Source organism: Podarcis pityusensis (assembly GCF_964106645.2).
Source record: "Podarcis pityusensis genome assembly, chromosome: 6".
Taxonomy (NCBI): Eukaryota; Metazoa; Chordata; class Lepidosauria; order Squamata; family Lacertidae; genus Podarcis; species Podarcis pityusensis.
In genome coordinates, this window is record NC_138030.1 from 72,100,185 (window position 1) to 72,244,363 (window position 144,179).

Genomic DNA, 144,179 nt, shown 5'->3' on the forward strand with positions numbered 1-144,179 from the left:
AGCACCCACAAAATTTCCCATGAAGGGGCTAGGCATCCACAAATTTCAGTGCTAGGGCCATACAGCCCCAGGCACCCAGGGTTGCAGGGCCCAACTGGCACTCCTGTTAACAGCTTAGCAGTAATGGTCTCTATACAGTATAGAGATGGTGCCTTTGTGGGTAGCTCAGCTGGCAGAGCACAAGACCCTTAATCTCAGCGCCGCAGGTTCGAGCCTCCCTCTGGGCAAATAGATTTCTGCATTGCAGGGAGTTGGACTAGACAAGCTTAGTGGTCCCTTCCAACTCTATGATAGGGCAGTATCTGAGGAACTGTAGGCCACAGAAGCATCTGCTGGCCTTTTAAGGCCGCCACAGAACTCTTGTTGTAGCAAGCTACGAGACAACGCTGGCCCAGGGAGCAAATGCCACTATTCGCTACCCTAAGCAACTCTCGGGGGAGGAAGAGGTGCAATTCAATGGCCAAGCAGGCAGGCTGACAGCAAATCCGGGTCGTAGCCAATGCAATTCCTGAGGCTCACCCTGCTCTACACGTGCACCGGTTTCCGCAGCCGGACCAATGGGGACGAGCGCTCAAAATTCCCATTGTTCTAGGTGCATTATTGCAACAGGGAATTTCATTAGTGCGAGCCGTTTCTGAGCTCCAGGCGCAGTACTGCGCCTAAGATTTCACATTAAAACTGCAGTGTGGAAGGAAAGGAGGACCTTTTTCTGCCTCCCCACTTCCAGCTACTCTCTGAAGAGTGGAGAGGAGACCCTCTTAAGAATGTTAGGGGGTGGGCAGGGGAAGGACCAGACCCTGTGGAAAACGAACATAATATTTTATCCACCATTCATTCATTTTCAGCACTGTATTCTTGTTATAAAAAAAGCATGCCTAGACATTCTGTGGTTGCACCCATAACCTTAGGGCTGCCATATGTCCGGATTTTTCTGGACATTACCGGGATTTCAATGGCGGAATGGACATAGGGGTGGTGGGGTTTCTGAAAAGTGGCATTTTGTCCTGGATCTTAGGCAAGTCAATTGAAAAATCACTTATTTTGGCGTTCTCGTAAAGAAAAGACCAACAATTTTGGGGTCTCCCTAAAGAAAAAGCTCAACGATTTTGGGTTTTCCCTAAAGAAATCTCAATTTTGGGACCTTCCTTTTGAAAAGCTCAATAACTTTCGGGTTGTCCTGGTTTTTACTTTTTGAAATATGGCAACCCTACATAACCTAGGTTTAAAGTGCTATTTAGCGCCTAGCTTTCATATCTCTGTTTCTAGCATTGATTGGAGCGTTCAGGTGCAGGCGCGGCGACGGGACCGGGCCAACCAGCCAGCAGGCGCGTGGCGAGCTCCCCTTGCCGGCGGCCCTGTCGCACGCCGCGCCTGCACCTGAACCTGAACCCGGGCGCGCGCCGGGGGAGTGGGGGTGGGGGAAGAGAGGAAAGGCGTCTCCCGGAATCACATGGGCTTCGCCGCCGGTGCCATTGGCTGCGGCCAATGCGCTGAAGGCGCTTGCAAGGGGGCAGAGAGACCGGCGAAGGGGCGGCCGCGCGTCTTCCTCTTTTTCTTCTTCTTCTTCTCCTCGCCAAGGCCGAAGACGCGCTCCTGGAGTTGCGTGGGGGGGTTGCAGCCCGAGCCGGGGGTCGCCGCGGCAGCTCGGCTTCCTGGGGCTCCGCTTTGCCGCCTTTGCTTCTCCCCCTCTCCTCATGGCTCCGCCGCCGGAGTGACCCACTTTTGAGGTGCGTAAAAGCGCGGCGCGTCTGGACATTCCCCGGCGCGCCTTGGCGCGCGGGCGCCCGGGGGATCCCCGGCGAAACCGCAGCGCCGGCGGTGCCGAGGGTTTTGCGCGCCCCTTTGCAACAGCCCTTGCAAGGCAGCTCGGTGCTGGTATCCCCGAAGGTAGTCTTTGGAGGGCCGAGGCCAGAAAAGAAAGGTTGCCCAACTTGGTTACTTGTAGCCTTATCCTCGGTACTTGCTGGCTGTGCTCGCGCAGGTAAGTAAGTGGGCGAAGGACCGCAGCCTTAGAAATAAAGTTCCAGGGGTGCCAAGTTGAATGACATATTGGGGCAACCCCATCCCACATAATCGATCGCACGCACATCATTCGAATGGCAATGCCCATCAACTGTGGGGTGCCCCGGCTCCCTCAAATATTTTACTTTTGCGGGGAGGGGGCGAAGAGATCTCGGCGGCCCCTGGGAGTTGGCTCCTGTGTAAAGTCTTGTCGAAGCCACTGAGGTGTCACTTCTGAACAGACTGTCATATTGCTGCGCTCTAAAGTGCCTAGTCAGGCGGGAGACCTCATGTTTTTGCCGTTCAGTCTTTGCCTCTGTGCCGCGCGAGGTCTCTGTCTGCAAAAAATGATGCAGCCTCTCTTGTCCTCAGCTGAACTTCCGGCTGCTGCTAGGGCTGCGTGAGACTTGTAGATTGTCACGGCTTATTTCATAGCCTTCCCCTTCTAAGAGGCCGAGCATACGCATGGAGGATGCGAAATAATAAAGAGAAGAGCGTCTCTGGCAACGTGCAGAGTGCGCCTTCTCTTCCACAGCATAAAGACGCAGCCAGGTTTCCAGTCTAGGCATTACCTTATCCTTTAACGTTCTTGCAAATTAAAGGGGGGGGGGTGGATTTCAAATTGCCTGACCATACTTTATGACTGCAATCAGCTTCATTTGCAAGATAAGAACAGTTATAACAAAATAAATGCTGTATGTTAAACAGCAGCCTTATACTCCAGATCACTGCACCGGATAAAAATTGAATGCAGTTCCCCATCCCGTTTTGTTTCAGAAAGTCAAACGTCCCAATTGGATTTGGAATCCTTCACCCCCTAGTTTAAATAGGCAGGTGTAAAGGAAGTGTTTTTTGGCACGCTTATTGGAAGGGGAAATGCAGAGCTGGTGTGAGTGGCCCGGCAAGAGTGAGAAATGATGCAGATGCCTCCGAATGATGCATTATGTCTAATGGGCCAAAGAGATCCAAAGCGGATGATGCTGGTTTGTGAGAAATGCTCAGAGCCTTTGCCACTTCACTAGGATATGATGCATCTTGTTACCAGATCTGATGCTTCCAGCTCATGCTGGCGTTGTGCAGGGCAATTGGAATGCATCCAGCAGTTTAGCAAGTCCGCTGAAGCTGGGAAGGCTAATATACTCAGATTAAATTCCTTTGTGAAAGTCCTTTGTTCTCTCTCTCTGTCTCTCTCCTCCTCCTCCTGCCAATAGTGACTTGCCTCAGGGACATCCATAAATACAGAGAATAGAATCTGCAGCAGAGAGGAAAAAGGGGTAACTAATTTTGCAGCCGATATGAAAGAAATAATAATGATTGACTGGCAGAAAGGAAGGAGGAGGGTTCATTTCTCCCTGGCTCGGTAACTCTGCTGCAAGAGAACAGGAGGCAGGGCAGAGCTGTGGAAGTGGGAATTCAAGGTGGTTAAGGGCAGAAAGCCTTTTGCCCTTTCATTAAGAGTTGCTCTATTACTTCATGGTTCCTTCCAACAGTCATTTATGCCCTGGGAAACCATAGGTTGTTCCACATTGCGAAAATAGGCACGTCAAAAGGCTTGGTTCCTGTCCAGTAACCTGCCCACAATATAGCTGGTTCATAGTGAATAAATAGTCTGACGCCAAGCTGAAGTCTCAGGCCAAGCTATGCAAGTTCTTTACTCATTCCCATCTTTTTGGGAGATAAAAGAGCTCCATTATCCCTGCTTAGTGTTATACCGGCTAGAAAAGAGAAAGTTGAGGATTTCAGTATGAATTTCTGTCAGGATAAGATGTACCTCTTGGATCTAATTCAACTTTTGGCTAGGCATATAAGGTTTAGAAATATACTTAATTGCTAGGAGTTACTAGCGTGTGATTGACAATCTGCGTTCAATGTGTCTGATGAGGATTTTCTTGGAAATATCAAGGGGGGTTTAAAAATAAAAAATGCCCTAAATTGATTGGGGCCTAATTTAGTGTGCTATTTGACTTGTATTCCCTCCCCCCCAAAAAAATATTGTTTCACATGGCTTTTGAGGGGTAGTTGCAGTGCTGTTTATGTAGTTTAAATTATATATATTTGAAGGTTTGCTTGGAAATTATGTTGGAATACTTATTAAGTATTTTGGAATATGACAACTCAAGAGCATACACTTCCTTACATTGTTTAAAATTGATTAACCGGTATTTATTTTTAAATCGAGGCACTGAAAAATAAAGCACAATTTTTTGCATGCACAAAACAGCTGTGTGTTTATGTTTGTGCCTGCATCTTTCTAGGAATAGTCATGGCGCAAAATAATGACACTTTCAGGCTGCCCATTTGGCTGGCATTTGACAGAAAAAACAAAGCAGCAGATGGACTGCTTCTTGCTCCACATCACTGGTGACAATAATTAATGTTGAGGTGCGGCTGGTGGACGTCTAACTATTCCATAGTGCCATTTGTCCACCTATGAGTGTGAGATGGTTTTAGGATCTTTTGAAGGCTGTTTGTAAAGGCCTGCAAAAAAAAAAAAAAAAAAAGATGAGAAGTTTGTGGGCAGCAGAAAGTCTGGGGGAAATGGCTAATGCAACACTTCAGTGGTGTTTCTACAATGCCCCCCCCCCCATATGCAACACACGTGTAACCTAGAATACATTGGGTGAGATCAAATGTTGTCTTTGCTTGGGTAGTGGGGGAGCCAGTGTTGTTCCACAAGCTGAATTTTCTGCACAAGTTGAAGTAGTGTCGCAGTAGAAGACAGCATCCGATAGGTTAACATGGTGCAATACTTTCCCCAGCCAAAGCCGTCCGTTGAATTTGGCTGTCGCAAGCGGAATCGCTGTCGCTCTAGCAGCGCTGCCAAAATTGAATCTTATTTGTTGATGTGTGGAGAAATTGCGCCTATAATTTTTATGGATGGAGTGCTCATTCTGTGGGAGCACTGTTCCCATAGTTATGAAACTTAAAACGGTTATGAAAGCAGATTTTTTGTTTGCTTCTTTGTCTTTCCTTCCCCAAATGGTCAAAAAGAGAAGGAAAGAGGCCTTCTAGAGCAAGCGAAGAACAACAGCAAGCGTGATTTTAAAAATACCAATAAGGGTGATATTGTGTGACGGAAATATAAGACACAAACAATTCTGGCTCCAGGATTTGGGGGCTCTTGGGCATGGCGCCATCAATGAAGCCGCTTCACCTGGAAGAATCGGAACCTGCAAACACAATTCTCTACGACTCCGTGAAGTTGAAATGATAGTCCTGTTAAGGCAGCGGATCCTGTGAAATGCCCATGGTGTCTGAAACTCACTCTGAAAATTGTAGCGTAACCATTGTTGTAGTTTAACCATGGTATATTGCGGCTTTGTTCAATCTGATGGCTTCAGATGTTTTCGACTTCAACTCTCATCATCTCTTGCTGTTGGCCATGCCGACTGCAGAAGATAGGACTTGTCGTCCAAAACATCTGGCTGGCATTAGGTTGGGGAAGGTTGGCCCGCAGGGACATTGCTATCATTTTTAAAAACTTCATATTTAATCATCTAAATGTGACTACTTAGCCATGATCTACGTTGGTAGCAGTGAGCCGCTACTTAGTTTCCCCTCCTTTCCTTTAGCAGGGTGAATGGTTGGACTATGTGTAATTTAGCTAGATTAAAACATGACAAGGAACACCTGTTTGGATCCTTTTCTCCCAAGATCCCCTGCGTTCCCAAAATTGTCTCTTTAGCAGCAACTTTAGGTAGTCATTACCATAACAATTATGTGATTTGCTGTAATTTCAAGAACTGGTCCCTGAATTTGCTTCTTTTCCTCTTCCCTTATCTAGTCTTGTGCCTGTTAGATTCTGAGCATTTATATAGACCAGACTGTCCAACTTTTCATACCAAGTGGACTGCAGGCTGCACACATGGGGAGGGGGGAGTGAACCCCAAATCTGGCACCTCCCTAGCTCTAACACTGCCTTTCCAAAGCCTGCTAAGTAAGGTGCTGGGCTTTGGGAAGGAGCCGTGAGGCTCTAGCTGGGTCCTGGAGCCCTCCCACTTCCTTCCCAAAGCTGGGAAAGTGCCAACTAGGCTTTAGGAAGGAGGTAGGAAGACTCTGGGACACAGGTGGCGCTGTGGGTTAAACCACAGAGCCTAGGACTTGCCGATCAGAAGGTCGGCGGTTCGAATCCCCACGACGGGGTGAGTTCCTGTTGCTCGGTCCCTGCTCCTGCCAACCTAGCAGTTTGAAATCACGGCAAAGTGCAAGTAGATAAATAGGTACCGCTCCGGCGGGAAGGTAAACGGCGTTTCTGTACGCTGCTCTGGTTCGCCAGAAGCGGCTTAGTCATGCTGGCCACATGACCCGGAAGCTGTACGCCGACTCCCTCGGCCAGTAAAGTGAGATGAGCGCCGCAACCCCAGAGTCAGCCACAACTCGACCTAATGGTCAGGGGTCCCTTTACCCTTAGGAAGACTCTGGGATCCTGTCAAAGCCCTCACACCTCCTTCCCAAAGCCCAGCTTTGGGAAGGCAGCCTGAGGGTGAGGGGGGGCATCAAATGTTGCCAAGGGCCACCCAAAAGGGGCCTTGAGGGCCACATGTAGCCCTTGGGCCACACATTGAACCACCCTGATATAGTCTGCCTTATTTCTTTACATTATTGTTCATGTGCAGTGTTTGGAAAGTTTAGGTGTTTAATGGATAATTAAAAATAAAATTGCTTTTCACACGGGCTTCCTTGGTAATGCTGCCACTCTAAGATGTGTGGGCCACCCGGACAGGGCATTCTCTGTGGTAGCCCCTAAATTGTGAATCTTCCTCCCAGCAGAAACGCTTCTGGCTTCTTTATTATACATGTTCCATACTATGCTGAAGACTCACTGCTTGACTCAGGCCTTGGACAGGTGGGATTTTTTTAAATTTTATTTTTTGTGGGATACATCTCTTGTTTTGGTCAATCCGCACTGTGCTGCTTTTCCTTGGAATTGCCTTACTTGCTTTTATAATTGCATGCACAACTGCCTTACTTCTTTTATTTCTTTTTAATTGCTTGATTGTATTGCTGCAACAGGGCCCCGGTACCTCATAGTGAAAGGAGGTAAACCTCTTAAAAACAATCAAACCTGCAAACTCGATATCCTTATTGAATTGGACAGGTTTCCGCCTTTAAAGAGTCCTGAGAATATATATTTTTTTAATTGGCGCAGGCTTCGTAAAACAACACCAACCTTGAGTCGAAGACTTTCGTCATCTCTGGTGAAGTGGTTTGCTTTAAAAGTCACTGTTGCCCTGAAGAGTCTAGAAGTTCTCCTCCCCCCCCACTCCCCCACCCCCGCTTTCTTTGTGGCTCCCCACCCCCCCTTCTCCTTGATCACATCTGCTGTTTGGTCATTTTCCCTTCTCGCTCTGTGGTGGGTTGCGAGAGGAATTTCTCGCAGTTTCAGAATCCTTAGTCATTGCTCACCCTGGCAGCTGCAAAACAACCCTCTTCCTTGTTACTACGTTACTAGCTTGTTCTTGTTGTTAACGTGCTTTACCAACCCCAGGAGAATTGTCTAGCCCTAATCCCCGAAGATTAGACGGGGTCTTGAGGATTTAGGCTGTGCCTGGACTGATGAACAGCCCGGTTTCATTTTGCAAAGGTTTTTATTGCAGAGTTTACTGACGCCTTACATTGTGTTTGTGTGCGTTTTCTTCCCTTGTTCGGGTAATAGTGTGATTCCGCCCCCCCCCCCCCGGACTATGCACTAATGTTTACCAGGATCTGCCGGAGGCAGAGGAGATTTGATCATTTGCCTCTCCCTGTTCAGAAGATCATTTTGACCCATGAAGCCCTAACTGCATATTCACTTGACTATCTGATCCGTACACAGTTTTAATAATGAATGGCATTTAGCTTATTAATATTGGATATTGGTATGCGTGCTGTATTTTATCCCATCCAGGAGCCTTGCGAATCAACACTTTAAAAGACACTGACAACTTGGCAATATAGATAGACCACACAGCAACCAACAGAGGCAGCCCATTTGCAAAACAAGCAAACGAACCTTATTGCTCTCCCATATTCACGATCACAAAGCATCTGCGCTATGCTGTATACAAGTTGGTGCTCACGGAATGGGCATAAATATGGCTGCAGTAGCCACAATTCCATTATTCGAGGTTTGCATCCTGACATTTTCATTCCTTGGGAGCTAGAGGGTTCTGTCTCCCTCCAAGCTATTTCCAGATGTTCAGAGCACAATTTATGCAGGGCAGATGAACATCACAGTAGCACCAAATCGATACTGACAGGCAAGCTGTGCACGGAGATGTAAAGTTTTTACCTGCACATAGCTTCAGGTGCTCAATGTGAAATTACCTTCCTGAAAAGTGTTGGAATCAAGCCTTTTCAGAAGTTTTAAGTGTGTACTTCAGTGTGGCACCTGATAGGGGGATACCTCATTCTCTCATGACGTTTGGGTGTGTGGGGTGTTAGGAAAGATAGTACCTCTGGTGGGGGACACATCATGTTCCTTCCGGGGTAGTTTGTCCACCTTTGGTCCCCATCCTGCACTCAGATCTCACCTGTGGCTTGTGGGAATGGCTTTCACTGTCCAGCTAAACCAGGTGAGGGTAGCCAATGGGTCTGAAACGCTTGGTAAGTTAGGGACTTCCCCTGCATGCGAAAACAGACTCTGGTAGATTGAGCAAACAAGACCAATAGTGAGTCCAGCGGTCAAGAAGTTTGTTTCTGCAATTGCTGTAGGGGGAAGTGAGGGCCAGATGGGGCTTCTCATCCTGGGAAGACTAGGACAGGCTTCCTCAACCTCGACCCTCCAGATGTTTTTGGCCTACAACTCCCATGATCCCTAGCTAGCAGGATCAGTGGTCAGGGTTGATGGGAACTGTAGTCTCAAAACATCTGGAGGACCGAGGTTGAGAAAGCCTGATCTAGGGTAAGGAAAACTCTGATCCTACCTAACTACTTCTGCCTTGTGGGATATCTTTGGGAGATGAAAAGACTAAGGAGTAAACCCTACACAAATCCAGAATGGAGTCTCTAAGATGGTTGGATGGCACCTTGTACGCCTCCTTCCAGCAACTCCCGCAGCCAAGGAGTTATTTATTAAGTGTTTGGGACAAGTACATACATAATCTATCCAGTTAAATTTCACATAGCTGCATTGATACATGGGCTTTGCTTCTGTTCTAATAGTATGTTAGATTCCTTTGAGTTGTGGAAAACATAGGCAACGTCATCTATCCAAATTATAGAATGGAACTGTGAACTCAAGAGAATGTCTGTCTGGTAGGGAACCTCCATGGTCTAAATTTTTACAGCTGAGATTATATATTTGAGAACTAGTTGATCAAATCACAAATAACAAATATGGGGTGAAGAGATAGGCATTCATTCCAAAGTTCAGCAGATGTGGTCTGAACATTTATTTGCTGCATTCTGAGGCGTTCTTTTTCCAGGACAGAAAAAAAATATATATTCAGACTGCTCCCATCAATCTTGGAATGTCTGCCTTGTCTGTCTTCACTCTTAAAAAGTTTTGAAAATAACGCTGGGTGGGTGAGCTCATAAATTTTGGGGTTTTTTATTATTATTTTAGAGTTCAGCAGGGAAATGGAGGAAGTCAAGAATTATATGATGAATGCAGACCTATCTGAAATTGATATGGGATCTATTTGGTAGTACAGTAATAACTCCTGATATATATATATTCATTGTTGGGTCCACTGCAAGGGGGAGGAAGAAACTGCGGAATCCAGAACCCTGCTGCTGCTCCCACCCACCCCGTGGCTGCTACTTACAGTGCAAAATGCCTGTTGACTGCATTCATTCAGTTAATTAATTACCAAGCTTCATTTAGCCCCAACTTCTGCACAATGTTTTCAGGTGTTTGGAGGAATTAGGGCGCATTAATCTGATATGTTTGCTGTGGAATAGTGTTCTGTGGCTAAACAGGGCCACTTAAGTTGCATCTTAGCCGCTTCTCTTCTGATGGCACCACCAAAATGCTCAAGCAGGCAAGTTACATAAATACCTAGAAACACATGAGCTTTCCTTGTGTTGTAAATAGCTGCTGTGTGGTGCAGGTTCGTCCAGTTGGGACTGTGATGGCGGCAAAAGGTTAAAGCTCCCCTTCACTTACCATGCCGGCTGTTGGTTTTGGAAAGAAAGACAGCCATGCAAGGCCAAACTGTTTGACACTTTTCATTTGTCCCTTGGCTAGGTAAAGGTAAAGGGACCCCTGACCATTAGGTCCAGTCATGACTGACTCTGGGGTTGCGGCGCTCATCTCACTTTATTGGCCAAGAGAGCCGGCGTACAGCTTCTGGGTCATGTGGCCAGCATGACTAAGCCGCTTCTGGCGAACCAGAGCAGCGCACGGAAACGCCGTTTACCTTCCCGCTGGAGCGGTACCTATTTATCTACTTGCACTTTGACGTGCTTCCGAACTGCTAGGTGGGCAGGAGCAGGGACCGAGCAACGGGAGCTCACCCCGTCGCGGGGATTCGAACCGCCGACCTTCTGATCGGCAAGTCCTAGGCTCTGTGGTTTAGCCCACAGCGCCACCTGCGTCCCTTGGCTACCTTACATTTATTTCCTCCTCCTGCCAGCCCTGCAGCACAAATAGCAGCCTCGGGTGTGTGTGAGTGGTTATGATTAGCACCAAGGGTTAAATGCTCATTTGCCCAGCACCATTGCTTGGATCATGTTGGCAACTTCCTGTGCTTGCATTTCAGTAATAAACCAAATAATCTTGGAATAGCTCAGTCTGTAGAGCATGCGACTCTTAATCTCAGGGCCATGGGTTTGTGTCCCATGTTGAGTGAAATATTCATGAATTGCAAGGCGTTGAAAAGATGACTCTTGCAGCCCCTTCCAATACATAGAATGTTATTCTATGAAATGTTGGGAAATGCAATCTCTGATCTCCATGCTGTGTGTTGTTTGGCCCTCCCAGAAGATGCATTGATTACAGAGCTTTATTTCTGGGTTGGGAGTGTCTGCTATAACTGAACTTTGTTGGAGAACGTTGTCAACAATGTTGAGATTTTAACTATGAAGAATCTTCTTGTGTTTTTGGCACAGATTTGTCTCGCAAGTTAAGTTGGCAGTCCGGTGCTGCGAGTAAGGCTCATTTCCACATCACTAATTTTAACTGACGTGGCCTCTCTCTCCCTGTCATGCCAAAAAGTTGCTTTCATACAAAGGAATCAAAGGTCCTTTTGAAGTGCGGCACCTCTGTGTTCTTTGTGGCGGCATTTTCCAGGTCTTGCAAACTGTCAAAGGGGACGGGCAACCAAACAGCTGGGGAAGTCTGCCAGAGAGGACCTTCATCTTGCAACTGTGCAAAAGCTCTAGGGGTCTGAAAATTTCTTTGAGGAAGTAGGTTATATCTCTTGGAAGTTCCTGGAGAAGAGTAGGCAAGTTATTTTGCAATTCATCTTTAAAGGAAGAGAAAAACCAGTACAAAATAAGCACCGCTGCACCAAGTCTCTCTTTGACAGGATTCAGGAAAGATGCCTTCCGTTTTAGTATATTAATGAGAATAAGCCTTAGCTTAAGCATTGCCATCTGCAACTCCCTCTTTCTTTACCTGACTCCTGTTTCACAGAAGAGAAGAAAGTTTTGTGGGGAAAGAAGCGTAAGCCTTGCTGGCTGCAAGGAAGATATATAATTAAAACAGATGTTGATAGTATATTTTTTGAAGTGAGTATTTGATGCATTGACTCATTTATGCCATGCAGCCCTGTTAGTGACTTAAGAATCTAGGAAGTACTGTACAGGTGAGCTATCTATTTAGGACTGAGAAGATCATATCAAAATACCCTGAGCTAGAAGGCTACCAATAGTTTAGTTTGGTATATCTGATGAATGGTGGTAATTTTTAAAAATTAATTAATTAATTAATTAATTAATAATTGCATATCATTGTCACAGTTTTGATGGATGTAAAATTTATACCCCGCCCATCTGGCTGGGCTTCCCCAGCCACTCTGGGCAGCTTCCAGCAAAATATTAAAAATATTAAAATATTAAAATACCGTAAATACATCAAACATTAAAAGTTCCCTAAATAGGGCTGCCTTCAGATGTCTTCTAAAAGTCTGGTAGTTGTTCTCTTTGACATCTGGTGGGAGGGCGTTCCACAGGGCGGTCGCCACTACCGAGAAGGCCCTCTGCCTGGTTCCCTGTAACTTTGTGTCCTTATTCCATAAAACTGGTGCAATTTCTCTTCTTGCAGAGTGGTTTTTGAATTTATAACAATGACGGCCAGAAACTTGATTACTGAAAACTGCATTTGTTGCTGTTCCAACAAGAGCTATTGAAAAGTATTTTGGGAGCCTCACGATACCTCTGAAGGCAATGGAGTGAATAGAAGGCTTTCTGAATGTCCCCTAGTAGATGCTAATCCAGCAACCTCCAGCTACGTTAGTTACTCTATTGTCGTTTAAGACATTGGCCGGGTTGGCATGTTATATTAAACCATAGTTAATGTTCAACAGCGGTTTAATGTTAAAGAGCAGTGTGATGGTTCTGCTCAAAAGTCCCATCTTTGCTCCTCTCTCAGCTTCTGGCTGTGCCAGGAGCAGCAAACAGCAGGCTTGTTGTGCTGTCTGAACCTGGGTTCATGGTTTGTTCCTCTCCAAAACAAACCATGGAGCGACCAACATTTCCTCTTGGCTTATTGCTCATAGATTGTTTGGGGGGGGGGGAGAAACCATGAGCTGGGTTGGCACAACACACCGGGCCGAGGTTTGTGGCAGCTGTTCCTAGCAGGAGAGGAGTGGAGCCGGGAGTTTTGAACAGCCTGCACCAGCCTGCTCCTTGTTCATGTTAACACCATAGTTAAATGTTAACTGTAGCTTCATGCAGGGTGGAGAATCTTTTGCTCCCATCAATCCCAGACAGCATGGCCCATGGCCAGGGATGATGGGAGTTGTAGTTCAGCAACATCAGGAGAGCCAGATGTTTTAATGTGACATTTGACCATGGCAAAGGATTTATGTTTGTGCAGTGTGCCTTCTCTGTCCCTCCCTCCCTCTGTGCATGTCTTCTTCAAATCTGTTCCAGAAAGTTGGGGGGAACCCCCAGAACAGATTTAAGGAGATGTAGAAAGTCCTGTGGCACAAGCATAAATCCTCTCTCTGACAGGACAGTCGCTTAGTGCTCTGTTGGATATAACCTGTTTATTTGGAGAGTACAGTGGTACCTCTGGATACGAATGGAATCCGTTCCAGACCCCGTTCGCATCCTGAAGTAAACGTAAGACGTGTCTGCGTGTGCACGGGTTGCTTTTCGCCGCTTCCGCGCATGCGCGTGACGGCATTTTGAGCATCTGCGCATGCGCGAGTGGCGAAACCTGGAAGTAACGCGCTCCGTTACTTCCGTGTCGCCGCGGAGCGCAATCCAAAAATACTTAACTTGAAGCTACTTCAACCCGAGGTATGACTATAATGTTGTTGGCGCCCATCTGTCTCGAGAAAAAATCACATGCTCCGGCAGGGGTGAAGCCAAACAGCTACATTAGCAGTACAGTGGTACATCAGTTTAGAGAGGCTTCAGGTTACGGACTCCGCTAACCCAGAAATAGTACCTCAGGTTAAGAACTTTGCCTCAGGATGAGAACAGAAATTGCATGGCGGCGGCGCGGTGGCAGCGGGAGGCCCCATTAGCTAAAGTGGTACCTCAGGTTAAGAACAGTTTCAAGTTAAGAACGGACTTCCAGAACGAATTAAGTTCTTCACCCGAGGTACCACTGTACTGAAATGACCTCTCTGGACTACAAGCTTGGGCAGTGCGTATGGGCTGCCCAAATGACAAGCCCCGCCCCCTCACCCTTACTAACATGGTCCAAAAGAAAGCAGAGCAATACGTTTGGCAGCAGCTTGTCTACAGGAGTTGCCAGAAGGAGGCATAGAAGGCGTCATCCAACCATCTTAGGGACTCCACTCTGGATTTGTGTAGGGTTTACTCCTTAGCCTTTTCTTCTCCCAAAGATATCCCACAAGGCATTGCAGGTTTAGGATCAGCCCCATCTGCAAAACTTCCTTATGAATAAACATGCATAACATTGTGCTTTAATGTTCTCTTCTGCGACTTCTATATAGTGAGACCACGCAAGTCCTTGAAACATGAAAAATTACGTGTGAAGTGTTGGGGAATTCCAGTTGTCTCATAACTGGGTTTGTAGATCAGCCCGTAACATTGGTCTTTATCTGCCATTTACCTACCATATCGTGTATTGATAACCATAAAACTCTGTATGTACATTAAGGAGCTTCTGACATCCTTTGCTTTTGTTCTGTTGGTTCAAGCAATGTTAACCTGGATTTTGCTAATTAGAAAAAGAAGAAGAAGCTGTGTTTGAGAGAACGTGGTTTGTATAAGCATCGCTTACAAGGTTGACCATGGCCATAATTTCTGAAAAACGCTCTTTTGCTCACGGTTAGCACCTGAGTGTAAACAGTTTCACAAGAGCAAATCTATTGAGGTTGTTTTCATTAGACTGTCTGTCTATTCTTGGAATGTCTGAAATGTCCTAACATCTGCTGACAGTAAATTGTGCATGCATGGTTTTCAACATTGGCCTCAGATCACAAACAATAAGTCCAGTGTAAGAATCTATTATAATACTGAGCAAATAAATTGTTCTGAAAACAAGAGAGCAGAAAAGAAAACATCCCTTAACACTCTCTGTTAACATGCGGTTTGGGGGTGGGGGTTTTTTGCTACAGATTTTACATTGGCTCCTTTTAATCAGGTTGCTTCAATGAACATTTTCGTCGTGTTACCGTATTTTTCGCTCTATAAGACGTACCAGACCAAAAGACGCACCTAGTTTTGGGAGGAGGAAAACAAGGAAAAAAAATATTCTGAATCTCAGAAGCCAGAACAGCAAGAGGGATCACTGCGCAGCGAAAGCAGCGATCCCTCTTGCTGTTCTGGCTTCTGGGATAGCTGCGCAGCCTGCATTCACTCCATAAGACACACACACATTTCCCCTTACTTTTTTGGAGGGAAAAAGTGAGTCTTATAGAGCAAAAAATACGGTAATTTGGAGGTTAGTGATTCCCCCACCCCACCCCCAGCTAAAAGATCACTATGTGGAAACATTGTTTTTTGTTGTATACCTGGTAGGGTGGCATTTTTTCTGGCCTGGTAAGCAATGTTCTAGGCAAAATTATGCCATCTCTTCTTATTGAAAAACATGCTTTCATGCCTATTTAGTATTAAAACATCCGTGTGCCGACTCACATTTTCTGCATGCATTCCCAATTGGCTTCATAAACATTCACAGGGGATCAAGATTTCATGCTTAATCCAGCAAATATTTAAGCTGCGAAAAAGGAAATCTTCATGTGTCCCACCACATTTGTGTTGCACAAACTGATAAGCAAATTATTGTTACCTACTTTATGTGAAGATCCCTTACTTTTGGTCAGTGATCTGAAGAACCATCTATCTCTACCTCTACCTCTACCTCTACCTCTACCTCTATCTCTATCTCGCTTGGACTACTGCAATGCGCTCTACGTGGGGCTACCTTTGAAGGTGACCCGTAAACTACAAAAATCCAGAATGCGGCAGCTAGACTGGTGACGGGGGGCGGCCGCCGAGACCACATAACACCGGTCCTGAGAGATCTGCATGGGCTCCCAGTACGTTTCCGAGCACAATTCAAAGTGTTGGTGTTGACCTTTAAAGCCCTAAATGGCCTCGGCCCAGTATATCTGAAGGAGCGTCTCCACCCCCATTGTTCTGCCCGGGCGCTGAGGTCCAGTGCCGAGGGCCTTCTGGCAGTTCCCTCATTGCGAGAAGCAAAGCTACAGGGAACCAGGCAGAGGGCCTTCTCGGCAGTGGCGTCCGCCCTGTGGAACGCCCTCCCATCAGATGTCAAAGCGATAAATAACTACCTGACATTTAGAAGACATCTTAAGGCAGCCCTGTTCAGGGAAGTTTTTAATCTGTGATATTTTAATGTATTTTTGGTTTCTATGGAAGCCGCCCAGAGTGGCTGGGGAAACCCAGCCAGATGGGCGGGGTACAGATAAATTGTTGTTGTTGTTGTTGTTATCTCTATCTCTATCTCTATCATTACTAGCTCATTCAGTAGAGCATGAGTCTCTTAATTCCAGGGTCGTGGGTTTGAGTCCCACATTGGGCAAAAGATTCCTGTATTCCAGAGGGTTGGACTAGATGACCCTCGTGGTCCCTTCCAGCACTACAATTCTTTTATTATTCTCTGAACTTGTGCCCTGTTTGCCTGATGCTTTATTGTCATTATTGCTTTTCTTCCAAAATACTGAATGCATCATTCATCCAAAGTTAATACCTTTCCAATTAATTTCAAAGGGAAAATTTAAGAACACGTTTAATTCTTTCTTGTACTTTGGAAAGGTTAAAAGTGCTGGGTTATGCCCTGTGATTTAGCGCTTTCCCTGTATCATTTGACAAATGATCCTATGCCCATGGTTGGTGAAACCAGATTCCCTTCTTGGTTGTTGATAATTCAGGCAGAATTGAAGAAGGAAACCATGAAATGACTCAAAGGAAGGAGGCATGAAATCACTACTAATCGTTCCCTTGAATCCATGCTAAGACTTGTTTTTAAATTACAGAAGTGGCAGAGAGCAATAGTGTAGCATGCCTAGAACTAATTCTGGCTGCTTGTTTTAGCAACAGACCATTACTTTAAATCAGCACTGCAGCTGGTTCTCAGTTGGGTAGAGCATTGTGCTGATAGTGCCAGGCTCACAGGTCTCTGTATGGGACAGCTGCATATCCCTAAGTTGGACTTAGTTGATCATCAGGGTCCCTTCCAACTCTACAGTTCTACGATTCTGTGATAAAAGTGCTGTAGCTGCTGTCACGGTGTGTCTGCCATTGACAGCAAAAGCAGAGGTGACAGTACTCTGTATCAGTGACACACACAAAAAAGAACTGGTTAAAACGGTGCAGGTCTGACAATGGGGACTTTCCCCCATTTTTAAATTGATTTTTCTTAAATATGACATTTCTGGTTCTGGATGTGTAAAAGCTGTGAAGAACGAGAAAGCAAGAAATAGCTTGGTTGCAGCCCTGGAAACTTCCATTGTTCTAGGTGTGTTTTGAGACAGGGAACTTCATTAATGCAAGCAGTTTCTGAGCTCTGGGTGCAGTGCAGTGGTACCTCAGTTTAAGAACAGCCCTGTTTACGAACTATTCAGTTTATCAACTCCGCAAAACCGGAAGTAGTGTCCAGGGCCGTCTTAAGTATATCCGGCGCCGTGGTGCAAAGATCCTCCCCCCCCCCCCCCCATTTCCCAGAGTTGCAGAGCTTTTTATGGCTCTGCTGGCAGCTTTGCATGGCTGGAGGAGGCTGGAGGGCAGCTCCTCTGGCAGGGAAGGGGAGGCTCCGGGTGTGGTGCTGCTTCAGCGAGGCGGGTGAGGGCAGCGAGCTGATGCCAGGAAGAAAAGTTTGGATTTGATATCCTGCTTTATCACTACCCGAAGGAGTCTCAAAGCGGCTAACATTCTCCTTTCCCTTCCTCGCCCACAACAAACACTCTGTGAGGTGAGTGGGGCTGAGAGACTTCAAAGAAGTGTGACTAGCCCAAGGTCACCCAGCAGCTGCATGTGGAGGAGCGGGGAAGCGAATCCGGTTCACCAGATTACGAGTCTACTGCTCTTAACCACTACACCACACTGGCTCTCTGCGTCCACCCTCCACCTCTTCCCTGGCGACCTGCAGAACTTGGTGCCCCATGCCACTTGCCGCTATGGGCAAGACGCCCCTAGTAGTGTCCCAGTCTGAGAACTTTACCTTGGTCTAAGAACGGAATCCAACTGGTAGAAAGGCACCGGTGATGGGAGGCCTCATTAGGGAAAGTGCACCTTGGTTTAAGAACGGACTTCCAGAATGGATTAAGTTCGTAAACTGAGGTACCACTGTACTGTGCCTAAGATTTCAGATTAAAACTGCCACTGCTGGAACGAAAGGAGGACCTTTTTCTGCCTCCCCACTTCCAGTCACTCTCCGAAGATTGGAGAAAGGACCCTCATAAGAATATTAGGGGGCGGAGGTGGGCAGGGGAAGTATGGCTTTGGGTTTTTTTGGCAGTCTTCAAATGAGGACTAGACCATGTAAAAAATGAATGTAAGATTTTAGCTGCAGTTCATTCATTTCCAGCTTTGTATTCTTGTTATAAAAAAGTACGCCCAGGCATTCTGTCATTGCGCCCCTAACCTTGGTTTAAGGTGCCATTTAGCTCCCAGCTTTCATATCTCAGTTTCTAACACCGCTCAGTCGGTAAGAGCAGGAGACTCTTAATCTCAGGGTTGTGGGTCTGAGCCCCACGTTGGAGAAAAGATTCCTGCATTGGACTTAGATGACCTTTGCCATCCCTTCCAGCTCTGTGATCCTGTGTGCTAGCATCTGTTGTCTACTGCGGGTGAGATCAGATAAGGTAGACATGTGAAAGGGAATGGGTCCAAAGATGATTTTCAAGCAAAAGGCAATCATAGTACCGTGACAGAGGAAAGGAACCAGGGGTGGCTGAAAAAGAGCAGCCTGCCATGTAATTATGCACACGCTTACTTTGCAAAATTTATTGCATTGGGATGTTGCAACGGCCCTTTGCGTAGATGGCTTCTAAATGAAATTCTTAGAGGATAAATCTAGTGGCAGCTACTAGCCACGAGAACTGAACGGAGCCTCCTTTTTCCAGAGGCCGTGTTTTTCTGAATGCCATTTGCTGGAGGCAAATACCACAGGATGGCTGCTCCCTCAAACGACTCTGACCTTTCTTCCTTGCTGGCTCTTAAATGGGACTGCTGCTTCCTTCAAATCCCTCCTCCAATTTTAACCTTTTGTATAAAGCCTTTGGCACAGCTCCCCAGTTCCCAAGCCGAGCTGCATTTTTTATGCCTGTGAACAAGCCCATATAACTGAAACAACTGCACATCCTTTCCCTCTTACCCTTGCCTCCTTTCCCCTCGATTTCTCCTGCGTTGGGTTTTAGATTGCAAACTGCCCTATTCTGCTCCTTAAATTGATGGTGGCATATTAATCTCTTGTCGCGCTCTCTCTGCTTCCGGACTTCCCAGCTGGTGTGTCTGGTCTCTCTGGGTCTTTAGTCCGATCCAGCAATGCAGTTATGTGTGGCTCTGTGGGTGATATTGGACCTGTCCCATTGCAACCTGTATTTCTGATACGGTGTGTAATACTCCCATTTTTCAGTTTAGAAGATGCGTACAGTGGTACCTTGGTTCTCAAACTTAATCCGTCCCAGAGTCCGTTCCAAAACCAAAGCGTTCCAAAACCAAGGTGTGTTTTCCTATAGAACGTATCCGTTCCAGACTTTTAAAAACAACCCCTAAAGCAGCAATTTAACATGGATTTTACGAGACCCTTGATCCATAAAATGAAAGCAATAATCAATGTACTGTACAGTGGTACCTTTTCTTTAACATTTTCATTATATTCTTTATATCCTGCCCTTTGTCCCAGAAGGGAGAATGGGGTGGCTAACCACTTAAAACAATACATTAATTATAAAAAACTTTTAAACCACAAACTGATCTTCATCAGCTGCCAAAGAGTGTGGTGGAGTCTCCTTCTTTGGAGGTCTTTAAGCAGAGGCTTGACAACCATATGTCAGGAGTGCTCTGATGGTGTTTCCTGCTTGGCAGGGGGTTGGACTCGATGGCCCTTGCGGTCTCTTCCAACTCAATGATTCTATGATTCTACCTTGGGTTACATACGCTTCAGGATACATACGCTTCAGGTTACAGATTCTGCTAACCCAGAAATATTACCTCGGGTTAAGAACTTTGCTTCAGGATGAAAACAGAAATTGTCCAGCAGCGGTGCAGCGGCAGCAGGAGGCCCCATTAGCTAAAGTGGTACCTCAGGTTAAGAACAGTTTCAGGTTAAGAACAGACCTCCAGTTCTTAACCCGAGGTACCACTGTACTATAAAATAAATAAGACAGTATTGTAGATGATAAAAATAAAAATTATTTTTTCTTCTTCCCTGCACTGATGATAGTCATTGTTTGGATGAGGGGCTTTTATCCATTTCCGCAGTCACATAATCAATCAATCAATCAATCAGTCAATCAATCAATCAATCAATCAGTAGCTGAACTGGGTTCCACACAGTCACAAAAACAAATTATCAGAAAAAGCCTCAAAAACAAAAGTGTAAAACTTAATCCGTTCCGGAAGTCCGTTTGACTTTCAAAATGTTCAGAAACCAAGGTGCAGCTTCTGATTGGTGTAGGTGCTCTGGAAACAATAGCTGACAGCCGCATTGGACGTTCGGCTTCCGGAAAACGTTCAAAAACCAGAACACTTACTTCCGGGTTTTAAGACGTTTGAGAACCAAAGCATTTGAGTACCAAGGCATTTGAGAACCAAGGTACCACAGTATAGCTAAATATTGGTATATGGTGATAGCACTGCTGACTCCCTGACCTAGCCATTTTGTGTTTTCTTCTGAGACAGGTGATTTACCCACATCAAAAGCAACCACCGCCCTCCCTCAAAAATACCTTTCTGTTTTAATTCTGTGCATATCTCATTGGGGGAAAGCTTTCTATGGCCTGAGGCACACACAGTGTGGCTGCCACATGGAGCCTTTCTTTAATTGCTATGCACAACGGCGGTCTCCACGCAGGGTACTAGTTAGGTTCAGCAACCCACTTACACATCAGATTATTTTATTTTCCTACATGTATTTCACATAATGGCATTGTCCCGTTTTATCCACTGCCCCCACCCCAAAATAAATTGGTGGTATGCAGAAACCCACAAGATCTCCACAATAGGCCGTGGCTTGCAAACTGCCTCTCCACCCGTAGAACCCACAAACAATTGAGATGCTTTTAAAAAGCAAACTCTCCGCGGTGTTTATGTAATGCATCGGCCTTCCGCCCCACAACACAAGGTGTTTTTGTTTCAAAACCAGTTGAGTGTGGAAAGAGATTTACTATTGATTGTTTATCTAGTGGGATGTCCTTAAATAAACGGTTCTGAATAGCGAAAGACTCAATTTCTACTTTGCATTTAAGTTCTTGGCACACGAGAAGAACAAGGAAGGAAACTCCCTTTTAGTAGTTGCTCAGATTACACCTGGAGATACATAGGAATCAGATTTCCTTAATATACCTTTTGAAATCGCCCCCCCCCCCCTTTTCTGGGAATTACTTGAATCAGCAGTTTGTGCAAAGCCAGCCACTTTTAGGATTAATAGTAACCACTGCGGTGAGCAGGAGAGAATTCCTCTGACCCAACGTACTTCGCTCAGAAAAAGTCTTACCGTATTTTTTGCTCTATAAGACTCACTTTTTCCCTCCAAAAAAGTAAGGGGAAATGTGTGTGCGTCTTATGGAGTGAATGCAGGCTGCGCAGCTATCCCAGAAGCCAGAACAGCAAGAGGGATTGCTGCTTTCACTGCGCAGCGATCCCTCTTGCTGTTCTGGCTTCTGAGATTCAGAATATTTTTTTTCTTGTTTTCCTCCTCCAAAAACTAGGTGTGTCATGTGGTCTGGTGCATCTTATAGAGCGAAAAATACGGTATATATAAGCAAATACCTGGGAACAATTGGTTTAGTCTTCCTTCGAGAGTGTGCGATTGCAACCAAGGTTTTCAGTTGGTAGCAATTCTATAACTTTACGAGGTTGACCTCTTAACTCCCCTCTCTGGCTTCTCTGAACGGTGACCTTTGGCCATTTCCAGGAGGCCTTGTAGAAAAATGTACTTGGACTTCAGCACCACTGAGGGGTTTGTAAGACATGCCTCTTAGCAGAGCAAGAGCTCGTGACACATTCATGTTCTTCCCACAATGCACACGTTTTTACAGTTGTTGCATCAGATGAGTATTTGTACACTTATCCGAGAGATGTGAGCCTTAGACTACTGCCCAAGGTGTCTCCTCCATGTCCCCTTCTCTTCTGATGTGAGGTGAGTGGCAGTTTGGACAGGGCCTTCTCTGCAATGGGACCCCAGTAGTTGAATGCCTTCTCCAGGGTGGCTCGCCTGGTGGCAACTCTCTGTTTGTTTGCTTTTAATTTGCCGAAGCGTTTTAGTGCAAATTCTCAGATTGGCAGGGTTTTACGCAGGGGTTTTTCTGTCGGTTTTTGGTTGTACTGCTGTTTTTAAAACAATGTTTGTGCTTTTAAATTGTGCAGTGCTCTGAAAGTCTCAGCGCAAACAGCCCTTTATAAATGTTTGTAAAAACAAGCTTGTGAATACTCCGTCCATCATTCCCATGAAGTACTTTTGATTTATGTATCATCAACATCGGTATTGTTTTGTGTGGAAATGTGTCCTGACCCAATTCTACTGGAATTTGCCCAAAATGGACCCCCGCAAAGTGCCACACACAGTGCTTTTTTCCCTTAAAGAAAGACATTTAGGGGCACTCTCATTTTGACTCAAGAAAATCACCATTTTATAGTTCAAATCGAGGAAAATAAATACAATAAGTGGACAAAAGTACAAAGATTCACAAAATGTTTAGGGGTATGCGTACCCCTGTGTCCCCCCAGAAAAAAAGCACTGGCCACACGTTTATACATTATATGGTACGTGGCTGAAACAAACAAACAAAAAAGGAAAATTATTTCAAAGTTTTGCTCACCAGTCTTCCTAACTTTTGGCTTAAATCTGTTATGTCTGTCTTAGTTTCCTCTGTTCCTTTCTGGTTTCCTGCGCCTATTTTGGATTGTAAGCTCCTTTGCGTAGGAATCCATCAAACCCGTTCTCTGTACTGCATCATGTACATAGATGACGCAATATGAATAAACAATAGGATCACAACTTTTCTACTCATGTTCTCTGATGTTTGTATGTTTCCTTAGCTGTCTCCCTATTGTTTCGTATCAAGTTTAAACTTCTTATTTTAACCTTTTAAGGCTCTTTATATTCTTGCTTCTTCTTATCTATATCTGTTCATCAGGCCCTAATCTTATTAAATCACCACTATCTTGGGCTGTTTCTATCTCCCTGCCTTCTCTCTTGTGTGGAAATCTCCCTGCCTCTCCCTCTGATATTCACCTTGCTGCCTCTTTTATTTTTGCCTTGCTTTAAGAAATTATTAAAAATGCATATTCTCTCTGTTGCATTTCTTTCTTGATGTTCTATTAAAAAAAAACCTCCCTACTCCTAAAATATATTAACTCTTCTCTCTTTTCTTTTCATTCTCCCTAGTACAATTCTCCTTTTTTTCTTTCTTAACTTCCTTCTTCTTTTAGATTGTCAATCATATGGACTGGGATTTATTTTTAAAAAAGATGTTACATTTCTACAGCATTAGTGCACATTGGATATTTTTATAAATCCTTATGACGATAGCAACAAAATGTGCCCTAACATACCGTATTTTTCCGTCTATAAGACGCCCCCATGTATAAGACGCCCCCTATTTTTGGGGACCCCGATTTAAGAAAATGGGGGAGGGGGAGATACTATCCATGTATAAGACGAGCCCAGATTTTGAACATTATTTTAAAAACATAGTCTTATACATGGAAAAGTATGGTAAAAGAAAGTCTAGTAGTGGGTTTTTTGGTGGGGAGGGGGACTTCCTGGATAAGGTGTCTTGCTCAGATCATAAGGTATAATATTGATGTTGGCTTCATCTTCTGCCTGGGTCTCTTCTGCATCTTCTCTGCCCTTGGAACAAAGACCAGACTAGATTTCAGCTCCACCCCACCCCCCGGGCATTTTAAATGTGCATTTAGCTAACGTAATGCAAGATGACGAGCAAAACGTTGCAACAACATGCTGAAAACGGAGGACTCTCACCCAGGAATTGAAGGTGAATTCCACAAGCCTCTTTTACAACCTAAAGAACATGTAAGAACTTCCCAAACCTTCCGTGGAATCCAGTTGACCCCGAAAGAAACACAGAATGCTGATGCTGCAAGTAGGCTGAGAGGGATTACAATATTCACTAACACTCTCAGCGCGACAAATGTGGACTCGGAGCCATTACATAAGAACCAGTCTACTTACATCCTTGTTGGCTAAACAGATATGAATCCTGACAACTTCAGCCTCACGCCCCAAAGAAGGAAAACAAAGGATGCAACTGCAATGACGAACAGCACCCAAGGTGCCCCAGACAAAGTATGAGCCAAGATTGCCTGTTCCTTCTGGGTGACCTCGGCATATGACTGTAACCAGGAATTTCTTCCAAAGAACTTTGTGATTCTTAACTACATAACTACCGTATTTTTCACTCCATAAGACGCACCTGACCATAGGGCGCACTTAGTTTTTAGAGGAGGAAAACAAGAAAAAAAATATTCTGAACGAAACGGTGGATGTATGATTTTTGTGGTTCATGCTGTGGCCACAGACATGTGATTTGACAGTGAGTTTGCGGTAGCGCAATGCAAAAATCCTGAGGATCCATGTGGATCCATGCTTTGTAACCATGTTTTTGTGCCATTGTGGCTTCCCTTATCTCTCTTCCTGATTGCTTGCCGATCAGCTGCTTCCTTTCAACACTCCCTTCCCTCTTGTTTGCCATAGTGTCTTTTCCTTAACTGGAGCAATTTTTTGCTCCTCCTTTTCTTCAAATTTCTCCCCTCATTGCTTTAGTCTTCCTGCCTCCTCTCCTTGCAAGTTTGCTGTCTTTACCTCCCTGCTCCCAGGCAGCCTCCTTTATTGCTAGCGTCCCTTATCTCCCTCCCAATCGCTGGCCGATCAGCAGCTTTGTTTCAACAGCCACTTCCCTCTCTCTCTTTTTTTTTTAAAAAAAAGCATAATCTGCTTTTCGCCCTGGGCAATTCGGCTCCAGGAACCACGCATTCACTCCATAAGACGCACTTTTTTCTTCCTAAAAAGTAAGGGGAAATGTCTGTGCGTCTTATGGAGGGAAAAATACGGTACTTCAGTCTTCAAGTAGACTGATAGAATGCGCTCCCTACAAAACATAGAAAATTTAGCATTTAGGGAGAAAGTTGGGCTAGAGCCCTTCACCCTGACATTGTAGCCCTGTTGAGATGTTCACCTGAGCATCTCTCTCTCTCTCTCTCTCTCTGTATGTGTGTGTGTGTGTGTGTGAAGTTTCTGTCTACTCAGTCCCTAGACTCTCCCTGTGCAACATAAGAAGGTTGAGCCTGATGCCTATGGGGGGTGGATGTACATGGGGGTCGGGCTTGTGTGTGTGCTCTTGGCCCCATGCACACTTTTAAACTGCATTTTGGGGCAAATGCCTGAACATGGCACTAGTGTCCTGTGTAAGGTAAAGGTAAAGGACCCCTGACCATTAGGTCCAGTCGTGACCGACTCTGGGGTTGTGGCGCTCATCTCACTTTATTGGCCGAGGGAGCCGACGTACAGCTTCCGGGTCATGTGGCCAGCATGACAAAGCCCCTTCTGGCGAACCAGAGCAGCGCACGGAAACGCCGTTTACCTTCCCACCAGAGCGGTACCTATTTATCTACTTGCACTTTGACGTGCTTTCGAACTGCTAGGTTGGCAGGAGCTGGGACCGAGTGACGGGAACTCACCCCGTCATGGGGATTCGAACCGCCGACCTTCTGATCGGCAAGTCCTAGGCTCTGTGGTTTGACCCACAGCGCCACCCGCGTCCCCAGTGTCCTGTGTACAGAATTTTAATATGGAGGTGAATTCACACAGGCTAGCGCCCCCACCTTCTCATAGTTTGAAATGTTATAGCACAGACACAGGTTTAGGCCCAAGTGTGCAATAGATAGCAGTTTTAAAGCCCACCATAGGATAGAAGTTGTCAGCTTTTGCTTTGAAGGATGGAAGGTGATGAAAACCGGTTGGGGGGAGGTGGCTGCGGAGGCAAGGAGTCTTGTAGAAAGCAGTTGGAGAGACACCAAATGGAGAGAATCCTATGTGTTGCAGAAAAGGCTCTGTCACAAATGCTCAGTTATCTTCTGACACACCGTTGCTTGCTTTCTGTTACATTGATGGCTTGATCAACAAACGTGACAAATCCTCATTCTTTAAGGCTCCTGGAAAGTCAGGCACGTCGTCAATGATTGTAAATTGTGTGACTGTAGATGAATGTTTTCTTCCAAAGCCATGGAACTCTGTCAGTCATGTTTTGCCCCCCCCCCCCATTCTTTCCCTTGTGTTGTGTTCAGCTGAATGAGATTGACATGGTGTTAGGTGGTGAAACAGTTGTCAATCAAAAGATCTGAAATAAGACAAAAGAAATGTCATGGAGATATATATATATATCCCCTAAGTTCATGATTTTTTGGTGCAATTCGCCAACTGTCTTTTTCAAGTTGTAAGAATGCCTTTCAAACAATAATTGGATTTTTTAAACATAGCTGACAGCAGGCAAGATGACAGCTTTTCCACCCTACTTGGGACTAAGGTGGTCTGTGCTGCAGATACGGAAGTTATTCATTCAGGGACATTAACAGAAAAGTCACTTGAGAGCAGTCACAAAGATGTACTCAAGGTATGGTTTTTCTTCTTGGATCACATTTGTCCTTCAAGAAACTGTGGTCAAAAAAACATCAAGACAGTTGAGATTGCTTAAAACGGGGAGAAAAACTCTAGATGTACAAATGTATAGCTAAACGTTGGGCTGCCGTCTAAAAACACATTCCAGTCCATCTCCGTGGCAGCTCTTGCACACTAACTGGATATCTTACTGTGAAAACATTTTAGTGGGTCTTGCCTCATTTTCCAGGAATGCAAATGTGAAGTCATTTGCCAGCTATGAAAGGGCTTAGAAAGTCCTCATTTCATTGGATACAACAGAAAAGGTAGAAAAGGAGGCAGCAACAAAACTGTTATCGTTGATGAATGAACTTACGCTTGATGCATTTTCAGATGTCTCATGGCAACAATCTAAGAGATCAATGATGGTTCACCTCTTCCATGTGCTTCTGTCATGACAGCTGGAGATTCAGCATAGAAATATAACTGATGCACTTGTCGTAGGATTGTATCGCTGGAAGGAACCCTCGGGGTCATCGAGTCCAACCCCCTGCAATGCAGGAATCTTGACTCAAGCATCCATGGCAGATGGCCATCCAACCTCTGCTTAAAAACCTCCAAGGAAGTAGAGCTCGCAACCTCCCAAGGAAGTCCCTTCCCCTCTTGAATAGCTCTTACCATCACAAAGTTCTTCCTGAGGTTAAGTCGGAATCTCCTTTCTTGTAACTTGACTCTATTGGTTTGGTCCTAGCCTCCGGAGTAGGAGAAAATAATCTTGCTCCAGGCGACAGCCCTTTAGATATTTTGTACCAGTGTGACCATTGGCCTATTCCCACCTGCTCACCACAAAACGGCTGGGAATTAGTTTATGCAAAACACTTTCCGTGCTGATTCAAGACCGCAGTGTTAGAAATTCAGATATACAGTGGTACCTCGGGTTACAGATGCTTCAGGTTACAGATGCTTCAGGTTACAGACTCTGCTAACCCAGAAATAGTACCTTGGGTTAAGAACTTTGCTTCAGGATGAGAACAGAAATCGTATTTTGGGACTACAATTCCCATCATCCCTGACCACTGCTTGTTAGCTAGGGATGATGGGAGTTGTAGTCCCAAAACATCTGGAGGGCTGAGTTTGGCCACCACTGCTTTACAGTGTAGTCTACCTTGCCCAAAGGTGAGCTAGCAGGTCATGCTTAGACCTTGCCATGGAAATACAGTGGTACCTCGGGTTACATACGCTTCAGGTTACATACGCTTCAGGTTACAAACTCCACTAACCCAGAAATATTACCTCAGGTTAAGAACTTTGCTTCAGGATGAGAACAGAAATCGTGCGGCAGTGGTGCAGCGGCAGCGGGAGGCCCCATTAGCTAAAGTGGTACCTCAGGTTAAGAACAGTTTCAGGTTAAGAACGGACTTCCAGAACAAATTAAGTTCTTAACCCGAGGTACCATTGTATAACCTAATTGCCAAATGGTACCTTAAACTTATGGTCACCACAATGGAATGTCTAGGCGCCTTTTTTTTTTACAGTGGGGTTTATAATTATTATTTTATTTATATACCACTTTATATTTTAAAGACCAAATCTCAAAGCTGTTTACAAGACATTGAAACATTAAATAAAACAATCCAGAATAAAACAAATTTAAGCTGCAAGGGAAATATTTCAGATCCTTCTCCAAGTTACATTTTGCTTTACCCAGTTGTCATTCTGGCATACAGAGATCTCCACACGGTCTCAACTGGACCCGCTCCAGTTGCAAAATGCGCCTGGCTAATTGCTAACACTGTTGAAGGGAGAGTCAACCCCATCATTGTTTGAGTGTACCTTCTTAGTGTGCTTGCACAGAAAGGTGCAAATGCGGCTGAGGAAAGCAAGGATAAGAATGTGGAGACGAGTTAATCTTAGAATGATGATGTGTACAAAGCTGGTGTGCAACTTGCTCAGCTGAGTTTGTCTGTACAAGCAACAAGCGCTACTTTCCTTTTTTGCATTCATTCAAACTCCACTTTGGCAGCTGGCCTGCTTTATTGTCATAAATTACAACATGGGATTTACATCTGGATAAATGCAATGATGCATACAAGAAGAGATTGTTGTGCAATGAAAGGCTTGCTTCTTTCATACATTCAGTGCCAGGAAGGAGGTAGAGCAGGGGTTGCCAACCTTTTGGGACCAGTGATCACATTTTTAATTTTGAGAGGGTGGGGGCGCCAGTCACAAAATAGTTGGTGTGTGTGTGTGTATTGTAGCTTAACACAAAATAAGCAAGGCAGCCACCCCCAACAATCTTATGGGAAGTCATCTATGTCCTGCCGGTCCTAATTGTGGACACACACAACACATACAGACAGATGCTGCTGCTGCTGCTTAAAACAGCAGGGAACATTCCTCAGTACCAGAAAAAATATTCATAGTAGTCACACAACATTCACACACATTTCACAGAAATCTCTTAGGAGGTACCTGCACCTTCTGTTCCATAATAACCATATTTCTAGGAGAACTACATATAAATTAAAGGTAAAGGGACCCCTGACCATTAGGTCCAGTCATGACCGACTCTGGGGTTGCGGCGCTCATCTCGCTTTATTGGCCGAGGGAGCCGGTATACAGTTTCCGGGTCATGTGGCCAGCATGACTAAGCCGCTTCTGGCGAACCAGAGCAGCGCACGGAAACGCCGTTTACCTTCCCGCTGGAGTGGTACCTATTTATCTACTTGCACTTTGACGTGCTTTCGAACTGCTAAGTTGGCAGGAGCAGGGACAGAGCAACGGGAGCTCACCCCGTCACGGGGATTCGAACCGCCGACCTTCTGATCGGCAAGTCCTAGGCTCTGTGGTTTAACCCACAGCGCCACCCACACCCCTAGAACTACATATAGACTACCTTTAAAAGATAACGAAAGCTCCTATTCTGGGGCACTAGATTTAGTGACACCCCCCCCCCCCTGAGGCAGAGTAAGCTCTGGTCCCTTCTGAACTTGGTTGGAGGGAAAGGGATGATTCCCACCTTCTTTCTTTCTTTCTGGCATGCTATATTTGGGTCTGCCAGGAGAGGAACATGGAGCTCCTTCCTTCCTTGTCAGTGCTCATGAGATCCTTACTCATTTAGCGGCTGGCTCATCTGTACAAAGGCTGTTAGTCATGGGGACTCAGTTTGGAGTCAAGGGAACAGGATGATGGGAATAACTGAGTGGCACTTGAGTTCTGGGGCTTCCCCTGCTCCCTTCTCAGCCCTCTTCCTCCATCTCCTCTCCCCTACCCTGGACATTTCCCTTTCAGTATTGGCAAGGTAAAGGTTTCCCTGAAATCGTACACCATGGGTAGGCAAACTAAGGCCCGGGGGCCGGATCTGGCCCAATCGCCTTCCAAATCTGGCCCACAGACGGTCCAGGAATCAGTGTGTTTTTACATGAGCAGATTGTGCCATTTTATTTAAAATGCATCTCTGGGTTATTTGTGGGGCCTGCTTGGTGTTTTTACATGAGCAGAATGTGTGTTTTTATTTAAAATGCATCTCTGAGTTATTTGTGGGGCATAGGAATTTGTTCAACCCCACCCATAAAGTCCAGCCCCCCACAAGGTCTGAGGGACAGTGGACTGGCCCCCTGCTGAAAAAGTTTGCTGACCCCTGTCATACATGCTGTTAATACTGTTGAGTGTAAAATCTGTTTTTCATTTCGGTGGCTCCACTACTAACCAAAGAAAGGATGGATCCCTAAATTCACTTTGCATAGTTTGGGGGGGGTGTGTTGGAACACACTGCCAAATGAAATGCCCTGGGAAACAAAAATCTTCACAATGCTCACTTCACATGCAAGGTGAACTTTATTGCCCTGAGGGATCTTTGGCTTGGATCAAGCTGGATAAATTCAGCTTCCACCCTCCCATCTGTTTACCTTGCTTTCTGTGCTGCAGTGGTGGCAATGGGCGGGTTCTCCCTGTTCCCACACCTGGCTTAGAGGCTTCAGGATAAAGGTAAAGGACCCTTGGATGGTTAAGTCAAGTTCAGACTAAGGGGTGCAGCGCTCATCTCGCTTTTTGGGCAGAGGGAGCCGGTGTTTGTCCGCAGACAGCTTTTCCAGGTCAGCATGGCCAGCATGACTAAACCGCTTCCGTGACGGAAACCAGAGTGCACAGAAACACCCTTTACCTTCCTGCCACAGCGGTACCTATTTATCTACTCGCACTGGTGTGCTTTTGAACTGCTAGGTTGGCAGGAGCTGGGACAGAGCAACGGTAGCTCACCCTGTTGCACGGATTCGAACCGCTGACCTTCTGATTGGCAAGCCCAAGAGACTCAGTGGTTTAGACCACAGCGCCACCTGCTCCCTTTTAGGCTTTGGGATATGCCAGTGAGTGGAGGGTGAGAGGGACACCCCTTCCTTGCTGCTGGGGTTTGGAAGCTCCCTTGGACTGCAACAGGGTTCCCTTTGGTTTGGAATGAACCAAGTTATTTTCTGAGTCTGGGTGAAAATACCTTTTCAAAGCATCGTGGTTGGGCGCGGTTTCCTCCAGGACAGGTTTCAGCCATGTACTTCTTTTAATGATGGTGTAAATCAAGAAGGCTTCTACAGCCTTTCAGGTTTAGGAGTGTTGTAGCCTAAACACCACAAGCTGCTTATTAAGTTTATTTCTCGTATACACGTAGAAAAGCATACCTGTTGCAATCGCTGGGAAATACTTGGTTTATACGGCAGCAAATGCCACTGCAACCATTTGCAGTGGACCTCTTTTTGTCATATAAGAGAGTTTGGATAAGATGTAATATTATTATTGCATTGTGAAAACTTGCAATTATGGTGTCCAAGCATTTGTTTATAGTTTCAGTTGTTATCGGTTTGCAGCCATTAATTAACAACACTGTTGATTTAGTTGTTACATCAGGTCTGATTGTTCTCCCAGGTGAATGTAATCCTGTTTTTGAGACTTTCCTAATTTCATTTAATTCTGCCTGTGTTATTTCCCTTCTTATTTGCATTGTATATTGCAACAGAGTTAAAAATGAAGATATCATATCCCAGAAAACGAGGAAGCACTCAGCTTTCACTGAAGAGATGTGAAGTTCTTACATGCAAATGATCTTTGCATCTTGAAGAGTGGTTCAAATATTTCCTTTGAGTCTGGAAGACACATCACAAAGTTCTATACAGTACCTAGAATTGCTGCTGCTTTTTCAGCAGAGTTAAGGTTTGGGGATGTTTGTTGAAAAGTTAGGTTTGTATGTAGTTCATATGTGGAATCTGCATTGTGTGCTTTACAGATGCACATTTGATGTTGCTACAGGCACACCGTTAAAAGCATTCTGTAGGGACCTGTTGCTATGTGTAGCACCTCCTTGTGATGTGCACAAAACTAAATAAACACACATATCCACTTCCCTACTGTTATGGGGTGCAATTGCGACTGTACTTGTCGCGACTGTAATGTGTATCTGCTAAGGGAGTGTGCTCCTTTTCCCCCTATCTGAAGGCAGGACAGGGGTTGAAAGCACCAATCCTGTTGGGTGCCCCCCAGTCATGATAATTCAAGACCTTCCCTTGGGCCGCCTAGCAGTGGTGGCACCAGAAAAAATGGCGGCAGGGTTTTTACAAAAGGGGCAAAGTATTAAGGTCTCTGAAAGAAAAGCAACAGGTTATATCAGTGCTGTCGCACCCTAAAAGGTAAAGGACCCATGAGAGTTAAGTCCAATCACAGACGACTCTGGGCTTGTGGCGCTCATCTCGCTTTACAGGCCGAGGGAGCCACCTATTTCTCTACTAGCACTTTTTGGCGTGCTTTTGAACTGCTAGGTTGACAGGTTGATTTCAGTATTACCCATTGTGAGTGGAGAAAGAGGCTAAAAAATGTGTAAAGTCACCTTCACCTTAACAGCATATTTCCAGTAAGCACCCTCTGTCTCTTCATGACATCTGACAAACAGGAAGTGTGATTGACTTGCACTGTTCCCTTGCCAGTCAGTTGAACTTCCTGTCCATACCCATAACTTGCTCACAGTACTACAGGCGTGATAAGCATTAGTCTGCTAAACTGTGGACAGCTGCTTCTGTGATCGTAGGCAGTACAGGCGGACAGGGGAGCTGGGGACAGGCTAAACTGTAGCTAGCCGTATCGTAATACCAAGGCAGCCTGTATAAGGCTGCTAGTTCCCCTCCTCCTCATCTTGGTTTCCAAATTTAGCCTAGACAGGTGTGAGGCCACACCTTGGCTCCTTCAAATGTAAGTGCTAGGGAAAGCGAAGAGCCTGTGGCAGGAGCGGGGGACCAGTGGCCCTGCTGGACTCCAGTTCCCATCATCATTGGCCACCACAGTTGGAGCTCATGGGAATTTGAGCTCAGCAATCCCTAGAGAGCCATGGGGGTCTCCATCACCTGGCCTACAAGAAGGTGAGGAGATTTCAGGGGTGGTTGGCCTGCAAAATTCACAGTGGCCTTGGAAGGCTTCTTTTGACATTTAAATGGAAACATTTTAAAATCTCCGTAAGAAATCATCGGGGCCCACCCAAAAAGTTTTGGCCTCTGAAGTGAACCCCAAAATGGTGCCTCCTGCCCTGGCCAGGGAAGAAGGGGTGAGTGAGGCATAGGAAGAGAGAAAGATCAACATTGGGATCTGCTGCCCCTCCCCCTATCCTGTCATCTGAGACAGTCGCCTTACCTGATGGCCCTGGGTGCAGGCACTGTCCTGAAGGAATGCATGACCCACACTATCTAGTGTACATGACACTCGCTTTGGAGCAACAGAACCATCCAGCGGGCAAGATCTGCTCAGGAGCATGGTTCCTTGCTTTGGCACAGTTTTGGAGGGGATTCCAAATTTCGGAGTTATGAATCCAGAGCCATCGGAGCTCCTGGCTGGATTGCAAGCCAAGGGGCGCGTCCCTAACGTAACTTTGGTTTTATAAAGGGTTGGTGGAGGGGGGACTCTTTGCACACACACTTCTGGAAAGGGGCATGATTCCTCCCCTCTCAAGAAACTGTTACGCAAGCAGACATGCACGCTCCGGTGCGGTGTGCCTATGTAGCCGCTTCTGCAAAACCAGCAGTCGGCGTGGAGAGGGAGTTCCGCTCGCCGCAATGGGCCCCAGGCTGCTAGTTCCCGCCTCGCCGCATCTTGCAAGGTGCACTTGCCCATCCTGCCCGGGGAAACCAGTCTGAGTCTGGAGACCTGGCGAGGCAAAGCAGCGGCGCCGCCACCGACGGGAAACTTCCGAGGGCTGTGCGCAAAGTGTGTGACCGGCGCGTGCTTGGGGTGGGGGTGGCGTGAGTGGATCGCGTCGGATCGGTGCTGGGAGACGGGAGGGGGCAGATCCTTGATCCAGATTGATGTGGGGGGGGGGGACGGAGGGAGAACCGGAGTGCAACCTGGGTTGTTGTTTTTCTCCTCTCCCCCTTTCGTTTCTCCGCAGGAAGCGTTGCGCAGGGCTGCCCCGGCGTGACCCATGGCTGCGATATTCGCCCCCTTCTTTGCGGCGCGCTCCTCGCTTCTCCCCAGAAGCCTCCTGGACTGCAGCTTTTTCCAAGGCCGGGCAACGGGGGAAAACAGGTCTCGGACGGCCCCCGTTTGCTCGACGGCGCCTGCAAACGGTGCAAGCTTCTGTCCCTTTCGCCCGCCACCTCCGGCGCTTGCAAGCAGCCTGCCATAAGTGCTTTAGGTGCCAGCTCCCTGGGTGCCCAAGCGCCCACAAAATTCCCCATGAAGGGGCCGGGCACCCACCAATTTTTGCTGCCAGGGCCGTGCACGCTGCATGGCGCCCGCTGCCATTGGTGGCAACTCCCTGTATGCCCGAGCACCCACAAAATTCCCCATGGGCACCCACGATCGCGGGGCCAAGTTGGCACGCCTGGCCGCCACTGCCGAGCTTGCAAAGGCGCCGCCGCGCGCGCACACACACACACACACACACACACACGCGCGCCGCCCATCGGCGCGCCCCCGACGCACAGCCCGGCTCGGGAGCGGCGCGCCGTTGTCCTCCATGGGGGCTTCGCAATGAGCCTGCTTCCCCGAGACCGGCTTATTCCAGCCTGCGAGCGCCGGCTGCTGCTGCCGCTGCCGCCGCCGCCGCCGCCGCCGCCGGTCCTTTGTTCCCGCGCCCGCGCAGCCCCCCGAGGACGATGCTGCCGGCCGGGGAGGGGAATCGCGTGCAGCACCGGGGCGAACTGGCTCGGGCCGGAGGAGGGCGACCGGCGCCGAGCTGCGAGGGCCGCTTGGGAGAATAAGGAGAGCAGGCGCCGCGGCTGCCCTTTGCTCCCGCCACCCCCCAGATCGTAATCAATTTCATTTTTATTTTTATTTTCAAAAGCGGGGTGGGTGGGTGCGGAGCGAGGGCCCGCCATCACCTTGGCCACCTCTTCCCCGTCAAGCGGTGCAGAAGGAAAGACAACCCGGCAGGTTGAGTGTGTTTCTCTCTAATATTTTTTTGGTGTGTGTGTGTGTGCATTTCAAAGGAGGAGGTTTTCCGGTGCAAAGTTCTTTGAGGTTGTGGGAGGGCTCTCTTCCCCCGCTCCCTATTGCATCCTGTCCTGTTAGAGTTGCAAGAAACAAAAGCCTGCCTGACATTTATTCTAAAGCCCTTGATATTTATTATTATTATTATTATTATTATTAATAATACACGTATGCCATATATCAATGGAGTTTGGTTGGAGGGGGGGCAGCACTACTCGGAAGGTGGAATACAGCTCCATATAAGATGCCAATAATGCCACTAACTGCAGTAAACAAGGGTCCGTGTTTTGATGCTTGCTAGGATGTTGCTGCAATGAGTGATGCCACAACAGTTCGCCTGGTCCCCTCCATTTGCAGACTTTTGCAAGCTGTCTTGTAATCTGGCAGAGCTGAGTGGCGATTGGCAAGGTGTGAGTGCTTGATATAGGTGAGCAAGGCCTGAGTTGGGGGGGGCACGGAACAAGCCCCCACCCCCTTTCTTTGCACCTAAATAGGAATTGAGGGAAGCATCACTGGGCATGTTTTTGCCCATGTCTGCTCTCCTGTGTTTCTCCAGACCCAGGGGTTAATTGGTGCTATTAATCTGTTTTTGTACAGAGAGCTTTTGTTTTGAGTGTGTGATGTTAGTAAACAGAACAAACAAGGAACAGATAGATAGATAGATAATCCCCAATTGCATTTTGGAACAACTGATGTAAGGTTGTGTTATGTACAGACATTTCATGCTGTTTTCTCTGGAAAAACTCTTGGTGACGACAATTATTTTGGGTGGATCGGTAGTTGCTTATATAATGTTCTAGCACCAAAATAGGTTTTTACCTGAATAAAATTGTGGTCATACTTTACTCGTCCTCTCTCAGCTGAGTTATTCTTCCAGTAACTTTCCTGGTGACAACTTTCCTTTTCTTTCAGCTATATTTTCTCATTTTTAAAATCTCACCTTATTTCTTCTCTTAAAACATTGTCCAGAATAAGTTTCCTTGTGCAGACTGTCATGTAGCATATAAGGGTGAATGGAGATGGAGACTATTATAGCCAACTCCAAATCTTGCAACTGTCATTTCAGCAGAAATTAACCAGGGTGCCCATAACTGCAGATGAATCTTAAGGGTAGCAACGTACATTTTACTGCATTTTCCCCACTGGGGGCGGGTAAAATGTTAGCCGTGGTAGTTGCAGAAGTTAACTAGCAGTAAATCATTAGCAATCGTCTACCCAAGCAGCACTAGAGTGTGCAGAGAGATAGCAAAGGGTGCAACCCTATACCCAATTACTTGTGAGTAAATCCCATTGAATTTAGTGGAACTTACTTCCTAGGATTCCTCTGTGCAAGCAATGTTTGCAGGTTGCAGTCTAGCCTGACGGACTGCATTTAAAATCAATGGGGCCTAGCTGGATTGCATTCCTTGATCTGGCAGAGTTATCAGCTTCTTTAACATCAGAGCTCCTCTGCTTTTAACAGCTAGCAGGCATGCAGAAAGTTAACTGATAGCAGGGTTGTCATTTTTTTCTGGGAAGAGCTGCTTTGATTCCCCCCCCCCCCGCCCAAAGAATCTGTTCATCACAGTCTGTCCATTTTCATCCTGTCCCCAAGAGCAACTTTAAGCTAGAGTTCCGGCTGGAACTATGGCGTGCCAAACACTTCTGAAAAAGAACTCCCAGTTCCTTTTTTGTTTGTTTGTAACAAATCTGCTTAAACATCTGGAATTGTGGAAGAAAGCAGATGCCTGGCCGTTCTCTGTAATTCAAGAGTGTTAAGGGTGTGTACATGGAAATTACTTTGGTCATGGGGGGAAAATACTTAAATCTGTTTTGAGTTTTACAGTGAGTCAGGGGGCGGGGGATGACCTCTTTTGGTGGCGCGATTGCTCACATGCCAGTGAAGATAATAAACATGCCCAGTCTACTTGTGAGTAGCTTTTAAACTATAGTTATTCTACCTTTGGGGACGTGGGTAGCGCTGTGGGTTAAACCAAAGAGCCTAGGACTTGCCGATCAGAAGGTCGGGTTTGAATCCCTGAGACAGGGTGAGCTCCCGTTGCTCAGTCCCTGCCCCTGCCAACCTAGCAGTTCGAAAGCATGTCAAAGTGCAAGTAGATAAATAGATACCGCTCCTGCGGGAAGGTAAACGGCGTTTTCGTGTGCTGCTCTGGTTTGCCAGAAGGGGCTTAGTCATGCTGGCCACATGACCCGGAAGCTGTACGCAGGCTCCCTCGGCCAATAAAGCGAGATGAGCGCCACAACCCCAGAGTCGGTCACGACTGGACCTAATGGTCAGGGGTCCCTTTACCTTTTTATTCTACCTTTAGCTATTTTCTATAGGAAATGAAAGACTCCAATTACTGTATCTGACCTGCAGTGTTAGAAACTGAGGTTTGAAATCTAGGAGCTAAATGGCACCTTAAATCGAGGTTGTGGGCGCAACAACGGAATTTCGAGGCACCCTTTTTAATAGCAAGAATACAAAGCTGAAAATGAATGAACTGCAGCTAAAATATTATGTTCATTTTTCACATGGCCTGGTCTTTCCCCTTCCCACCCCCCTAATATTCTTAAGGTGGTCTCTTCTCCAGCCTTGGAGGGTTGCTGGAAGTGGGGAGGCAGAAAAAGGTCTCCCTTTCCTTCCACTCTGCAGTTTTAATCAGAAATCTTAGGTGCAGTACTGCCCCCAGAACTCAGAAATGGCTCGTGCTGATGGAATTCCCTGTCGCAAAATGCGCCTAGAACAATGGGAGTTTCGAACACTGCCAGGACTTTTTTTGAGGACCAAACTCAATCAGGCAAGAACTGCCACTCTGAACCAGCAGGCAGACCCACCCAAAAAGTCAATACCCTTTCTTGAGAGGAGTGCTGCTCCTTGTTTTTAACTCCTGCCTGTAGCCTGCACCTTTGAGAAGAGAGCTTTCGTGGTTTCTCTTGTTTGTGCATTGTTAAAGCTGCTCCTCTAATTTCTAAACTTTCGTTTCTCCTTTACCCCATGATCTTAGTGTTTTCTGCCTCGGTCCTGCCGATCACCACCCTGCAGACCTTTGGGCCAAAAAGCAGGATATAGATATAACACAACAAAAACCATGTATGGTTCTGCTCTCCTTCTTTGGTATTCCTATCCCCAGTGAGCTGGTCAACACCAAGCTCTCCCACTCACCCCTTCTCTCAGCTTCTGGCCTTGGAGAAGAATTTGGTGCTAGTAATACCATGGTGGGCAGCTGGGAAGATTCCTGAAAAGTGGCCAGATAAAATCTCTTCTGTGAGACTCTGTCAGAACTCAGTCAGCACGCATGCAAGTCTGCCAAACTGTGGAGGTCTTTTGCAAGATCAGTGAGGCCACATCAATGGTCCTCATTGACGAATCCATCAAGTTACTGGAACTCATAGCTGTGCCGTTCACGTGTCAAGTTGATACTACGAGGGCATGTAGACTAGGATTCTGAGTGATTGCAAAAGTTCTCCAGGCTGAGCCTGGAAGATCTTTAACTGGGATGGTTTTGGAGGTGTGGCTATTCACACAATGTTTAGGATACGTGTTGACCCCGGAGGGGAAAATAAGTCTTCTCCCAAAGATGATGCTATAAGCACCAAATGCAAATATTTCGCAATGAATTTGAAAACTACCACCACCTTTGCAGCTTCTAGATTGCGGCTAACGTACTTAATCAAGTTCTGGGGCTGCATCACAGCACGTAGGCTTAAAAAGAATGCTTTTCAGGTAACATATACCTATATAATCATGTGGCTATACCATCTTATGCCTGCATAGTTGTATGAGCTAATTCTGAATATAATATACTGCAGTATATTGAATAAAGGTACCCCTGCCCATCAGGGCCAGTCGTGACCGACTCTAGGGTTGCGCGCTCATCTCACTCTATAGGCCGGGAGCCGGCGCTGTCCGAAGACACTTCCGGGTCACGTGGCCAGCGTGACGAAGCTGCATCTGGCGAGCCAGCACCAGCGCCGCACACGGAAACGCCGTTTACCTTCCCGCTAGAAAGTATTTATCTACTTGCACCCGGAGGTGCTTTCGAACTGCTAGGTGGGAAGGAGCTGGGACCAAATGACGGGAGCTCACCCCGCCACGGGGATTCGAACCGCCGACCTTTCGATCAGCAAGTCCTAGGCTCTGTGGTTTAACCCACATCGCCACCCGCGTCCCTAGTATATTGAATAGATATGCTATTTTAAGTGGTCTAGCTATTCTAGCCCGTTGGGAGTAGGACAGGTTAGAAATTCCTGTCTCCCCCCCCCCCAAAAAAAATAAGAAGTTGGATGGTTTGAGGATTCCAGATTAATCACCATCATTATTACAATCTTCATGCCCTGGCTTGGCCCTTTAACAAGACCCTTTGGGAGTAGGGAGAGCTACGATAATCCTAAACAAAACCAGGTTTAAAGCTTTGAGCATTCTCATCTCTATAATCCCACATTTAAAAAGGCAGCTGGAGAAAAATGAAGAACAGTGGTCCGTTTCTTTTCCTTTTTTTGAAGCTGATGGTAAGTAAAGTGGGAGTAGATTTAAGATGCAGAAAAGTCGATCTTAGAGGGAGGCTAGCCACTGAGCCGCATTCTAGTGTTCCACCTCTGAGGCTTCTTTCGTTTTCTCCAGATTTCCAGGTTTTGAAAAACGCTGCCTTTTTGTTCACAGAACCTGCAGTGAACTTTGCTGTTTCACTGGAAGCTCTGGAGATCAATTAAGCGGCGTTTATTTATCTTTACTTCTTCAGCTATTGTGTGTTTTGCAGGATAAGCTCCGTCCCATAAGAACTGTTTTGAGCTTGTAGATAACAAGGCGATATTCTGGAATGTAGCTGGTAATTTGTACCTTTGCTGCCTTTTTGCACATAGGGCAGGGAGGCTGGTTGGGAGTTCCCCTGACGGAAGCAAACCGTTGTTGTTTTGTAAGTTGCACCTAGGCAGGCGAGCTAGTCGTTTCTGCGAATGGCTTGGGACGTTACTGTAGGAGCACAGTCCTCTCAAATGTCTCTGCCTTCTGCTGCTTATAAACACTCGAAGGGAAACCTTTGTGTGGAGGAACCTGCTCAGGTTGTATCTGTGTGTACAGCCAGCACAACTTCCCTGTGGAGCAAGCAGCACCCTTGGTTCAATGTGGAAGCAATGTGGAAGTTAGAAATTGGGATAGAAAAGCTAGGAGCCAAATGGCTCCTGTGACCTGTGTTGTGGGCGCCCAAACAGAATGTCTGGTCGCCATTTGTGGGGGTCGGCAACACTTTTTATTTATTATTTCGATAAGCATGAACTAATACGCAATTCACATAAGTGACACATTGTTAATATCACGTTTTTATCAGAATACAGTGGTACCTCAGGTTACATACGCTTCAGGTTACATACGCTTCAGGTTACAGACTCTGCTAACCCAGAAATAGTGCTTCAGGTTAAGAACTTTGCTTCAGGATGAGAACAGAAATCATGCTCCGGTGGCAGCAGGAGGCCCCATTAGCTAAAGTGGTGCTTCAGGTTAAGAACAGTTTCAGGTTAAGAACAGACCTCCAGAACGAATTAAGTACTTAACCCGAGGTACCACTGTACATGTTTAATTTGGTGTTGACAATAAAATATTGGTACCACACTTCAGTTTTCAAAACACTCTACTCCGTATTGTTAAAACTCCTTAACGTGTTGTCTATCCTTAACATATACCCTGAGGTTTCGAAGCACATACATTTCAGTAATCCTTGAGTGTCAGCCGGGCGCAAAAAAATGGCACCCAGACTTTGGGAGCTGCTCGCCAACGGAGAATCCTTAGGCACAAAAAAGCGCCTGGCTCCCTGCTAATTTCGAACGCTGTGCGGAAATGGGTCTTGTGGTGCTCCATTGTCTGGTGTGCTTCTTCAGTGACCTCCGAAGCTATTCCGAAAGGAAATGTAGTTATAGAGTTAAATTGTGGCTTCTGACTTGGGATGCCTAATGGCTGATGCTTCTAATGGGCACTTCTGGTGGGAGAAAAGCAATAAGGCTAAGTGGTGGGAGGGAACAGCAATCTTGTATTGGCTTCTTGCCTCTTCTGTGATCTGCAGCTGGAAGTGTATGGGTATAAGTACACTATAAAGGTGCTCAGCGAAGGGCAGAATTTGATCCTGGTGGGGCATATGGGTGTGTTTCAGTCACTAGGTAACTGTCTGTCTTATTGATGGGAAAGGTGGGTAGCCAGACTTTCTGGAGATAGTACAAGTATTGGGACTTATGCTTTACTAGTTTTTGAGGGGCACAGCATGATTTGAAGATAAGGAATGCCAGCATTAAAGGCACTGTGGTCTAAACCACTGAGCCTCTTGGGCTTGCCGATCAGAAGGTCAGCGGTTCGAATCCCCACGACAGGGTGAGCTCCTGTTTCTCGGTCCCAGCTCCTGCCAACCTAGCAGTTTGAAAGCACACAAAAAAAGTGCAAGTAGATAAATAAGTACCGCTCTGGCGGGAAAGTAAATGGCGTTTCCATGCGCTGCTCTGGTTCGCCAGTAGCAACTTAGTCATGCTGGCCACATGACCCGGAAGCTGTACACCGGCTCCCTCAGCCTGTAAAACGAGATGAGCACCGCAATCCCAGAGTCGTCTGCGACTGGACTTAACTGTCAGGGGTCCTTTACCTTTACCTTTTTTAAAGCTTGTTTTGAAGTTAGCAAAAGTGGTCTTTTATTTTTTTATAAAAATATCAGGACAATTGACCTGTGTGACTTTCTCTGCACTGTGTGTGTGTATGCATGTGTGAATGAACTATGATTCAGACAGAAAGCCCGTTGCCTATTTCTGCCCATGGTATAAAGACTTGCTGGATTTGAACTTGTGCGAGACAGGCAGAAAGAGAGAGAGATCATATACAGAAAACTGTCAAAACAAAGCAGAAGCTACAACAGGATGTAAATACTTTGGGTAGTAGTGAAACTGTTCTGTTTTGTCTTTCTCAAAAGGAAGGTCAAATAGCCTGCTGTTAATAGTTACGATGGTAGTATTTCAGAATACCTAAGCTCTTGTTTTTGTAATTTTAAATTGTGCAGGGTTTTAGAATCTCAGTAATCCTAGCCTCAGTTACCTGTTTCCCTGAACATTCCTTTTGAGTCTTCTACCATTATAAAATACAGGCAAATAACAGTCTCTCTCTCTCTCTCTCTCTCTCTCTCTCTCTCTCTCGCTCTCTCTCTCTCTTTTCACACACACACACACACACACACACACACACAGTGGCCAGTTTTACAGGTCCTGCCAGTATATATTCTGTGATGCACTGTTACAAGAAAATGATCACATCTTGAGATTCTTAAATTTAAAAGTAGTTTTAAAATCCCAAACCCAATGTATTTCTTTTCTTTGTCCGGATCATCCTACTGGGACAATTGGAGCAGTTGGAACCAACAAACAAGTAGCAGATTACCTTTTTCATTGTTAAATTTTCTCTTCCCACCCTTTTGAAAATGACAGGAAGTTTCATAAGATGTGATGCGAAGCTTGGAGAAAAACGTATTATTGGGTCTGTTACGCAAGTTTTAATGACTATGACAAGAGGCATCTTGATTATTTGCCACTCTGGCTATCCTGTCTGTCCTGTTGTTTATGTAAGTCGTGTCCTGCAATTTTATCTTATTTTTTTAAAAAATATTGATTGTCTGTGTTATTTCATGCACCTAAACCATGTGGGAGTGTGATCACGGATGATGCAGCTAGCAAAATCTACCGCTGTGGTCTTTTGTGTGGCTTGGAAAAGGAATATAAAGGAAGAGAGGTGAGAATGAGTTCAGCAACAAGGTTCTTCTTTGAGTCTGACCTTAAATCTCGGAGGCCTTGTTGATTTGCAGCGTTTTCTCCTGACCCCATCCCTGGAAGCAACCTTGGCAGCGGGCTTTGCTTTGAATAGCTTATCACCGAGACAGGCTTTCATTTGCTAAAGCTTCGAGAAAATAAATGACTTCTGATTATGCAAGGGAAGTTCCCATCCCTGTCCCACAAATTAAGGCTTCCAGGCTAACATGCTTATTCTAGGGAACATGCACCATTTGTACACCGTGGGATTTTCTTCTGAGTAAGCATTTAGAAGATTATGCAGTAAGTATATTAGGGTAAAACGTGCTGGCTCTGGTCCAGGTTACATGACCTAGTGGGAATCTCAAGTCTGTAATCTCATGATCATGGGTAGGAAATAAAGCTTCCACCAAGAACTCTCTCTTCCTTCTCTCATGTAGTGTTAGCAACTCAGATAAATAAGCTAGGTGCCAAATAGTTAAATAAAACCAAGGTTACAGTCGCCAGAACAGAATGTCCTTGGGGCAAGATGGCTCTTGTTTTTCAAAGGATGGGCTGACTGCGATTGATTCTCAGTTAAACATCTGGCTACTTCAGAGGACAACCTTGAGCTAGGTTAAGAGCTTTGAGGGCTTAAAGAAGAAAAGTCACTTGATCCAGGGACAGTCCACGTATATATCGGCCTATTCCGACCCGTTTTTCTTCATGGTGACTGTTCCTGCGCAGGCTGTAGAGAAAAAGAAATTTGGTTCCAGAAAGTCACTCCTATTGTGCAGGTAAAATAGAACGGATAGAATTCTACAGAATGGGGCGTTACTATGTGAAAACAGTCCCGATCCAATGATCCCTAGGCATGGTGGAGACATCAGGCGCTATCCTGGTACACAGGCATCCTCACTTGGTCACAGGTGGTCGAAAGCCAGGTGCAAAATGCGCCTGGCTAATTTGAAACACTATAACGTTTTTGGTTTTATAGAAGTAATTTTTGAGTACTAGAAATTTCCTTATATCAAAGTTTCTTAGAATACGCATACACTTTAGACTTAAACAAAACAAAAAAATTGGGGGGAGAAGTTTGGAGATGGTGGTATGAGGAAATTGACTGTGGTGGCGCTGTGGGTTAAACCACAGAGCCTAGGACTTGCTGATCCGAAGGTCGGCGGTTCGAATCCCTGTGACGGGGTGAGCTCCCGTTGCTCAGTCCCTGCTCCTGCCAACCCAGCAGTTCGAAAGCACTTCAAAGTGCAAGTAGATAAATAGGTACTGCTCCAGCGGGAAGGTAAACGGCGTTTCCGTGCGCTGCTCTGGTTTGCCAGAAGCGGCTTAGTCATGCTGGCCACATGACCCGGAAGCTGTATGCCGGCTCCCTCGGCCAATAAAGTGAGATGAGTGCCGCAACCCCAGAGTCGGCCACGACTGGACCTAATGGTCAGGGGTCCCTTTGCCTTTGCATTAAGCAAACCTATAGGGATGAGGACTGAGTTGTCTCGAACAGCACTGTGCTCATTTTGATCCTTTTTGTGTCTTGAGCCATTTTGAACTGGGCAGGAGCCCATCGGCTACTCATGGCAACCAAACAAAAGGCAGGCTTTGCCACGCCAATAATTTATCACACCATCTTCCTTGCTTCATGGTTTTTGTTCAGATAAAGACGGCAGATTCGGATGGCGGAGAGAGCGGGGCCAAAACCGGCACATGACTCTTCCTGTGTGTTCTGGCCACCATCAGACCGAGATTTGAATATAGACTAAATTTTGGGGTGCATTAAAAATTAAGTCTTTACCTGCGTTGCGGATGTGCATCTTCTTCAAGGGAAGGGAGGTAATTTTCCCCCTCCGCACCGCAAGATTTTGAAAAGCATTCCTGCAGGGGCTGACTGGCACGCATGCCTCTGGAGGTGCATCCACTTGTTCCGCTTGTTGTAGCTGCCAGTGTTCCATGTGGAAGACGTCACATGCGAGCCATTAGCAGGTGCAGAGCTGTGCTTGTATCAGTCTCACGAAACATCGATGCACGTTGACTTTTGCACGGGCCACCAGGCTTCATGCAAACCACCTTTAGAAGTCTATCAGTTCTGTTTTGTTAGCACAATTGGAATGAATTTAAGGAACCCAAATCCCAACCCCACTGCCCTGCTCACAGTTGCGAAGCATATTATGTTATGAATGGTCTGTGTCACCATTAAGAAAAAGAGGTTGGAACAGGCCAATATATATGTGGACTGTCCCTGGACAAACTGACTTTTCATCTTTAAGTCCTCAAAGCTCTTAATCTAGCTTGTCGCCTGAACTAGCCAGATGTTTAACTGAGAATCAATCACAGTCCATCCTTTTTTTAAAAAAGACTCTAGATCCATCTTGGCCCAAAATGGCAGCTAGACATTCTGTTTTGGCAGATGTAACCTTGGTTTTAGGGACGCGGGTGGCGCTGTGGTTAAACCACAGAGCCTAGGGCTTGCTGATCAGAAGGTCGGCGGTTCAAATCCCCGCGATGGGGTGAGCTCCCGTTGCTCAGTCCCTGCTCCTGCCAACCTAGCAGTTCGAAAGCACGCAGTGCAAATAGATAAATAGGTACTGCTCCAGCGGGAAGGTAAATGTATTTCCATGCGCTGCTCTGGTTTGCCAAAAGCAGCTTAGTCATGCTGGCCACATGACCCAGAAGCTGTAGGCCGGCTCCCTCGGCCAGTAAAGCGAGATGAGCGGCGCAACCCCAGAGTCGTCAGCAACTGGACCTAATGGTCAGGGGTCCCTTTACCTTTAACCTTGGTTTTAAGGAGGAGCCATTTGGCCCCTAGGGTTGCTATACATATCCTGGACACTGCCTGGTTTCGGCCATCGGAAACAGTGTCTGGGCAGAGCTCACTTAAATGTCTGGGCAACCCATGTCAGAAGTGTAGATTTACTTTTTGAACAGGGCAACCCCAGCCTAACTTAAATATCTGAGTTTCTAACACTGGTTGCCTGTGAGATGCCATTCTGTACGTGGTTACCTCGTCCCGCAGTTTGAAAAGTTTTCTTACCTAGTGACTAGCTGCTGTTAGAGAGCTCTGTGGGTGAGATTTTGATGTAAAAAGCAAAATGAGGTTTTTAATCTGCAAATGGGGTTCTGTTGGCTGAAATTATTGCTGAATTAGGCACAGCCTTTCCGGCTATCACCTTCCTCGAATTTTGCTTCTACCCCACACAATAATGATTTTACTTGCATCCTTCTTCCAAAATGCTAGAGTTTATTTGGTAGTTAAATATTTACCTGCCTCTTTACGTGCAATTGGGGGATGTATAGGAAGGTGGAATAGACTACACTGCAGAAGACTCTGCAAAAACTCCCATCCATCATTGTCCCGAGGGTTGTTTTAGTCAAAGTGTTTATGGCTCAATTAACTATTGTTTATCTAGCTGGAAGTGAGCTTTGGCTCCAGCTCTTTGGTCTTTCAATCACTGTGCCCCAAATGGAGAACTGTGGTTTTATATCTGTTTGCTAATCACACAAAATGATCATTTGATAAGCCGCGCTTTATTATGCCTGGCATGTTGCATCCAAACCACCTCTAAAAGTTGCTTTGCGTTTTATGCAGTGTGGATGGGCATTTGCTTTGGCTAACTTGTAAAGAGGTGAAGTGGGGGGGGGGGAGAGAATATTCTGAAATACTAGTGGGGGGATTCAACTGGGAGGGGAGCAGTCTTGGGGGTGTTTTTCCCTTGGTGCATGTCCATTGCATGTTTAGAAATGTACCTCTCTATAGCAAATGCTGGCATATCTCTGGTACACATGGAAAGTCCTTTGTGAGTCCTTTACGGGTTAGTCACTTGCAGTGTTAGAAATTAGCCAGGCGCTAGGCGCATTTTGCAACAAGCATGGGTCCAGTTGCAACCATGTGCAGATCTCTGGATGCCAGGATGGCAACTGGGAAAAGCAAAATGTAACTTAGAGAAGGATTGGAAATATTTTCCTTGCAGCTTGAATTTGTTTTATTCTGGATTGTTTTATTTAAGGTTTCAATGTCTTGTAAACAGCCTTGAGATTTGTTCTTTAAAATATAAAGCGGTATAGTAGTAAAATGAAATAATAATAATAATAATAATAATAATAAACCTCAATGGGGGAAAAGGCGTCTAGACATTCCATTGTGGTGACCATAACATAGATTTAAGGTGCTGTTTGGCAATTAGGTTACCGTATTTTTCGCTCTATAAGACGCACCAGACCACAAGACGCACCTAGTTTTTGGAGGAGGAAAACAAGAAAAAAAATATTCTGAATCTCAGAAGCCAGAACAGCAAGAGGGATCGCTGCGCAGTGAAAGCAGCAATCCCTCTTGCTGTTCTGGCTTCTGGGATAGCTGCGCAGCCTGCATTCGCTCCATAAGACGCACACACATTTCCCCTTACTTTTTAGGAGGGAAAAAGTGAGTCTTATAGAGCAAAAAATACGGTATATATCTGATATTCTAACACTGGTCACTTGTTTCGGGGTTAGCACAGGGATCAGATATGCCAGCTATTGCAGGATGCACTTTCGTTCAGCTTTCTTTTCCTGTGTAAATGTTTGTCTTTCAGTTCTGTACCTTTCTGATTTCTAACGTCCCAATAACCTGAATCTTCATCTTTCATTTCCGTGCATGTGATGGTTTGGGATGACTAGGCTATTTTATTTTATATTCCCAGCTGCTGGTTATGAAAGTAGCTATATTTTTCACTGGTCACTTTTCACATTGGACAGCTAGAGCTTTTAACCCACTTTAGATGCATCTCATGCAAGCTGTATGAGCACAACCTTTCCCATTAATTAATAATTCTCTGCCTCTTTGCAGTTGCATAAAGCACGTTGCCTCTGTGACATGTGACTGCTACCGCTGACTCAGGTGTCCCCATTATGGGGCTAACCTGAGTGGAATAATTCTCTCCCACTTCTGGTTACTAGTGAAGACCTTATAAGCAGAATTTAAAGCAAAATCCAGTGATTGTGTGGATTCAGACCACCAGGAGCTACTTGGAAAGCTTGCCTTGAAAACTTCAGGCTGTACATCTCTACTCAAAAGTCAAAAGTGACAGTAGCAATATAATTACTGAGGCACCTGTTGCTAGTTTCCATACCTGACAGAAGCTTATTGAACCAGATTTGCTGGAGGTAGTTTTCCCAGCTCACGCTGACATGGTTTTTAAAGAATAAATGAAAGAAATTGGGTGCAAAAACTGCTACATAGCCCAGTTACCCAAGGAACTCTCTGTTTACCCTAGAAATCTCTTAGGCTCAAATTTGAGTTTTTGGAATTAACAGAGAATCTCTGGGAGCAGATGGCATGTTTATGACATTTTGTATCAGATAGCATATTCTCCCTGTCACAGAATGATGGGGAAAGTTGGTTCTTTGAATGAGTCCCCAACTCTTGCTTGCCCCTCAAACTGTACCAGCAGCAGACAGGAAGTACCATATTTTTCCATGTATAAGACTAAGGTTTCCCCCCCAAAAATAATGTCCAAAATTAGGAGGCGTCTTATACACGGATAGTGCCATGGGTGGGTTTTCTTAAATCTTGAGTCCCCCAAAATAGGAGGCGTCTTATACATGGGGGCGTCTTATAGACGGAAAAATATGGTAACTTTTGAAGGTTTGGATAGAAATGCATAGTGTGCCTATGGGTTTTATACGTTGGTGATGTTAAAAGTATCAGAATTTTTATTATTATTGTGGGCTTGTCTACACAAAGAGCAGATGACTGTACCATTTTGAGCTGCATGCAATAGTGCTGGGGTGCTTGTGTGTCAAATGTTACGTCGTAGGTTACCGAAATACTTCTCTATATTTGGCTTTGCCAAAGCGCTGCTAAGTCTTTATTGGATTGTTCAGGGAGGGGGAGAGGAGATTGAAGAAGAGGCTTGACTAGGCAGCCTCCCTCCTCCAGTCTACTTGGGTGAAAACCACATTGAATTTTGCAGCACGCACATTCAAGTCCAACTTACAAGAATGTCCGACTGTATTCATTTTAATGCCTGGAGATCTGTTTTTCTCAGGTGCTAAAATAAAAACTGTGGGCTTATATTTTTGCTACCGATACGAAATGCTTCTAAATTTGGCTATAAATTGCTTGCCTACATAAGACACCAGGTTGAGTCATTAGCCTATTCCTAGTGTTATAAGACACTGATATGTCTTTTAAATAGAAAATTGAACATCGGCACAGTCTCTGGCCTAAGTGTACTGAGCAGAGGTTCCCTCTCTTAGTCCCACACACCAGTTAACATTATTTTTCATGGGTTGTGGAATAAAGCTAGAGGTTATTGATATCACACTCACTCTCTCTCTTACTTATTTTGAATTGTAGGCTTTTGACTTCTTGGAAGATGGTTTACATTCTTGACATGCTTCAAGCATGCCATGTGGCATATGGTCCTTTGATTTCCCAGCCTCTGGCCAAGGAGAAAGTTAGCCATGCTTTGTTGAACTGCTTGTGTTTACATTCATCTTGTATGCAGGGAAGCTCAAAAGATCCTGTCAATTTAACCTAGGATAGTAGCAGTTTGGGGATTCCCTGATGTACAAAAGGAACAAAATGTCTTAATGTGGAGCTATTTTGTCATTTGGATGCTTCCAATTTTGTATTTTCATGGGATAAAGATGGGTACCATTTACTTGTTGGGCTGGCTTTTAATTTAATGCATGCCTAAGAAGGAAATGCTGTTTAGGCGTGGGTAGTGTAGCCTTGCATGGCTGTGTGTGTTCATTCATCATTTTGTCAGCTACAAAGGAGTCCTTTTATCATTCAGCAGAACCTTGCACTTCCTGAAGGCCGGCCATGTATAATGCTGCCTAAATTTCAACACTCTAAGACAGAACTTGCCATTTGGGGCATACTTTAACCATGAACTCTTAATTTTAGTTTAGTTTAGATGGAGCTGCAGTGTAATACGAATTCCTAAGTAGGATTGCTTTTTCCTGCTGAGTTGCTACAGCACATCAGTGGGTTGGGAGGAAAAAAGCACCTCTTTTGTGTATCGACACCAAGAGTACTTGCACTGTAAGTTGAAAGCGGAAGTGAGCCGATAATTTCAGTAGAGTAGATTGCACTGGAAGAATCTGGCGAACCCAACAATATGCTACTGGGCTATGTGCTTAGGGTAGGCGGAGAGCTTTCCCCGATATCGGGCACTGATTCACCTTGTGTCCACAAGTTTCTGTAATGGCTGGGCCATCCCTCTGCTGATTTCTGCTAACCTAAATGGCAGGCTGAAGGATAGTCCTGTCGGCAGAGATGGCGCAGCACAAACCTGCCATGCATGCCAATGAGTTAGTTGACATACTTGTGTCGAAACAAATACCCTGCAATGCAGTTTAATAGGGATGGTGCAAATGCTTTTGCCTACCTGATGCTTACATCTGTGTAGGACATGGGCCACACGTCAAGAAAGAGGCCTGTGCCATCCTCAAAGACCTTGTGCTTTCTTTGAACCCCCCTGTTTTTGGGGAGGGGGAAGTTGCTGTCCAAGGTCCTGACGGTTCTAAAGACACGGAGGGCATAGCTGAATCTCAAGTGCGTATTTGCCAGTGAACAGATCAGGAGAGTCATTTGGTTGATGGGAAACAACAGAAGGGGTGTTTTCAGTGATCATCCCAAAGGTCCAAAATTCTGTGGTCCAGGAGGTTTGTTTGACCGTGTTCCACTGGATGGTAAAACGTACGGGGAAATCTAAGTCATTTTAAAATGCCATCCAGCTGTCATCTCTTTAACACAGATCTTCGGTTGCATCTAGCCCAGACATACTTGGAGCAGAGCCATTGAAATCAATGTCCATTAATTTCAGTGAGTCTCCTCTGAGTACGGCTTAGTTGGATCTACAACAGCTTGTATCCAACCCCTCATGCTAGTCTTTTCTCAATTTTTACCTCCACGTTCTTAATGTTATACCCATAGTGTGTGTGTGTGTGCATCCATTGTTTTGCCTAGCAAATAATTTCCTTTATCTTCTGAGCCTGCTTCTATTTTGTCGTACTGATCTTTTTTTTTTTTTTAATGGAATATTACTGTGTATAGTTAACTGACTTTAATTGTAGTAAGCTGTCTAGAAGGTCTGGAAATAAATATCCATATAAAGATGTTTGTTTTTTTATATGTTAAACCATCCCTGAGGAGGGAGGGATGGAACCAGAAGCTGCAGTTAAAAAATAAAAAAATAAACACCCAAAAAATTAAGGCGAAAAAAACCTAGCCAGGCAACCATAAAAATATTGAGTCATATCCAACGTTAGTCATACTCAGAGTAAATTGATTAATTTTGCTGGGTCTATTGTTGAGTATAACTTAGCTGGGAATAACCCGTTGGCTCCAAACCGTAGGGAAATCTCAAGTAAGAAACAAAGAGTTTTTAGAATGGGGCTTTTAAGGGCATAATTTATTCCTCTAACTCTTCAATAACCTTTTGAATTATGCCAGAACCAAGCTTGGGACTTCTTCCTCACTGTGGCTTGCTTTTCACTAGTTAGAAGGAGGAGCAGCCATGCAAAGGCATTGACCGTCAGTAGCATGTTCAGAAACAAAACAGCTCACTTTTCTGTTTAAAGGAATCATAACTCATGCCTTGCTGAACTGGTTGCATGCTGTCTGTAAGAAACTCCTTGTCCATATAGATATATCATATATGCATATAGATATATCGTATAGGGCTGGAACAATTACCGGTAATTCCAGATTGAATTAGATTTTAATCTGAATAACTGTTCCCTAGGAAAGCATGATGTGTTTATGTCAGCCTGTGTGCATTCTTTTGTAAGTTTATGGTAGGTAGACAAAAGAAAACACGACCTTCGTGTGATATTCTTGAAAATGGTTGGAACACAGTGTGCATACTAAAAAAAAAAAAAAAAAAAGATAGTGCCCCACCCTATAAAAAGAGTCAGAACTCAGCAACTTCCTGCATTTCTGTTTGAAGTTTAAAGAAAGAGTTTGTGTATGCACAGTAGATGTGTTTACATGTTAAAATTGTGCTAGAGGCAAGGAGAAGTGAAAGAGCATCTTGGGTGTTTTGGCACGGAGAGACAGTCTAGAGGCTGTAGGACAGGAAGTGCCATGTCTTTTTCTATTAAGTTCCCTGTATCATAATAGACCGCCTCTCTGTTCCTGTAAATATTCTTGTGGATGCTATAACAACGCTTCAGTGAGAAAATGCTACCTAAACTGGGATAGATTTAGAAACTGGTTTTGCAAACATCTTGACGTTTTCTTTCTGGTGGGTATGTTCGCTTTGAACCTTTAGAGTAGCGTTTCTCGAACTTGTGACTCCGGCTGCTTTTGGACTACAGTTCCCATCATCTCTGACCACTGGTCTTGCTAGCTAGGGATGATGGGAGTTCTAGTCCAAAAACAGTTAGATGCCCAAGTTTGGGAAATGCTGATTTAGAGTATCTTGCTATCTTCTTTTTGTTTTCTCCATAACAATGAGAACTAGAACATTGCCCTTTGTGGGGGGGAAATAGGGGTCTTCAGGGTTTTAATAAGAAAGTACTTGCAAGTTGGAGGCGGGGTGGGTTGGTGGGTTGTTTTTCACTTGATATTGTTACCAACCTGTTATAAGTTGGCTTAGGGATCTTTTGACAGAAAGGCAATGAGTGAACGAAGGAACGGGTGCTGCTTGAGGTTAGACTTTAGGATGTCTGCCATTGAACATGAAAGAAAACACTGTCTCTTTTTCACCCTTCCAAGAAAAATAGGCTTCATCTGCCTACTATTGTAGGAGCTACAGATCGGTATATATGTTCTTTTATTCATTGCATTTTTCTCTATGCAGGCTATTTTACTCACTCTGTATAATAGCATGCTGAAAACACTAGAAGGGGGCAGAGAGGGGAATCCTAAGAGTGACACACGACTGAGGGTAGGTTTGTAACCCAAAGGTGTTCATGCCCATTTTAGAACTGTTTCCCCACCTTCAGGTAGCTAATACCTGACATATATTGTGCCCATAAAATGGTACTGCCAGGAACCTCCTGGCCTGAGGTAGGCGCTATCATGGAATGTGTATTTAGGCCTCAGAACTGTCTTTAGATGCGGATGAAGGCAGTGGTATGTAACATCGGTCTGTATGATACTCCTGGACTGGCCAGGGCTGACGGCCTGACCTTCTGATCTTGTGTGGTCCCTTCTACCAGCTGCAGTTTAGGTTCCAGTTTCTCTGTCCTCCATTTCAAGTGTCAAGCTCCTGCTTGCACACTGGGTGGCCTACAAACCCTCTTTCCGTACCTGAGCTGAGCTAATCATAGAGTCAGGGTTGCCCAACTTGATGAATACATACTTTGTACTGCTCCCTCTTTTTCCCTCTCTGTCAGTTTGGCAGATAAGCTCTTTGCTTACCTTTCGACTAATCTTGCTAAGGTAAGCAATGCTATCGAAAATCTGATCGCAGGGAAATCTTGCCTTTGCATCCATCTGTCTTCAGAGGCAATGGAGTGCGCCTCCAGGGGTGAGGTCAGACCGCTGTGTTAGCAGCACTAAGGTGACCTTCCTGGGGCACAAGCCAGGGCAGTGAGGATGGAGGTCCTGGGCTGCCTAAACAACAAGACCCACCTCTCTTGCCCTCCCTGATGTGGTCTAAAGGAAAGGAATGCAACCAAGGAAATGGGGGCAATTGACAGGTCCTCAGCTGGCTCCAGCCCACCGGCCGGTGTGCCGGGCGATCTCCAGTCCTTGGTGCAGCATAAATCTGCGACCCGAGTTTCAGAAGCTAGGGCACACTACTGAGCAGAGTAAACGCTACACAACAGAAGTGGCAGGAGAAGCTATGTGAGCATATTTGTTGTGGTTGCTTAGTCGTTTAGTCATGTCCGACTCTTCGTGACCCCAAGGACCAGAGCACGCCACTGCCTCCCGCAGTTTGGTCAAACTCATGTTCGTAGCTTCAAGAACACTGTCCAACCATCTCGTCCTCTGTCGTCCCCTTCTCCTTGTGCCCTCCATCTTTCCCAACATCAGGGTCTTTTCCAGGGAGTCTTCTCTTCTCATGAGGTGGCCAAAGTATTGGAGCCTCAGCTTCACGATCTGTCTTTCCAGTGAGCACTCAGGGCTGATTTCCTTAAGAATGGATAGGCTTGATCTTCTTGCAGTTTATTCAGCATACAGCAGGACAAAAGGAAACATGTCTAATCTCCTTCGTGTCCAAAGCAAGACAGCAAAAGCAAAAGCTATACACAAACGGAAGTTCCCAGCAAGCTGTGCTGGAATGTAAACAGACATGTGACATACAACAATTCCACACGTCTGTTCTTAAGGTGGAGCGGAATATCCCAACAAGCAATATGCTTGGCGCCACCTTGACTTGCTGGAAGGAGGTATACAAGGCACTATCCCACCATCATAGGGTCTCCACTCTAGATTTGTGTAGGATTTCCTCCTTAGCCGTTTCTTCTCCTGAAGATCTCCCACAAGGCAATGGAGGTTTAGTATCAGAGTTTTCCTTTTCCTAGATGGGCTACCTTCCCAGGTTGACGAGCCCCATCTGCCCCTCACCTTCCTCTGCAGCACGTGCAGAAACCACCTTCTTGACTGTTGGAATCAGAACTTGTCTTCATATGCAGGGGGCAAGTCCCTAACGCACAGAGGGTTTGAGACCCATCGGCTACCCTCACCTGGTTTATCCGGTGTGCCTACTGCTGCATGTTGAGAGCTTCTAGGAACCACTGGTGAGAGCTGAGTGCAGGGTGAGGCCCCAAAGTGGACAAACTACCTCTGAAGGAGAATAACTTATCCCCCACCAGAGGTACTACCCTTCCCCTAACACCCCATTTAGGGAAATCTAAGTCGTTTAAAAATGCCATTCAGCTATCACCTCTCTCACACAGATCTTCGGTTGCATGTAGCTATGATGTATTTGGAGTAGAGCCATTGAACCAATGTCCATTAATTTCAGGGAGTCTCTGATATACAACCCCTTGTATCCAACCTCTTGTACTAGTCTTCTTTTTAACTTTTACCTCCCTGTTCTTTATGTTAAACCCATATGTTAAATAGCAGTGTAAAATGCTGTTTATGGAATCCCATTTCTGGGAATTGCAAGAAGTAGCCTACAAGTTGAACAATAGCTGTGCCCCTTCTACCTCTCTCTCTCTTCAGCGTATGAAAGAAACAGGTGGTGGGGAAATAGCCTCTAATGAAGGTTGCCTTGCTTTTAAAATAAAAGTACTTCGCAGCTATGTTCTTAATACTGGCAGTGAAATTTCTCGAGCCCCGCTGTAGTGAGAGCCAGATAAATATAATGACCGTAGCGATAGGGATAGGGATTTTTGCTAAAACATAATGGGTTTTATATAATTCATGAATCTGTTTTTCCAAGGCCGGCAAAACAAACTGTTTGGCAGATACGCCCTCCTGAAGCATCCAGAGCCAAGGCAGCCTTGCTGATTAGAAAGTACCCAAGTTGGGAAAATAATATAAATCTGCCTTCTAACTTGGAAGCTTTGATTCATTACTTGTTTTTCTTGAGCACTGATTTATTCACACTGTGTAAGTCAAAAGCACTTGAAACATGGTGATTTATTTAAGTTAAATCTGCAAGACCCCAATAATCTGTTTTTATAAACTAAATAGATTCCCCTTTATGCTTTCTGTGTGGTTTTTTTGGGGGGGGGGACGACACATTTTTAAAATTCAGAAACAGGTGCCAAAATGACAAGAACAAGCATTTCAGCAGAACTGATAACTGCTGCAGAGGCAAAGGATATATGCCAAATAATGAATAATAAGAAATGGTTCAGATTTTAAAATAAATATTTGGAACAGGATGAATGACAGAGATGAATTTAACCAGAAGGAAGAAAATTAGTAAGGAAACAAGTCGTACAGATATTTTTCCAAACTTGAGATAAGATCACTGTGTAACTTCACCACTGAATTCACTGCTGAATACAGCATGACTGGTCTTTGAATAATACACTTTAGATAAACATCTTTTAAGATGTGGCCCAACATTCCTGAAAGCAGAACGGAGACCTATGCATTACTTCCTCTATTTTGCAAGCACATTTAAGCCTTAACGATGGCCGTGGGAGAGGTAAGCAGATGCTAAAATCTATTCCATTAAAACAAATGGCACTTTGGAGTGTCCTACTTGGATTGCTTGGGGGTGGGAGTGAGGAAGGGAAATACAGTGGTATCTCAGGTTACAAACTTAATTTGTTCCGGAGGTCCATTCTTAAGCCGAAACCGTTCTTAACATGAGGCACGCTTTCGCTAATGGCACCTCCTGCTGCCGTCGGCGCGTGACTTCTGTTCGCATCCCGGGGCATTGTTCGCAACCAGGAGTACAGTGGTACCTCAGGTTACAGACGCTTCAGGTTACAGACTCCGCTAACCCAGAAATAGTACCTCGGGTTAAGAACTTTGCTTCAGGATGAGAACAGAAATCGTGCTCCGGCGGCGCAGCGGCAGCAGGAGTCCCCATTAACTAAAGTGGTGCTTCAGGTTAAGAACGGACCTCCGGAACGAATTAAGTTATTAACCTGAGGTACCACTGTATCTGCTTCCGGGTTAGCGGAGCTCATAACTCGAAGCGTTCGCAAGGAGGACAGTACGTAACACGAGATTTCACTGTACAGGAAGCTTCCATATACTGAATCAGACCATTGGTCCGTCTAGCGTAGTATTGCCTACACTGACTAGCAGCAGCTGACGGGGGGGGGGGTCATGGACCGGTTGGATGCAGAGGAATGGTGGGGGGAACCACCAAGGGAAGGAGGCTCAGAGCCCGGGGTGTGGTGGTGGTGGGACAACGATGAGTGGCCAGAAGACTGGGAAGAGGGTGTGCCAGAAGCTGAAGAGGTAACAGGATTTAGTGAGCAGGAAGAATCGTGGTAGAGAGAAGTCTAGAATCGGAGGCAGAAACCGGAGCCTGTGAGTGGGACAAGGGAGGCCAAGAGGCAGAGATGAGTCAGGCTGGTGAAGAGTCTCCGGTGTCTGCCCCTCCTGCTGCAACAAGCTCCCCATTCCTCTGTCTCACAGAACTGGAAGGGTATTATCCTGCTAATACTCTAGTTGCTGTGGTTTGCCACCCCTATGTCTCTTCTCAAACTCTGCCTCTTTTTAGGCAGTTCTTAGTTCCATCATTGTACTGCTTCTTTCCTGCTAATGCATGAAGTTTTAGCTCAGTCCCCGTCCCCCCGATTTATAATCGGCTGTTCATTCCACTATATTTCTGCTACTCTGCTCATTATTTGCTTTCCGTGCCGCCTCTTTCTGAAACATCTCTGTTGCCTTCTTCTGGTGACCTTCCTGTTAATTTTTCCTCATATAAAACTACTTGTACTAGTGGTCATATTAATCCTCATACTTAAAAAGAAACCTCCAAACAAAAAACCCCACTACCAGCGCTGATTCCTGCAGTGCTTATTTCTCTTTTTGTAACATTTTAATTTTTTGGCTGAGCTTCCTTTTGAATCTGCTTTAGTTTCTTCCATTTAAAAACAAGAACACACCCATTTTACATTGTTCACTATTGTCTACTTCCTCTTCCTCTTTATGTTTAAAAAATTTCACTTTTTTTAAAAAAATGTTTAACTGGCATTATCTTCCCTCCAAATTAAAGTGGTAAGCAGCATTAAATAATTAAACCAACGCTTGTTGCATGAATGAACTAAAGAACACAAAAGAGCAGCAAACAGAAGCAACAACACATAACTGCAACAAAGCCCACCAAGGTCATGAAATCAATAAAAGCCAGGGGGAAATCAATGAATGGTATGGTAAAAGGAAATGAGGAAAACCCACATCAGGAAATATACAATATGCCTCTGAAAAGTCAAGGTTTTTTGAACTCTAGATGATGTAGTCATTCATATCTTAAGAGGTGCGGAGAAACCAGATTGCTGTGAAAGTTTCCCTAAAGTTTAAAATCTCCCCTTTCTTAATGTTTGCAATTAAAGTCTCCAGTGTAATTAGGCCATTGTTTACTAAGTCTTCAAAAAAAACACACACCATGATGTTCTGGGCTACAGACCAGGTGTGGAAAATTACAGTACTTGCTTACTGCTTTACGATGTAAATAACTGTTGAAAATAACAATTAGAGTCAAAGGTTGTTGGGCATCTTAAATAACAGGCATTGCTGTTCTTCTCTGTAATTACAGTGGGCCTAAAACAGGTTATACAGTTTTATGTCCCATGAAATCAGGAGTTGCGCCTGAAGCTTGTGAAAAAGATTCCATGATAGGAAGTTCTGCTCACCGTTCTCAGGGAGCGGCGTTTGTATGGCTCTCCGCCAAGCCAGGGAAGCCTTTTGCGCCTGACGTGGCCTGCAGAGGATGCCACTTCCTTCTTCAGCCACGGGGGTTACTGTGGCCAACCTTGGCACCAGCCAATCCTGTGGGTGGGGCAATGGGCATGGCCTGGGGACCAGACCCCATGTTTTCAGGGTGGGCATTTAACGGGGCTGTGCCTGGACCTTACAGCTCCGTCAGAGTTGGATCTCCCACCCTTTACAGCAGTGGTGGCCAAACTCGGCCTGCCAGATGTTTTGGGACTACAGTTCCCATCATCCCTGACCACTGGTTCTGTTAGCTAGGGGTGATGGGAGTTGTAGTCCCAAAATAACTGGAGGGCCGAGTTTGGCCACCACTGCTTTACAGTGTAGTCTACCTTGCCCAAAGGTGAGCTAGCAGGTCATGCTTAGACCTTGCCATGGAAGTTGTGGCAAGTTGTAGACCTGTGGCTGCGATCTGGTGGAACACTCTGTCACAAGAGACTAGGGCCCTGCGGGACTTGACATCTTTCCGCAGGGCCTGCAAGACGGAGCTGTTCCACCAGGCCTTTGGCCAGGGCACAGCCTGACTCCCTCCCTCGGCAATCTTCGCAGCGCTCTGGCCCAATGGTTGCCAGTGGCTTGATTTGAATTAATTTTATAATGAATGATTTTAGAGTGTTGTTTGTGTTGTACTTTTGTACTGTTTTATTGTTGTTAGCCGCCCTGAGCCCGGCTTCGGCTGGGGAGGGCGGGATATAAATAAAATTTATTATTATTATTATTATTATTATTATTATTATTATTACCATGGAGATACAGTGGTACCTCGGGTTACATACGCTTCAGGTTACATACGCTTCAGGTTCCAGACTCCGCTAACCCAGAAATATTACCTCAGGTTAAGAACTTTGCTTCAGGATGAGAACAGAAATCGTGCTCCGGCGGCGCAGCAGCAGGAGGCCCCATTAGCTAAAATGGTGCTTCAGGTTAAGAACAGTTTCAGGTTAAGTACAGACCTCCGGAACGAATTAAGTACTTAACCTGAGGTATCACTGTACCTGGTCACCATATCTGGGGCCAGGCAGGAATTTCCCCTCCAGTCAAATTGGGCTTGCCTGGGGGTTTCGCCTACCTCGTAGCAATTGTCACAACTGGTTGGCAGCTAAGGCATTGGGTTGGATCCTTGGTCAAGGCAGAGGAGGTGGGGCTTAGGAACGCCTTCCACCTCAAAGAAAGTGGGGTACCCTGCTAAAGGTGTCCAAGGGGAGGTGCTCCTGTCCATATTCTTGAGACGGGGGCCAGCGTTATGTGCGTCAATAGGGAGAGAGGTGAAAAGGAAATGCAGAAAAAAAGTAAATACGATTATCATTAACGGAAGCCATTAAAAATATGGCAGTTGCTTAGCCGCTGCTGTTCAGTGAAGCCCCCTGTCCAGCTGTGATGTTGTGGCCAGAGGTTGTTTGGCTGTGGTGGCGGTGGGTTTGTGGGTAGAGCTCGGGCTTTGGCAAAGCAGAGTCTATGTTTCGGCATGGCATGGTAAGGCAAGAGGCATCAGCAAGGTCGGAGATGTGTGGAACGAATCTGGCGCTCCAACTGTACCACCACAACCTCAACCTGAAATTACAGAACCTTCGCTGAGATCCCTTGTAGCCTAAGCTTACTTGCTATATCCTTACGTGGGAAGCTTAATTCTCAACAAGGCTGGAGCTATTACATTTCTTTTTAAAAAAATAAAAATTCATTGGGCATTAACTGCATGTCAGAAAACAGTTAATATTTGTTCTCATATTCTCCACCGATAAGGGCAAATCTCCTTTAAAATATACACACAGAAGCACAGAATCAGTTCAGCAGCAGCTGTTGCTCTGGTAGCGTACGTGGTGGTTTTAAGACTTGCACGAACATGTTCCGGGGGGTGGAAATATTCCCAGGAGATGTAAACATGCCCTTTCTGAGCTGATGGTGGGTTTGATTATGAAACGGAGCTCCACGTTGACCATAACATTTGGAGACTAGGATGGGCTTTGAGTGGGTGTTTTTGATCGTGCCTGGTAGAGAAACTGCCTTTAGTATTATTAATGAGACATAATGACAGTGGCGATAGAGATCTGGTGGGGTCATTGTGGAGTCTTCCAGAGGCATTTGTTTTAAGCCCTGCAGACATTGGAGTGGAATGAAAGTCATTCTAGAATAAGATTAGGCCTGGCTCCTTCTTGTTCTACTGCTGTGTCTTTATGCTTTTAACTAAGAATGGAGCATTAAGAATTCCCTGCTAATCCAAACTCCGTTACAATGGTAGTTCAAAGAAGTGGACTTTTTTTTTTTTTTTTTTACAAGTAGCAGGTCTGTCTTTTTGAAAGAGCGATATTTTATAAAAGTTATGATGGGTGGTGAAAATACAGTGAGTGTTTGTGGGGCAACTGCTAGGATTATTCTTTTCAACAGCACAGAACAGCTGCAAAGGTTATGTGTTGTGAGAATGTGGTTTCCGTAAGGAATCTTCACGAACTTAGTGTCTTCCAGATGTTTTGCTGTACTGCATCATCCTTGATCGCGGGGACCAGTTGTCTTTCAGAACATCTGGAGGGCACCAGGTTGGGAAAGACTGTATTAGAACATCTTTTTATAGTAACCTATGAAATTCATTCATTCATTCATTGTCTTAAATCCTGAAACAAGGTATAAATCATTATTTTATAACAATTGTGGAGAACCTGTGACCTTTCAGATGTGATTGGACTCAAACTCCCATGACCCTTAGTGGCCGTGCCTAATGTTCAAGGGTGATGGGACTTGTATTCCAGCCATTTAGCCATTTAGAAGGCCACAGGTTCCCCACTCTTCTTTACTATAACTATCCCTTTGGGGATTTCAACCCTAAACAATAGCAATGGTTTGTAACGCAGCTTGAAAAGAGATCTTAGATGTGTTGAGGGTTTATGTGTGAGTGTGGCATAGCTTTCACAAGATTTGTAAACTACCCTTTTGTAAACTACCCTTTTGATATTTTTTGCAACTTGGATGATAGGAGAACCCAAAATATTGGGTGCTCCATGGCACCAAAAATCATATGTTCAGTTGATATGCCCTATTCTGTAGTGGTGCTGTGGTCTAAAGCACAGAGCCTAGGGCTTGCCGATCAGAAGGCTGGCGGCTTGAATCCCCACGACGGGGTGAGCTCCTGTTGCTTGGTCCCAGCTCCTGCCCACCTAGCAGTTCAAAAGCACGTCAAGTGCAAATAGATAAATAGGTACCGCTCCAGCGGGAAGGTAAACAGTGTTTCCATTCGCTGCTCTGGTTCGCCAGAAGCGGCTTAGTCATGCTGGCCACATGACCCGGAAGCTGTCTGCGGACAAACGTCGGCTCCCTCGGCCTATAGAACGAGATGAGCGCTGCAACCCCAGAGTCGTCCACGACTGGACCTAATGGTCAGGGGTACCTTTACCTTTACTTATTCTGTAGTTACTCTTCCCTGCTGCAGGTAATCATTCAGGGCAGGGGAGCAAGTCTACCTGGTGAGCAGAGACTCAAGACTACTAGGACGAGTGATCTCATTCATGTCAACTTTTGATAGGTGGAGAACAGCATCTCTCCCTTTCCTCTGTGCTCCCTTAAAACTATAGTAACCCTTCTGTCATAGCTTCCAGCAGGGAGGTGATGTACCCATTGTTTGTTATAGATAGTGTACGTATAATAACTTGGCATTCTGGTTTCCTTTAATTCCAGAAATACTATTCTCAGGTTGTCTGTCTGTTAGTATAAATATCAAGAGCTGCTAAGTGGTACTGAATATAGTTCTGAAAACTAATACCTGCACCAGCAGGATTATTTTCGTGCTGTTCGTATTTAAACTCTACAGTCATCCTTGCAGGGACATTTTGCCCTCTACTGTTGCCAATGTCTACGATGAACATGGAACAGGAGTGGCCAGATAAAAAATGCAGGAGTGGTTCTCCTATCTGGAATATCCATCTTGGCTTGCTGAACTGATAAATCCTTAATGTGTTACTATCTGCATTGGCTTCTTAGTAGGCTCTAACTGGCCATTAGCTAGTGCCGAATTAGACCACTTCATAATTCGTTTAGAGTGAGGCATATGCACATCTTTTAGGGCTCAGCAATGAGAGCTCCCTGTGGATGAGATACGGGATGAAGCAGCAAGGATACTCTTGGAGCCAAGCAATCATATCACACCCCCATTCTGTACTGATTTCCAGGCTCAATCTAAAATGCTGGATTTGTACTTTAAAGACCTCAGAAGGGACTGTCCTACCTAAAGTACCACCTGCATTTGTATGAGCCCGCCTGAGTTTTACAATAAACCTTGGGAGCCTTGCTTTCTAGCTATCAGTAAGAGAGGCTAGGCTGTGACAGTAACCAAGGACTTGGCTTTTTCAGTGGTGACCCATGTCTGCGGGAAATGATCTGACTTGACTTCATGTGTGGCTCTCTCACTAGTGACTTTTAAAAGGACCCTGAAGACATATATATTTTATCTATCTATCTATCAATCATCTATGTATGCATTATTCATTCGTTTCCGTTGCTATGACCAACTGGTTTTTTTTATTGCTTATTTTCAAGGGGTTTAATTGTAGAATTCAATTATTTCGAGTTAGGTTTTGTGATGGCATTTGCATGCTGCATAATGAGGACACCGATCCCGAAGGGCAGAAGATAGATATCTATTAACGATGATGAACAGAAGTACATTTATAACGGCTGTTTTACAAATCTAAGATGGAAGAAAACACTGGATTTTTTATTCGCAGAAGTCTCAAAAATACAAGACTTTGTATTTTACAATAATACAAGACTTTGTATTTTACAGACTTGGCATTTAAAAAATGTATTTTTATTTTGTAGTTGTGTTTGTTTTTTAATAAAACTTTTTTTGCTTTTTAAACAAATATCAATTTAAACAAATAACAATTAAACACTTATCCAGCAGTACAGCTAATCATGTTTGTTTTATTCATTGTCCCTAGACATACACTTACCTGTTCAACTTTCAAACATATTGCAGTTGAGTTTGTTGAATCCTGGTGCAATCAAGTTGCAAAAGAGTATCAAACATGTAGAAACAGAAGTCCTCAGAAAATTTGTGGTCCTCTGGATCTTGCTGGACTTGAGCTCCCATCATCCACTGCCATTGGCTGCAGCTGATGGCAGCTGTCCCAACAACTGGAAGGCCACAGTTTCCCCAGCCCTGAACTCATCTGCTAAAGAGACCTGCCACGTTCCCACATTCCTTCTGATCATCTCTCTCTGCAGCCCTGCTTGCTTTTGTTCTGTCACAGCCAGCGTTTGAAACTCCCATTGTTCTAGGCCAGGGGTCAGCAGACTTTTTCAGCAGGGGGCTGATCCACTGTCCCTCAGACCTTGTGGGGGCTGGACTATATTTTGGGGGGGGAGAAATGAACGAATTCCTATGCCCCATAAATAATCCAGAGATTCATTTTAAATAAAAAGCACACATTCTACTTGTGTAAAAACACCAGGCAGGCCCCACAAATAACCCAGAGATGCATTTTAAATAAAAAATAAAACATTCTACTCATGTAAAAACATGCTGATTCCCAGACAGTCCGTGGGCCAGATTTAGAAGGCAATTGGGCCGGATCCGGCCCCCGGGCCTTAGTTTGCCTACCCATGTTCTAGGCGCATCTAGGGAATGTCATCAGCGCAAGCCGTTTCTGAGGTCTGGGTTCAGCGCTGCGTCTAAGATTTCTGATTAAAACTGCAGAGTGGAAGGAAAGGAGGAACTTTTCCTACCTCCCCACTTCCAGTTACTTTCCGAAGACTGGAGAAGAGACCCTCTTAAGAATATTAGGAGGGTGGGTAGAGGAAGGACTAGACCCTGTGAAAATGAACATAATATTTTAGCTGCAGTTCATTCATTTTTCAGCTATGCATTCTGGTTATAAAAAAAGCACGTCAATACATTCCGTTGTTGCGCCCATAACCTCAGTTTAAGGTGCCATTTAGCTCTTCGCTTTCATATCTCAGTTTCTAACGCTGCTCTCTCCTGTCCACTCTGAGATAAAGGGCCAATGCATTCTGGGCCAAGTAGTCAGGAGACTATGCTTTTCATCCTTATAGGCATATGAACTGGAAAGTTTTCTCAGCAATGAGTGGAAGTGTGGGAAGTGGGTGAGTCAAATGACCTTCTAAGGCTTGGGCGGGGGGGAGAACCTTCAAGTGATGAAGTACTTAGGAATGTTACACAGTTTTTAAGAGCTTTATGTGTAATGATTAGCTTAACGTCTGGTCAACTTGACTAACGTCCATCAGTGTAGGTGGTTATTAGTCAGGTAAACGAAAACTGATGTTTCCTATTCTCCACCTGCATTTTGCTCCACAACCACTCTTCGCTTATTTAGTCTTGCTGCTGCTGTTTGCAAATACTGTACTAAAGTTATTTACTCTGGTTGTATTCCAGGTGGTTTGTGTTCCAAGATGGTCTGTGGAGCCACATCCAGGCCGTACAGTTACAGCTGTGTTGTATCCCACTTTAAACAGCCATAGCTCTTCCCCCCCCCCAAAAAAAGAACATTGGGAACAATGGTGTGTTAAGAGAGCCAGGTTGTTAAGAGATCCCTTACAAATTTCCAACTCTCAGCACCCTTAAAGGTAAAGGGACCCCTGACCATTAGGTCCAGTCGTGGCCGACTCTGGGGTTGCGGCGCTCATCTCGCTTTATTGGCTGAGGGAGCTGGTGTACAGCTTCCGGGTCATGTGGCCAGCATGACTAAGCTGCTTCTGGCGAACCAGAGCAGCACACGGAAACGCCGTTTAACTTCCCGCTGGAGGGGTACCTATTTATCTACTTGCACTTTGACGTGCTTTCGAACTGCTATGTTGGCAGGAGCCGGGACTGAGCAACGGGAGCTCACCCCATCACGGGGATTCGAACCGCCGACCTTCTGATCGTCAAGTCCTAGGCTCTGTGGTTTAACCCACAGCGCCACTCCCGTCCCTCAGCACCCTTAACAAGCTATAATTCCCAATATTCTTTTTTTGGGGGGGGGGGGGAGCTGTGGCAGTTAAGAGTAGTAAATGTGTACTTTAAATGTGTGTGGGTCTATGTGAATGTGACCTGGGTCTCCAGTTTATAGCCTCACGCAGTAACATTAGTGTCAAGTTAATCCAGGGTTTCATTTTGAGATTTGGACCTGGATTTTGCCCATGTATCCACTGCTGTACTGCTTGTAGCTCATAGTTCAACTAGGCCAGGGCTCTTTTACCACCCCCTTCCCCCCCGTAGCTGTTAAAATAAAAGCAGCTGCTTTTGTAGGCGATATTATGCCTTTGGGTCATTAGGCTCAAGGTGACATTGCTGCTGCCGCTTCATTGCTTACTGGTCCGTGTTCCAGGGAAGTTAAAAGCTGTGCTTTGGGTTCTGTGAGAGCTACTAATAAATGATAAATTAGAAGCAAGCTATACGTTCCCTTTTTTTTTTTTTATCGGTCTGCAAAAAGCTTGTGGTTCTCACGGTCTGACTACTTACTGTATACATCCCACTGCCCCTTCCAGCTCCCGAAAAATATTTGCAGCACTAATATTCGTCTTTACTTTGGGGCTTGTTTCTGTGCTGTACACTAAAGGGGGCAGCAAGTCTCCCAGTTCTCAGGAAGCGGCTTTTCTCAAGCTTGATACCTGGAATTCTTCTCGCAAAAAGAAAAAAAGAATCTCTGGTGGTGTTGACTCAAGAGGCCTTAGGCATACAGAAATTGCGGCATCGCCGAATTATTTCGTAACAATTTTCCTGGCGCCACGGTGCTGAGTTGAATTGGTCTGTCTGAATTGGTCATCTGCTGTGATGAATATTTAGGGGGGGTCCTGTGAAAATAAGCCACGTGAAATCTTACTATTTCTGATCATGAGTCTACATGGATTATTTGGGGGGGGGGGGGACAAACATAGAAATGGTGCTAAAAGTATTGATCAGTTTATCAACTGGTCTATTATCAATCATTTGATAAACAGATTTGCATTGTATCCAGTTCTGGTCTTGTTCTGTCTGCCCTCCAGTTGCGAAAGAGTTTTTCTTTGGGTGTGGGGGTTAAGTCTAGCTTTGCTTATAAGAGAAATATTTATTTGTATGACTACAGTCAATGTCAAAATGTTACTAAAATTAATGGGAGTTTTATTTATTTATTATTAAAAATATAAATTATTAGTTTGGAAATGAATGAGTTTCATTTAAATGAACACTTAGGGAGCCTGAATTATTGGGTTGAAATTCTTGGGCTTTGTTAATGTTTTCATCTGAGTCGTAATTCAGCCCTGAAAGGGTTTCTTTGGATCCCTAGCTGCAATTTAACACCAATTCAAACAAAATCTTAAATCTTTGCTTTGTTTTGCAGTTCGGAATTGAGGAGGGAAAGAGGATAGGGTTTCTTAGGAAGAGTTTAGTAAACTTACCTTGATGTTTACGAAGAAAGTTTTGACATTGACACTAAGCAGAGTGCTTAAACTGCACCTGGAGGAAATATTTTTTTTCTTTTTTATAAGCAATTAACTAATAGGGATAGTCATCTCAAAAGATTATGTTCTAGGTATTATAAATCACTGGTTATGCAAGTCAGAAGTATGCGTGCGCATATCAGAAATGGCTTCAGTTGCAGCCCAAATATTAATGTTTTCGTAGGCACTGTAAAGCCCTGGTTGGCAAGTAGTTTTCCAGGAAAGCCACTGTGAGCAATGACTGAAGAGTACTGGGCCAGCCATTTAATCCCGGCTGTGAAAATCCTGTTGCCATAGATGCTGCTTTCTCAACAATTGTGTGTTCCAATTTGCTGGCAACTGTGGAGCCACGCAGAATCCCTTGAGCTGAATTGGTTCGAGAGCCACCAGTGGTTGACTCTTACTCCAAACTTGTTTCTCTAAATACCTCCAAGTGTAACAGAAGCTGGGGGCTAGGAGAGCATGCTTATATCCTTCCTTGCAAGAGCGGCCTTGCAAAGTCTGCCATTCACACCCTGAACCAGTGTTTCCCAAACTTGCATCTCCGGCTGTTTTTGGACAACGATTCCCATCATCCCTGACCGCTGGTCTTGCTAGCTAGGGATAATAATAATAATAATAATAATAATAATAATAATAATAATTTATTTGTACCCTGCCCATCTGGCTGGGTTTCCCCAGCCACGCTGGGCGGCTCCCAATAGAATATTAAAAACATAAGACATCAAACATTAAAAACTTCCCTGAACTTTGCCTTCAGATGTTTTCTAAAAGTCAGGTAGTTGTTTATTTCCTTGACATCAGATGGGAGGGCGTTCCACAGGGCAGGTGCCACTACTGAGAAGGCCCTCTGCCTGGTTCCCTGCAACCTCACTTCTTGCAGTGAGGGAACCGCCAGAAGGCCATTAGAGCTGGACCTCAGTGTCCGGGCTGAACGACGGGAGTGGAGACATTCCTTCAGGTATACTGGGATGATGGGAGTTTGGAAAACACTGCCCTAATTGCTGCCACCTCTCTTTGTCTTCACCCCTACAAGCCTCCAGACCGGAGGGAATTTCTGGGCTCTCAGGCAAATGGGGATAACCTCCAGTTTCCTCGACCCTCTCCAGGGTGACAGAAATTTGCTTTTCTCTGCCAAAACCTCTCTCAGCTTCCTGTCTCTCCCAGAGAACAGAGCAGCCCATCTTATACTTCTGTAGCATGAACCATGTGACGTAGGCTCATGGTTCATTCTACAGTTCATGGTTCATGTGTTGGCAACAGTGCATGCAGACCCAACCGTCCCAAGCAAGGAAAGGGAAGAGATGATTTTGCATGGCTGCAAGGAGTAGCCTTCAGAAACCACATTTTCCCCCATTTCACAGTATTCCTTTAGTGCTATTAACAGCCCTTGTGAGATGGAAGTTAGACAATGCAGAATGTTAGCACCACCAGTGTGTCTGGAAACCTTGCTCATGTCTGGTTCCTCCGTAGGCACAGTTAGATTTGTTGGTTGTGGTTCATCAGAGCTGTTAGCCTCTTGAAGATGCAATGTTTTAGTAGCACTTGTACAAGAAATAAATTTTCTCATCTTTCAGTTACAATATTATAGCCGCCAGCCAAAAGATGCTGGCTGATACTCATGGAGCTATAAGCTATATAGCCCTGAGGCCTGCTAGCAGTTGTCTGTGCACACAAAATGACACTTGTCACCTACAAACTATGGTGATTTATTGCCTGGAAAATGGCTCTTCCTTGCGACACATGAAGCTGTTAAATAAGAAACAGTTGCGTGTATATATTGTGCAATAAAATGATCCCCGGGAATAGCTGAGTAGAAGGTTTATTTACATGAAAAGCCAACTCTCCTCCAGTTCAATAAAGGAACCCAGGAGCTTGTCATCTTGGAGTAATTTTAATAGCTGTGAACTTAGGCTTTGTCATAGAAAGTCTCGGTCTCTTGGGGGGTTGTACTAACGGGGGTTTTCCTAACATCTAATTAAAGGAAATTTAATTGGGCAGGCAATACTATTTATACACCAAGAGTTATACTTACTGATTTAACCTAGGCCTGCAATTTTGTTTCTCAGTATTGTCTTACTGCCTTGAGATGGGTTAATTGCCGCTGGTTCCTTTTCTGACCTGGTTGTTTAATCTGCACGTAATTTCTTTCGATTTTTCAAAGCCTCGTTTAAGAGATTAAGTGCTTTTTCTTTCATTCTTCTCTCTTCCTTCCCGCTTCCCCCCGCTATACAGGTGCTGTTACATCTGAACTGTGTTTCAGCTTTTCCTACAGCTTTGAAACAGCCCTGCTATGAAGCTGCAATTATTCCTTTGCTCTTATAGTAGAACTGTTGGCTTCCTATTAGAGCTACTGACAGGTTTCCCATTACTGTCCTAGTAGTCACATGTGGCCCCCGGTGGCTGGTGTGGTGTAGTGGTTAAGAGCGGCAGTCTCGTAATCTGGTGAACCAGGTTCGCTTCCCCGCTCCTCCACATGCAGCTGCTGGGTGACCTTGGGCTAGTCACACTTCTCTGAAGTCTCTCAGCCTCACTCACCTCACAGAGTATTTGTTGTGGGGGAGGAAGGGAAAGGAGAATGTTAGCCGCTTTAAGACTCCTTAGGGTAGTGATAAAGCGGGATATCAAATCCAAACTCTTCTTCTTCCTGTCCTGAGTTTCTAACACTGCCAACTTGAACTGCTTAGAAGAGTGGTGGCCTAAAGAAGCAACCCAAGGAATTGTAGCTTAGTAAGGATTCTGTTAGTTCCCTCGTATTCCCTTCTCCTCAAAACTACACTTCCCAGGATGGTGAAGTACAGTTGTACCTTGGAAGCCATTCCGGAAGTCCATTCGACTACCAAGGCACGGCTTCTGATTGGGCGCAGGAGCTTCCTGCAGCCAATCGGAAGCCCCGCCAGACGTTCGGCTTCCAAAAGAACATTTGCAAACCGGAACACTCACTTCCGGGTTTGTGGTGTTCGGGAGCCAAAACGTTTGACTGCTAAGGCGTTCGTCAACCAAGGTACGACTGTGTATGACTGTTATTGCAACTTCAGTCTGTTGGGTGGATATGCTCTTCAGAGAAAATGAAAAGGTGACTCAAAGGCTACTTAGGTGAAATAAAGGACAGTACAAGACGCCTTTTAAGAATTGAAGCACCAACTCCCCCAACATTCTCCCCTAGACTTCTTTATTTTAAGTGAAGTTTTTGGGGGCAGGGGGTTGAAGCGGAGTGTTTTGTTTGAAAACCTAGCTTTATGAACATTGCACAGACTCGGGCTTTAATCTCATTTTGGCTCTTGCACAAAATACATTTTATTGCTCTTTCACCAGAGGGGATGAAGGTAACTCTCCATCATATTCACGAGCCCTGCCAAGAACTACAGAAGGAGTTATGAAATGAAAAATACTTTCCAGCCTCCACAGGTTATTAACAGAAACTTACAGAATTTAATACACCAAATTAATCTGGCTTGGTAAGCACTTAGACCTGCCAATCATAAAATAGTGTGTTTTTGTTTTGCCAAGGTATTCAAGCAAGTATTTAAATCTAATGCTCTCTGCTGTATGCAAAATGCATCAGGGTGGTCACTGACTCAGTAAAATCGAGGGGCTCCCTTGCAGAAAACTGATTTACAAGTCAAAATGTGGCTGGTACATGTGCGTTCCTTTTAAACTGAGAGGTTCATCATATACCTGAGAATTAAAATGGTAGCTTTGCTTTTTCATCATCTTAATGTCCACTCATATTTACCTGAAAGCACATGAACTGTGTATAAAGCATTATACCAGAATGTTCTGCATTTCAAATGATTAAGAATGGGAGGATTTAGTTTAAAGGAAGTAGGAAAGTGTGGAGGGGAGTTTATGTAAAGCCATCTATTGAAAATAGGAAAAGGCACAAAACGTGAAAAAATTGACAAACGTGGTTAAGCGGCTAACACATGATAACCTCCTTTATTAAACTTTTTTTTCTAATAGAGGGAGAAACAGATTATAAATTCTTACAAATTAAATATAAACCTACAGTAAGGCAGGCCAAGAAGCAATTTGAGGAGCAAGTCAAGGCATTAACTTTACACCTTAAGGTGTTTCTATGATTACAATAGTTAGCCAAACAGAAGAATAAGCCTTGCTGAGGAACTTATTAGCTTTCCTTTTTTTTCAAGAGAATTCTTACCTTACTAACCTTATTTGGAGAGGGGCAACCTTGTGGGTTAGCAACAAACAAACATGCTGATAGCATCTGGATTTTCAAGAAGCTCTTGACAAAAGTTAGTGAGTTTCTCTTTTAACTAATCACTTATTGATAAGGCAAGAGGTACATGAAAGGAAGAAATCAATGGAATCCACTAGAGATCTGTTTGACTTATTGTGCATTATCTGGAATCTGGGTATATGGTGAGGTAACAAAGTCCCAGCAAGGATGTTGAAATTCCATACAGATGGGAAGAGCTTCAGGACTCTCCAAACTGGATAACCGGTCATTGTAAGTGTAGATGAGGTTTTGTGTGAACATTAGGACAAAAAGCAACACCCCCTAATGTTCTGCATACACTCAAGGAGTCCAATTTTACTGCAGTTACCCAGGAAATACATAATTTGAATTAGCTGGAGGAGCTTGGGCCAAACAACAGGCTTATAAAACCTATGGATCTTAATCACCCACCTTGCCCAAATTTGCACACATGAAGAAACCAGGTGATGAACTGGACCGTAGAGCCATGCTTCTGGTTCTGCACCCAATGACATTTAGTTCCCCCTAGCTCGGCCTCTGACATCTATACATTGTGTGTGGTTTCTATTGGGGAAAACCTACACATGGCTTGTGTACCTATGCAACCACAACTCCAGGCTTTTCTCCAACTCACAGCTAACACATGCTTGGGGAAGTAACAGATGGTGCACTGGGAACATGGTGCTTAACCTGATCTCTCTCTGGCCAGGCCAATGGAGAGAAGAGGCAAGGTCAGTGCGGTGCAAACCTTCTGGCAGAACCAATTGGGAAGCTGGGGCAAACTGTTTTATCATGGATGGGACCAGCAGCACTGTTCCACAGCTCTTTTAAATCACATGGGCACATGTCAAGAGTGTTTACAAACAATGGGGGCTGCTTCTGTCCCTATAATTTACTCCCAGGGCATGTGAAAAGTAAAGAAGGCAGGTGTTTATGTTATTAAAGCTCCTCTTGCATTGCTGTTGGTAAAACTGAAGATAAGAGGATTACAGGGAGCTGTCAAGTATACCGCACCTTTGTCCTACATTCATAGTGGTTTCCAGAGAGATTTGCAAAGGATTCCCCACTCCAGAAAATTGTATTGTATTTCATGTCACTCGTTCCTCCCAGTTGTATAGGAAGCTAGTTGGGAGGGCATGAGAAATAGCCCCTTGTGCTTAGAATTGGTGCTTGTACGAATGTGATTGCGTTGAAATAGTCAAGTAACAACAAGGCACCTTTTCAGTACCATGAGTGTCAAAACTATTGGAGGCAACGTGTAATCTGGGCTTCCCTGTGAGTTTTTCTCTAGTCCGTAGAAAACCTGGAAATATCTGAACAGTGTGATCACAGCAACTCTTCCCAGTAGATCTTGCCCCAGTGAGATGGTTGTGGGGAATGAAAGTCCCTACCTTCCCACCGCTCCCTAAGGCTCCTCCCGCTGTTCCCTCCCCAGCAGCCTAAGCCTCTGTCGTCTTGTCTCTCATTGCTCCACCCTCTTCATTACTCTGTGTGTTCTTGGAGACCAGTGGGGAGGGGAGCTGGTCGCAGCAGAAGGGGAAGACTCTCTGGATTCTTCAGCAGCCTGCCCCATCTCTGTCTACTGGCCCGCCTCCTCTCCTGCCTCTGATTCGTGACTGCTCTCTGCCACAGCCTCTTCTTGCTCACTAAGCCCTGCTGCCTCTTCAGCTTCTGACTCTTCCTCCTCCCAGTCTGCTCCCTCTGACCACCCATTGTTGTCCCACCACCAACCCCCTGGCTCTGAGCCTTCTTCCCCTGGGGGTTCCCTTGGGGGTTCCCCAGCTGGTGCCTCGCACCACTCTGCATCAGCCCATCCATGACACTAATGCTTCCAGGCTGTCCTGCTCTCCCTACCCATTAGATGTGAGCAAAACTAGCATTTTTTTTTAATTTTTTAAATAGAAGAACTAGATTGTATGGGGGAGGGAGGGAGCTTCCCCCACCTCCTTCTTTGCACTTGAGGAATAGGCTTCCAAAAATTGATCTGACTAGTAGTTTTCTAACTGGCCATGCTTCTCTTAGCTTTCATGCTATATTTACATTTCTGTGGTCTGTGGTGGAGGGACGCAGGTGGCACTGTGGTCTAAACCAATGAGTCTCTTAGGCTTGCCAATCAGAAGGTCAGCGGTTCAAATCCCCGCGACCGGGTGAGCTCCCGTTGCTTGGTCCCAGCTCCTGCCAACCTAGCAGTTCGAAAGCACGCCCAAAAAGTGCAAATAGATAAATAGGTACCGCTCCAGTGGGAAGGTAAACGGCTTTTCCGTTCACTGCTCTGGTTTTGGTGTCCCATTGCACCAGAAGCAACTTAAGTCATGCTGGCCAAATGACCTGGAAAAACTGCGGAGAAACGCTGGCTCCCTCGGCCTATAAAGTGAGATGAGCACCGCAACCCCAGAGTCGTCTGCGACTGGACTTAACTGTCAGGGGTCCTTTACCTTTACCTTTTAGTCGGGGGGGGGGAGTGAATTGTCAAATTATACACACACACACACAATTCCCCTGTGTCTTGTAATTTTTTTTAATAAAAAAATATTTGCTTATCAAAGTGGATGTAGTTAAAAACCTAAAATCTGTGCAAATGCATTTAACTAGAATAATTCTGAATTCCTTCCTCCACGTTGCCTTGCTTCCAGTTCCTCTTCCCGGCCACCGTAGCTGGGGAAATATTTTTATAGCCTTAGCAATCCTCTCTTTGGTGTGTTTACGCAGAAGTAAGTCCTGCCGAGCTCAATGGGATTTCAGACTTAAAACTGATGGTTGCCTAGGCAACTAGTTGTGAAATCTCCCCTACTGCTGGTCTTGCAGTTCACCTGATAGTACTTGCAGTCTCTCCTTTGGAGACCTGGTTTTCTCAGGTTCAGGCAGTGATGAATAAGCAGGCATCCTTTTTGCATTTAGTTAGATCATCTTGTAGTTGCAGGTCAACATATATGGTAGGTTTCTTTGTTTTAAAGGATGCTTATTATCTTCCAGAAAAACCCAAAGCCAGCTCTTCTTGTAAGAATTGGGGGCAGGGGGCAGTTTTCCTAAAGTGTGGTTTTGTTTTACTTAGCTCTTCAAGACACGTAGGTGAAAATTGAAATCATACTGGGCTGTGTAATTATAAGCAAAAAAATTAGATCTCTCCATAACACCCAAATTCTCATACTTGCATAGCTCATATCCGGTGAACATAATGAACAACAAAAGCCTGAAATCACTGAAAAGAGAGCTGCGCAAATGCTTTGAGAACTGCTCTTTGTGGAAAGAAATTAATTCTAAAACGTTGACTAATTTTTAATCGTTAAGAACCGCTTTTTAGCGACGTCCATTGTACCATCATGACTTGTCATGCCCCTTTTGCAATACCATTTTCCCTTCAGGGAAAAAAGGCTTTTATAAAGAAGAACTAAACGGCGTGGTGCGTCCTTCATTTGGTATGATTTTAAAACTCTTGAGTTTGTTTATCAGTCAATGGGGGCAGAATCTTCAGATGGATGTATTTCACAGAATAAACAACATTGCCCAGGCTTGAGTAAATCCGTTTAGGGGTGCTATTCACAATGGGTAGAGAAAGGGTTGTGCGTCTTCCTTTTTCATTTCAGAAAGCAAGTGAATGAGGTTAACAATTTGTAGGTCTTGTACAGGAGTGGCTAATCCCTGACCTAAGGGTCTGATTCTCCCCGTCCCCCCGGAAAAAAACAAGGTTTTCTTGCTACCCAAGAACCCTCCCATTTTGGCAGTGGCAGAGCATGTTATTGTTGTTTAGTCGTATCCGACTCTTCGTGACCCCATGGACCAGAGCACACCAGGCACTCCTGTCTTCCACTGCCTCCTGCAGTTCGGTCAAAGGCTGAGCATAGGAAAACAATATACCGTATTTTTCGCCCTATAGGATGCACTTTCCCCCCTCCAAAAATGAAGGGGAAATGTCGGTGTGTCCTATGGGGCGAATACAGGCTTTCGCTGAAGCCTGGAGAGCGAGAGGCTCTCGCTCTCCAGGCTTCAAGAAGCTCTGCGCGACCCTCCAGAGCCCGGTGCGAAGCCGCAATGCCTCCGGAGGGTCGCGCAGAGCTGCCTGCCCTCCCGGGGTCCGTTCTGGGGGCTGGGGGAGGGGGAAGCTCGGGCTTCCCCCTCCCCCAGCCGCGCAAGCTGCCAGAGCGATGCCGAAGCTGCGCGCAGCTTCGGCATCGCTCTGGGACCCGTTCTGGGGGAGGGGGAAGCTCGGGCTTCCCCCTCCCTCAGCCCCGCAAGCTGCCAGAGCGATGCTAAAACTGCGGGCAGCTTCTGCATCGCTCTGGGACCCGTTCTGGCTGTTCTGGGGCAGCTCGGGCTTCTGGGGGGGGGGGGAATATATTTTTTTTCTTTATTTCCCCCCCCAAAAAACTAGGTGCGTCCTATAGGGCGGTGCGTCCCATGGGGTGAAAAATACAGTAAGCGGATACTGGACTGGGTTGAGCAGAGATGTCTGAACCACTTTAACGGGGATGCAACTCACTCCTTTCCCAGTCATTGGATGGTTCATTTGAGCAAGGAGGGCACAATAACCCCCTCCTTTGCTGATCTACATGGGTTAGCTGAGGGTTGGTGTGTGTGTGTGTGTGTGTGTGTGTGTGTGTGTAGCGGCTACACCCACTATTGGAGGGTTAGCCAAGGGTGAATATAGGCCTTCGGCCAAAAGGAAAAGGTTAGCCACTCCCTGGTCTAATGGATTAAGTTTACATTCAAGAGTATAAAGCACAATTTGATCTGCCAGCAATGAATGACAGCTGCTTTTTTCTTCCTTCTCGTTACAGGAATGTTTACCCTTGCAGAAGTTGCATCTCTTAATGACATTCAGCCAACGTACCGCATTCTGAAACCATGGTGGGACGTATTTATGGATTACCTAGCAGTCGTTATGCTGATGGTCGCCATTTTTGCTGGAACCATGCAGCTGACCAAAGATCAGGTGGTCTGTTTGCCCGTCCTGCAGTCGGCTGTCAACGCAAAGGTGCAGCCCATCTCCCCGGCGAGTGCCAAAGCTACAAACGCTGTTCCGGAACCTGAAACAACCGCAGCCCAAGACAAAGAAGTGCAGGGAGGAAGGGCTGTTTCTTTTGCACCTGTCGTCGCAACTGACATACCTCTCAGCAGATCTACCTTTCCGCCGTTGCACTCCACTGTCGCCAGTCCGGAGGAGAAGAAGGAGCAGGCAAATCCCCTGGGCCGAAAAACTAACTTGGATTATCAGCAATATGTTTTCATTAACCAGATGTGCTACCACTTGGCTCTTCCTTGGTATTCAAAGTACTTTCCCTACTTAGCTCTTATACATACCATTATTTTAATGGTCAGCAGCAACTTTTGGTTCAAATACCCCAAAACTTGCTCGAAGATCGAGCACTTTGTTTCCATCCTGGGGAAGTGCTTTGAATCTCCGTGGACTACAAAGGCGTTGTCTGAGACGGCGTGTGAGGATTCTGAGGAGAATAAGCAGAGGCTGACCGGGGCCCAGTCTTTGCCCAAGCATGTGTCCACCAGTAGCGATGAAGGAAGTCCGAGCGCCAGCACTCCCATGATCAACAAGACGGGCTTCAAGTTTTCAGCGGAGAAGCCCGTCGTCGAGGTTCCGAGCATGACCATTTTGGACAAAAAAGATGGCGAGCAAGCCAAAGCCCTCTTCGAAAAAGTACGGAAATTCCGGGCGCACGTGGAGGACAGCGACTTGATATACAAGCTCTACGTCGTCCAGACGGTCATCAAAACTGTGAAGTTCATATTTATTCTCTGCTACACGGCAAACTTCGTCAACGAAATCAGCTTTGAGCACAGCTGCATGCCCAAAGTGGAGCACCTGACCGGCTACCAGGAGTTCGAATGCACACACAACATGGCTTACATGCTGAAAAAGCTGCTCATCAGTTACATTTCCCTCATTTGCGTCTACGGTTTCATCTGTTTGTACACACTCTTCTGGTTGTTCCGGTTACCCCTGAAGGAGTATTCCTTTGAGAAGGTTAGGGAAGAGAGCAGCTTCAGCGATATTCCGGATGTTAAGAACGACTTTGCGTTTCTCTTGCACATGGTGGACCAGTATGACCAGCTGTACTCCAAGCGGTTTGGTGTCTTCTTGTCGGAGGTGAGTGAAAACAAGCTGAGGGAAATAAGCCTGAACCACGAGTGGACTTTCGAAAAGCTGCGCCAGCATGTTTCCCGCAACGCCCAGGACAAGCAAGAACTTCATCTCTTCATGCTCTCAGGGGTCCCTGATGCCGTGTTTGATCTTACCGACTTGGACGTGCTGAAACTTGAGCTGATCCCTGAAGCTAAAATCCCGGCTAAGATCTCCCAGATGACGAACCTGCAAGAGCTACACCTCTACCACTGTCCCGCAAAGGTGGAACAAACAGCCTTCAGCTTCCTTCGCGACCACCTGAGGTGCCTGCACGTGAAGTTCACCGACGTGGCGGAAATCCCGGCTTGGGTGTACTTACTTAAAAACCTCCGGGAGTTGTACCTGATAGGCAACTTGAACTCTGAAAACAACAAAATGATAGGACTTGAATCTCTTAGGGAACTGAGGCACCTCAAAATTCTCTACGTGAAAAGCAACCTGACCAAAATCCCATCCAACATCACAGATGTGGCCCCACATCTAACCAAGCTTGTCATCCATAACGACGGCACCAAGCTCTTTGTGTTGAATAGCCTTAAGAAAATGATGAATGTAGCAGAGCTGGAATTGCAGAATTGCGACCTGGAGCGGATTCCGCACGCCATCTTCAGCCTCACCAACTTGCAGGAGCTGGATCTGAAGTCCAACAGCATACGCACAATTGAAGAAGTCATCAGCTTCCAGCATTTGAAAAGACTGACTTGCCTGAAGTTGTGGCACAACAAAATAGTCATCATTCCTCCTTCCATTACCCACGTGAAAAACCTGGAGTCGCTTTACCTCTCCAACAATAAACTCGAATCCTTACCGGCTGCAGTGTTCAGTTTACAGAAGCTCAGATGCTTAGATGTGAGCTACAACTCTATTGCAGTGATTCCCCTGGAGGTAGGCCTTCTGCAGAACCTCCAGCACCTGCATATCACCGGAAACAAAGTAGACATTTTGCCAAAACAGCTGTTTAAGTGTACCAAGCTGAGGACTTTGAGCCTGGGGCAAAACTGCATCACCTCGATTCCGGAAAAGATTGGCCAGCTCTTGCAGCTAACACACCTAGAGTTGAAGGGGAACTGTTTAGACCGTCTCCCGGCTACGCTGGGTCTGTGTCGGCTTCTCAGGAAAAGTGGACTCATTGTAGAAGATCACCTCTTTGACACGTTGCCTTCAGAGGTCAAAGAAGCGTTGAACCAAGACACAAACATTCCCTTTGCTAATGGGATTTGAACAGAGGTAGAACTCCCAAGTGACTAACGTAGATTATATTAAAAGTACACCTTGTTATAAAACCCTGTGTTGGGAATCCGGAACTCCTTTTTTGTAAGAAAGGACTGTTAACCAAGGGTGGTAGAAGCTTGTTTGGTGTTTGTAGTATTTTGAAACATCATTTCAAAATTTTTTGGAGGGGAAAGAGGAAGGGGCGGGGAGGGAAATCCTTAAACAATCTTGATTCTTCTTCTTTTTCCTTTAAAGATGTTTGTAACTTGGATGCTGCCGCTTTTGAATGTTTACAAACTGCTCGCCTGCTTAATGTACATGATTAAACTGGTGACCTTTTCTTACTATAAAAAAGCATTTAGTGGCTCGGTTCATTTTAGCGTTCTTTTAGAGACAACAGGTGCTGTATTGCTGATGCTGATCTAGCAAGGAGAAACTGGACATTCATTCAGTTGCGAATTGTCTGATGTGATCATCTGCCCTCTGCTATGTGGATGGGAATAGGGATTTCTACCTTTCTTGCAACATGGATGGAAAATACACCACCACCTGCTATTTTAACCTCGTGGCGGCATGCATGTTGCATGTGGCTATCTTTTCTGGACCGCAAATCTCGTTTCCTAAATGTACAGCAAAGGGATGTTTCACATGCAGTAGGTCCCAGATACACACCCTGAACGCGATCATCATCTCCCACTAAAAAAGGCTGGGAATCTTCTGACAAAGAGCATGGGAGAATGCAAGGTTGGGTTGACTAGGAGGGAGCACTGCTATATCATGCTAGCCTCAGGCTGTGCCAAAGTACAGCATACCAAGGGCAAATGTTAGTGACGAGCTATGCTAGAAAGAACACTTTGCCTAAACAGAAATCCATTGGCACAGACAACACCTCAAATCATGCCCTGAAGCTCTTACGTATGCAGCTGAAATAAAAATTGAAAGGCATAGCGTACAGCACCTCAATAGCGATGGAGTATGAAGCATCAGCTCTGTTCCATGGAACAGTAGTTTTTAACAAAACAATTTCCCCAACATCACATTTTGGAGCTTGGGCAGAGTATGGTCTCGATGCCTGCCACCGTCCGGGTCTGTTCCTTAATCATATTAGGCCTTCTGCTGTTTTGACTAATTTAAACACCAATGGATCCGTTTTGGGATTAATCGAAACCCACTTAGCTAAAACAAATGGCTGGGAAAGTTGGGTTCAAGCTGAATGTAGCCTTTAAACAAACAAACAAACAAAAACTGCAATCTAGTAGTTGAGCCCCTACCCCTTTATTCAAGAACAATACCTTCCGTGGCCTAGTTTTAGAGAGTACATAAACAAAGAATTTGCACCATCGTATTAAGTTTGCTTCCTCGAGGATGGTTGATCTTGTTACTGTTTATTCCAGGAAGAGAAAATAATGGCAAATTCATCAGCTGAAAAAAAAACCCCACTCTATAAAGCAGAACCGTTTTTCTGTGTCAAGCTGAGTTATATGGATGGACGGCTTGGCAGCAGGAAGATAAAATGATGTTGGGAAGAGTATGGATGACCAATTCCCCTTCCAACAAAGCAAACACGAGCCTGGAAAACAGGGTAGGGTAGAAGCTGGCAGGAAAGTTTTGAGGTGGGTGACAGTGTATTATACTGCACATTTCTTTCTCTGTGCAAAGTTCCCAGCACTCCTATGCAATGAATTAAAAAAAGTGGTCTGGTTCTGTTTTTTAAAAAATATATAAATATAAATTATCCTGTCTTACAGTATAAATACCTCCCAAGGGCAGCAAATACTAAATAGCTGCTAATTCTCTCATCCACACCTCACCCCAAAGATCACCCCACACAAAGATTACCTTCACCCTACACAATCCCCATCACAGCATACTACAACTGGAAGGCAATGCAGTGACAGTATTGACAGAACTTCAGATTATTAAACTTGGTGGAGCCACATACTAGGTTTCTACCCACCCCCCCAAAAAAAACACCCCACTTGACTAGTCAGTTTGCCGTAAATACAATCTAGATGTGCAAACCTGCAAATACCCAAAAGGTCCAGTTGAACTCAGTAGGACTCCCCTGAATAGAGATTCATAGGGTTGCACTTTAAATCCTCTTGAGGTGCCATCCTTGTTGGATCACATCTGTGCTGGGAAACATTCCCCCTCCAATTCCAAAGTATTCAAAGTGTGAGTTTTGATTCTTTGCACGTGACCATTTCTTTTTCTTTCATTGCTCAGTTGCCCTGGATAAATACCTAGGGCTGTTCTTCGAGGTATCGCTTCTGTTGCATTTTCTCCAGCATTCGTACCTCATTGTTATGTCAGCGAGTAAATATTCTCTCTCCTCCCCTTCCCCATTTCTATTACAATTGTGAGTGCTGCGTGGAATCTGGTGGTGTGAATGCCACAAGCGCCTATTGCTCAGTGCCAATGCCATCCCCTCTTAATGAGTGACCGCAATAACCAACACTAAACCACTATTATTATTAGTAGTAAATATTTATTTACTCATAGAGTGCTCCCTCACATCACTCAAGATCAGGAGTGCTCTTGTGACACCCCCTTATTTTTTTATTCTTTTTAAGAGGTGTAGGTGGGGGGACCATCAGCAAGACTCACCTCATCCAGATTGGAATATTGTATGTATTACTCCTGTTGTATGGGAGCTTCTGGAGGTACAGCGCTAAAACGGGAAGGGAAGGGATTGGGCTGGGGGAGTGAATTAATTTGAAAACGTCTGTTTTCATTTGGGACAAAATGAAATGCATACAGTGCTTCCCAAGACTGTATTTATTTTGCCTTGTTGAACAATGAGTTTGTTACCAGAGAGGTGGTGCTAAGACTGCTTCTGCTGAGTACACAGGTACTGCTGTCAGCGAGTGCATCTTCCCAAATATCTATACCAAACTCCTCTACTGTCTGCATTCCATTTGCTCCCTGCTTCGTTGCTGGAAGAGAGAGGGAAAACAATGTGCCCTAACATGATTTGAGAACATGCTCCGGAAGTAGGACTGATAATAAAAGTCCCCTTTCTTTGAAGCAGAATAGTTAAGAATCTGGCTCCAGAATGAAAGGAACTGGCAATCGCCTACTACCGAAAGGGGGGAAAAAGTCATTCATGGAATTCTTGCTACAAAGGCCCTTCCTGTAGCCTTTGCGTAATTGTAGAAAATGAGCGACACAGGAGGGCTGGAAAACATATGGCACCTTTTGTATCGCATGCTGGACAAATAATCCGAATTGTTTCTTAAGTAGTTTTTTTATATTAAAAGTTATTGGTGTTAAATCCGAGGCTTACAAAATCTCAGCTGGGTTCATGACTCATTTGTGTGGCCTGCTTCCCCTCTGTACCAGGTGTGCTAACTAGCAGAAGAACACCCAGCTATACAGGGGCAGGGGGTATTTTGTTAGAAAAGCCTTTAAATTATCTCTAATAATTTAACCTCCTTTTGTGTATGGGAGGGCTGTGTGGCAAGAACTCTGAGACTGCCTGGCGGTGAAATACTCTAAAGGAGTTGCTTTTCCACAAGCAGGAGGACTCCTTTCATTCGCACAAGAGAGAGATCTAGAAGAAACATCTGCTGGAGGAAGGATGGGCGGGGAGAGGCGATTTGGGCAGATTCCCATTGTCACCTCCAAGACTCTTCCAGATAGAGTCTACGTCTACTAGCCATGGATGAAGATGGTACGGCTTCTGACTACCAGTTGCTGGGAAATCACAGGAGTCAAGAGTGCTCTGGTCTTCTGCTCTTCTGGCTGTCCTGTGACCACGAAAGAACAGGGTGAGGGCCGTTGACCGGACGCAGCAGGCTCCTCTTTTGTTCAGATACCTTCAACTCTCCAAATTTCCAGGACTCACAGGGGACAGCAGAGAGAAGGATGAATCAGTTAAAATGATCCCCAAACCCACTGCTTTCTTCCGGAAGCCGTATCCACTCTGAGATCCAGCTCCGAGGGCCTTCTGGCAGTTCCGTCATTGTGAGAAGTGAAGTTTCAGGGAACCAGGCAGAGGGACTTGAGGGGAGTTTCTAGTGTTTGATGTCTCACTGTTTGATGAAGATGACGACAGCAATAGCTGGGTGCTGGTTGCAATTAAATGCTACTTTTATGAAACTAACGGACCTCATTTTCTCATGCCCATAAATTTCAATGGGTCTACTGCTCTGCATATGGCTACCATAGCATATACGCCAGGAAGTCTGGATCCAAACTTTTATTCTCTTATTGAAGCATTTGGCAAAAGCCGGTGCATCTGCTGCTGGGTTCTGTTATGGTCTCCAAAGGAAAGCTTTGGCAAGTTTCTGAAAGGTTTGAAATGTCAATGCCTTGGAGACTTAAGGTTTGATCCAGACTGTTTTTGAGCTGTTGGAAGAAGAGGCAACCTTGAACGTACTTCAAGTCTAGACAAGATATAGACTTGAAAGTACGTAGTTAAAAAAAACCAAAAACCACAATTACATATTTCCAGTACAGACACTTTTTAAACAGCCTGCAACCTGATGCTAAACCTATTTTTGGGGGAGTCTACCGTCTGACTTCTGTGGGTTGTGCTCCTGAATTGGATTGCACTATTAATCACTTTGCAACCCGGCTGGCATGGCCAGTTTTGTCGTCCCTTGCTTATAGAGGCATGTGAATATAGGAATCCAAGGCAACCTCATGACTGGAGGGTGCAAAGTATTCTGTGTTATAACCCACATCCCTCAGTCTGGGGCTAATGGTCATCGGGGAAGAGACGGCAGTGCCTTCGATGAGAGGAGAGGAAGTTTCTATCCCCCCCCCCCGATACATTATTCTTTATTGATTAAAAATTTACATATCTATACAAACATATGCTATCTCTTTGCATATGAAGAAAAATAAAATTAGGTAGAAAATAGAAAATTTATAAAGGAATAAAAAAGAGGAAAAGAAAGGGGGGAAATAAAGATACAAAATCAAAAGAGGAAAAGACAAGACAACATTGAGGAGAGGAGGTTTCTAACAGTAAAAAGTTATTGTGCAGAAGTCTTGAGCAAGAAGGGATTATTCATGCCATCAATCTCCATCTCTCTCTCTCTCTCTCCCTCTAATCTGCTTAATTGAAAGTTTTAGCACCACTTATCCTAAAAGGGCAACTAATTGCTAAGCTGTTCTAAGGAGCAACAACTAGGCAAAGTGATAGTTCAGCAACTCACACATTCTGCACACAAAGCTGGAAGAATCCAGAACAAAAGCAACAATAAATACTATCCCCTGAAAGGAGACATAGATTTGTTAATTTATTATTATTTTTTAAAGAGCTCATCTTGTATGAATGAGAGGATCCTCTGGGTGCAGGTCTGTTTTAAACTGACTTTGCCAGGCTTGTAGAATGAAGTGCAGAGCAGTGAAGGTTCAGCTAGGGATATCTAGGGTGGGGCCCCTATAGTTCTCCAAATGTTGCTGGACTCCAAACTGCAGACCTTCCAAGTGTTTCTGATTTGATCCCGGAATGTCGTGCTTTTCCTTAGAACTTCCCTATTTTCATCAAAGAAATAGTGGAGGGTTTGAAGTTCTGCAGCCCCTGAGCCAATGAGATAACTAAATCTACAACCTTTAGAAGACAACTGAATGGAGCCCTGTATGGGGAAGGTTTTATTTTGATGTTGAATGTATTACTGTGTTTTTAATATATGTTGGAAGCTGCCCAGAGTGGCTGGTGCAACCCAGTCAGATGGGTGGGGCAATAATAATAATAATAATAATAATAGAATAGGATGTCCCTATTTTCATCGGAGAAGCGTTGGAGCATATGGGATTAATGGGAGTTGGAGTCCAACAACATCTGGAATTGACACCCTTTCCATACTCTTTGAGTTGGGACCAAGCTTCTCCTCTCCTCTCCTCTCCTCTCCTCTCCTCTCCTCTCCTCTCTCTTTCTTACTGTATAACCTCTCTCTGGTTGTATGCCTTTATTTTTAAACTGTAAAGCTTCTTGATTGTTTTTGGCAGGAAAGCAATATATTAAGGCAGTCAGTAAATCAGACTGGCTGAGAGGAAAGATGTTTCGTTATTTCCAGAGAATGAGAACTGGGACCCCCTGCAAGTAGGGGTTACTGAATGCCCATTGCCTATAAGCAGATCATCAACCTACCAGGATGGCAAGTTTTTCCAGCAGTGTAAGAAATAACTAATGTTGATCTAAGTCGTTGCGATCAATGGGATGAAACAAGAAAACAGAAAGGAAATAAACAGAACCATGGAAGGAGAGGGTGGGAAGTCAGTTAAGAAATGCTCTCTGCTTTTCTATCTATTTTTTGTTATCTTCAAACGGTCATTTTTCTTTTATTTTAACCTCGTAGATTCTTTTTGCATTATATGTGTTCATATTTTGTGGAAATACAGTGGTACCTCGGGTTACATACGCTTCAGGTTACATACACTTCAGGTTAGAGACTCTGCTGACCCAGAAATAGTACCTCAGGTTAAGAACTTTGCTTCAGGATGAGAACAGAAATCGTGCTCCAGCGGTGCGGCAGCAGCAGGAGGCCCCATTAGCTAAAGTGGTGCATCAGGTTAAGAACAGCTTCTTAACCTGAGGTACCACTGTATATCAGAAATGCAATTAAAAGGGGGGGTGAGATACCCATTGCCTGCTTTTACTTGGCAAACACGTTCAACCCACAAAGGAATCGAGGAACCCACCTTAGGAAGCTTCATTGCAGCATGAGCACAATGGCACTGGATCTTGCCGACTGTAACGTTTTATCCAGTGCCAGCCATGTTGGGACAAGCTGGGAATGCGTTTATGAGGGGTGAAAACCCCACACTTCTTTGCCAGTCACTATGCCGGCTGTTAATGAGTGAGCCAAATGCATGTATTTGGTTCTCTACTGCTTATGGCCACATTTCTTCCGCACAAACGTTTCCCTAGCAACCACAAAATAGTGGTGCCTGGGCTCACCCAGTCACAAAACAGTGGCAGATGCAGGCAGAGCAATCAGCCGGCAATCACTTTCGACAGGTCCACTTTCGGAGGTCCAGAGAGGCCAGGGCCATTTCCAGCTTTTGAGGTGCTTAGCCATAATAAAAAAATTAAATGATGGTGTGCGGAAACAAAATAAGGCATTTGAAACCATTCAATAGCACGCAACCTGTATCAATTTACAAAAAAAGAGAAAGTCTCTTCTCGTATCTCTTAATTTCTGAAACCTGCTAGAGTGCAGCATGCTCTGGTACGATGTGCAGAAAAACAAACTGTGAAACGTAACAAGAAATTAACCAATGTCTAAATTTGAGCTTGGGGCTCGGGCCCAATGGGGCCTTCTCTTATTGGCCCTTGCTGAGATCTAAACTATATTTGGAAATGGCTAAAATCTTTGCCACAGTGTTTTCCTTGTGGCAAAGAGTTCCACAGCTCAGCTTTCCTCAAACCAAGTACAGGTGTTTGCTCTGGAGGTACTGTGACTCTCAACCTCTCTAACCTAGGCTGAATTTACTGATCCAGGGGCTTGAAGTGGTGAGATCTTTTTACTTCACATTAGTATTAAAGCCTGGGTCCTCCTTTCCAAAGCCCAGGAAGCTTTTGCCTGGCTTAGGGAGGGAGCTGCGATGCTTTGATGGGATCCAAGAGCCTTCCTGCCACCTTCCCAAAGCCTGCCCAGCTTTCTGAAAGAGGCAGCAGGGCTCTGGCCTTAATTGCTCCCCTATGAAAAATTTCACTGCACACCACTGAAAGTCACTGCTTATAGTTTTAAACCATTTCCTTCAGGCACGCGAGACGATAGCTTCTCCAGCCCTTGCAAGTGCCGACACAGGAAGGGGAACTGGGTGGAATCTACACACATACTAAAAACGCTGTGAAAATGCTTTTTTAAAGAAATGTTTTGAAAGATAGATTGAATTTGGCATAGCTCACTGTCGCCATCTAGTGTCAAATTTGCACCTCGCACTTTACAACCCACTTGAAACCTTTCATTCGCAGCTGTGTAGCTGAGTCCCTGGAAGTGTCGTTAAATACATCAAAGTGATACTTCCGAGTTCAAAGCACTGCAGAGATGATTATGAAGACTTGCCAGCCTGGCAGCGCTTGGAGATGTTGAGTTATCAAACGCCTTCATTCCACAATTAAAAGACGTGCCTGCTAGTACCTTTAAATGAGTGAATAAGCAAAGCTGTCGAGGCGTGCCTTTACTATCCCCCAGGCTTCCTTTTCTAACCGTTTGTAATACAGCTGCTACGGGGAACGTGAAACAAGCCTGAACGCATCGCACGGGAAATGTCAAAAACGCTTGCGAGGCTTACCCATGGCAAACTTAGCACCCACCTGAGATGTGGAGGTTCTTTCGTGTCTGGCTTTCAAAATGCCTGTGGCATCTGCTGGACAGAAGCAAGGAGTGTGGCAGCTGCGGGGTTCAAAACAAATTCCATGTTGGGGATCCTCAGGGAAGGGACTGGAAATAAAAGCACAAGTAATGTCTTTGTGAGGGATGCAGGTGGTGCTGTGGGTTAAACCACAGAGCCTAGGACTTGCCGATCAGAATGGTCAGCGGTTCGAATCCCCGCGACGGGGTGAGCTCCCGTTGCTCAGTCCCTGCTCCTGCCAACCTAGCAGTTTGAAAGCACCTCAAAGTGCAAGTAGATAAATAGGTACTGCTTCAGCAGGAAGGTAAACGGCGTTTCCATGTGCTGCTCTGTTTCACCAGAAGCGGCTTAGTCATGCTGGCCACATGACCTGGAAGCTGTACGCCAGCTCCCTCGGCCAATAAAGCGAGATGAGCGCCGCAACCCCAGAGTCAGTCACGACTGGACCTAATGGTCAGGGGTCCCTTTACCTTTACCTTTAATGTCTTTGTAGTGTCTGTGGCCACACTTGGAATATAGGCAGAGGGCCTTATCGGTAGTAGAACGTCCTCCCCATTAGATGTCAAGGAAATAAACAACTATCACACACCATCACTGTCTCTCATGCCTTGTTACGCTGCCATTTTTACGGGGATATACCATCGGTATTTATTGCTATGCATAGATATCTCCAAATGAATCCGAACTTCTGTGTCTAAAATCCCTGGTAGAGGACAAGGATACTGAGATCCCATTAAGGGTAGCCAAATTCTGTGCGATTGCCATAGAACTTAGGGAACAAGCTGTGCTATCATCATGATTAAGGCCTTAAATGATAATTTTAGGTTATATGTTAGTGACTAAGTTTTAATTTATATAATTTTTAACTGTTGCTATATCTGTATTGTCCCTGTTATACCTAATTGCAAATTCAAATGTATCCCTATCGTGTTTTATGACTTCCTTGGCATTGTATGTGGACTGGAACTGGTCTGTGACCGAAATAATAAATTCATTCATAAACAACTATCTGACTTTCAGAAGACATCTGAAGGCAACGCTGTTTAAGGAAGTTCTTAATGCTTGATATTTTATCGCTTTTCTATTATTATTATTATTATTATTATTATTATTCTGTTGGGAGCTGTGGACGGTTATGGTTGCTGCAATAGTGGGGCAGTCTTGGGGACATGCACTGATTGGAAATGAAGCAGGGTAATTGCCCCAGAGTCATATGGGGATCCTGTATGTCTACCCCAATAGCATCGTAAGCACAAATCACCATGAGTGTGCAATAAAAAAGAACCAGAGGGGCTCTCTGTATATGACTTTAGCCGCTTCTGATATTACTATTACTTTATTTTCTAGCTAAGCTTTTCTAATCATAGAATTGTAGAGTTGGAAGGTGTTAAGTTGTGGGTGAACATATCAGACAACACAGCGATTCTTCAAACAGCTCTTGTTTATTCACAGGCCAGAACAGAACTGAACTGAAGGGTTCAGTCAGCCTGCTTATATAGAGCTCCATTACAATGTAACTGTAACAATTTTCTAAAACTATCCAATCACTGAACGTCACTTTCGATCCCTTATTTGCACAACTATCTACAGTATCCCCCTGCTGGCCCAGGGTGAGAACTTCAGTACATAACAGAAGGGACCCTGCATTCTCAAAGCAGGAATCTGGAGCTGCCCCATACGAGGATCAAACTTGCAACCTTGGCATTATCAGCACCACGCTCTAACCAGCTGAGCTATCCAGTTCTGCTATGCTTCCGCAGTGTAGCCATGTGATTGCTGTCCAGAGGTCCTAGTTCAACGAAAGTAATTACCGTTGCCATTGGCCTGGGGCATCTGGAGAAAGCTCCTTTGGGACCAGTCCATGATGCACAACAAGGATTTTCCTTCAGCCGCTCCTAAGAATGAGACATGGGGGAGAGCTGTTTGAGTGAGTATTTGACAAACTGCAGGAAGAAAAGGCTCACCGTGTCTCAGCCAGGTCCTTCCTTTAACACTGGGATGGGGAAAGTCTGTTGTTGGACAACAACTGCCATCATCTCAGCCTGTTAAGTAATCATATGAGTTCTCCAAACAGCTAAGCCAGGCACAAAGAGATCCAGTCTTCACCTCTATTTTCTTTCTGGTTCCAAATAACCTTTGTTGTTGTTATTTAGTCGTTTAGTCGTGTCTGACTCTTCGTGACCCCATGGACCAGAGCATGCCAGGCACTCTTGTCTTCCTCTGCCTCCCACAGTTTGGTCAAACTCATGCTGGTAGCTTCGAGAACACTGTCCAAACATCTCATTCTCTCTCGTCCCCTTCTTGTGCCCTCCATCTTTCCCAACATCAGGGTCTTTTCCAGGGAGTCTTCTCTTCTCATGAGGTGGCCAAAGTATTGGAGCCTCAGCTTCACGATCTGTCCTTCCAGTGAGCACTCAGGGCTGATTTCCTTAAGAATGGATAGGTTTGATCTTCTTGCAGTCCATGGGACTCTCAAGAGTCTCCTCCAGCACCACCAAATATCCTTACTCACGTGTAAAGTGGCAACTGGCAAATGTATGTACATGTGTGTGGACACTCGCACACACGAGCACACTTCTCTTGCTGCTTCAAGGCAAACCTAAACCTTTGCATATTTTCCTTAATGGGGACAAACCGTACAAATCTGTGTAGCTTGGAGAGAGGCCATATTTTGGCTCCTTTGAGATGTTTGTTCTTCGCTGTGTATTTTGGAGAACCTGAGCAAAGCTGTGTAAAGGGCAAAGGAGGAGCAACACTGCTCAGGATGAAGAGAATGGGGTGATCTTTCCAAAACCAGCAAACAAGACTTGCCATTTTTCCTGGTCATGCAAGTTACGGCTGCTCTTTGTTAGAAACTACTAAGATGTGGAAATCTTAGTGAGCACATCCCTGGAAAACCCTGACCCTTGACCTTCAGCTTCAGTCGTGTGTGTCCCCCCCTTCCAGCAAAGGTGAAATACGGTTACATTCCAAAAAGGCCTTATTACGGATATAGTCGTGGGCAGATTCAGGAATCTTCCTCAATAAATGTCATCTGATGAACTACAGAGTGCAGATGAAATCACTGAGTGAGCCTTTGCTCAGAAACCTGAAATGTCAGTGGGAGTTGTTCAGCGCACACAAAGTTCAGTCTTTTGGAGTACTGTAAACATGGCGAGGTTATTCAGATTGGCTGCAGTATGCAGTAATTCCTGAGTGACATTTATGCAACCAGAGAACTCAGTTCCAATCCAGGGACTCAGATGTACAGCTGCAATTAAAACATTTTAAATGTGCTGTAAAGTGGAATATATAAATGTGACACTAGATGGCAAGAGTGAGCCATGCCAAATTCAATGTGTTTTTCAAAACTTTTTTTGTAAAAGCATTTTCACAGGTTTTTTTTATATATGTGTGTAAATTCCACCCTGGTTTATGTATTTGTTTATTTTGAAAAAGTCTACACTGCCAATCCAAGAGCAATTCCTCATGGTTGTTCGTGACAACCTTGGCCTGGATGCAGACTGTGTTGTGCTTAAAAGAGTCGGTCTACGTGTGATCAAGTCTCAATCTGACCCAATTGTCTTTATTATCTGGGGCTCTTTTAAAGATACCCAAAAACTCAAATTGGGACTTGCCGATCAGAAGGTTGGCGGTTTGAATCCCCGCTATGGGGTGAGCTTCCGTTGCTCGGTCCTGGCTCCTGCCAACCTAGCAGTTCGAAAGCACCTCAAAGTGCAAGTAGATAAATAGGTACCTCTCCAGCGGGAAGGTAAATGATGTTTCCGTGTGCTGCTCTGGTTCCCCAGAAGCGGCTTAGTCATGCTGGCCCCATGACCCGGAAGCTGTATGCCGGCTCCCTCGGCCAATAAAGTGAGATGAGCGCCGCAACCCCAGAGTCGTCCGTGTCTGGTCCTAACGGTCAGGGGTCTCTTTACCTTTACCTTTAAAACTCAAATTGGAACACACATCCTCAATTGCTGAAGACTGGTGCCCTCTGGTGAGCCCCATCCTCTGCTTTTGGAGTTACCTGGCAATATTGCTCCAATAGTGCTACCATTTAATATCATCATCATCATCATCATCATCATTATAATTGCTGTAGTTCATTCATTTTCAGCTTTGTATTCTCGTTATAAAAAGAGCGTGCCCAGTCATTCTTTTGTTGCGCCTGTAACCTCAGTTAAAGGTGCCATTGAGCTCCAAGCTTTCATATCCCGTTTCTAACACTGGCTGCAGGTCTGGATGTAGAGGAGAGTTTGTGTAGAAATTACCCTGCTGCACAAGGGCAAAATGTACATTAAGTGGTCCTCCTATTTTTCGCCTTTGCTCCCACACCCCACCTCTGGGATGTAGTCCACAAAAAGGTTTCCTGAAAGGTGACCATCAATCTGAAAAATGCCCCGATCTCTGCAATTGTCTTGAAAGCACTGGTGGTGATGTTCTTTGTGCTTCTTCCTCATTTATGATGCAATTGCTGACAAGCCTGCCATAAGGAAATGTCTGCCTCATTAGGGATATGGCCGTGTAATAACTAGCAAATAATGAGAAGGTTCGCAGCGATAGCAAAGAAAAACCAGTGTTGCAGTAACAAATCTACACGCGCTGTACAGTTCAGGACGAGAGGCCATTTTATCTCCACAGTAACCTGTGCACAGAATAGCAACTACATATGTGGGCTTTGATATTAAGCGTTGCTATCCTAGATAAGCAGAAAAGTTGGAAGGGAAAGTGACAAGAAACTGGATTTGCAGACATAGCAGGTATGCTGTTGGAGATAAACAGGTCAGCAAGAAGGTATTATTTTAGCCGGAGGAACTGTCAGCGGGTTTCTGCTGGTTCGAGTTTGTTTGAAACCAAGCTGCCTTCTTTTTCCCCTGCAGGATTGCAAAAAGAAGTGAAAGGAAAGGGAGGAGAAGGAAAAGCAATGGGGAAGAAAGAAAGAAAGAAAGAAAGGGGGGGGGGGACAGAATAGAACAGAGTTCTGTGTTAGCCGGCAAGGGAAAGAATCCAAACCACAAATGACGGAGCCAAGATTCCTCAGAATTCCACTTTTGCTCTTGCAAAAGGTTGAGCGGGATGCCACAGTCTTATGCGTGTTTACTCATAAATATGTCCCATTGTGCACACTAGGACTTACTTCCAGGTAAGGGTGCCTCAGCCTTAGCCATTTTTAGTAATAATTGGGTTTTTATTCCCTGTAGAGTCCTGCCATCTTCTTTTTGTTGTTCTGAACTTTACATCCTCAGAACAATTGATCCAAACAGCACAGGGACTATTAATTTGTTGCATCCTGTATCCATGTGCTGTTGCGTTATTCCAGCTGGTTGTCCCTAGGAATAGTGGCTGTGGCTCCTGCCGTACTTCAAAATCCTCCTCCTACCCCTTCCTCTGTATTTCATAGTCCCCCCCCCCCAAATAAAATGATCAATTCACATTTTTAAAATAGCAGTAAATACATTTAAAACCTTTTAAACAAATGCAGTGCTGACTTCTCAAAAGAAGACCTTGTAAAGGACTTAATGAAGCGAAACAAAAGGTAACAATTTGGCAAGGGCCAATTTATATTTCCTTTTCTTCAATCCATCTCCCATGTAGCAGCGGCGGGTTTTAAGCTTTCCAGTCAGGCCTCTACCGCTGGGCAGGAAGTTGGCAGGGGCCCTTCTGAGCATAGCTGTCAACTTTTCCCTTTTCTTGTGAGGAATCCTATTCGGAATAAGGGAATTTCCCTTAAAAGGGGGGGAAAGTTGACAGCTATGCTTCTGAGCTGCCCTAGCCATTGTTGTTGTTGTTTAGTCGTGTCCAACTCTTCGTGACCCCATGGATCAGAGCATGCCCAGCACTTCTGTCTTCCACTGCCTCCCGCAGTTTGGTTAAAATCATGCTGGTAGCTTCGAGAACACTGTCCAACCATCTCGTCCTCTGTCATCCCCTTCTCCTTGTGCCCTCCATCTTTCCCAGCATCAGGGTCTTTTCCAGGGAGTCTTCTCTTCTCATGAGGTGGCCAAAGTATTGGAGCCTCAGCTTCACGATCTGTCCTTCCAGTGAGCACTCAGGGCTGATTTCCTTCAGAATGGAGAGGTTTGATCTTCTTGCAGTCCATGGGACTCTCAAGAGTCTCCTCCAGCACCATAATTCAAAAGCATCAATAAAACATTTAAATAAATATATTTAAAAACCTTTTAAACAAATATGGCGCTGACTTCTCAAAACACGACCTTGTAAAGGACTTAACGAAGCAAAACAAAAAGTAACAATTTGGGGCAAAGGCCAATTTATATTTCCTTTTCTTCGATCCATCTCCCGTGTAGCAGCGGCGGGTTTTAAGCTTTCCAGTCAGGCCTCTACCGTTGTGCAGGCATTTGGCAAGGGTGCTTCTGAGCTGCCCTAGCCATTGTATACGCTGCCAACCCCCCCCCCAACCTATATAAATGTTTATTTGACAAGATTTAGTTTCCATTTCTAAGCTATGGGAACAAAATGAAGGAAACTCACTACCATGTGCCACTCCATGCCTCACTATATACGATATTGATGCCATTCGTATGTCTGAAGGAATGCTGCACTCTGATCACCTATTCTGCAGCCTGCCACTGTATACCAGTCTGTGATTGGTTGTTATTTGCACTGTATCATTTGCTTGTTGAAAATTTAAGTGAAAACATGTCGCCCCCTCCCAAACCTTTTAATTGAATAAAAAGATGACCCCGGTGAATCAGGCGGCAGATGTTTCAGCTCTTTCACACATGCACACACACACATTTTTTAACACAACCATTCGTAAAAGCTGCAGGTGGCAAGTGCCATACTAACAGTGGAATCCAATGCATAACTTGACTCACACTGAGGTCCGTATTCCAACTACCAACGCCAACAAACAAAAACCCAGGTAACAATATAATTACACTTGTTGGATTTATGCAGTGATGACACAGACGCCGTCCAATAGGTACCCGCTTGACTTCCATCCCCTTCTGCAAGATAAAGACTGAATTAGCTTGGGTTCCCAGACAATGACCATCTCTGTACAGCAACAGAAGAATAACTAGCACACAAATACCTAACAATACTGCTTTTTAGATTTCCAGCTTGGTTTGTTGCCCACTCTTTTGATGCCAGCAACAGCTGTTATCTGATCTTACACGTGAATAAAAAGGCTGTTTTTAATGGATGGGAAGCTGGCCAGAATGGCTTGAGAAGAACTTCACCCACTGTTCTCTCAGTATTCTTGCATTGTTCAAACCCAGGAGTGTGTTTTTGCATTTGCTAAGCAAAGAAGTGCCAGTAGGACAATCGCATGCTAGATGTATAGAATATTTTCTTTGTACATTGAACCAGCTGCACATGTCGGAGGATTAATAAAAACTCTCCAGGGCTAAAGTTGATCACCCCCCCCCTTTCTCTACAAATAAGCAAGCACAGTTCCTTCACGTCCTGCCACAGCAAAGCCACCCTTGCTTCCTACTGCATCTGGGTTAGTTATGCCATCAACTTTGAATCATCCCTTTCATTTCAGCCAAGCCAAAAATGTGATCAGGACACACACTTCCATTGCCTGCAGCGTCTCATTACAACTTAAGAAGCAAAAGCCACCACACATTGGAAGAAGAAAAGATTGCAATTCTTATTTTCCTCTTCATCAGATTTGATCATCTTCAATAGCCTTTGTCATAGCAATAAATGCAACTCCTTTATATCAGTACCGCACAACATCCAGATTACAAAGCCCTGTTGCCGCAATGGTTTCAGCTATTGTCTGTTTCAAGCAGCAGCGAGGTCCCTCCAGACATCCGATCGATAGCGCATTCTGGGGAGTTTTTGCTCATGATAGTATCGGGGCAGTTACGGTATACACGATCCCACTTGCAACTGTTTGTTTTGTTTTTAATTTTTTTTAATTCAAAGTTATAACAAGACATATTATCCAAAAACATATCCTTATCCCCCCCCCCATTTTTCCTCCCTCCCCCTCCCCCCCAGAACCCCACCCCACCCCACCTCTCGACTTCCCTCAGTTCCAGTCTTTGGTTTCTCTAATATTGCTATTTTCTGCATGTTACAAAGTTGTATAGATCCTCAAACTGTTTAGCTGATTATTATCAGTAAAAAAAATTGTGGATGTTTATTCAAAACCTGCCAAGGAGTCCAATTCGCTTTGTTGCATCTTCAGATACTTTGTGAAAGGTTCCCATTCATCCTTAAAGTCACTGTTATCCTTGTCCCGTAGCTTATATGTCAATTTTGCCAGTTCTGCATAGTCCATCAATTTTTTTTGCCATGATTCTTTAGTTGGGGTTTCTCACTTGCAACTGTTTGTACCTGCAAAATTTCCAAGGTGGTCAGACTACATTTGTATCCAATCAGCGCACATCCTGCAAACTTTTTGCTGAAATCCAGTAACCTTTGATAGTACAAATGTTCCATTTTTTATTTTAAAATTTTGGTCCTCCTTTCTTGGCTACAGTGCATGACTTCCCCTCCAGATAGCAGTAATGCCATAACACTGGGGTAGCTGCACAAAACAACGAATAAAGCAAAATGATTTGTGGATGGTCCAGTATAAACCCACCACTAATGAACAATTGGGGCACGGGTGGCGCTGTGGTCTAAACCACTGAGCCTAGGGCTTGCTGATCAGAAGGTTGGTGGTTTGAATCCCCACGACGGTGTGAGAGCCCGTTGCTCGGTCCCTGCTCCTGCCAACCTAGTAGTTCAAAAGCACGTCAAAGTGCAAGTAGATAAATAGGTACCGCTCTGGTGGGAAGGTAAACGGCGTTTCCGTGTGCTGCTCTGGTTTGCCAGAAGCGGCTTAGTCATGCTGGCCACATGACCCGGAAAACTGTCTACGGACAAATGCCAGCTCCCTTGGCCAGTAAAGTGAGATGAGCGCTGCAACCCCAAAGTTGTCTGTGACTGGACCTAACGGTCAGGGGTCCTGTTGAATAGTGGAAATGATGGACGAAGGACACAGCTCTGTTGGATTCACAGCTCTTTATTACAGCAGTTAGAACTGCTCCTGGAATCAGACTGACTGCAGCCTAGCTGGCTGCTTTATATAATACTAAGTAACTTGAAACAGTAACAACTTACAACTAGCTAACCAATCAGGAGCGACAGTTTTCAATCCTTCATTTACATACTGGTGGTCCTGAGTGAGAACTGCAACTAATCTTAATACATAACAGGTCCCTTTACCTTTTTTAATGAACAATTGTTGTACCAGTGACATGTTGCGGTATACACACACACCCCAACCATGTCCACCCAAAAGCTAGGAAAAAAGAGCAATCAATCAATCAATCTCCTTTACTGGCAGAGAAAAAGTGCATCGTATACATGGATCAGAACACAACACAGTTAAAGAAACATAGGAGATACTGAGGCATCAGATCAAGGCCTGCATTTTAAAATGAGCTTAAAAAATATATTTGTAAATGTTTGTATCTCTCATGCCAGGCAGAAACCAGCTGGCTGAGTACTTTGGCAGATGTTTATCTTCCTAAACAGGGCCCCTCTGATTTATAGCAGTACTTCAGGGTTGTAAAAGGAAATTACAGGCTGGGAGCAAAAGGTCACACTGACCATACAAATTACAGAATACAATCAAGCTGCAAAAAAAAACCACTAATTAAGAGTTGGTAAATAGTGAAATTTATTGTTTAACAGATAATACCATGTGCCTCCCATCAGACTCGAGCCACATCTTCCTAAGGTTAAAGGGCAAGAGCTAATAGAAACAGCAGCTGGCTTGAAAGGGGGGTGTAAATTGAAGAGGTTGCTTTTGAAGCTGTTTCCTTTTTACTTTGAAAAGGCCTTTTCTTCTAAAAATCTATATATGTTATGTATGAAATATATTGGCTTAAATGTAATTATGCAAAGGATCTAGAAAGTAAGAAATGTTAGATTCTTATGTTAGATTCTTATTTCATTGATGGTGTGTGAGAAGGTGAACCCAAGATCTCTGTTTAAGAATCATAGAATCATAGAGTTGGAAGAGACCACAAGGGCCATCGAGTCCAACCCCCTGCCAAGCAGGAAACACTATCAGAGCACTCCTGACATATGGTTGTCAAGCCTCTGCTTAAAGACCTCCAAAGAAGGAGACTCCACCACACTCCTTGGCAGCAAATTCCACTGTCTTACTGTCAGGAAGTTCTTCCTAATGTTTAGGTGGAATCTTCTTTCTTGTAGTTTGGATCCATTGCTCCGTGTCCGCTTCTCTGGAGCAGCAGAAAACAACCTTTCTCCCTCCTCTATGTGACATCCTTTTATATATTTGAACATGGCTATCATATCACCCCTTAACCTCCTCTTCTCCAGGCTAAACATGCCCAGCTCCCTTAGCCGTTCCTCATAAGGCATCGTTTCCAGGCCTTTGACCATTTTGGTTGCCCTCCTCTGGACACGTTCCAGTTTGTCAGTGTCCTTCTTGAACTGTGGTGCCCAGAACTGGACACAGTACTCCAGGTGAGGTCTGACCAGAGCAGAATACAGTGGCACTATTACTTCCCTTGATCTAGATGATATACTCCTATTGATGCAGCCCAGAATTGCATTGGCTTTTTTAGCTGCCGCGTCACACTGTTGGCTCATGTCAAGTTTGTGGTCAATCAAGACTCCTAGATCCTTTTCACATGTACTGCTCTCAAGCCAGGTGTCCCCCATCTTGTATTTGTGCCTCTCATTTTTTTTGCCCAAGTGCAATACTTTACATTTCTCCCTGTTCAAATTCATCTTGTTTGTTTTGGCCCAGTTCTCTAATCTGTCAAGGTCGTTTTGAAGTGTGATCCTGTCCTCTGGGGTGTTAGCCACCCCTCCCAGTTTGGTGTCATCTGCAAATTTGATCAGGATGCCCTTGAGTCCATCATCCAAGTCGTTGATAAAGATGTTGAATAAGACTGGGCCCAAGACAGAACCCTGTGGCACCCCACTAGTCACTCTTCTCCAGGATGAAGAGGAACCATTGATGAGCACCCTTTGGGTTTGGTCAGTCAGCCAGTTACAAATCCACTGAGTGGTAGCATAGTCAAGACCGCATTTTACCAGCTTCTTTACAAGAATATCATGGGGCACCTTGTCAAATGCCTTGCTGAAATCAAGGTAGGCTACATCCACTGCGTTCCCTTCATCTACCAGGCTTGTAATTCTGTCAAAAAACGAGATCAGGTTAGTCTGACATGACTTATTTTTCAGAAATCCATGCTGACTATTGGTGATCACAGCATTCCTTTCTAGGTGCTCACAGACTGTTTGCTTAATGATCTGCTCCAGAATCTTCCCTGGTATTGATGTCAGACTGACTGGGCGGTAATTATTAGGATCCTCTCTTTTCCCCTTTTTGAAAATAGGGACAACATTTGCCCTCCTCCAGTCTGCCGGGACTTCGCCTGTTCTCCAGGAATTCTCAAAGATGACTGCCAGTGGTTCTGAGATCACATCTGCCAGTTCTTTTAATACTCTTGGATGCAGTTCACCTGGCCCTGGAGACTTGAATACATCTAAACTAGCCAAGTATTCTTGTACTATCTCCTTAGTTATTCTGGGCTGTGTTTCCTTTGCTGAATCATTTGCTTCAAATTCTTCAGGTCGGGCATTGTTTTCTTTATCAGAGAAGACTGAGGCAAAGAAGGCATTGAGGAGTTCAGCCCTTTCTGTGTCCCCTGTTTGCATTTCACCATCTTCTCCTCTGAGTGACCCCACTGTTTCTTTGTTCTTCCTTTTGCTACGAACATACCCACAAAAGCCTTTTTTGTTGCTTTTAACCTCTCTAGCAAGCCTGAGTTCATTCTGTGCTTTAGCTTTTCTGACTTTGTGTCTACACGTGCTGGCTATTTGTTTGAATTCCTCTTTGGTGGTTTCCCCCCTTTTCCATTTTTTGTACACATCCTTTTTAAATCTTAACTCAGTTAAAAGTTCTTTAGATAGCCACCCTGGCTTCTTTAGGCACCTTCCATGTTTCCGTCTCATTGGTATTGCCTGATGTTGTGCTTTTACTATCTCCCTCTTAACAAACTCCCAGCCATCATGAACACCCTTTCCTTTTAGTATTACTGTCCATGGGATCTCACCCAGCACTTCCCTAAGTTTTATGAAGTCAGCTTTCTTAAAGTCAAGAAATTGAGTCCTAGTATGCTTGGCTGCTCCTTTCCGCTGTATAGTAAACTTCAGAAGAGCATGATCACTCGCGCCTAATGATCCTTCCACTTCTACCCCACTAACCAGGTCATCAACATTGGTTAGGACCAGATCTAAAATGGCTGTTCCTCTTGTTGCTTCTCCCACTTTCTGGGCAATGAAGTTGTCTGCAAGGCCAGTGAGGAATCTGTTTGACCTTATGCTCTTGGCTGAGTTTGACATCCAACAAATATCCGGGTAATTGAAGTCCCCCATTACTACTATCTCCCTTCCTTTTGCATGCTTGGCCATCTGTTCCAGGAAGGCATCATCTATGTCTTCTGTTTGACTTGGGGATCTATAGTAAACTCCCACAATGAGGTCACTGTTATTCTTCTCTCCCTTAATTTTGACCCAAATGCTCTCACTTTGGCTTTGAGGTTCTAAATCTTGGATCTCTTCACAGGTATACACATCCCTGACATATAACGCCACTCCTCCTCCTTTCTTGTCTGGTCTGTGTCTCTGAAATAGATTGTATCCCCCCATTATTACATTCCAATCGTGGGACTTATCCCACCAGGTTTCAGTGATGCCTATTATGTCATATTTAGTTTGCTGTACCAAGAGCTCAAGCTCATCTTGTTTATTTCCCATGCTTTGCGCATTAGTGTACAGACATTGAAGTCCATTAATCATCCCCCCGTGTCTCTTATTTAAGGATTTTTTCCTCCCACCACTAGGTCTGCGTGCTGTTTGCTCCATTTGGTCTATGACATTTGGATGATCATCTTCATCAATTGATAGACTCCTACCTTCAGGAGCACTGTCTCCCTCCCCCACATTAGCCAGTTTAAAGCCCTCCTGATGAGGTTTCTGAGATTTTTGGCAAAAACATTTCTCCCAACCGTTGTGAGGTGCAGCTCATCGCTTGCCAGAAGTCCATCTTCAAGAAACTGCAGTCCGTGATCTAAGAATCCAAACCGTTCCTGTTTACACCATTTGCGAAGCCAGCTGTTCACTTCCACTATTTTTCCCTCTCTCCCTGGGCCACGTCGTTCAACTGGGAGGACAGATGAGATGACAATTTGTGCATTTAATTGCTTCAATTTCCTGCCCAGAGCCTCGTAGTCTCTTTTGATCTTCTGGAGGCTATTGCTTGCAGTGTCATTGGTTCCCACATGAACCAAGAGGAAGGGGTATTTGTCAGTGGGTTTTATGATTCCTTGCAGTCGTTCAGTTACATCTTGGATCTTAGCCCCGGGGAGACAGCACACTTCCCGAGACATCTTGTCAGGCCCACAGATCACTGCTTCTGTTCCCCTCAGTAGGGAATCCGCTATCACCACTACACGCCTCCTCTTAGGTTTGGTCGGGGTTCTTCCGTGAGCTGTCCGTTCCAAGGTCGCCTGCACATTCCCTGAGGACTGACTTTGCTGCTCGTCTTCATATACCTGATCGACTGTAATGAGGGAGAGATCCTCAAATGGAGTCTGCTCTTCGTCTTCCATGCTAGGGGAGAGGACTTCAAAGCGATTGTGTATTTCTAAACAATCAGAGCGAACCCTGGGCCTCCTACTTCTTTGAGTCACGTTTCTCCATATATCTGGCTCCTGTGTTGGTGAACTAGCCTTCTTCTCAGGGGAGTCCCCTGTCTCCTCCTTGGTGGAGACGGTGTGCTCTGTTGCTTCCAAGAAGAGCTCCAGCTCTCTAATTCTTTGGAGCGTAGCTACACGTTCCTCCAGTTGCTGGACTTTGTCTTTTAAGAGGGCAATCAACATGCAATTGCTGCAGGTAAAGCTGCCTGCAACCTTTGGCAAGATGGCAAACATTGCGCAGGAACCGCAGTGTTAAAACCATTAGCCATCTGTTTTGGAGTGAATAGGGCAATAGGGCAATAGGGCAAAGATGATCTGATAATTAAGGTGCCTGGTCGAGGCAAATGTAAGATATATGGCTACTTGTCTGCCATTTATGGATAGAAGGAAATATAGCTCTTTGTCTCCCATAAAAGGTAATAGGAAATGGGTGTATCTTTTATGATTGGTTCTAGCAAACAGCCAATAGGAATTTCAACCAGGCTGATTGGACAGAGGCAGCCAAAGGAGGAGCAAGGGGGCTGGGCTGAGGAAATATAAGTGCTGGCCATCAGGGCTGGAGTGGGCAGAGCTTTGGTATCCATATACCACTGTGTCTCTCATTTATTTGTCTGACAAATAACCACAAGCAGGGTGCTACAATACTTTAGGATAAAACTGCCCAGACATTGTGAGGTACAAATATGGCTCTTAGGACCTAGGGTGACGTAATTTCATAGTGAACAATAGTGTCTCTCAAAAATCTTGCCATTCTCCACAACGTCCTGCCTATAATTGTTCAGCAGATAAGACACCCTGAAGAGTCAGTGCAATGAATCCCCTCCTTCAACGGGGGGGGGGGGGATACTTATCATTTTTGTGTGTGTGCATAAAATAGGCAATAGAATAAAACATGTGTGAGGGATTCAACCTGTTTTATGCCACAAGGGCAGCATTGTTCAGAGTTTGGGGTTTTTGAGAATCTCTAGGAGTCTGTGCTTGATTGTCGGGAATGTTCCAGATTGCGGGAGCATAAGCAGCGACTCGAGTGAGAGGCCGTGGGTTCCAATTTTGCTGGAAGAGCAGAAACTAAGTGATGAATACAATGCTGGCGTCTGGCATCCGACAGCCCAACATCCCAGCAGGGAACAACAACAAGGCCCAGGCCCCTTCTTTTCCCCCTCTGGGCTGCTGCTCCAAACAGCTACTCCGGCTGGCTTTAGGGTGGCCATATTTCAAACAGTGAAAATCCGGACAGAAAAGCTGCTGACCTCTGTTGTAAACAAAATCTGCCCTTTTCCCTTATGGGGTATCCAAGAGCCCATATAGAGTTCTTACATAGGTTCCATATTGGTAGGAGAAAATAACAGAGGCCAACCAGAGAATATTGAGAAGCAAAGCAGCTAGTAAGCCTGATCTTTATTGATCTGTTGGAACAGGGTCCTCACTCACCACAACGCAGGAGGGAGGAGGAACCCCCAACAATGGCGCGCAAGACCTTAATTTTAAATTCCCTGCCCTGGAGCTCAAGACCACCCCCAGAAACATCATACCTACATCACATAATGTCTAAAACAGAAATTTGAATGTTGTTTTTCCTGTTTGCCAGGTTATCTGATTGCCTTTCCTGACAGTCTGTCACCCATTAAAATGCTGATTACTCAATTCCTGAGACAATGGGAAGGCTCCCCGACCCCCCCCTCCCTCCTTGCAGGGAAAACATTTCATGTTGGTCTTTCTGTGCTGATCTATGTACGTGCTTGGTTGGTACACGTATGAACATCTATCTAAGACCTCAAAATTCCTATCACACCTCACAACAAATGTAACTGATTTGTAAGAAAGACAACTTGAAAAAAGAGACTTTTGTAAACCAAGAAAATCTTTAATAAAAACATTTTTTTAGAAAAAGAAAAGCTGTTGAGCTTTTTCCTTTTCTTTCTCGGCAAAATCTCAACGGGGAAAAATGCCGTTTTTGAGCTACTTATGGAAAATCGTGTCGGGTTGCCACGCGCCCGGATTTTCCCGGACGGCCGTATCCCGGAGGTGACGTATGGCAACCCTGCTCCGAGCCGACGCTCGGTAAGAGATACCTTGCAGTTGACGCTCGGCGCTGCGCGGCGTACGCACACCCGGCGGTGCCCAGTAGGTGGCGCTCCCCTTTGACTACGCTTCCCCCACCCTCGAGCGGGAGAAGGATCTCGCCGCAACTTCCGCCACCGGCACTCGCCGCCCGAGCCCCTTCCTACGCGGGCCTTCTACCCCTTCACGCTCCTTCTCTATAGCCGGCCACGCCGCGCAGCCAATCGGAGCACTCCGGGGGCGGTCTCTCAGCCGCGCTCCTCTCAGCCCCGGCGTCACTTGGGCGCCTGCGGTGCGAAGGAAGCGGCAGGCGAAGCGGCGAGGAAGGAGACGCGACCAGGAGGCCGCCGACGTTCCCAGCAGCCCGGTCGCACCGCCGAGGGCTGTCGCCGCCATGGATTACGGGGAAGGTGAGGCGCTCCGGAGAGGCCGCGACGAGGCTGCCGCCTCCGCCGGGCTGGGCGCTGCGGACTCAAGATGGCGGCGGGGTCTGCGGCGGAGGCGGGAAACGGGCCTGGCTGGGCGCGCCATGTTGGTGGGGGAGGGGAGGGGAAAAGAGCCCCAGAGCCTCGCCCGGGTCTGTGCGAGGGGAGCCAACTTCGCCTGCTTTTTATTTTTTTTGCTCTTCCCACCCCCCTTTTAAATTAATAAATAGTAATAGTAAATTAGTAATAATTTGATAAATAAATAGTAAGGCTCCACCAGTTAATTTCGCCTGCTTTTTATTTTTTTTGCTCTTCCCGCCCCCCCTTTTAAATTAATAAATTTCATCTATTGAATGTTTTCAGACAAATGAAGACGTTCGCAGGGTTATCGGGGGGGGGGAAGCTTGCATTTCCTAAAACATCTGATATAGTTGAGGAAAAGAATAAATGGAGTTAATTGGGATACGCAGGAGGGAAAAAAAGGAGATGGGAGGGGGGGGATTCCTGGAACCGCTGAAGGGGGGGCGGAACTCGAGGTTTGATAGGCGAGAATTGTTGAATTGTTTGCATTTCGTCGTCGTCGAGATGTTTGTTTGTTATAAATGAAAATCGTGAATACGCTTACACACACAAACACACCCACCCCAGTACGATATCCATCATTATCTCCTAGCCTGGCCCTTGCGAGGGCGCGCGGGTAGGTAGGGTGGGGCTCCTACAACAGCCACAGCCGCACGTGGAGAAAGCTTTTTCCTAGGTTCACCCCACCCATCCCCCAACCCAGGGGCGAGACTCGGCTTTATTTCACCCGGGTCAAAGACCCAGTTTGGCACCCACCCACACCGTGGGCATTTGTGCACACAGGTTGCAAGCCTCACTGGTGCCCCTTTAGAGGCTGTGCCTGGGGAAAATAAAACCTGGCTACCCCCCCCCCCACGCCACTGCTCAATGTATTATTATTATTTATTAAACTTCTATACCACCCTATACACACAGGTCTCAGGGCTGTTCATAGGATAAAATCGCAATATAAAAACCCAAGATACATAATCAAAATACAAACAAGAACAGCTCAATAACCCCCCCTGCCCCAAATAATCAGTGACGGAAAATAGAATTTAAAACACACAATATTTGTAATAAAACATATAAAAGTAAGCACCCATCAGGTATTGTCAAAAGGTAGGTTGAAAGATCAATTAACTGTCTTTCGAATCAAAACATTTTAGCCAATGGGTTTCCCCCCAATTGTAACCCTTCATAGAAGCTCTCTGATCCAGTCCATGAAGGGGCACTGGGAAGCATTTTCTATTATTCCCCCTTCATTCTGCAGCCGTTGCCCCCATCCCCAAATCTGATCCAAGAGTTGGGGAAACCTTTGGGACAGCATTTGGTGGGAGTATCTTTTTAGGCCGCATCCAAAACACTAAATTATCTGGGTAGTTCATAAGTTTGAATTTAAAAAATGAAGGATATTTCCATTGAAACTCTGTTATAGCTGTAATACTTCTTCCTTGGAATGAAGAGCTTTTAATAGTTGTTGCTTTTACGTTGACAACTTATTCTTAACAATGATTGGAAAGCCTACCAGATCTTTTGCCATAAGTTGCATTACTGCTATTCTTATATTTTCTGCAAGAGCGGGACAGGAAAAATGCAAGTAGACAATTCACAAAAGCAATTCACATGCCTTCTGCTTCTCAGAGGTTACATCTGGGACCCAGTGTACTTTTACTGGGTTCGTATACCTAAGTGCAGTAGGTGGCAGTCCAAAGCAGAGAAGCACAATAATAAATCTGTAGTCTTATGTTTGTATTTTGTTCTGCTATGTTTGGGTTGCCAGCCCTTGATCTGTCAAATGCTGGTATCAGAGAGGTTGATTGATTGCAGTCAAGTAATTCTACAAAGCCAAGAATACTATTGTGTAGGAGAAAATGGCATCTACAAGAGCTGGTGTCTCCGTAAAGAACACATGTTTTTCATTTAGAAGTGGATGACTGCTGGTGGAACCCTGAAGAATAGGAAAGTGACTGAACTAGGCCTTGACTTGGTTTTCCCCTTCCTGTAGGGCAGGTTTTTAAAATTTCGTCTTTTGCTTCTGCCAAAAGACAATGTGGGGCGTGTGCCAGCTCTTAAAAACTTCTTCAGGCTCCCCCTCCCCTTTACATGTTCTGGTGGAAGACAGCCCACAAGGGGCCTCATGCGTTGGGTGAGATCCAGCTATCTTACACTTTGAGAAGACATATTAAAATTGGTGGACTCTCCATGCTGCTCGCAATATATATGATTTCTATTACACGTGCAGAGGCACAGAACATAACCCCTGCTTAAATTGGGAGTTGCCTATATAGTTAACTATGGCTAGCAGCTTTGAAACAAGCCAGGAACCCATGTTTTAAAGCAGGGGTCAGCAAATGTTTTCAGCAGGGGGGTGGTCCACTCTCCCTCAGACCTTGTGGGGGGCCGGACTATTTTGAAAAATAGATGCATTTTAAATAAAAGGACACATTCTACTCATGTAAAAACACGCTGATTGCCGGACCGTCTGCTGGCCAGATTTAGAAGGCGATTGGGCCTGATCCGTCCCTCGGGCCTTAGTTTGCCTTCCCGTGGTTTAAAGAGTATATTAGTTGCACTTTATTTAATTATTGTTAGGTTTATTTCCAACCTTTTTTCCAAGGTGGCTTACACTGTTATTGCTGATCCACTAGGAGAGGTCACAAGTCTCATTTTAATAAAATCAACTTCCTTCCTTTCTTAGAAATGGACCGTGACTATGGGCATGGTGCCTATGGTGGCCCAAGAGCCATGGACTCTTATATGAACCAGTCATATGGAATGGAAAGTCATGGAGGTGGTGGAGGAGGCGGTGGTGGTGCCAGGTAAAATACTGAATCACTTGCCTTACGTATTAAACGAAAGCATAAATATGTTTGACAATATATCCTTATTGAATTTAAGTGTTCCTTGAACATGCCATGTTGATTCTGTGTGCAAAAAAGCACAGGAAGGTACTGTGTGGTAGATTTTTTAAAAAAATATTGGGGTTGGATTCTTTTAATGATGTACAGTGCTGTAACAGATTTTAAGATGACTGCATGCATTTGATCTAGAGTCTCTGACATCACCGTTGAAGTAGCAGCATAGAACGTATAGTTGAAGTAGACAATTTTGATTACATTATTTGATTTGATTTTAGCCTTCAATTTTCAAGGAACATTTAAATTTCACTTATTTAGCGCTAATACATTTTGTTAAAATGTTCCCTTGTAGACAAATTGTCATGTCCAGATTATTTTATTGGCAGGTACTAATTACACTAAAATGTGTGTTTGGCTTATTCTACAAATTTTTTGTGCAGTGATCTTACCATTTTGTTCTTAGCGCTGTAATGGGATTCTGATAAGCTTTTGGATTTGCACGGTGCCTGCAGTTCATGTTTACTAACTTAAGGCCATCCTTTTTATGCAAAATTGGTTTTCTTTTAAGATCTGTGCATTTTAAACAAAATAACTGGATGAAACATTAAACTTTGTTGTATTCCCATTTTTATATTTTAATTATTGTATGAGAATGCAAGACTGCAGGTTGGCAACCCTGAATCCACAAGATCTTTTGTAACATTGAAAATCAGGAAACTGCACAGTTTTGTTGAAGAATTGGTTGATATCCAATACTTATGCATAGTTAACTGTCTCAAGAATAATGATTAAGATGTACCTACCGTTTAGTAATCTGCATATGATTGGAGTTCACTGATCAGAATTAATTTAAAATCACTGTTGTAATAGACACTTCTATAGATGGTATTTTAAATATGCAAGTTTGTGTGACTGAAGTTTTAAAAATGAAAATGGGTTATGCTGTTGTAAACGAGGATAGTATACATAGTCACCAGTGTCCAATTTTCAAAATAAAGGCTTTTTCTGTTTCTACTGAATTAATTATATTTTTATGCTGGGAGAGACTCCCCTTTATAGTGCAGTTGTACCTGACAACTATGTCCCCCTGCACTCTGCCTATTCCTGTACCTCAGTAAATAAGTAAAATACTGTTCTATATTGTTTTTGATGTTTACATGTAATGCATAGCCTTTCCTTCTATCAAGGATACATTGATACTGAAAACTTATACTTGCCTTTTCAGTTCTATACTAAAGTACCTTCTTTAGTCTCTAGAATATGCCAAATGTATTCTGGCAGTTGGACTGTATGTTGCAGAAATAAGAAAATTAAGTAATTGCACTGTGAACTTTGCAGGGATTAAAAGAAAAAAGTATCAAGTTGTAATTGCCTCTCATTATTGATACTATCACAACTTTCCCGATTGACAGGAAAGCCTTTTAAATGCTGTTAACTGTTGTTAGGTATGACTTCAAAGATAAAATAATTTTATTAACCTTTAAGTCTGTGCAGGTGCCTGCATCTGTAAGACTAGGTCTGGGCACAAATAATGAGGTTTAAATACTGCTGATAGACTAAATTTAGTGAAGTTCAGGTATTCTGAACTTTTAATATTACTTTTATGGAAAAATGGCTCAGATAGCTTTCTGTCTGGTCAGATCTTGAAATTGCCCAGCCCTAATCAAGGCAAACCCTACCAAAGTAAAATATACATTGATTTGAGTTGATAAATGTCAACTGATGACTTGTCTTTTGAAATGTTTTAACTTTAGTAAGCTTACTTTTTTTTTCCTCACTGCAACTTTTCCAGGTTTGGACCTTATGAGTCTTATGACTCCGGGTCTTCTCTGGGTGGGCGAGATCTGTACAGATCTGGCTATGGTTATAATGAACCCGAACAAAGCCGCTTCGGAGGTAGTTATGGTGGTCGATTTGACAGCAACTACCGGAATAGCCTTGACTCTTTCGGAGGTAGAAACCAGGGCGGGTCTAGCTGGGAAGCACCTTACTCACGCTCAAAGTTGAGGCCTGGGTTTATGGAGGACAGAGGAAGAGAGAGTTACTCTTCCTACAGCAGTTTTTCTTCACCCCATATGAAGCCTGCACCTGTAGGCTCTCGGGGGAGAGGAACGCCTGCTTACCCTGACAGTGGATTTGGAAGCAGAAACTATGATGCTTTTGGAGGACCATCAACAGGCAGAGGCCGTGGCCGAGGAGTAAGTACAGAATCTTTTCAGATTCTTTTCACTAGTCACTCTTTTAAACCCTTTCAAGACCATAGCATTTAAAACAAACGGGCGCTGTCCAAACACAGTGCACTTTTGGCCAAACTGTTAGGGTTGATGACCTCCCAATCCCGTTTGGTATTTACCTAGAACTTAGCACCCAGTGTTTCTTCATTTGCAAGTAAAGCACTAAGAGATTAGTTGCTAAGGCTTTTATCAAATCTCTCCTTTTGTTTGAAAGGTGAAGATTAAGGCAATGGGTTTGGTCTAAAAGGGGTTAAAAGGAATTGCATTTTTCCTTGTTAACACTAGCATCTTGGCTAGTGGGAGAAGTCTTGAATCATTGTAAAGGTTAATTAGAACCTTTCTCCGTTCTGAGTAGCTTAAAGGTGCAATGTATGTATACTGTTGAATTTTAGGGGTTGAATGCCATACAGCTGATTTTGTCCTGATAGGCAGGCAATCAGTTCTACATACTCATTCTTAACTTAATGTAAGGTCACTAGACTTACGTGGAGTAATGGGTATAATAAAGATGTGTAATAAGAAATTAGGTGATTTGAAATCATAGTTAAAGGGGCGCCATCAACTTAACTAATTGTTTCAGAATGAAAACTAACGGTGCACTGAACAGTTTTGTCTAACACTTGCGTGATTTATATATAAAATTGCACACAACATGTTCTTGCATGCTGAATGTGATGTTCCAGTGCAGCTTCAAAATTGCAGTTGAAACATTGTGAACAGAGTAAAAAAACCCTCAAATATCAGCAGGAAAAACTTTTTAACAGCTGCTAGACTCCTGATGGAATACTTCAGGTTTATAAGATGATGATGTCCCATTAACTTACTTTATAATCTTATATTTCATTTTAGTACAAATAGTTAAGTTATAGAAGCTTATCTTGATCTCATATATGCTATCATAAATGTCATAAGCATAATATGTTTCAAGAAACTAGCTTTAAAAAAAACATAGGGTAGTTTATTTATAGCCTAAATGTAGAGATAAAGATCTTTAAAAAAAGAAAAGGTGGTCTGCATCCCTAAACTGTTCTTTCAAAAACGTTTTTACCCATGTGGCATTCTGAAGGGTACAATTGGCATAATAAGATTTAATGCAGAGAGACATAAAAGGAGCTAGGAGCTTTCTTGTAGTTTGGTAATAAAGTACTTTGCATATTTGTGTAGCCCTTGTTGTCAAGACTATCTTTTTTTTAAGTAGGTTTATGTTACTGAGTGAGTTAAAAGTCGCAGGGAGTATTGACAGTTCACTTTTTAAAACTTAAGTGTGCCTTTCTTGAACTTGAAATACTTTGAGGAATAAGCTACTTACTGTACTTAAAATGCATTGCACCTTTAATGGATCTGGAAATATTTCTTGTGCAAATGTAAATCGCCTAGAAAGTGTCCTTTGATTTATGTACATTCAGCGTGGAGATATTGCTAGATTGTTTTTTTGCTAGGGACCAATTTGTAGACAAAGTGAAATTTAGAACGTGTGCATGGACTTTGTTAGCGTATTATTATTTTAATGTTCTCTAACATATTCTGGTGTGCTAATGCTATTTGTTAGTCAAGTTAGGGAAACTTAAATTTCTGCTTATATGATTTCACTTATCTGGTCAGATGAGCTTTCTTGATTTAATTAAATGTATCTGTAGGAAAGCTTGCCTGCCTTTTGGTTGGTTCCTTCTCTTCAGTTTGCTTCTATTTTCAGTGCCTTAAAATGTGTGGAACAAGCCAATTTAAGCATCCTTATGTAGATGTCTGAGACAGGAAGAAAGGAAATAGTCTTTTCACACCAGTAGATGACAGTTTGATCCTTGTTTCAAAACATTTCATGATACAAGGCAGTCTTGTTTTTCTGCACTCACTGCCGCAAACCCCCTCTTCTTGATATAGGATAGAAATACGTTTTTGGCTTTGTCTTTTGTTAAATGTATCATCTGGAGAATCTGAAGAGAGGGAATATAACTGAAATTAGAATATAACTCAAGATCTGGATTTATGACTTCTCATAAGCAGAAATTCATTTGATATAAACACTTTGTGGTCAATTAACTGAAAAATGAATAAGCTTGCAGTTCTGATGTATGTTAACTTGCTAGCATTGCGTTCTTTTCCCGGAGTTAAAATATTTGTAAATATGTATTTGTAGGAATTATGTTTCTTGCCACCAGCCATATCATTTTCTAATACTTGCTCTTCACCTGTTTACAGTACATGGGAGACTTTGGAGGCATGCATAGACCTGGAATTGTGGTAGACTATCATAACAAACCCAGTAATGCAGCAGTAGCTGCACGAGGAATAAAGAGAAAAATGATACAGCAGCCGTATAATAAACCAGGTGGGACATTTATCAAGAAACCCAAACTGACAAAACCTAATGTGAAGATGAACCAAAACAAACCTAGTAAGTAATTGAATGAAAGATACAAATAATAGCACTATTTAACTTTTTCTGGGAGGAGACATTTATGATGATTTGCCATTCTTCATTTTTCAGCCTCAAGGCCCCTTTTGAAACTAGCACAGATTAGAAAATTTAATCTGCTACTTAAAATGAAGTCACTTTATCAGATTTGTGCCTATATACTATTCTCCTGTGTGAAATGTTATCTTGGAAAATTAGTCCTTTAATACATGTACGCCTATATTTTGGAACCTCTTCTGGCTTCTTTTATTGTGAAGACTGCTTGCTAGATGCTGTAGGATTATTACCAAGAGAACAATTGCTGCTTAGATGAATTTCAGACCTTAATGTTTGAATGCTTATGGAAATGCTATATTCAGATCAGATTTTTTTTTTTGGTTCCCTTCTGCAAAGATTGTTGACTTGCTATTTGAAACAACAGAAAGTTAACATTTTTTTTCTGCACTAACTTCACTAAGCCTGTTTGTATGGCTTGCTTTGTATGTGTATTTCACCTTAAATTTCCCCCTCATACTTTTTGGGCGCAGTGTGTGGTTGCTATTTGAATTGACTTGAATTTTGAGAGGACTCCAAATGGCACACATGCCACTTTGCAATATCTCTATTAGTGAAATACTCATAATTGCGATGAATGGAGTATACGTGGATAAGTTCTGTGGCAGAAACCTGAGAGGTTGATAGAACGTAACATATTGCATGGTATCTACGTGAATCCCTAGGTCAGGGGTCTGCAACCTTTAAGACAAAAAGAGCCACTTGGACCCGTTTCCGAAGGGAAAAAAAACTGGGAGCCGCAAAACCATTGCGACATTTAAAACAAATATAACACTGCATATATTGTTTCTTACCTTAATGTCCGATCTGACAGCAGGCGGGAAGGTGACGTCGGGACGGTGCGTGACTAACGCATGCACCGCCCCCATGCGACGTCACAGCCAGTACAGCGCCCGCCACAGTGGGGAGTGTCGGGGCGCACAATCCTCCCCTCGCTAGTATCCGCCCCGGAGCCGCGGCAAAGGTGTAAAAGAGCCACATGCGGCTCCAGAGCCGCGGGTTGCAGACCCCTGCCCTAGGTGATGGAGACTGGGCCACTTGCCATCAGTGTTGATGGGCAGGTTTGCTCTTCCTGAATGGCTGCGTGTGAGAAAGTAAAGCAGATTTTCCCAACCTGATGCCCTCAAGATGTATTGAACTACACCTGTCACCAGCTTTGGCCACTGGCCATGCTGCCTGGGGCTCATGGGATTTGAAGTCCAGTAATATCAGGAGGGCACCAGGTTGGGGAACGCTGGAGTAATGGGTTGTCAGAGGGAATGCTGGTTGGGATGGGGGCATAAGTACTACCAAATTTACTTTCAGAACCTTGAAACCAAAATAAATATTTGCGAATGTAAATGTGCCATCGAATCTAATGCACACCTTAATTTTCGCAACGTAATTTGGCCAAAAATGGTGAGCATTAGATTCGAGTAAATGCAGTCACTTGCTGAATTCATCTAATATTGTGCATTTGGGTATTGCTCACTAACATCGCATCAGCTATAGCTTGTGTTGTTCACGGGTGGCCTGTGCCATAGGTACTAAAGATATTAAATATATATAATGAAAACTGGAAATTATATTTCCTCTTACAGTAGAAGCATACCGGACTAGATTGAGAGATTTCTCATAAGGGTCTCTGCCTTCATCCATCCACCTGTTTCTATTTTGTCTTTATTTTGAGGTAGATTATCCTGTTTCTTGAATGTAAAAATATGTCCTACTGGTACCCTTAAGCTATTTTTTTTTTTTAACCAGCAAGAAATTGACAGTGGTCTCTGTTTGCTGGAAATATCTTCAAAACCTTGTTTCAGTTGTCATCTCATTTAAGCCAACTTGAGATTTAGGCTTAAGACCTGAGATTTAAAACTTGTTCTTTATATGAATAAGTAACTTTTTAAAAAAGTCTTCTACTGTTGCATATGGTCTTGTTTCCACAGTGTAATCAATGAGATGGTCTAAATTTTTGTTTACCGTTTCTTGTTAATTCCTCTCACTGGGGTTGGTGGTCTGTTGAAATGCCTCAGGTATGCTATTCTACCTTTGGAGTCTGAGAGTAAATGTAGAAAACACAACTGATTCTTTCATGCGCACAATATGATGACTGATTTTAAGTGTGATATAAACAACGGTGAATTGAATTTAAAAGGTGTGTAACTAATGAATGGAAAACCAATTACACAGTATGATGATGTAATCCTACATGTGCTAGTTCTGCTGCATTCTCTCAGTTTTGATATAATTTCAGTACCAGTACAAGAGCTTGATTAATTCAAATTATATGTAATTTCTTTGTGGTTTTTTATATAACCTGCAACTGCATGCTATTTTCTTTAATGTATTATTTCAGTTTCTATAACCAAGCTTCCTATTTTCCCAGTTTCCCAAGGATTTAAACAAAATGCTAGGTGAGACAAAATATTACACTGCAGCTTGATTCTCTTTAAATTTCTTCCTCCTTTCATGCTAATAGAGCCATGGACACCAAGCAAGAAAGCTACTACAGAGGTAACGATCTCTAGCTTTGCAAAATATTGTGCTTTGCAACAAACGTTAGAGTGTGTCTTGATAGTTAACACAAACACCATATATGATCTAGAAGGCCACGGGGCACAGTGATGCCTGTCCCAATGAGATTTTTCAGTCTCTCTCTCTCTCTCTCTCTCTCTCTCTCCCTCCCTCTCCCTCTCCCTCTCCCTCTCCCTCTCTCTCCCCCACCCCCTGATAGTGCTGGACCAGAATAAGAACCTGCTATTAATACAAGAGTGAGGATCTCTGTGGTGCAATCCAGAGAGCAATCTAAACAGATTAGAATTCAGTGTCACATTAGTCCAGTTGCTCCATTCTGGGGGTTCTCCTGACCCTCCACAACCCGATTGGGGAAAAGGAAGGGAGAGCCCCATTGCAGAAGTGGAAGACGTTGCACTCGGCTTCCAGTAATGGGACTGGTTAGGTGAATCCTGCCCACTGAATTTTAAGGGTAGGCAACTGGTGGTTCTTTTATATGTGCCATTGTGGTTTTAGTCTTAATAAGACATAATCGAAAGGCAAGATAAAAGCCATGTACTTGTGACTCTTCACCTACTTTCAGATTTTGGTCATGAAACCTGCATTTCTGAAAAACACATTTAATACATTTATATCCTTCCTTTCCATCGTGGAACTCAATGCAATGCATGTGGGATTCCTAGACTCGGATGTTTTAGCTTCAGCATACTATTCAGTTGAACTTGTAGCTTATATTAAAAGACATTCAGTACTAAACTTGAGATACTTCAGTGCTTGTGGTAGCTTAGTGTAAATTTATATATGTGGAGTCTCAATAAACTTGCAGGTTTCAAAATACTGGTTATATAGCCAAATAGCGGATCTTCAATCCAGTGGTCACAATAACTAGGAGGAAAGATTTTCTTTTTTAACCAATTGTTTCATTTTCAGCTTCTGTTCATGGTTGCTTTGAATCTATAGCCTGTTTACACAGGATTGCTGACAGTTTTATTTATCTAGATAAGGTCTAGAAAAATCCTAGGTACCTGACTGTCATGGCACGTTGGAACACTGAATTACGTTTCTAGCTGGTTTGAACCTAGTACTTAAAGCACTCTGTGTAAGGAACTCTGAACTATTTCACAGCAATTTGTAGTTTTATTTGTTTCTCTTACAGTTGTGCCTTGTCAAATGAAATCCATGGCTTTTAGGTGGCTTGCAGTTTAAATGCAGTATCAGTAATAGAATGAACACAGCGAAAACATAAAAAATGACTTGCATGAACATGGCACAACACAAAAACCAGAGATTCTCTCATAGCTTGGTAGAATACAAATGTTAAATGACATCCGCTAAAAGCTCAGTGTAACAGTTCTGGTGCTCTTTGTCACATGTGCCACCACAGGAAAGTTCCCGCTTCCATTCTGAGTTCAGATGATGGACACCATGTGGGGAACCCCAGGAAATTTGCTGCATATGGGAATGGTCTCATAGGAGCGTACATCCTCCTGAGATTGATGGGGCAACTCATTATTAAAGTTGAAAGAGCAAAGGTTGAATAATGGAAACTTAATAGTAGGAAAGTGGAAATACATGTTGGTAAGATTAAAGGATAAGGAGACTTCCATTTCTGAGTTGGGCAGCTATTAGAAAAGCCAGAAAAATAGAAGCTTTTGTCCCGTCAGATCCTGAATGTTGAGCAAGATACAAATGCTCTTGTAGCTGACATGCCTGGTTGATCAGAATATTTTATCACACCATGTGCAAAGTAGATGTTCCAAATCTGATAAAATAATTTTGATCAGTCAAGCATGTCAGCGACGAGGACATTTGCATCCTGCCCAATAGTCATGATCTGACGGGGCAAATTTCAATTTTACTTGTCTTTCTGATAGCTGCCCATTTTATGAATGGAAGTATCTTTAGCTCTAAGGGTGCAATTCTAATGACAATTACAGCTTTAAATGCATTATGCTATGTAATAGCACAACTCTTCAAAAGGTTTGACTGATGGATTGTTAATGCCAAATAAGTGGAATTTAAAATCGGTGTCAGTGGAATCCAATATTTTATCATATAGTGGAAGTTAACCTTCCTCTCCTCCACCCTTTGCCCCGCCCCCATCACTCAGAAAAAATCTTCTTTAGAGGGCAAGGAGAAGAGAAGAATGTGAAGTCCTGCTCCACTCGCTCACAGGCAGTGTTCAATGCAACCAAATTTACTCACTAAAAATGGTCTCGTAGCAACTTAACATACAGAAATACACAACCAGAATTTACTTTTTTAATTCATTCCTCTTAATTCAAGCTGATCACTTCAACTAATTGAATTGAATTGAAATGAATGTTTTCTTCCCGTTCTGGAATTAATGTGCCACGTTTTGTCCGCTCATCTGTTTACGCTGGAAACTTGTGCGTTTTGACCTTTCATTAGGGCAATGAAGCTGAAGCAGGTGGCGCAATTACAGATGAAGACTTTACACAAGATGCCTGTGATGGCATCTGTCAGGAATTTGAAGGTAAGCCTGCTTATTTTATCAGGTAACTCAAGGTACAGTGCCTCTACAGTTTCTTCTGGTGACATTTTCAAGAAAAACTGTACTTAATGATGTGTTATTTCCTGCAGTTGTGTGTTTCATCTTCAAAACGGAGAACGTTTAGTTCCATGGCTCTTGACTGTGACAAACGTAGCATTACTTGCTTGTGATAACGTTTTCTTTTCTACACCCAGATTATGTATACTCAATGCTTATTTGACTTTCTGTTTCATGTAGCATTAATGCCATCACTTAAAATTAGAACTGTAGTATTGATCATCCTTATCTTTGTAGTTAATATTTCATGGTATTGATTTTAAAGTAGACCAACTGCCAGCTGTTCTTCACCATAAATTGGTTGTGTTTATACATGCTGCTTATTAAAACAGGTAAACTATCTATTTCTAGGAGAAAGATGTTTCAGTTGCTAAACCATATCTTCAAACCCACAAGCAAGAAAATTCTACATTGAGGCTGAAATTCTGTCCTAAACTTCTTTCCCCCCTGATGTGCTTTGCTATTGTATACGGTCTGTGTGATAAATGAGGAATGCTGGGAACTTGCTACAAATTGTGTGGAGTTTCTTGTCTCAAAACCTTGGGGTGTATCTCATACTGTGTAATAGGCTTTCCATTGAAATACTGTTCACTGAAATACTGTTTGTGCTGCTATGATTACAAGGTGAAGCGGAATCTTCTTTTTTTTTTTTTACTCCAAAATCGAACCATCTTCAGGTTACCACTGAAGCCTGTTTTGAGATTCTAGTGTAGTGTTGTATCTGGATTCATATTGATGGCACCTTAGCAAATTCACAAGTTGTTCCGCTTAAATCTTCAAATAAAGCATCATGCTGGAAAGTAGGAGTCTTGAGTTGGTTTCTGGACTTGAGCCTCCATTCCTCTGGACTTCAGTAAATCTAGAGATTTAGAAGGTGTCTGCTGATCTTGAGAGACAAGATGCAGACTTTCTCTCTACAGAACCCAATGTCAGATGGCTTATACAGCAGTTAAACAAGGACTCACTTGCGTTTCCTTTGAGGTAAGGTGCCACATTGCAAGTTCATCCCTATGGAGCGCTTTGGAGAGGCCTAGGGATTCTTTGGTGGAATGGATTTCTCTGTGTGTATGTGTAAAAATGTGAGTGGAGTGCTTGCTCTATGTACTGGGAGAATAGTACTTCATTGTTTGCTTATCACCTCCAAAAGTAATTGTAGGCTGTTCTGATTATTATTCCTACATTGGGTGTGAATAGCAGTCAGAAATTGACATCATTGGTACCTGTTTTTAATAAGGCAGATGTTTCTTTCAAAGAGACATGCAAAGGAGAGAACAGCTGTTTGGCTGCTTGAAAATCATGTCCAGATTGACACCAAAAACCCCATTTTGCCTGTGAATTGAAAACCTGCCACCCGGAAATGCATGGAATCCATAACATCTTTGAAACGAAATTTTGAAGTTGCTTTTCTGAATATGCAATCTCAAGTTTGGAAGAATGAGGACTGTTCATACATTTTGATATTTGTGTTAAAACCCACCAGATTGTCAATCATTTGGGGGGAACGATTAGGAAACCTGTACTCGATGTTGTGTTGTAGTTTAGGGTTAAAGTGTTCCATTTTATTGGGATTTTGAAGATTGCATGCTTTTCCTTTTCAGATAAGTTTTCGCTATTCAATAAGCTGTCTTCACAATAAAACCAGGAAGCATGTAGCTTAAAACAGCATAAATTTTATGCAGCATTAAGTTTGATATCTCCTTGATTGTAGGCTCTACAACTGTTTACTGTTCTCTGCTGGTCCCTTACATAGTAGTGCCTTTAGTATCTAGGCACAATGAGGTTAGGTTGGCTTTATCTTTTGCTAATTCTCAAACCTACACTGAAATGCTTGGATATTCCCTTTAGCTTTAAATTAACTAAGCCCAGGTAGATGCCGTTGGCATAGGTGGCTTGACTTTATTCCTCCTTAATGACGCCCTAAGTGTAGTGGTTGAGATGGAGTGGTGTAGGGTAAGTTGGACTTCACATTTCCCTCTTGTTGGAGTCTAGAACGCAATTATTTATTTAGCTCTTTAATTGTTTTTAGGTGTCAAGCCGGAGGTGAAAAATGAAGAGGAAGAAAAACGTCGAATTGAGGCAAGAAGAGAGAAGCAAAGGCGTAGAAGGGAGAAGAACAGTGAAAAGTATGGTGATGGTTACAGGTTTGTGGTGGAAATGTCATGAATTTGTCCCCAGCCAAAATTCACAGGCGTGCAAAGTGGGAATGGCATCTTCCTTATGCTGTCTTTGCTCTGCCTGCTCCATGGTGTCTTATGCCTGAGCCCCCCAATGCCACATAGACAGTATGCTATATTTCCATGTATCTGGAAGGGCAGACGCGATGTATTTCATGATAAGCCGTTATTCCTGAACTATCAGGAATACCCAAAGAATTATTTATTGTAAGGACAGAATGCCTGCACACCATGTTGAGGGATCTCCTAGCGAATAATCATTTAATCCTCTTGTGAAGAGTGTTTGCTTAGTTTCAGTGGGAAGGTTCACAAGTTGTAATGGGTTTATTTGGTTTTGTTACCCGTTTGTTGTTGTTATTGTTGTTATATCTGTACCCCCGCCCATCTGACTGCATTGCTGCAGCCACTCTGGGCAGCTTCCACATAATAAAACATTAAAAACTTAACAATACAGGGCTGGTATCATGGCTAAAAGTGAGCTGCAAGCCCAAAGGTTCTTGGTTCAAATTTTGCCGTGGTCATAAGCTCATTGCAAGTTTCCATGTTCAATATGGAGGTATAGTGCCTGAAATAAATGTGTTGTGGCACTTGGAACATTTGAAATGCTATATAAAAATAGTAATTGTTGTGATTTATTGCTGTGGTTAAATGTTTGACAAGTAAAACTTGCTAAGCACTGTCTGGCAGCGACATCAAATGATGTCCACCCACTTGCACAATGGGACTTCCTGTCCCTTTTCTCCCTCCACATGTCCCCAAACGTGTGGAGCAGATTTTGGGAGCGCATGGAGGGCTGAGGAGGGAGGAGAAGGCTGTTGCGGAACTGGGATGTCCATTTGCACTATGTTGGATTCATCCGGGGTCTTTGATTCTATATAAACTTTGAAATGCTGGACTCTGTGTGTTCTGTTAACAAGCAGAAAGTATAAAAGTAGCTGCTGTTTTGACTAATATCACCTGCTTAAACAGGAGCGATAACATATTTCTTTCTCTAGAGTACAGTAACTTTAGGACTGTTGAGTCACTCCTGTTAGAGTAATACTGCAGATTTCTATTATATTGTAGTACTGTGATTAAAATGTGTAACTAGGTATGCCTTTTACTTTTCTGCCACCTCTGCCTGGGTAACCATGCGTCTGCAACAAAGAGCCTTGTTGCACATTAAAGACCAATGCCTTGTGGCAGAATCTTTTGTGGGCTAGAGTCTCATCAGAATGAGGATTCATTTGAATTTCTCTCTGGTCCATGAAAGCCTGTGCCACAACACATTTGTTCCAATCTTTAAGGTGCCACAAGATGAAATACTGGTCTTGCCGTTCAACCCAAGGCATGCTTATTCAGAAGATAACTGTATTTTTCACTCTATAAGACACACCTAGTTTTTAGAGGAGGAGAACAAGGGGAAAAAAATCTCTCCTCTGCGCAGCGCCTCTCCAGCGAAGTGGGAGGAGAAATGGAAGAGGCTCTGTTTCTCCTCCCGCTTCGCTGAAGGGGCGCTGCGCAGCTCTCCTTTTCTGCACAGTGCCATTCGCTCCATAAGACGTACAAACATTTCCCCTTACTTTTTAGGAGGAAAAAAGTGTCTCTTATGGAGCGAAAAATACAGTACTCTCACTTATTTCTGTTTCAGTTGCCACCTTGTATGAATCACATGCTTACAGGGTCCAAAAGAAACTCCAAACTGCCTTAGATTATTGTGATGGAACCATCTCTGTGTTTTTAACCGTATATAACATTTGTCAATGAAATGAATTGAGTGTTGCAGTGGCAGGATTTTAACAAATTCTATATCTCTCTGTGCAACATGTCTCTATCTTCTGCCAGAATGGCATTCACCTGCTCATTCTGCAAGTTTCGAACATTTGAAGAAAAAGACATTGAAGCTCATCTGGAAAGTCCTGTTCACCAGGAAACGTTAGATCATATTCAGAAGCAAACCAAATTCGATAAGGTTGTGATGGAGTTTCTACACGTAAGTTGTCTAAATGGAGCTATAGATTGGCTTGTGAAATGCACGAATCGCAGTGGCAATAACCTTAAATTGGGAAAATTGAAACAGTATTTCTAACACCATAAGTAAAGTGATACATTTTTCTAAACATAAATAACGTTAAAGAGTTCCTAACACTTATGTTACTTGTTTTTATACATGGAGTGTGTTGCGTGACAAAGCCCACCCCCCTGCTAGGACCAGTACTTTAAAATAACCTTTCACCTTTCAGATACCAATTTCTGCCTTCATTTATACACTCAGGATAAATGCTTCATCTTGCTGCATGGCAGGGATGGCACTGACCAAGAATAGCACAGTGACCAGTTTCGAAAGAGCTTGCTTAGGCATGAGTGCTAGCTCAGGGGAATTCTCAAGATCTCTTCTTTCACTAGTGAACCCCTTTGCCGGATTGCAAAATGCTTTTGAATCTGCTCAGTTACAAAAGCAGTTTGCAACACTGCTGTCTTTATGGGGTAGTGGTGAAAGCCTATACTGTTTTCAGAAGATCTCTCTCTTTCTCTCTAAAGCACCAACCCCCTTTGGGCTCATCAAACTAATTTCATAATACTTTGGATCCTGGCCAGTGAGTCTGGTAGCTTCAGTATGTGGGAGGTGAATTTAAAACAAGTGAAGATAAAGTTTGATTTCCTGAAAGTGATGTACACTCTCTCCCTCCCCCCCCCCAAACCAAGGAATGTATGGTGAATAAATTCAAGAAGACCGCTATGCGTAAGCAGCAGACTACTAGCCAAATGGAAGCTGCCCAGATGACTGAAAAAGATGTTATGGAAGGCAAGTAGCCTATGAAAGCGTCTGCTGTGTGTCAGCATAGCAAATTTGTTATGTAGGCACAGTCTAGAACTGTACGTTAACAAGGCCAAATCATATTTCCTAAATTTGGTCACCAACTCAGAAGTTGGGGGTGCCGGTCTCTGGGATAGGGCCTGTTTTTAAGACACCTGCCGAAAACTCTTATTCCAGCAAGGCAACCACAGTGTACAAGTTAGCTGTATTTGCATTAATTATTTATTCTACTGATCTTATTTCTGATTTATTGATAATTGATTTATATTTCATGTATATTTGTGTTTTAATAGTTTTGCAGATTTTTGCTGCATTTTATGGATAATTACATACACCGCTTAAAGAGTTTGTCATCAAGAGGCCCTATGAATCTTACTTAATAAATGCATTTTGAAAACGATATTGGACTCGGTGGGACTTCCCATTTAACTAGCAAGGGCAAATGGTTCTGTAAACCTAAGTGATTGTTACTTAAAACAATCAATTTTGGGTTTTGGGAGGAGAAATGTGGTAAATGTTGAAGAATTTTGTGTCACTGCACCAGGCATTTGCAAAACTCCCATATTTGATGCCTACTTGTAAATCTCCTCTGTAGAATAACTTATCACATTTAAATGTGATAGTACCATTAATTGGCATAAATTTGGAAGAAATTCTGGTTCGTCTCATGGTTTTGCAAACACACACACAGATCCCTTAACCCTTACTACATGTCTTTCTCTTAGCATAATCTGTTACCCTTAACATATTTGTTTCTTTGCCAGGTGTCACGGCTGATGACCACATGATGAAAGTAGAGACTGTTCTCTGCTCTGCATGCAGTGTTTATGTCCCTGCTCTACACAGTTCTGTTCAGCAGCACTTAAAATCTCCTGAGCATGCAAAGGGAAAAACGGTAAAATTTGACTGTAGAGTTTCCTTTTACCTTATTGATTGACCACTAAAGCGATAAAGATGGTCTAGTGCTGGCATCCCCAACCTTCGGCCCTCCAGATGTTTTGGACTACAATTCCCATCATCCCTGACCACTGGTCCTGTTAGGTAGGGACAATGGGAGTTGTAGACCAAAACATCTGGAGGGCCGCAGGTTGGGGGTGCCTGGTCTAGTGTGTGTCTTGGTCCGTTGCTTCATTGAGCCCATGCTCCCCCCCTTGTTTGCTTTGCCATGTCATTCAGTCGTTAGTATCAGCAACAGTTCATGATTACACCACACAGTAGTACAGAATTTAACAATCCTGTTTAAGACATACCAGCTCCCGTGTAAATTAGCAGAAGAAAGGGAGAGTACCTAATGAGATGCATACATTTGGTTCTTATATTAAATCTAAACACAGTTGGGAAAGATCTGGTTGAGTAGTGGTTAAGTTTACATACTAGCCCAGAGCTGTGGGTGCCACACAATCACAAACTATGGGATTGGCTTTCCTGGCCAACTGAAGAGTTCACTTGGAATTTGATGATTCTGCTTGGCCACACCCGCAATCTAATCAGTGACCCAGTGGCTTTCTTGCTAGGACTAAGCTGTAGATGGATACAGAATAAAGCTATGATCACCTTTAGCGCCAATTCTCCTCCTTTAATTTCATCTTTGATTAGATCGTTTCCCCCTAATTCTATGGTTCTCTGCACTTAGAATCATTTGAAAATGAGTAGAAAGCAAAACATAAGCTCAGGGCTCATTTGTGCAGACAGTTGGACGTACACAAATGAAGTACGACAGGCCATTCCAAAAGCAATAAAGAGAACTCCATCCTGCCACAAATGGTTAGCATTTCAGTTAATAATGACACCTCTCTAGTTGCTCTTAAGATGGACGAAGTTCAATCATAGTTTTGCACTTGGCTTGGCTTTCCCCGTGTATAGGTTTAGTTTCCAAGTAGACTAGTGCTAAACTCCTGTGAAACTTTTTCAGCAGTACTGCAGGTAACCTGAAGCAACCATGCACACATAGGATCATAAAGCCTTCATGGCTTCTATGAACAGTAGGAGGAGAGGTTACTCTTGCACCCCAATATTATGTTGAAACACTGACAGGAAAATAAGCACTGATAATTTTCCTCTTTGGGGGGGTAATAAGGAATTGTCTTGATATTTTTAGGAAAATAAGAATTTTCCCACATTATTGAAAGTCCATTGAAAACCAAAATTTAAAAATACAGGTTATTTCCCATTATAAAAACAAGTTTAAAAAATAATAATAGCCTTAATCCAGTTGGTGCCCTTGCAGTCACAGAAATGCATTTGAGAAGCATCCAATAATGGGGATGGGTTTCTTCCACCTTTTCCCTTCCTTTCTTCCTTCCTCTCTCTCTCTCTCTCCCCCTCTCTCTCCCTCTTTCTCCCTCTGCCCCCTCAAATTGTCCCAGTATTCTCAACAAATCCATTCTAGAGAGTTGGAGGTTACTCCAGAACAGAGTGGAAAGCGTCATGGGGGCTGGGGAAGGTTATTGGACAAAAATGATCTTGCCTCCCACCATTCGAAATTAGCAGGGTGCCTGGCGCATTTTGCACCTAAAGATTCTCCATTTGCGAGCACCTCCAGAAGTCTGGGTGCTATTTTTTACACCAGGCTGACACTCAGTGATTACTGAAATGTATGTGCTTTGAAGCCTCAAAGTATATGTTAAGGATAGACAATACGTTAAGGAGTTTAACGATAAAGAGTAGAGTGTTTTGAAAACTGAAGTATGGTACCAATATTTTTATTGTCAACACCAAATTAAATATATATTAACAATTTCTGCTAAAAATCTGATATTAACAATGTGACACTTATGTGAATTGCCTATTAGTTCATGCTTTTCAAAATAATAAAAAGTATTGCGCCCCCCCTCCAACGGCATTCTGTTTTGATGCCGACAACCTAGGTTCCAGAAGTCATTTGGCTCCTTGGTTTTTTATCCCAGTTTCTAATACTGTTGCCTCCTCTTCTGCTACCTTGTTAGTTTTCCATTTATAGCTTGCTCTTATCATTTGGTCTCCTGTGGTTGACTGGAAGATGGATAGAATTTTATGTTGTCACCATCCCCCCCCCCCCGAGAAATCAGTGCTATTAATAGATAACCAATGAAGTAATTCATGTCCTATTTTGTATACCATTTAAATTTAGTGATTGAACAAGTGTTTGGATGTGGTCACTTGGCAAGCCATACATTATTTTGATGAGATTAAGGGTGTTGCTAGCGTTTTTAAAAAACACGGGAACTGCTACAACGCTTTATGAAGCCAACTTTATTTCCAAGTGTTGACAATAGGCCTCAAATAGTACTGTATTTTTCGCCCCATAGGACGCACCGCCCCATAGGACGCACCTAGTTTTTTTTTTGGGGGGGGGAATAAAGGAAAAAAAATTATTCCCCCCCCAGGCGCGGGGGCTGGCGCAGGGGAAGCCTGAGCTTCCCCAGCCCCCAGAACAGGCTGCCGCCCCAAGCCTTGCGCGCCCGGCGGGACGCACCGCCAGGCACGCGAGGCTTGCGGACATCTGCCCGAAGCAGGGAGCGGGCCCCGCAGCTCGCCCCCTGCTGCAGGCTGCCGCCCCAAGCCTTGCGCGCCCGGCGGGATGCACCGCCGGGTGCGCAAGGCTTGCGGACATCTGCCCGAAGCAGGGGGCGGGCCCCAAGCCTCGCGCGCCCTCCCGGGACCTCCCGACATCTGTCCGATGTGCGGGGTGTGCTACACAGCGCGCCCCGTGCTTCGGGCTGCAGGCTGCTGCCCGCAAGCCTTGTGCGCCCGGCGGGACCTCCCGCCGGGCACGCGAGGCTTGCGGATAGCTTCCTGAAGCCTGGAGAGTGAGAGGGGTCGGTGCGCACCGACGCCTCTCGCTCTCCAGGCTTCAACGAAAGCCTGCATTCGCCCCATAGGACGCACACACATTTCCCCTTCATTTTTGAAGGGGAAAAAGTGCGTCCTATAGGGCAAAAAATACGGTATGTCCTTGTATATCATAAAAATTAATGCAGACAAAACGGATTCATACTTAAATCAAAATCCTGTTCTGCAGTTGATCAAAATCAGTAGGGCTTGAAGATCATTGCAGATTCTCCTTTAATGATCCATAATAAATGTAAAACCACAGAGCGTCTGCTTCTATAATGTGCTAGATAGTCCTAAACTATATCCTTTTATGATTGTACTAAAGCCAGTTGTTTAGTTGGTACGTAGCACTCTTAACAGTAATTCAACTTTTTTCTGAATATTTTACTTTTACTTTTCTCTTCAATAACCAGTTCATATGTCTGGCTAATATTGCATTTCTTATAATGGGAATTGGTTGTCTCTGTGGAATAGGTTTCCAGTGCTTGTTTTTACAGTATAATCTTGTTTACAGACTTACAAAGAGCAAATTAAAAGAGAGAGTGTACTAACTGCTACCAGCATATTGAATAACCCAATTGTGAAGGCACGATATGAGCGCTATGTCAAGGTAAGCTTGCAGTATGACCTAACTTTTTAGCAGCAGACACTGCTGATAAAGAATGCTTAAGATTGGCTCCTGCATGATTTTCTCGATTTGATCATTTATAAGTGAAGTAATCCTATATTTTTAGTTGGGTACCCGCACTTCACATTGGTAGGTAAAACAGCTGCAATCAGAATTTAAAAAAAATAATAATTATTGATCAGAATGGCTTGTCTATTGATCAATTAAAATGGCAAATATTTGTGTACTAAAATATTTCCAGTGCAAGAAACTTTATTTGTGTAATAATGCACACTATACCTTAGAAAAAGCACTCCTTTGTGAGGTAGAAAGGATTAACATAGTGCTTGTCATTTGCAGTTTTTTACTTGTTAGGTAAAGGTAAAGGTACCCCTGCCCGTACGGTTGTGTCCGACTCTAGGGTTGTGCGCCCATCTCACTTAAGAGGCCGGGGGCCAGGGCTGTCCGGAGACACTTCCGGGTCACGTGGCCAGCGTGACAAAGCTGCTCTGGCGAGCCAGCACCAGCGCAGCACACGGAAACGCCGTTTACCTTCCCGCTATAAAGCGGTACCTATTTATCTACTTGCACTTAGGGGTGCTTTCGAACTGCTAGGTGGGCAGGAGCTGGGACCGAAAGACGGGAGCTCACCCCACCGCGGAGATTCGAACCGCTGACCATGCGATCGGCAAGCCCTAGGCACTGAGGTTTTACCCACAGCGCCACCCGCGTGTTACTACTTCTTAAAAATCTGTTTGATAAGAGGGTGTTTTTAGTGAATTGAAATATTTCTGATCAATTAAAAGTTGCAGCTCTTAAGTAGAAACATGAATTTCAGCTTGAGTAGTACTCAGTATTAACTGCCTTACATTACCTTAAGACATAATTTGGTCTAAATGGACGAAAACAGAACGTGCAGCTATCAAGCCATGAAAACCTCAGCAGCCTAATGTGGTTTGAGTTTGCGACTGTAGATTAATTGGTAGGAGCAGTTTGGCTTCCAAGTCCATTGTCCAGAGGGCCAGGGAGGGGCAGGCAAACCTCCCCTGTTGGAAGAAAAACTAATCAGTTCCTACTGTAAAGCCCTGTTGATTGGTTGTTGGAGGAAAACCAAAAGGCAGTCTTTCTTTGTCTAGTTTTTGGCCTCTTGTTGTTATTTGTAGGCATCTTTCAGGCCACGGCCGTCACAAAGCAGCTTGCATAAGCAGGAAATGAAATACATGGAAGGAAAACGGCCATAATGGAACATAAAATTTTAAAATGTACAGGTCACTTGGCTTAGAAGTTACTGAGTAGTACAACAGGAGACTAGTAATACTTAAAACGCTTGCATCTATTGCGACATTAAAAGATCTCTTTTAGGAAAAGAAGCTGTTTGAAATAAATAGGTAAACAGTAAAACTTGTAGGTTGGAAATGACATGCACATCTGTGGGTGGGGATTCCCTATATGTATTCCATTTAATCACTGGGCAGCTAGAAATGGCGTTGTAGAGGTGGACAGGGAAGGGGGAATGGCAACTGAAGGCAGATTATCCACCTTACTCATATCCCTGCCTGGCTTTCACCAGCAGAGCTGAAGTAAGCTCGTGGCAGCAATTCCTCTGTCTGACCTCTGATTCCCCCAGCCTCAAATTATTTCCCTTCCACTGTTCCTAATAGTAGGGAATAGTAGGGAAACTACATTAGGTTTTCTCCCTGGTTTGTAGGTATGTCAGGTACTGGGAAGGCTGTGGATCCTTAAGATCCATGCTTGTCCCTGGCACACATCCAGTCTTATCAATAGCGTGCCTGCTTTTCACCCTGACTGACATCAGAGTTGGTCAACAGCTGAATAAATTTATGTGGCATTGGAAGGAAGCATCCAACATTGGATCACCATGATGAGATCAAACAGAGGTCTCTATCCTCAGAGAGAGATCTAATGCTTCCTTTGTTCTCTGAGATGCCTTCCCAGAGATCATAAGATTTTGGTGTTAGTGTGTTACTTGTCTGGTTCCCTCCCCCTCCCCGATTGTGATTTTATTGAACTTTGCAGAATATGTGAGCCAAAAACGTAATACGGAATTAATCCTGCTTGTTCCTGCATGTACATTTTAAATGCAGACTATCGTTTTACTTAATTATATTTGCAGCAGTTTCGTAACACTCATTATTTAAAGATGCCTTCTAAGCATGCCATGGGAATTGTGTATCCAGTTTTATCCCGCTGTTTCCTTGCATCTTCCGCTGCGTTCTTCACCCAACATGCTTTGCCCAGTGTTGCTGATATTTATCAATGTTCTTGCTAGGGTGAAAATCCATTTGAAGTTACTGATCAAACTCCTGAGCAGCAAGCGGAAGAAGACAAGGCAGACGAACCTGTGGAGGAGGAGGAAGAGGAAGCAGAAGCCGAGGAAGAAGAGGAAGCCGAGACTGCAGAACAAACCGACTTCACTCTTGACCAGACAGAGGATGCTTAAATGCGTGAAATGTGCACAAGTAGAGGAAAATGCCGCTTTATTTTTATTGTTTCTGTGGCTAAGTGTAAAATTTATAGTAGTTAGAAATAAGGCTTTTTACCATCCCTACGCTATGCATGCATTCCATTTAAATTGAAAATGTGTTTGTTACTTTGTTTTTACCTTTGCTTAAAATGAAGGCAAAGATGTTTTTAGTTTAGCTTTAATAGTAAGCCGGCGGCTGTTAGATTCGATTAAACATTGTATGGTGTATGTGTTCTTAATGTTGGTTTTCCTCTCTTGGTGTTGAGAATCGGAAATAAAGGAACTAGGCCGTTTAATCATTTCAGCACAAAGGTATTTCAAGTGAATGCTACAGCTACTTTGTTTTAGACTGCATAAACTCTAAGAATTATGTTGTGAGTGTGGCCGTCTTTTGGACTGCATCACTCATTGTAAAATACATGTTACAATATATCTTGTAGTCTTTTGTGATAAAGATGTATGTTTGTAGCAATAAAACATTTTAGAAATCTTAGTGTTTTGTTGTTTTAAGAATTGGGGTGGGGGAACAAGAATTGAAAACAGTTAAACATTAGTAGAATTAAAACTATATATTAAAAACGTACAGACAAGCACAACAAAGGCAGCAAAGCACCAGCCCACTTATTAAAAGCAGTCAGTTCACAAAAGCCTGTTGAAACAAGGTGGTCTTCACCTGCTGGCAGAAGAACAACAAAGAGGGAGCCAGTCTTAACTTTTTATAGGGAGGGAGCAGACACTGAGAAGGCCCTGTTGATCTATGCTGTATGAATGCTGTTGGAAAGCAGCCTAGTGGCTGTGCTCCACCTGGAAAGCTTCTGCTAACATGTTGCTACCAAGGCCAAACAAATTTTTGTTTTCCTTTCCCTTGTTTGTCTTGTATATTTCTGAAAGGTGGCAGCCCCCATCCTCGAGACGTCCTTCAGACTATCTACAATGGACTACGCACTTGCCATATGAAAAACCACAGTGTTCCCTTGGTCAAAACCTAACAGTTTCCCCCAGACCCTTGAATTTTCCCACCTCCCTACTAAAGTGAAAGACCCCACAGGCCGAATTAGGCTCACTGCTTGGTGTATGGGCACTATTTTACCCTGAGCTAACGTGTTTGTCTCCACTAGTTTTAAAGGTGCATAGGTTGTTTGTTGGTCCTTACCACTGAGGTAGGAACTGTGGGCTCTCCAGAATATCTTTGGGTAATGATCATTTGTCCCAGCCAGCATTGTCTTCAGGGAAGCATCGTAGCTCAGAAGAAGAAGAAGACTACTTCAGTTCCGATTCCCAGCATCTCGTGGGACTGGAAGACAGTGCTGTCTGAAATTTTGGAGAGGCAGAGTAGACCAGGAATGGGGAACATTTGTCAGAGATGGTGGAGGGCCACACAATCCTCAACCCTAGTGAAGACAATGATGGACCCATGGCCCAACATAACTCAGCTTCCTACCACAGGACTTTGTGTCTGGCTATAGCTGGAAGCCACAAGTGTTCCTCTTCTTATCGTAATAATACTGTGGAATGGAGCTTATAAATATATCAGGCTAACTTCCATAGTTAACAGCAATTTGCCATACCCAAACTGGTTAAAAGCAGAAATTGGAAATGAGTTGCAATACCAACCCAAATGTCGATGCTGGGTTTCATTAAATTACCATTACTTCATGACATTGCGATGCTGTGTGTCTTGATGCGGTGTGTTGCACCGGGAACTTTAGGAAGCCTTTGTGCGCTGGAGTTTTTGTCCTAGCTTCCATGAAGGGGTTAATATGTTTCCAACCCTGGGGGTTTTTTGATTGCCTGTATGTGCTGAGGTCATTGTCACTCTTAAATGACAGATGTCTTCCTGAAAATCCCTTGCATCTTCCCTTGTGATGTAAAGTTCAGCAACTGCAGTAACAGGGTGTTGTTCTCTAATAACTGTTAAATTTATTCTTTAGAGATTTTGCAAAAATGTCCTCTTGCTCCTACAGGGACTCCCTTGGCACTGAAGTCTGTGTTTTCTTTTTGCATAATGCCTGTAGATTTAGAGTCACCGTACTCCCAGTTGTACAGCTTCTGTAGCCCGGGTTCAGTGCTGCTGAAATGCTCGTAAATCTTTCTTCGAGCGGCTTTGTGCAGCAGCTGGGGTACGACAATAAGGTCCCTGATCTGTAATTCCAGACAGCCCCTGCGGGGTGTCGGGAATGACCAATCGCGAGCCTCCGTGTCAGTTTAAATGATGAAGCTCAGAGAAGGATGCAATCCCCAAGACGTAATTATCCAATGCTTCCTATTTGTATTCTCCAGCAAAGTCCTTTCCATACCGGACGGATGTTTGCTGGGAATGCTGTCACGATTGCAAAGCATAAATTCCTGTTTCAGAGACCAGGTTTCTAAATAAAGTGCGTTTAAAAGTTGGCCTGGGCAGCAGTTCGACTAAGAAGAATTGCACTTTAAAAAAGGGTTTGCTTAAGACTACTAAAATAACTGTATTTGAATAAGGTACCCAGCAGAAGAGCTGCACGATGGAATTTCTTCTTTGCCTGAACTTTTGATTTAATGCACTGTATGTTCATCGAGGGGGGGTGCTCCTTGTGTGAAGGAAGTCTCACTGAGTTGAGTGTCAAAACTGATGCTGCCAACCTCACAACTTCTCAATCCAGCATCTGAAACAGCACATGCAGCCTCTATTGCTGGATACATGGATTCAGCCAGGCTATGTACGCAAGCAATACTGTTCATAAGTGGCAGATTTTCCTAACAGAAACATAAATGCCCTATAACCATTTCATCACATTAGAGCTTTACTAAAACGGTGACAAAATAAGTGCATTGCCGTTTCAGAAGCTATTCATTTCTCACAAAAAGAGAGAAAAGGTTACTTTTCTATTTTCTTTGAGTAGCCTTATATTTTTCCCCCAGGTGAAATATCTGAAGCTTTATTCAGATTCTCTTGCACTTGCCTTTATATGAAAGTAGGCAGAATGTACTTGGGGAAGTACCAGTTCTTTGCCTCGGTAGAAAATTGGCTTCCAGAATCTAGGACTCTGCCTGTAGCCTGTGCAAGATGCTTTAATGGCCCCCAAGTTATTTCTTTCATCCTGCCGCCTCAAAGGTATCTTGTTGCTTTTCTCCCTCCGCGTGGGACTGTCTTTAGTATTCAAGTTAAGCAATTTGGGCAGCAAGTTTCCCATAATTGCCTCGGGGACCCCCTATTTGCTCCCCACTGAAGTGCTCTGAATATATACATTGTGCAAATGGAGCTGGCTATCTAATCTGTCTTCTGTGTATCTCTGCTGCAGCTTTAGCCAAAGGTTTGTTCTCAAATGGGGATTGGTTCCAGATAGGAAGGTGGTACCTTCTGCTCACGTTACATCTCTTCATCATCATCTGGGGTTTTTTTTTCCTTCTTGCAAGCAACCATTCCAATACATCAGGCATGTCCAAAGTCTGTTTCGGGGGCCTAATCCGGTCTGCCGGTCGATTTAATCCGGCCCCCATGGCAGTATATGTCCTGGGGTAAAATCCTAAAAAAAGCTCAGCAATTTCAATCCTAAAAAGAACTCAACAACTTGGGCCGGCCCTCACACATGTTCATTTCATCAAATCTGGTCCGCTTTGAAAAAAGTTTGGGCACCCATGCTTTAGATATCCCAATTGTATAAGGAGTAGCTGTGAATGTTTTCTTAAAAAAAAAAAAAAAAGAGGAAAATTGTTTTACTATTTTTATACAGTTGTACCTTGGAAGTTGAATGGAATCTGTTCCGGAAGTCCGTCTGACTTCCAAAACGTTTGGAAACCAAAGCGCGGCTTCTAATTGGTTGCAGGAAGCTCCTGCAGCCAATCAGAAGCCCCGTCGGACCTTCAGCTTCCAAAAATAGTTCGCAAACCGGAACAGTCACTTCCGGGTTTGCGAGAGCCAAAACGTTCAACTGGCAAGGTGTTCGACTTCCAAGGTACGACTGTATCCTGCCCTTCCGCCAATCAGGAGCACAGGTCAGACAGGTTCATGGAGGAGAGGGCTATTGATGGCTACTAACATCCACGGTTCGAGGCAACGATGCTTTTGAGTAACAGTTGCTGGAAACCACAGCAGGGCTCTTGTGCTTGAATCCTGCTTGAGAGTTTATCACCGGTATCTGGTTGGCCACCGTGAGAGCAGGACATTGGACAAGATGGGCCATTGGCCTCATCCAACAGGGGTCTTCTTATGTTCCTAACAACACAGACCAAACAAATATAAAGCTATAAAATCATAATAAATTCAACAGCAACAGATATCGAGTTCTGCTCAGCCAAAACCAGATCCAGTTAGTATCCGGGACACACTTCAGCCTTGGTTTTTTTAAAATAAATTTTATTAGTATTTTCCACACAACAACACAAAAAATATTGAAAAATAACAAAACACAAAAATCAACATACAAAAAAACAAATCCATATCTTACAAGTTAATAATATAAACACTAAAAAGGAAAACATTGACTTCCACCAATCCCACAGCACCTCCTTTACCTCTAATTGTGTCTTCCTGTTTTCCTTATCATCTCTATCCTAGCATCTAGATATAAATCCCTCTTTCTTATCCTTTCACTTCACAAGGTTATTCCAGAATCAGCCAGATTTCTGTCCTCGAACCTTGGCTTTTAAGGTATTCATTTAGGCACTCCCATTCCTTTTTCACTTCACTTTTTGGTTTTTGTCTTCTTATATCTGTCAATTTGGCTAATTCTAAATATTCTGAAAGCTTACATAACCACTCTCCCCTAGTGGGTAACTGATTCCCTTTCCAATACCTATCCACCGGGATTTTTGCTCTTCAGCCTTGGTTTCAATGTTTCTGCTGTGGGGACAAACAGGATGTCAACAAGGAGAGCCTTCTAGAAGTGAGGTGCTGCTCCAGAGAATGGTCTGTTGCAGGGCACCCCAGCCGAATGTGGCGCACAGGTTGACTGGTAATGGTACACGTTCCTTTAAGTGCTCCTTTTGCAAGTGGAAGTCTGCTCTCTTCCTATCCACTTGGCTCTTCTTGCTGGCTGCGAGTGCAAACAACGTGCCAGCTAGGTTAATAATCATTTCCCAAGCATAACGAAAATTATTTTTATTTCTTGCCCGAGGGAGGTGCATAAAGAACAGTTGCCTGATTAAATAATTCTAGATTAGCGTTAATAGGATTTCAGTTTCAATAGAAGCGGCTCATTAGTTGTATCATGTGTCGCTCCAGGTTTTTCTATTTCTTGCAGTAAACAAATGTACTTTAATCCAATTTGCAGAACTTCTTTTTAGTTTGCTTTTTGAGGATCTGCGGCTATTAAGCATAGTTTAGGAAGAGCTTGGGATCTGGGTTGTTTTCTCCTGTAAGATTCAGGGCGCACGGTCCTATTTTTCTAGAAAAAGAGGTACCAGTCCAGAACTCACCATCAACATCTCCCTTGTTCTCTTAGAATGGCAATGGTGCCCACCTGATAGGTGCCAGGGAATTGCAGCTGAAAAAAAGTCCTGAGGACACACAAAAGTAAGACAGGCAAGCAGGCAGGCAGGCAGGCAGGCAAGGAAGGAAGCACCAAGAATTAATCTTGGTTCTGTGTTTAAGATTGAAATTTCTGAACCAATTTATTGGGGCAGATGCCAACTGTCATCTTGAAGGTTGTGTCCATCCTTCAGCTCAGCACCATTTCATGTATGGCCTTTCTTGACAGGACTGGGTCTTCTTGGATGGCAAAAATGTCCCCATTTGCCAGCGGCCATACTAGCTGCCAGGTATGCATGTTGTTTTTTTTAACACACACCATTACAGTATCTGTACAGTGGTACCTCGGGTTATAGACGCTTCAGGTTACAGATTCTGCTAACACAGAAATAGCACCTCAGGTTAAGAACTTTGCTTCAGGACGAGAACAGAAATTGTGCTCGGGCAGCGCGGCGGCAGCGGGAGGCCCCATTAGCTAAAGTGGTGCTTCAGGTTAAGAACAGTTTCAGGTTAAGAACGGACCTCCGGAACGAATTAAGTTCTTAACCTGAGGTACCACTGTATAGGTAAAATGCGACACCCGAAGCAAGTCTCGGTTCTGCTCAATATGTTACACCCCCAACCCATTTCCCACGGAATGTAAAAAATCAGAAAGGTGTACCCAGTTCTAGATTTCTGGCAAGCCGTCATATATCAGGTTTACAGGCGGAGAAGATTTTACGCGTACACCTGAAAAATGTGATGTGTGGAGCAACCTTCATCGCCATAAATTTCATTAGAAGGTGAAGATACAGCTTTGCAGGCAAGGGGTGGGTTTGCTCCTGGCTTCCTTCATAGTTTTTTCACATAGTTTTTAAGGGGTGGGTGTGATAAGAACTGGGTCTCTGTCCAACAGTGGACTTCCTCTTCCTCTCCTCCCCCTGGGGCACCTGTGTGCCATCCAGAATTTGCTCTGGGGGGCTGAAGCAGATGTGGGCTGCAGGAGGAATGGAAGGAGAAGCCCTGCTGCATGAGTGGAAGTCTTCTCAAGTGACACTGGATGTCACTGTGTTCGTCACGGACATTCATAGAGGAGGTGAAATCCACAAAAGTTATTTGCATGCAGAAACTTTTACCTGCCTGGTTTTCCTTTCTGGTACAGTGAAGGCCTACAAAGAGTGATAAAGTAACTTCCATATTTATTGATTTATTTGCAATTAATTCTTATCCAGGGCAATCGGACAAGGGACTAAACTGCAAGCCTGACACAGTCTCCTCCACTCCCAATGGTTTTTGAGAGCCAGTGTGGCGTAGTGGTTAAGAGCAGTGGACTCGTAATCTGGTGAACTGGGTTCACTTCCCTGCTCCTCCACATGCAGCTGCTGGGTGACCTTGGGCTAGTCACACTTCTCTGAAGTCTCTCAGCCCCACTCACCTCACAGAGTGTTTGTTGTGGGGGAGGAAGGGAAAGGAGAATGTTAGCCGCTTTGAGACTCCTTCGGGTAGTGATAAAGCGGGATATCAAATCCAAACTCTTCTTCTTCTTACTTGGCACTTCCATGTTTGTGGTACAAAATAGTAACAATTCAACTGCTAAGTGCATAGTATAAGTCGAATTGGGGAGCATACAGCTATTTTCAAACCACCCAGGAGTCTTCCGCAAACCAGATGTATTAGGTAAGCCATTCAGCCACTTCTCTGTGGTGAAAGACCTGCCAAACTTTAGAGATGTGTCCAGTAGGTTGCATTGTGGATTGTGTTATATTTGCAAGTGTTGTGGAGGTACTCTCACATATTAATGGGGTAGGCTTAACAAACATATGAAGCTGCCTTGCGATCTGGGACAATATAATTCCAGTTGCTCAAAAGCACCCCAGGGTCTCTGGGAGAGACCTCTCCCCACCCCACCCCACATCTGCTTACTACCTTTTAATTATATATTGTTTTAAGCAAGAAAAGCATCTTACATCATTGGGCTAACAGCAACAAAATTATACATGAGGCTGGTACAATAAAAATAGAAGGCTGGGTATACTTTTAAACACAGAATAAAATAAACCCCACTACAGCATAGCCTTCAACATTTCTCCAGTGAAAATTGGGACGTCCTGTTCCATAATCATATTTTTACTACTTATATCCCGCCCATTTGATTGGGTTGCCCCAGCCACTCTGGGCTACTTCCAGCATCTATAGAAACGTAATAAAACATTAAACATTTAAAAAACGTCCTGCCTTCAGATGGTTTCTAGGTTGTACAGTTAACTTATCTATTTGGCTCAAGGGGTCAGATAACGCCAACCTTTCTCCTGTGAAAATTAAGAATTTCCTACCTCCAACATTTCTCTGATGAAAATAGGGAAAAGGAAAAATTGGAACATTTCAGGATGAAATCAGAAACTGGGCTGGCTTCTGTAAATATGAGACTGTCCCTGGAAAATAGGGACACTTGGTGGGGGTTTTGCTACAGTTATGGGAGGGAAGAATCTTAAAGAGGAGTAATATCATATATTATTGAATTGGCCAAATCCATGGATAGGCAGAGGGGAGATGACAGACCGTGCTCTTCCTTATCGACTTGCGTAATACAACCAAACCAAAGCTCTGCAAATCTATCCTTTTTACATACATCTTACGTTGCACCCAAGAGACCTTGCACCTTCCTAACAATACCAACAGAGAGAAGTTGCCCCAGGTCACATTTAAACCACTTTAACAGCCTTTGCTTTACACACAGAAGGCTGGGAACTGTGGTTTACCCTCACAGAACTACATTTCCCAGCAAATTACACTTCCCAAGATTCTTTGGAAGTCAGCCATGTGCTATATACTCTGAATGAACCTTGCGGATGTGGCCTAAGTTAGTCAAAGATCCACTCTTGCAATGTTTTTCTCAGACTGATCGGCAGAGGGCAGCAAAGCCCTACTAAAAAAACGAAACAACAATCCCCCTTTGGTTCAATTAAGAAAGTGGCTTTATATTTTAGCTCGGCAAAGCTGCGTCACGACTGAAAAGTGATGCGCTCTTTTATTTACCGATTTAAAAATTCACCAAGAGGGAAGCTTCAGCCGAGAGAACGCTTGTGAAAACATTTCGAAGGCGGAAGCCAAGCAGGTGCAAATATAGCGACAGCGTTTTCTGAAACAAGTTAGGCATCACCTGTTCAAAACACCCACGAAGATAATCTAGCATTTTGCAAAAAAAATAAAATCAAGATCTTAGTCATGTATCATGGAGGCATTAATGGAGATAGGCCGCAAACACTTACCTGGGAGTGATTCCCTTCGAACTCTGTGGGTCTTACTCTTGAGCAGGCATGTGCAGGCTTACGCTGACAAAGCGGAAATTGTGAGGGCCATATTTTGAAGCCCTGCACAGCTGAACATCCCAAATTCATTTCAGAGGGGCCTGTCAGCCAGAACTGTGCAACAGCCTGCATTGAACCGAATGGGCCTCTTACCACAACAGTGCTTGGTGGATTGGACGCAATTTCACAAAACGATTCTGGATGTCTTTCTACCTCCAGCATCCTTTAAAATGAAAGGACAAAGTCTCGCCTCCGGCAGAGGATTGATTTTCGGATATATACCGCATCTCAACGTTACTTTCCTAGCAGTGTGAAATTATTCATATTATGCAGTGGCCGAACTCTCTCTCTCTCTCTCTCTCTCTCTCTCTCTCTGCCTCCCACCCCAGTGTTTAATCTGAAACCTCTTTCTGAAATAAATGCACCAAACCTAAACGAAATAAAATAAAAAAAACGCCTACAGCATCGTTGCATGTCTGCATGGTAAGCATCCCAAAAAAAAATTAAGGGGGGAAAAAGCACACACAATAGAAACAAAAGCTTAAGTGGAGTCTCATTTTTACGATTCAACCCAAAAGGGAATATCCTTTGCAGTACCCTAGCCATTAACAATGAATGTTAAAGCAAAGTAGAGTTTGCTTCATTAAATGCAAGATTCAGGCTGGATCTAGACACATCGAATAAGTGTTTCAGTTAAACGTGTCGTAAACTTTGTATGAGAAATCAGGTCGGCAAAAAACGGAACTCTGCAGCGCCATCTGGTGTTACAGTGTTATACTGCAAATACAACACATATAAGACGTTTTTCCTTTGCCAATGTAGCTGAGTCCTCAGCTGAGTTATTTTGCTAACTAAGCAGTCAGGGAAGGGTTGCGGCTTAGTGCTAGAACATATGTCTTGCATGCAGAAAGTTCCAGGTTCAAATCCCACTTTCTCCAGGTATTGCTGGAAGACAGCCGATGGACTAGGGGTTTGATTTGGTATATGGCAGCTTTTTGTGTTCTTACATTACTTTGTTATTTAAGCTGCCTGTATTACTGCCAAGCTGCCATACTCCTTCCTTTGAAGGAAATGTGAATTTTTTTCTCTGGCTTCTGTGTATTCCGCATCCAGAATACAAATGCTAGCCACGATCCGTATCTATCCTGTCATTTCTTACGAAGTACTACATTTTGATACTTCCCCCGTCCAAAGCAGCTTCCATCCAAATTCAGAAAGAAGAAAAAGCTGTGTTTTTGGCTGATGAAGTGCACACAGTCTCTTTGTAGGCAGAGGGGAATTGAGCGATGAACCCTGGAATTTAAAGTTGGTGTGCAATTGTATCACTTTGGGCACAGAGCTAGTGTGGAGCCAAGAAATGAAACCCCCCATGATGGGTGTTGAAGTAAGAATAGCGAAAACACAGCAAAGAAGCTCAAACGTATATATGACTGACACTCTTCTTTGAAAATTAAATCAATGTCCAGACTTTAACATTCAAAAACTTTACTTGCAGAAATTTATAGGTGAATTAAAACATAATATTTACAGTCACATGCTTGGGTTTACAGTCTCTTCTTCTAACTTCCAAACAACTGTGTTTCCCTCTTTTTCCAGAGCCTTCTGTATCTCAGTTAGGCCATGCCTTGCAGCTCCTAGGAGAGAGTTCCACTTTTACCTTCTCCTGCATCTTTGATCTCTTTCTTTCAAGCAGAGTAGAAGCACTCCAACACTCTATTCAACTTAGCAGTGTTCACAGTGGATTCTAAAACACCGCCATGTTGTCTGACAAAAGCAGAGCCAGGCTCAGAGCGGCTAACATCATATAAGTAATACAATATGCATAAAAACAAGCAATCGATCGATTAAAATGCATCCCAAAATGAATTCAAATAACTTAAAATTAAAATTAAAACTGAACAAATGACAATCCTCAGGTTAAAATTGAAATTGAAATTGAAAGCGGTTAATACTCTCCAAGACCAACTGTTTCCACTGATATTATAAGGACCTGTGAGCGGGCTGGGAAACCTCCTTTGTACTTGTTCATACAAAAAGAAAATGAGTCAGACCGCTTGATACATTAAAAGAAGTTAAGAACATCTTAAAACACATGGCAATATTCCACGTATCTGCGTAGACATGTCTGAATGAAAATGTTATCAGTAGGCGCTAAAAAAGTATAGTGAAGGTCCCTGCCTGATGCCAATAGGCAGCGAGTTCCAAAGTAATAATAATAATAATAATAATAATAATAATAATAATAATAATTATAGCCCACCCTTCAGGCTGGGTTTCCCTAGTGTAAGAGTTGCCACATGAAAGGACTGATTTCTTACAAACGCTGAACTTTGTTTTGCATCTATCTTTCTGAGCAGATTTCATCTCCCTCTCTCTCTCTATATATATTCATTCATTCCCTGTTCCCGTATCATCCAATTAATGTGGTTTTAAATGCACCAAATCCCATTTGGCTTCAGATACGTGCCACTGGCTTTCATGGTAGTCAACAGGAATCCCTAGTGGGTACAATGACAATCAGACTGCTATCCCCTCGTCTTTTTTGCTAATCTTCCTGAGTATTTGTAAATGATTCATTTACTCCCGAGACAACGTTGGCTCTTGGGTAAATACGTATATAGTATTATATATATATATGTATATAAATGATTCAGTTGCCAGGAATAGGAGCTGCCTTGTTCCACTTATTTTTGGGGATGTTTTGCGTGTCTCAGTAGGCAACCCTCATTGCGGGATCCCTGCATAATGAACGAGCCTTCTTTTCCTCAAATGACTTTGATTCTCCTCTCGTGGCAGCGAATGGGTCTGTAGAGTCGTTTAGAACACCCGTGATTTTTTAAAATCCATGATCAATGCTAATGGAAAGAATAGTACGCATTTGTAGTTTACTTTGCTCAAATATGCTCATCTATCCGCTGACCTTTGTAGGTTAATATTAGCATGTGGATGTTTAAAGATATATTAATGTAATGCACGGCTTGCATATTTAGAGCATCCGATTGCCTTTCGAAAAGTCACTGGTGACTGATCCTTTGTGTGTTTAATCAAAAGCGGGTCCTGCTGAGTTCAGTGAAAATCGGAAGTAAGACCGCATAGGATCGCAACCTTGGCTTTTTATGCTCAGATGCAATGCGTTGAACGAAAAACATCAGAAGGAAGTGGACTCTGCGGTAATGTTGCCAGTTTCTGAGCTGACATCTATGCAGCTAGAAAACATTCTGCTAAATGTGTGCTTCCTATTTCTGAATTTTCCTCCCTGGTTTTATTTTTCCTTAAGGATAAATGGGCCATGGAACGGCAGCTTAAAGTCTTTCTTCTTCTTCTTCTTCTTCTTCTTCTTCTTCTTCTTCTTCTTCTTCTTCTTCTTCACAACAGTGAGCTTCGGATTGTGTTATATAACGCCTAAAAAACAACCCCACAAGCTGAATGGAAGCAATGATGCAATCTGAGCCACACCATCTTTAAAAAGCATGGCTGCCATAATGGGCAGAAATATTGCATTTTTCATTGGCCGGCCAAGCCTATAGTGCCGCCAGTGAATAACAGATTGACGTTTGGTCATTATTTCTCATCAAGGGTGTTTTACTTGTAATGCTATTTGACAGCTATATTCTAGGTCTGACAGCGCTGAACCAGCCTAATTCCCACTGAACTGCTCTAAATACGTGGTATTGCAATCAGTTTAACAACCCCTGGAGGCAATGAAATCTCTCCTTTGAACACACTCAAGGGGAAGAAATCTAAGATTTATAAAGGGCAGCAAGTATTCAAGGAAGGGGCAAAGTTTATGTGTGAGCCTATAATTGATGTTTCCTTTGTTGGAAAAGAAAGCTTGAGTATGCTTTAAGAATTAATCTTTAACAAGTTCTAATCTGCACTAACAAGATCTGTTCAAGATGACTGAGAGAGATATGTGATACTCGGAGTTTTGTCAGTTTCAGTCTACTAAGGTAGTGGAGTTCAGGCAAGCACACACCACGGAGACGAGAGAAGAAGTAGCTTCTCATTTCAACTGAAAGGCTGCAGCAGCAGTAGCAGTAGCAGCAGCAGCACTGTGTTACTTGCGGAGAAAGGAGGACAGGCAGAAGTCTCTAGACTTCCTGCTACGGGTCTGTGTCACCAGCCCTGTGGAGATGCCATGGAGGGGATGGTCAGATCCGGAGCAGGACTGGAGGAGCACAGGGAGTTGGAGCTGATCGATCCTGGGGAGGATCATAGCAGGATGGGGGAGATGGAATCAGGATCCCGAGCAGTGCCTGAATCCGGTGAGGGGGTCCAGTGGCTTAGGAAGTGGAGAGCAGGATCCAGGGGAGGGACCAAAGAGCTTGACAGAGGAGAGTCCTGCCCCTGTGATGCTGGACTAGTCAGCAGTGACATAGCGTGGGTTGCAATCTCCCAGGGCTGCATGGAGGCAGGGTGGGAGGGAGGGGAACGGACAGAGTGCACACGCATATTCAACTGCCTAAGGCGTCCGTGTCACCCAGGAGATCACAGCCACAGAGCTAAGAAAAGGAGAGTTGCTCCGTTGTCTGGAGAGGTCACTTCCTGGTTTGCATGAAGATGCCGTTTTCAACAGAGCCCAGCGACGGCAGCAATGGGTGTTGAGATTTTGGGTCCCAAACAAATTTTGTGCCCAGGGCAATCGGGTGTCCCATGCTATACCATTGCTAGTCAGATACCTCCTGTTGTCAAGGCAGCCCCAGTGCCTTCTCCTTTAAGTGATGAAGCTCCTCTTTTAAGCAAACTGTCCTTAGTTGCATCTCCTGGACAAATGAGTAAGTTTTCTAAGGTAATGCTTCTATCTTTATTATATATTTTGTGAGCTTACTGTACGTTGCTTAGGCACTATGACATTAAGAGGTATATAAATGGCTGAAATAAAATAAACTAAATAATACAATGCAGATACAAATGTAATTATCCGTCAGATTTTGCACTTCTCCTAATATTGTACTACTTGGCTCCAAAAAGTTCCAAGACGTGTTTAAAAATAAAGAGATTTGCTTTTTGATCATTTAATATATATATATATATAATGTGTTGTTGGCACATTGTCTTCTCAACAGAGCTCTGGATCCCAGGGTTTCCTGTGAAGAGAGATTGATTGTTAAGCCACTCTGGAAATTGTCCCTCTGTGATGGGAATAGGGGCTTCGGACGCAGGTGGCATTGGGACGCAGGTGGCACTGTGGGTTAAACCACAGAGCCTAGGACTTGCCGATCAGAAGGTTGGCAGTTCGAATCCCCGCGATGGGGTGAGCTTCCATTGCTCAGTCCCTGCTCCTGCCAACCTAGCAGTTCGAAAGCACATCCAAGTGCAAGTAAATAAATAGGTACCACTCCGGCGGGAAGGTAAACGGCGTTTCCGTGCGCTGCTCTGGTTTGCCAGACCACATGCTGGCCACATGACTTGGAAGCTGTACTTCGGCTCCCTCAGCCAATAAAGCGAGATGAACGCCGCAACCCCAGAGTCGGTCACGACTGGACCTAATGGTCAGGGGTCCCTTTACTAAGATCTCTCAACTCCCAGAATTCTTTGGGGGAAGCCATGACTGCTTAAAGTGGTCTCCTTGTAATTTCAATTTATGGTAGGGTTGGAGCAAATTCTTCCTGCTGTTGATTCTCCTCCACGTCCAATTATTAAATTTTACCTCTGGCCCTAGTAGCAAAATGGGAGGTAGCACAAATTTCAAGTGAAAGGAAGGCTTGCCCCTCCCTGTTGCTTTGTGTGTGCGGTTGCTATGACGCTGTAAATCTGAGTGTGAGATACTCTCAATATCCTCATTAGTTGCTTGTATCAAAGAGATTCCACAATGCGCAAGTACTTTGATTTGTCACAGCGGAACTTGGGTTCAGTTCGCGACAGAGTTGCAATGCTCAGTTATGCAACACAGTGAATTACTTAGCAGCTTCCTCAACCTCCTCTCACGGCTCTGAATATTTTTCGCCACAACACCCATGTTATTAAGGCTGCAGCATTTAGCTGATTAATCAATTAGATCAGTGGTTTTCAACCAGTGTGCTGTGACACCCTGGGGTGCCTTGAATGATGGTCAGGGGTGCTGCTGGCAACACTGGCCCCAGTCCCCTTTCCTTCCCTCCCTCCTCTGATGCCCTCTCACGTCTCTGCCTCCCAAAGGCTTGCACAGCTGTTTGTTGCAGCAGCCCTGGCTATAAGTTCCCCATATGAATGGTGCCTCTGGAGCTGGCCAGGGCCTTCCCAGGCCCCTGTGGGGCAGTGGGAGGAGACACCACTTTTTGGGGGTGGGGGTAGGGGCATCTCAGAGACCAGGTGCTGCCCAGAGGATTCCCAGTGAGAGGGGAGAGGAAAGGAGGCTGAGGGAACACTCCACAAGGGAGTGAGATTCTGCCAGCTCTGCAGGAAAGGGGTGACATAACTGGACTCCTGAGCCCCACAGGGGTGCCACAGAAAGAAGTTGGTCAAGGGAGTTGGTCAAGGGAGCCGTGGGCCCAGAAAGGTTGAAAACCTCTGGATTAAATGAGTATTTAAGGAGAAGTATTCTCTCCAATGCACGCGGGTGGCGCTGTGGGTTAAACCACAGAGACTAGGACTTGCCGATCAGAAGGTTGGTGGTTCGAATCCCCGCGACAGGGTGAGCTCCTGTTGCTCGGTCCCTGCTCCTGCCAACCTAGCAGTACGAAAGCACGTCAAAGTGCAAGTAGATAAGTAGTTACCGCTCCGGCAGGAAGGTAAACGGCGTTTCCGTGCACTGCTCTGGTTTGTCAGAAGCGGCTTAATCATGCTGGCCACATGACCCGGAAGCTGTACGCTGGCTCCCTCGGCCAAGAAAGCGAGATGAGCGCCGCAACCCCAGAGTCGGCCACGACTGGACCTAATGGTAAGGGGTCCCCTTTACCTTTTTATTCTCTCCAATGTGGCAGAGAAGTGGGAATGGCTATTCAAAGACAATGCCTGATGAAACACTGACACACATCTTTTAATAACACACTAAGTGTGTTCCCCTCCCGCCCCCTGCTTTCCTTTCGGTTTTTCTCCCTCATATGAGGATTTGCAGAGGTTTGATCCATTAATCAACTGAGAATCATTTAATGGTTAATATGGTCAGGGTTCCCTTTACCTTTACCTTTATCTCTTTCGTTGGGCGGCAGTTCTATAAATTAATACTCTACAGAAGATCCACATAATGGCTTTGCAAGTGTCTTGGGCTAATAATAATAATAATAATAAATTTTATTTATACCCCGCCCTCCCTGGCCAGAGCTGGGCTCAGGGAAGCTAACAACAGTAAAATTACAGTAAAAACATAATGGGGGAGGAACAATTTAAATTTAAAATACAGGTTAATTAATTAATTAATTAATTATACCCTGCCCATCCATCCTGGGTGACTTCAGGTTACTGACTGCCTCCCGTCAACAGTCCTGATTTGATCAGGACACTACAGAATTACAGAAGCCACCTCAGCTATCCTGTTTTTGGTGCTGAGCTCTCGCGCAAGTCAAATGGCTCCCGTGAGAGCTCAGCACCAAAAGGCGTGCGTCTGTTGCATGAAAGAAGGTGCCCGGTTCCGGGCCCATGGAGGTGTAGGAAGGGGAGCAACTGGTGTTGCAGGCCAGCCCATTCGTGCCAAGCCCAGAGGTCGTGCCTCCTCCATCTGTGGAAGAAAAGAAGAAGCCAACGAAGATGAGGACAATGAGGAGGAAGAGAGGAGGAGCTGGAGGTGCCGGTTCTTTCCTGAGTAAAGCATTTAAAGGATCAGACTGCCAGTCAGTTACGAGGTTCTGAGATCAAACTAGCTTATTTCTTTTTTATCAGTTCATTTGTGCTAATTCTATCAGGGCTCTTTCCAGATTTGTGGTGGTTCTCAGGTTCGGGGGTGGGGGTTGCAAAGTGCCCTCTGGTGGGTCACTTCTTACCATGGAGGTCACAGCAACAAGTACAGTGGTACCTTGGTTCTCAAACACCTTGGTACTCAAACACCTTGGTTCCCAAACACCGAAAACCTGAAAGTGTGTTCCGGTTTTTGAACGTTTTTCGGAAGCCGAATGCCCAATGCGGCTGCCGGCTATTGTTTCTGGGATGCCTGCACCAAACAGAAGCTGCGCCTTGGTTTTTGAACATTTCAGAAGTCAAACAGACTTCCGGAATGAATTAAGTTTGGCACTTTTGTTTTTGCTATTTATTTTGCGTTTTTGAGGCTTTTCGGTTAATTTGTTTTTGTGACTGTGTGGAACCCAGTTCAGCTACTGATTGATTGTGTGACTGCGGAAATGGAGAAAAGCCCCCCATCCAAACAATGACTATCATCAGTGCAGGTAAGGGAAAAAAAAATTAAATTTTTATCATCTACAATACTTTCTTATTTATTTTATAGTACAGTACATTGATTATTGCTTTGATTTTGTAGATCAATGATCTTGTTAGATAGTAAAATTCATGTTAAATTGCTGCTTTAGGGGTTGTTTCTAAAAGTCTGGGATTTTGCATTACTTTCTATGGGAAAGTGCGCATTGGTTTTGGAATGCTTTGGTTTTGGAACAGACTTCCGGAACGGGTTAAGTTTGAGAACCAAGGTACCACTGTA

General features: G+C 44.2%; 2 protein-coding genes and 1 long non-coding RNA gene across 10 annotated transcripts; all 3 read left to right on the forward strand.

The window, feature by feature from the left end:
* Positions 1-1,507: 1,507 nt before the first annotated feature.
* Positions 1,508-78,198, forward strand: LRRC8D (leucine rich repeat containing 8 VRAC subunit D). 5 transcript variants are annotated; one of them, XM_081008601.1, is made up of 2 exons: positions 1,508-1,727; positions 75,258-78,198. In XM_081008601.1, the coding sequence occupies exon 2, from the start codon at positions 75,260-75,262 to the stop codon at positions 77,837-77,839; it is 2,580 nt and encodes an 859-aa protein (XP_080864727.1). In that variant the 5' UTR covers positions 1,508-1,727; positions 75,258-75,259; the 3' UTR covers positions 77,840-78,198. The 5 variants fall into 5 exon arrangements, with proteins under 5 accessions (XP_080864727.1, XP_080864728.1, XP_080864726.1 ...); XM_081008602.1 differs by lacking the exon at positions 1,508-1,727 and adding an exon at positions 33,463-33,604; XM_081008600.1 differs by lacking the exon at positions 1,508-1,727 and adding an exon at positions 34,329-34,776.
* Positions 78,199-101,974: 23,776 nt separating this feature from the next.
* On the forward strand, positions 101,975-127,376 carry ZNF326 (zinc finger protein 326). 4 transcript variants are annotated; one of them, XM_081008712.1, is made up of 12 exons: positions 101,975-102,305; positions 105,082-105,202; positions 107,034-107,439; positions 109,672-109,867; positions 112,401-112,435; positions 114,848-114,932; positions 117,034-117,148; positions 119,006-119,153; positions 119,867-119,966; positions 120,743-120,873; positions 124,306-124,401; positions 126,689-127,376. In XM_081008712.1, the coding sequence occupies exons 1-12, from the start codon at positions 102,290-102,292 to the stop codon at positions 126,857-126,859; spliced, it is 1,620 nt and encodes a 539-aa protein (XP_080864838.1). In that variant the 5' UTR covers positions 101,975-102,289; the 3' UTR covers positions 126,860-127,376. The 4 variants fall into 4 exon arrangements, with proteins under 4 accessions (XP_080864838.1, XP_080864835.1, XP_080864837.1 ...); XM_081008709.1 differs by having other exon boundaries at positions 102,112-102,305; positions 117,034-117,130; XM_081008711.1 differs by lacking the exons at positions 112,401-112,435; positions 114,848-114,932 and having other exon boundaries at positions 102,119-102,305; positions 117,034-117,130.
* On the forward strand, positions 117,155-118,581 carry LOC308478793. The gene is made up of 2 exons (XR_013987282.1): positions 117,155-118,104; positions 118,154-118,581. It is a non-coding gene; the product is annotated as an uncharacterized lncRNA (long non-coding RNA).
* Positions 127,377-144,179: the final 16,803 nt, after the last annotated feature.

Bases quoted from the DNA above. Each gene is read 5' to 3' on its own strand.
- ZNF326 (XM_081008712.1), top strand. The intron at 105,203-107,033 runs GTAAAATACTGA...CAACTTTTCCAG, and splicing joins GGAGGCGGTGGTGGTGCCAG to GTTTGGACCTTATGAGTCTT. The intron at 119,967-120,742 runs GCAAGTAGCCTA...TTTCTTTGCCAG, and splicing joins TGAAAAAGATGTTATGGAAG to GTGTCACGGCTGATGACCAC.
- LRRC8D (XM_081008601.1), top strand. From the start codon at position 75,260: ATGTTTACCCTTGCAGAAGTTGCATCTCTTAATGACATTCAGCCAACG.